Genomic DNA, 144,179 nt, shown 5'->3' on the forward strand with positions numbered 1-144,179 from the left:
AAATGTGTATGAGTGAAGCCAAGGTTACGCTGCATCAATTACAGCAGTTAGTGGGGCAGTTGAATTTTGCCCTAAGAGTTATACCGATGGCCCGCCCTTTTTCACGTTCGATCGCTCAAGCCATGGTCGGACTGAAGGAGGGCCATCATCGCACAAGGCTCTCGGCAGAGGTCCGCCAGGACATGCGCATTTGGTTGACATTTCTGGCGGATTTCAATGGTCGAGTCGTCTGGAACAAACCGGCCGTGTCCTCTGAGGAGCTGGGGCTGTGGACAGATTCGGCAGGGAGCATAGGTTTTGGTGCCATTTTCGGCACTCGATGGTCTGCGCAAAAATGGCCGGCATGGTGGCATGACAGTGGATTGACAAGTAACATTGCCTTCCTGGAACTTTTCCCCATTTTGGTGGCCCTGAGAACGTGGCCCGAGGGGTTCAGAGATCACTCTGTGGTATTTTGGTCTGACAATATGACCGTGGTGGAGTGTATCAATAGCCAGGCAGCACGATGTAAATGGATTTTGAGACTGCTCAAGGAAATTGTATTACTGTGTATGCAATTGAATGTGCTATTTAGAGCGAGACATGTCCCGGGGATATTGAACCAGGCGGCTGATGCCCTTTCTCGTTTTCGTATGCAGGCTTTCTGGGGTTGTCTTCCCACAGCGGACCCGGAGCCAGCACCCTTTCCCGAAGCTCTTTGGTCTCTCGGTGCCCCGAACTTCGTAACCTCGTGGGAGAGAGTTTAGCACCCAGGACGAGAAAGGCATATGAAGGGGCGTTCCGGTCCTATTTAGCCTTTTTGGGGACTACTAGAGAGGAGCTTTGGGGCCAGGAGGAATGGGTAGTGAACTTTCTGATGTCATTACATCTGGCAGGAAAATCGGTGGCCTCGGCCCAGAGGCATCGGGCTGCCATTTCCTTTGTTGCTAGGGCTCATGGGATCCAGGACCCGACAGCGTCTTTCGTTGTACAGAAAGCGCTACGGGGGTGGCAACGCCTTGAGGGTCGCAGAGTAGATGAGAGGCGCCCGATAGGTTTGGATAGGTTGGCCCAGTTACTATTCAGACTCCCTACAACATGTTCATCTCAGTTTGAGACAGTGTTATTCCGAGCCGCTTTTACGCTGGCATTTCATGGGGCTATGCGAGTAAGCGAATTAGTGGCGAGGAACAAGCAGGATGTAATGGGTGGACTGTGCGCAGAGCACGTTCAGATCAGGGGAGAGGCAATGACTGTCTCGTTTGTGAGGTCCAAAACCGATCAGAGTAGGATGGGTGACTGCATAATTATACGCAGGATTCCCGGGTCGTCCATATGCCCAGTGAAGTGTTTAGAGGATTATTTAACACAAAGGGTGGCATCATGGGGGGGGACCTTGTTGAGACACGCGGACGCCACCCCACTGACAAGGTTTCAGTTTCAGCGGGTGCTTGCGATGTCGATTACGGCTGCGGGCTTGAACCCGGGCGAGTTTGGGACCCATTCCTTTCGGATAGGGGCTGCTACAGAGGCTACAGCCAGGGGTCTGAGTGTGGAACAAGTTAAACGGGTGGGGCGTTGGTCCTCCAATTGTTATAAAAGGTATGTGCGGTTGCACATGTTGTGAAGCGGTAATGATGAACTCACGCTTCTTGTTTTGTTGGCTACAAGCCAGGGTTCTGAATGTGGAACAAGTGAAACGGTGGGGCATTGGTCCTCCAATTGGTATAAAAGGTATGTGCGTTTGCACATGTGGTGAAGCTGTAATAATGTACTCACGCTTCTTGTTTTTGTTTGGTTTTCAGTTACGCAAGCCTACGAGGCGGGGCGGACTATGCAGTCGACCCAACACTGGGCCAGCGGTCAGACATCACCGACTGTGAAAAAGGAGGTGTGGGTCGTGGGCCACTCATACGTGAGGCGTGCCGCGGACGTATTCAAAGCAGGTGACATGGTGCACGTAGCTGGGGAATACGGGTACAGTGTGTCCTTCTACGGAAAGGGCGGTCTCTGTATTGACCAGTTTCAATCATTTTTCGAGGGTTTGCTAGGGCGGATGAGGTCACCGCCGTCTGTAGTCATAGTACATCTTGGGGGCAATGATTTGGTCACCACTGGTAGACGACTTCTCCTGGAGGCGATGCTTTCCACTGTAAGTTGGTTAGCGAGGAGAGTTCCAGGGTGCACAATTGCATGGTCCCATATCATCCCACGAAAAGTGTGGCGGGGGGCTTTTTCAGTTTCCGCTTTAAATCATTCTGTGAGAAAAATTAATAATAAAGTGAGTAGGTTGTTCCGGTCCAATACACTGCATTCTATCTCGCATGGGTGTATTAATGATGACAGTATGTACTTGAGGGATGGTGTGCATTTGTCTCGAATGGGGAATGAGTTACTCATAGGAGACTTCGTAGCTTGGTTGAAGACGTTAAAACATGACCTTTAGGTAGGAGTGTGGTGGGGGGTCCGGATAGCCGGTCAACTATCCGGACCTGTGGCGGTAAGGTCATGATCGGTGAGCACTAATTGGAAGATCCCTATGAGTGGGCGTCACCCATTACGGATGGGGGCGCTCGGGGGAGGTGGCCATTGGCCCCTCAACGGGGAGGCGGTCCCTTCTAAGGATGGGTCGCCGAAAGGAAAGGGAAGGCGGTCAAGGCCCCTTCATGTGTAGGAGGGGTTACAGCCCCCTCCTGGGGAATTTCCCGGGGCCAGGTCGTCTGCGACGGCAGATGTGGTAAGTTGTGTGGGGTTTGGGGGGGGGTCTACGCTACCTTCTAGATACCTCACACGAGTCCTCGTACGACCTTTAAGTGGCGTCGAGTTTTATTGGGGCCCCCGTCAAGTCAAGGGAAATTGGTAGTTGCACTTGAGGTACGCCTCCGTGCCGCCCCTCACAAGTGAGTGGGATATGTCTGGGTTAGGGATCTTGACACCGGTTACGACCTTGCCGTTGGCCCTTAAACGTTAAGATGTACAATTTCAAAAATTAAGTAAATGTTGGTATGATGCTAGTTCGGCTAGGAGAACCTTTGTATTAGAGGATATGTTAAGGTTAGCCAAACATCGCAATGTGGTAATGAAATTGTACATAATATGAAACTGTTGATTTAACGTTTTAATTTTGTTTCATATTTTAATAAAATACGGCCCGGGAGGGTCACTCCCTCCCGACTTCCAAAAACTTCAGAACTGTTTCCGGTTTCCCATCCTTGGGGATTGTGTTGAGAAGGGGGTGGCGGGTATCTCAGCCATATGGAAAGGGGCGACCAATCGGTCCCCCCGCACGTATGGCGAGTACCACGATCCCCCCGGGAAGCCATCTTGGGCGGGAGGCGAGTCTCGGCTGGTATGCCCGAAGCGGCGTAGCCGGGGCGCGCCTTTTCCCGCCCTAGAGTGGGTCGTCCTAGAAACTGACGCGGCTGGCCACGCCCTCGGGGCAGGCAGGGGCGGGTTTACTCCCGCCCTGAAGACGGTTAAAAGGAGGATCAAGACCAGAAAGCATCCTCTTGTTCCTGTGCTCTGAAGCTGCACCTCCTCGCTGCACGTGAGCTCGAGACGGAACGAAGAGCCATTTTTGACCCACCCACCAGCCCCTGAAGACAGCGAGTGGTTTTTAAATAAAGTTTGATGGTTAATTCTGAAATTCGTTTACAGGTTGTCGTATTATCGGGAAGAATTTTGAGTATGCAATAAAGAATGACCGTTTGGGGGTTATGTTTTGCAAATAAAGTAATTCTGCTTTAGTGTTCATCAGTAAGCATGCTTTGAATAAAGTGTTATTGCTACTGTCTGTTATATTTAGTCTTAGTTATTTAGCATTGTCGTATTTATTTTGGTCGGGCGGTAAGGTCATGATCGGTGAGCACTAATTGGAAGATCCCTATGAGTGGGCGTCACCCATTACGGATGGGGGCGCTCGGGGGAGGTGGCCATTGGCCCCTCAACGGGGAGGCGGTCCCTTCTAAGGATGGGTCGCCGAAAGGAAAGGGAAGGCGGTCAAGGCCCCTTCATGTGTAGGAGGGGTTACAGCCCCCTCCTGGGGAATTTCCCGGGGCCAGGTCGTCTGCGACGGCAGATGTGGTAAGTTGTGTGGGGTTTGGGGGGGGGTCTACGCTACCTTCTAGATACCTCACACGAGTCCTCGTACGACCTTTAAGTGGCGTCGAGTTTTATTGGGGCCCCCGTCAAGTCAAGGGAAATTGGTAGTTGCACTTGAGGTACGCCTCCGTGCCGCCCCTCACAAGTGAGTGGGATATGTCTGGGTTAGGGATCTTGACACCGGTTACGACCTTGCCGTTGGCCCTTAAACGTTAGGATGTACAATTTCAAAAATTAAGTAAATGTTGGTATGATGCTAGTTCGGCTAGGAGAACCTTTGTATTAGAGGATATGTTAAGGTTAGCCAAACATCGCAATGTGGTAATGAAATTGTACATAATATGAAACTGTTGATTTAACGTTTTAATTTTGTTTCATATTTTAATAAAATACGGCCCGGGAGGGTCACTCCCTCCCGACTTCCAAAAACTTCAGAACTGTTTCCGGTTTCCCATCCTTGGGGATTGTGTTGAGAAGGGGGTGGCGGGTATCTCAGCCATATAACAAATTATTATTATTTATTTTTTAATTTATTTTTGCCATAAACCTTTGCTGGAGTGTACTCAACAACTTCACAAAGTTTCATGCCGATCGGATGAATGGTGTAGTAATGCATAAAGGACAAACAGACATACTTTCGTTTTTATATATATAGATGATTCTTAATCAAATTCCTATGTCATTTTATAAAACTTTTGATCGTCATCTTTCTAAGTTTCTTTGGAATAATACATCACCATGTATTAGCTATAAAAAACGAAAAATGGCAAAATGTAATGGAGGATTTGGTATGCCAGATTTCTTTAACTATCATAAAGCGTTTATCCTAAAACACAGCTCTCTTTGGTTTAGTCCCTCACACCTTAATAGTCCTCCTACATGGCTTCTTATAGAAAAACAATTTAGTGGCTCCGTATCCATTATCTACTTTAATAACCATGTCTAATAATGCAACATTATTTGATAAATCTACTATTTTGAAGTCTACAAAGCTAATATTAAACAATTTAGATTCACTTTTTCAATCAACTATTTTTAATTCTGTAGAAATGTCATTATGGTAAAATCCCTGATTAAAGCTCTCTCATGATGTCAAATTTTGGCAGTCATGGAATAATGCGGGTATATTTTACCTAAAAGATATTTACCATAATTATACTTTTATATCGTTTAATGTAATACAGGCAACATTTCAATTTTCTCCTTCTGATTTCCTTAAAATGAACTTTTATTTAATTCTATATTAGACTCCTTTCCAAGTAAAATTCCTACAATCATAAAATCGGATTCAACAATTTATGTTCAATCTGTCTCCTCTTCCTGTCATGCTGTTTCATTCATGTATAAGAAGTTGACCACATTTCAAGGTAACAATATTGATGCAATTTCAACGATGAGCGTTCAATTTCTTTTACATATGATACATGGAAAAAAGATGGTTGAACAATATTTCAGGATGGTTACCGGTATCACTTTATCAAAAAAATACTTATATTTTGTTTAATTGCTTATGGACCCCATTAAAATTATTTAAAGCTAAACGTCTTCCAAATTTAAATTGTTGGCATTGTAACTTGCATATTTGCTTGTTACAACATATGCTTTTTGAATGTACATTTATCTTAAAGTTTTGGAATGAAGTTTGGAGTGCTGTACAAAAAATATTTAATATCTCTGATGAGCTTTCATTTACTTTGCTGATATGTAAATCTGTTGCTCTTTCTGAACAATTATCTGATTTGTATTGCAAACTTTTTTATTTTTTATTTTTTTATCTAAAGTCTATTACTGCCTGTTGGAAAGATGTATCCTTATTATCCTTTCATGCTTGTTGGTCTTGGAATATTTTTACTAGAAGAGGTGCCAACTTATCCTTGTCTGGTATTACGCATAATTGTGACTCTTATCATTCTTTTTGGAAACCAATTGATCACTATTTAGCTTCTTAGTTATACTTACTTCCTATATATTGCCATATATTGTATTTCGCTCATGTTTAACTTATAGTATCGCTATTTAAAATTATTTGTATGATAGTTACTGATTGTCCCTTGCCATTTATGTTTTGATTACTACTTTCATATTGCATTGTACCGCTTTGTATTTAATTATCTGTTATTTAGTAGTGATACCTCTTTTTGGGGGTACTCTATACATAAGCTCTTTTTTGTATTGCCATTGTTATTATTATAATAAAATGTAATAAACTATTTTAAAACAAAAAGTGGATTCTTTGGATCATAGTATTTCAGGTAAAAGGACTGTCTCATAAAATAGATCTGATGGAAGGTATGTTGAAGACCCCACCACCTAACAATAAGGAAATGCTATCTTTTTCCAGGCTGGGTGAGAGCACTAGAAGTTATGTAAGTAATTTTGCTGCAAAGGAGGAGCGATTGAGAATACTAGTGTGTAATAAGAAAGTTGACTTCTAGTGAAGTAATGTACAATAAGTTGTATTTGCTAAAATCAAAAGAGACATTGGGGTCGATTAGGATCGCGGATTTTCCACATCCTCCGGGCCGGAGGAAAATCCGCTGCGGACCCACCAAAGACCCACCGCCACATTAGGATGGCTGGTGGGTCTTATCTTATCTTATCTTATCTTAAGAGGGACTTGTATAGCGCTCTGTCACCATAGGTTTCCTGGCGCTGGGTGGTACTGAGAGATGTAGAGAGGGGGAGCTAGCCAGACTGTGTAAAAAGATTGGTTTTAAGAAGTTTTCTGAATTCCAGCAGATACATGGAGGATTTGAAAGATAACGGCAACTGGTTCCAGAGTTTGGGAGCCAGATGAGCAAATCTGCAACCACCATATTTTTTGAGTTTGATTGGGACTGCGGTCAGAAGTTGACGGTGGGAGGACCGAAGGTTGCGTGCCGGACGGTAAGGAGTCACTAGGGACTTCAGAAAGACGGGGGACGTACCAGTCAAAGCTTTGTAGGTCAGGCAGCCGATCTTAAATGCAGCTCTCTGTTCGACCGGCAACCAGTGGAGTTTACAGAGTAGTGGTTTTGCAGACTGCCACTTCGGGGTCTTAAAGGCTAGTCGGGCTGCCTGATTCTGCACGTCTTGCAGCCTATGTAGCAGGTATTTCGGTAGGCCATGATACAAGGAGTTGGAAAAATCCAGGCGGGAGAGCACAAGGGCGATTAAAACTTGTATCAGGGCTTCAGGCGAGAGTAGGTGGGAAACTTTCCTGATTCTCCGAAGCTGAAACATACACGAGGATACGACTGCACCAACCTGAGGCTTGAGGGAGAGCTCTGAGTCTATGATAACCCCCAGGCTCTTTGCGGATTTAGCCGGAATGGGCGGGGAGCCCAGCTCTGTAGGCCAAAACTGTGGGCCCCAGTGAGTGGAGCTACTGCCAGGGAGAATTAGCTCAGTCTTCCCTGGGTTCAGCTTGAGCTGATTAAGGTTCATCCATTGCTGGATATGTAACATGACCGCCTGACAGTCGAGAGCTGCGTTAGGGGTGTTAAGAGGGAAGATGATTTGCAGGTCGTCTGCATAATTGAAGACGGTAATGTCCCAGCTCTTCAGGGAATGGATGAGCGGGCGAAGATAAGGATTAAAAAGCAGGGGAGACAGAGAGGAACCCTGAGGCACTCCACAGATGAATGGTTCCCTAGTAGCCGTGAAAGGACCCAGGTGAACAGCCTGGGTTCTGCCTGTCAAGAAGGATTTAATCCAGACCAGAGCCGAGCCCCGGATACCGGCTTGCTCGACACGGTGGAGAAGGATGTTATTGTCCACGTGTCGAACGCTGCCGACAAGTCCAGAAGGATCAGGGCCTGAGGAGACCCTTTGTCGGCGTTGCTCCTGAGAGAGTCCATAACCGCTAAGATCACAGCCTCAGTAGAGTGGGCAGGTCTGAAGCCAGCTTGGTTTCAGTCCGCCGCTTTTCCGCTGCGGTCAGCTCACAACCGCGGTGGAAAAGCTCTTATATGGTGGCGGTGTCTCTCAGACAGCGCCAGACATATTAGGATGGCTTCCCAGACAAGCTTTTTCCGCAGCGGGTTCTCTGTCGTGGAAAAGCACACAATTCTTCACTTCGGGGGCCCGTTGTGGGCCCCCTGGGTGAAGGGTGCACATGGGGGGTACCTATGGTACCCCCTGCATTTACATGCAGAAAGCGGCAGGCACGTCGCAGTGCCTGCCGCTTTGTGCATGTAAATGCAATGCATGCGTTTGTAACATTGCGGCGGGTGCAGCTTGAAGCTGCACCCGCCGCAATGTTAAAAATAGAGGATGTGACCGCCAGGGTGGCGGTCACATCCTAATTGCACAGGAGGGAACGCCGCAGCACATGCGGACGTTCCCTCCTACTCAGGGCTCGCGGACGGACACAAGTCCGTCTGCAATCGTAATGTGCCCCATTGTAGGAACAGCTAAATTGAAACTATTTTGTGTGGGTTAAATGCCAGGTTAAGGTACACCAGAGCATGTATCAAGCGGATGCTATTCTCTCCCAAGAGTCTGGAATAAAGATCGGAATGCTGCCTTCGCCTTTCGAATGTTGTATGATAGCGAATGTAAATATGCAATCATTGAAAAAGAGTTATTAGCTTGTGTTTGCCTGGCGGGAAATTTCAGGAATTACATTTGGGGAAGTAGATTTGAGTTAAGGATGGGCCAAAGGCTGTTGGTTGGAATCCTGCCTCCTGGTGGTGGCTTCAATTCTACAGAATGCATCTCTAGGCTAATCTCTCACTTAACAGGAATAGCATTTTGAAGTTGAATATTGTACTCGGAAAGAAAAATGTTACAGCAAACTGTTAGTCAGGACCGCCTTTTCGTTCTCTTGACTTTTTTGACGGGTTTTCTTAACGTGTCTTTATGGTGGTCTGTGTGCTGAGTTTTCTTTTGGGATGGATATCTGAAAAGTATTAGCTGATTGCTGACTAGAATGAAAAAGCTTTTCATTCTGAACTGACCTGAGTTGAGGAAGGTTGGCCTAGACATAAGGAGGTCCCCGCTAAGTGTGTTCCTTTTAGGGACAGTTACAGATGGAGGGGTTGCTAGTATTCATTGATTTCAAGTGTGTTCCTCCCTATGGATTAAGAGAAAGTGTTCTTACGGTAGGTCATAAGAGGGATACTGAGATGCAGAAAATGACAAGATTGCTATCACTGCACTTTTGGTGGACAGGAATTGATAGCCTCGCTGATCAATAGGTTTGAGAATATCCACAATGTAGCTGCAGAGAGAATGGTGAAGGCCAGTCTAGGTGCCTTCATTTCCTCATTCCTGTCACCTAGCAAAAAAAAAAAACAGGGAAAGGGTAGGATTAGATATGTTAGGACCTTTCCACTGTCACTCCAGTGACTCTCAGTATGCTCACTCAAAGTGGACCAGTGATATGTCTGTACACTGTCCTGCTACAGCCAAGCACCATTGTCATTGATAATGGTGTACAGCGCACGTCTTTGGAAAAAGCATATCACCAAGGCTCTCTATGACCCCCAGTGCAATGGGCTAGTGTACTGGTTTAACGTGGTATTTAAGGACCAAGTCAAATGGTTTAGATTGGAAGGCATTTTAGGTCAAAATTGTGGATGTACCGCGTTGTGGTATCCCAGCCTAGGGGATATCGTGGGGCTAACTAGGCCGCAGGTTTTGGCCACCATAAATGACTGGACACAGACACGTGTATATGCACAGGGCCAAAGACCCCGAGCGGTCTTGCGTCCCCTTATTTATGCCCTTGGGCGCGCCCACCCTCGGGATGCGTGGGTGCTTGAGCAGCGTTTGTGAACGGGCTGGTTGGCTCAGTCACTACATTCCTCCAACCTTTTAGATACAGCGACTTTTCACAGGAAACTACTCAGTCCTTCTGAGCACACCACGCACAGTCTCTCAGTCTCTGACTGGGGGTCAGATTTGGCTGGATACCATACTTCTGGCTCCGGGAGTTCGTTCTTGATTCTGACGCTTCGGACTCCTTCTCCGGTGCAGGGAGAGTGTCTTCTGCACTTCTCGCGTCATCCACCGTCCTAGATGCTCTTCCAGGTTGTGATTGTAACTCCTCCGGTTGACTTCTTGGGACTTCGGCAGGGGCTATTCTTTCTCCACCTTCCAGCTTTTCTATGGGTTGGTCACCTGCTGCACGTCCTTGGAGACTCTCTTGAACCATGAGGTGTTCCATGTGATGACACAAGTTCCTCGCATGGCCGATACCATGGTACCTTGTATGTTAACTACTAGCCGCACTTCGGGCTCAAATGGAGTGTGATACTTCCAGCTTGGGTGGCGGTCTTTTACAACAACTTGACCTCCAACCTGAACACTCATGGACTGGGCTCTTCGAGCTTGGCTCGCCATGTCATTAGATGCCTTCCTTCTGTCCTGCGTGGCACCTTGGTCTAGCTTTGGTGGACTCCTTGATTGATCTGCGGGCACACTGTCTCTCGGGGTCCGTCAAAACAGTAGATGAACTGGCGTACACCGGGTGGTGCAGTGCGGAGTTTGGCGATACGCACTTAGAAATTGCGACATACACTGCCCGGCATCGTCTCCTTTGTCCACCCCGATCCGGAGAGCTCGGTTCATCGTACGCATGAACCGCTCCACCTTGCCATCTGCCTAGGGCCACTGTGGAGTGATCTGCCGGTGTTGGATGTATCGGGAGGTCAGGTAGTCCTGGAAGTCTCTGCCTTGGAACGGTGGTTCGTTGTCGGACTTGATCTCTTCTGGTAGACCCATCATGGCAAACGTGCGATCCAGCTCTGTCTTTACATGGGAGAATGTTGTTGATGACGCTATCTCCACCACCGGAAACTTGGAGTGAGAGTCGACCAGCACCAGCGTGTTCCTTCCATCCGGGAATGACCCAAAGTGGATGCTTACTTTGTACCACGGCTCAAGACACGGGTCCTCAGTGATCACTGGATGGGGCGCAGGCTCACCGCCTGTGATGCTGCAGGAGTGGCAGTTGCGTACGGCTTCCACTACCATGGCGTCCATCCGTGGGAACCAGACCTTAGTCCTTAGTCTGGCCTTGGTTTTGGAGACACTCTGATGACCTTGGTGCGCTAAGCGGACCACCTCCACCTGCAGACTCTTCGGGATAACTAGGGAAGCACCCCTCAGGATCACTCCATGAGGGCCCTCGCTGAGTTCACTTTGCACCCTCCACACTTGTTGCCGGAAGAGCTGTTCCTCCGCTGTGAGGGAGCTGACACCGTCCAGAAAGTGGCGCCAGTTCCAGTTGGCCAATGTGTTCTTGACCTTGACGAGGCACTGGTCGGACTCTGTTGCCTTTCCAACATCATCGAGTGTGAGTGCAATAGGACATGCTTCCAGGGAGATCATGTGCACAAACTCCTCCGTGCACTCCTCATTGGCCAGTGCATGAAGTGGCTGGGGTGGGCTAGGGTGGCGTGATAGAAAATCAGCCGGGTTGTTGGCCCCTGGTCTGAACATCACTTCAAAACTGTACGTTTGTAGCTGCAAAGCCCACCTCTTGATCCATGGTGGGGCCAGCCGAGCGGTGCAGGCGAAGAGCGGGACAAGGGGCTTGTGAATGGGGACTACTCGAAATTCATGCCCATACAGGTAAAGGTGGAAGTATTGGCACGCCCATTTTATGGCCAGAGCCTCCCGCTCTATCTGTGCATACCTCATCTCAGTGGCATTCAGCGCCTGACTGCCATATGCGGTGGGAACCCAATCCCTTGAATCGGTTTGCTGCATCAGGACGACCCATAGCCCTACAGGGCTGGCATCCACCGTGCGTCGATGCGGGCGAAAGTATGCCATGACTCGGTCATCGATGAGGGCGTTCTTGATTGCCTGAAATGCCAGATCTTATTTGGAGGACCAGGCCCATGGTTGGCCCGATTTCGTGAGGACATGGAGTGGCTCGGATAGAGATTGGGGATGAAACCGGCCACAGTATGTGGCCATTCCCAAGAAGCTCCGGACTTCAGTTGCTGCCAAGGGCCTCAGGGCAGATCGAATGGCCTACGCTTTCTTCGGATCTACTTGCAGCCCTTCTCTGGAGAAGATGTACCCGAAGAAGTCCACCGACTCCTGATAAAACGAGCATTTAGATCTGTGCAGGGTGAGTCCGTTGTCTGAACTGAAAGTCGCTGCAGGGTGGATCTCCCTTATGGCGTTTTGAAACATCTCTGCGGGTGGAAAATGTTGTGATGTTCCGGCTGTCGGGTGATGTTTCAGCTGGTGATACCCCGCATTGAGGTCCAGTTTGGTGAACCATTTGGCGCCATTTAGGTCAGCTACGATTACGTCCATTGTGGGCATGAGATGACGTTCCCTCTTTACAGCCTTGTTCGGTAGGCGCATGTCGTTGTCAACGCATAATCGAATGGCCCCCGGCTGCTTTGGTTTCGGGGCCACAACGAGGTGGGACACCCATGGGGTGAGGCCTGACACTTCTCTATCACCCCCAGGTCCTCCAGCTTCTTCAGTTCTTCCTCCATCTGCGGCCGCAGGTGGAATGGCACCCTCCGATGTCTCAGCGCCATGGGCCGGATCGTAGGATCCACATGCAACTTGAACGTCTTCCCTTTCTAACACCCTAAGCCTTCGAACAGCATGGGGAAGTCTTTGAGCATCTCTCGGGCGTGCAGGTCGTGTAATTGGTTGGGGCAAAACACAAGTCCCAAATCTTCCGCCGCGTGGCAACTGAATAAGGTGCCCCGTATCCCTTCGGCGACATGTAATTTCGTGTTCAGACTCCGGCCCTCGACCTCCATGACTCCTCGTAGAGAGAGAGGTTCGTCGCTGTTGTATGTGTATATCCGCGTCTTGGATGGTAGAAGTGGCGGATGCGGCGCTAATTTCTTGTACTGGTCACTGTCAATCACGTCGACTGTTGCTCCGGTGTCTATAAGGGCGCTCACGGGGAGCCCTGCTATGGTGATGTTACACATGGGTGGTGGTCGGTGCTTTGTCCCTTCTCTGCCGACAAACAACACAAAAAATACATCATCTTCTTCCGTCCCGATCTTTTAAATCTTCCAGCTTTAGCTATCGTACCGTGTCCACAACGCCACGTGGGTCTGGGGCGTTGCCCCGTCCTCTTCCGCTCCTGCAGACTTTTGCGAAGTGGTTGAGTCTTCCACATTGCAAGCACGGTTTTCCTCTCGCAAAGCATTTCCCCTCAGGGGGGTGATCAAGGCCGCAGTTGCCGCATGCGTTCTTCTGCGGATGCCTCGTGGCTCCTTTTGACTGGAACGGCTGTCTATGAATCACATCCACTCTCTACTCCTTGATTGTGAGTGACTGCTGAGACACAGATGGCTGCTTCAGGGCCGCTTCCATTTCGTCTGCACATGCATTGGATAGTTCGTGGGACCAGGCGAGCACCAGAATTTCGTTGAGGGTGATACCAGGCTGTCGCAGTATGAGGAGGCGTAGTGGACTGACCAACATTCTTGAATGAGCTGTGAGCAAATTTCCGCCCTCTGGTCTGGTAGCGTACACGAGGTGGCAAGCTTCCGTAAGCAGGCGTAGAAAACGTCAATGGTCTCGGCCTCTCCCTGTCACGCCTGCTGGAGCTTGAACCACTCGAAGTCTGGGTTGATCTGAAGGTCGAAGTGGCGGTTCAGGGCTGCGACAGCCCCAGTGTAGTTGTCATCTTCCCCTCTATCTGGTAGGGTCTCGAATAGATCATACAACTCTGCTCCTCCATAACACATGAGAAGTGATCTCTTCACTCTTCCGTCCGCCTCCCGCACACCAATAAAATAATGGTTCAGCCGACCAATCCAGGAGCGCCAACGAGCTGCGGCGGTGGACGGGTCCGATCGCTCACTGAAGGGTAGCAATGGGACTGCTGTGCCATGACCGGGTGGAGCTGGAGCGTGTTGGGCGGCCTGCTGAGGTGGCGGTGCTGCCTGAGAGGGCGGACCCGCTTGGGGGGTGGTGCTGCTTGGGGGGCACCCCCACCACTGGCACCCGGGTTGCTCATCCTCTATAGCCGGTTTGCCACCTTGTGCATCAAAGCACAGTCGAATGCAGGTGCCGAGTGAAGTAGAGTAGGTACGGGAGCAGTCTATTTGTGTCCTTTTCCCCTTTCAAGATGGTGGTGTTGCCCTGGCGCGGATGCCGTGATGCTGGACACCCTGGGTGTCTGCAGGCCGAGCTTGTTGACTGGTGTAGGCACTGGGCAGGCTCATGCGCTGGTACAGAAAAAATACCCCTCTAGGTGCACCCTGCCTCCGACACCTGTGACTGGCTGCTGGTTGGTGTCTCTTAGCTAGTGTTTGTGCCCTTATTCTTCTTCCTGCTTCTCCCACCGAGCAGGGGCGTGGCCTTCCCTTTGAGTGGCCACCCGCGCTGCTTCCCAGTGCAGATACTGACTCCCAGGCCCCTTTGCTGCTTGGGTAGGCTGGCAGAGGCTGGGAAAGGGGGCGCTGGCCCATAGATCCTTCCTCATGAGGGTCGAGACCTCCCTCCATGCGAGGGCTCACAGGCGGCGGTGCGCTCTGTGATGAGCGCAGAGCTTTCCCCGCCGGCTCAACTGTGGGAGCGTGGCCGGGCAGCGGCAGGGAGGAAGCCTGTGAGCGGAGGCCATGCAGGGCTTGGGTGGCGCTCGCTCGCACTCACGCGCAGGGTAGGCCTCACCTCAGGCGCTGCTCCATGCACCGACGAAGACTCCTCGCGGTGATGCTGGCAGCAGGGGCGCGTCTGCGGAGGCGGCGCACACGGAGCCCGACTCAGCTTCCTAGCGGACGACTCCACGCGGGTTGGGCATATGCTTCAGGCCTGGAACGATGCTACCGGCGCGGACTACGAATGCACGAGACGGCAGTGGCAGGACCTTAGGTACCGGGCGGCAGATGCAGGAGGACGGCGAGGCGTCGGACCGACCCGCCTCGTCGCCAGTGTGGTATCCCGGTCTAGGGGATGTCATGGGGCTAACTAGGTCGCAGGTTTGGGCCACCATAAATGACTCGACACAGACACGTGTATATGCACTGGGCCAAAGACCCCGAGCGGTCTTGCACCCCTTCATTTATGCCCTCGGGCGCGCCCCCCCTCGGGCTACGTGGGTGAGTGAGCAGCGTGTGTGAACTGGCCAGGTGGCTCCGTCACTACATACGTCACAAGTGACAGCACCACTGAGGTCTGTCCTTTAAGGCCTTTCAAAGGGCAGAGACCAGCTTCAAAGGTCTATCCATGCTCCAAGTCGGAGAGGTTTACTGAATAACAAGAGAAAATGAAGTTGAGGTACAATATTAGATTTTCTAGAGACGAACCCAAATCAAATTTTGAAGATTTGGTCAAAAAAGGGGTCTTCAAAATCTGGTAAACACCTAAAAGTTCCCCTAAATGTTGTGAGGGTTAACCCTATAAATATTGTGGCGCCAGGATGGGGAGGTGTGAAGTGTCCACAGTGTAGTGAAATGTGGTCCAACATATCACCTAACATATTTTGATGGCTTCCTGATGAAAGCAGCAAACTCATAAGTGGGAGAGGGTTGTGTGAACCCCGTTTGAAGTTGGCCCGGTAAGAATGGAAGATGAAATAGTGGGAGATATGTGCAAGGAAGTGGCAGAGCGTGTTGTTAGCCTCCTTGGCTTAATGACACGCTCCACCACTTCTGAAACGCAAGGCTGCAATATATTTACAAGAATGTGGTGCAGCCTTGCATTTCCCTCATGCGAGGGCGCTAGGTTTAGCAACTTAGCGCCAACGCAGGCACCCTTCCACCAGAGTGCAAGGGTATCTGCTTTCGTGGGAGGATTTATGTACAGGACGGACACCTTCCTGTACATAAGCAAACGATGGCATTTTGCTTTTTCTATGTGTGCTCATAGAGTCTCAGGAGACATTGGCAGAAACAGGTCCTCCTTGCCCCTTTCACAGCTTCTCAGCAATAAGTAAGAGGCGATTGAGGGTCCAAGGCTGGGACAAGGTGTCAACCCAGTGATGCTGTTGAGTGTCCGATGTTGTGTGATTTCTTTTTCAGCTGCTCCTGCCGTTTTGGTAACTGACACCAAAAAAATACAAATATATGCAGGACATTTTACAATAGGGGTGAGTCTGGCTACCTGCTGCCTCACCTCTTGGCTGAATGAAATAAAAATAAACACGTTGTGAGTGAACAGTCCAAAGGGAAGGCATTACAATTGAGTGGGTGACTGAATCCTGAAAGCGGGTAACAGCACTCGGCATGAAGACTATTCGTTCTGCTTATTCTTACAGCGACCGCTTGATGGCGACATTGCCTTTTTATTCGCATACGAAAGTTCTTTCTCACAAAATAAGTACAGCATAGTCTCGCTCGCTGTTGCTGTGTATGTAAAGACTGGGTTTAAACATTCCAAATGCATAGCGAGTTTGATGCGCAACGTAAATTAGAATGGAAAAGTCCTTATCTTCGCTTCTCAGAGTCGGTAATAATTTAACTGGCAGCGACACAAACGCCATTTGAAACTTTGCAGATAATTGAAACAAGTGCACTCTCTTCAGACTCCGTGACACCGGTGACTAGCAACACCTGCGCGGCCCAGCTGGCCAGTCACAACTGGGTATGTCGATTTAAAAACACGTTTCTTCGCCTGAAGGGCCGTAGCAAACGCGGAATCCTGCAATTTCTGCAATCATAGTATAATATTGTCTACGCCAGATCGAGCGGTGCTACCGTACGTACTGCCAGTGGCGGCTGGTGACATTTGAAAGTGGTGGGGCGTAAAAGTTGGGGGATGAGTGTTGCATTGTGAGGGAGCCAGACTGACTTAAGGCGGGTTTGGGGTGGGGTTGAAGAACTTCCCTGTGAGAAAATGTTGAAAAAAGGAGTGGTAAATGGAGTATTTTAAAGCAAATTTGAGCAAGCAAGAAAATCTATTGTGAACATGAAGTCTTGAAATATTAAAATAAGAAAAGAATTGCAAAGAACAAAATGTCATAAAAGTCTACAGAGTCGACTTTATCACCTTTAAACCTGCAGGCACGTAACCTCGCCTTCTATGCGAAAACCAGTGTCTGCATATGTTTTTTTTTAAACTGCATTATACACTTTCAGCACTGTAGCCAGCTCCTCCGATAATCTTATTTTAAGAAAAAATGATCTAACTGTCAGGCGAATTCAAATGATAATATTTTGGGGAAAATCCAGTAAATCAACCAAAGAAAGAGAAATGAATGTATTGCACAAAGGTTCCGTAGTTATTAATATGGTATGCAGTCAAGCCACTCCATTAAGATAAAAAAAGATGACCATTACTTATACATTGTTCAAACTAGGTTCATAAAAGACAATAAAAAGAAGCACATCTCATTTACTAACGCGCACACTTATTTACCTAAATAAATCATCATGATGGTTTCTCATTGTGGGCAATGAAATGCCGGTTCTAAAATTCTGTAATTACCGGCGAGCAGCAGTCATGAATCATTTGGGGAGATAAGTGTGCGTCTGATACAAGTGGAAGCTGCAAACGTACACAGAGAGCAACAGAGGTGTGCCCACTCTAGTGCTACCGAGATCCGACCTCGAGATAAACAAAACCGACTCCATCCAAAAGAGAAAACAACATTTAACTGGCACATTGTAATATCACACGTCTTCCTGGTTTTCAGACTAAGCACGCAGGCTGGATTTATTTTTTAATCTATGTACAAGTGACAAATTAACAGTCACGGCCAGCATGACGGGTAGGGTGGAAATGGGGTCATCGTGGGACCATGGGGGGGGAGGCGGGAGGGGTTTAATTAAAGAAAATAAAACTTACCGTCTCGCCGTCTCGGCCTGCATTACGGGGCAAAGAAATACGCTCAGATATTCGAGGACGGATTATTTATTTTTCAAGTTTGAATATCTGAGGAGAGAGAGTATGTTCGTATACATTTCTGGTAGTACCAGCAGTGGGGATACCAAAGTTACAGACTGCAGGTCAGGTGCTTGGTGGAATTTGTGTAGGCTTGCTTAATGCTACCTTTCCTTTCAGTCACTGTAAAAACGTGAACTTCACTTACTAGTATGAAACCTCTCTCGGAGTGTACTCGATAGATGACGTCTTCCCACCGACGCAGATTACAGCAAACACCAGGCGGTCCATCCGTAGTAGGCACAAGACAGTCACGACGACGCACGAGTCACATGGTCCACTCTCCTTACCTTCGTGCTAATGATACTATCACTACTTCACTAGTTGTTGTGTGGCAGCACTTGTGCGCCACGCGCGGTGACATCACTGCAGTTTACTGAGTTTAGGGAAATGGCCAATCACAAACGACATGGCTGATTATAGCCATATGTGATTGGCCATACTGTGCGGCCCTCAACCAACACCCACGCGCGGTCCCATCCTGCTGCAGCAGCCAATCCTGGCGCAGCGCTAGCAGCACCACTGCGCCAGGATTGGCCTACGAGCAAGAGACTATCTGCCCTAAATGAGCCCGGGGCCCCGGGTCCTGCTATGTGTGTGTGTGCTAGAGAGAGGGGAGGGGGAGGGACGGGCTACACTGTGCGCATGCGCGGGAAAGTCAAAATATTGAAGACTCCGGGTTTTAGCTTGCGCAGTCACTGCCTGCTGCTTGTCTGTGCGCTGCCTGCCTGCCACTCTTTCTGCTGCAGCCCCGCCCCCCACGGCCCACTACCTTATGGATGCCCGATTCAGTCATCAGTCGGGCTGGTACCGGGACGGTCGCGCGCAGTGCTCGGGTGCCTGACAATTGCGCATTTATTTTAAAATAAGTTAAGATTGATTGGCAGTGCAGGTGCGGTCGTCCATGGCATGGGATAGTGGGGCAACGCCCCAACGCCCCCAATGGACGCACCGCCACTGCGTACTGCTGCTATAATTCGCTTTAGTTTTTGAGTTAAATATTTATAACGTTTTTACAGAACCCACAACACGGAGAGGGCGCTAAAAGCAGAGAGGAGAGCAGGGGGCGCACGGCCCCCAATCACTTCAGCTTGAAAAGGGAGCCGCAAACCCGCCAACATAAATTTATCCTGTCCAAATCAGTGGCGGCTGGTGACATTTGAAAGTGGTGGGGCGTAAAAGTTGGGGGATGAGTGTTGCATTGTGAGGGAGCCAGACTGACTTAAGGCGGGTTTGGGGTGGGGTTGAAGAACTTCCCTGTGAGAAAATGTTGAAAAAAGGAGTGGTAAATGGAGTATTTTAAAGCAAATTTGAGCAAGCAAGAAAATCTATTGTGAACATGAAGTCTTGAAATATTAAAATAAGAAAAGAATTGCAAAGAACAAAATGTCATAAAAGTCTACAGAGTCGACTTTATCACCTTTAAACCTGCAGGCACGTAACCTCGCCTTCTATGCGAAAACCAGTGTCTGCATATGTTTTTTTTTAAACTGCATTATACACTTTCAGCACTGTAGCCAGCTCCTCCGATAATCTTATTTTAAGAAAAAATGATCTAACTGTCAGGCGAATTCAAATGATAATATTTTGGGGAAAATCCAGTAAATCAACCAAAGAAAGAGAAATGAATGTATTGCACAAAGGTTCCGTAGTTATTAATATGGTATGCAGTCAAGCCACTCCATTAAGATAAAAAAAGATGACCATTACTTATACATTGTTCAAACTAGGTTCATAAAAGACAATAAAAAGAAGCACATCTCATTTACTAACGCGCACACTTATTTACCTAAATAAATCATCATGATGGTTTCTCATTGTGGGCAATGAAATGCCGGTTCTAAAATTCTGTAATTACCGGCGAGCAGCAGTCATGAATCATTTGGGGAGATAAGTGTGCGTCTGATACAAGTGGAAGCTGCAAACGTACACAGAGAGCAACAGAGGTGTGCCCACTCTAGTGCTACCGAGATCCGACCTCGAGATAAACAAAACCGACTCCATCCAAAAGAGAAAACAACATTTAACTGGCACATTGTAATATCACACGTCTTCCTGGTTTTCAGACTAAGCACGCAGGCTGGATTTATTTTTTAATCTATGTACAAGTGACAAATTAACAGTCACGGCCAGCATGACGGGTAGGGTGGAAATGGGGTCATCGTGGGACCATGGGGGGGGAGGCGGGAGGGGTTTAATTAAAGAAAATAAAACTTACCGTCTCGCCGTCTCGGCCTGCATTACGGGGCAAAGAAATACGCTCAGATATTCGAGGACGGATTATTTATTTTTCAAGTTTGAATATCTGAGGAGAGAGAGTATGTTCGTATACATTTCTGGTAGTACCAGCAGTGGGGATACCAAAGTTACAGACTGCAGGTCAGGTGCTTGGTGGAATTTGTGTAGGCTTGCTTAATGCTACCTTTCCTTTCAGTCACTGTAAAAACGTGAACTTCACTTACTAGTATGAAACCTCTCTCGGAGTGTACTCGATAGATGACGTCTTCCCACCGACGCAGATTACAGCAAACACCAGGCGGTCCATCCGTAGTAGGCACAAGACAGTCACGACGACGCACGAGTCACATGGTCCACTCTCCTTACCTTCGTGCTAATGATACTATCACTACTTCACTAGTTGTTGTGTGGCAGCACTTGTGCGCCACGCGCGGTGACATCACTGCAGTTTACTGAGTTTAGGGAAATGGCCAATCACAAACGACATGGCTGATTATAGCCATATGTGATTGGCCATACTGTGCGGCCCTCAACCAACACCCACGCGCGGTCCCATCCTGCTGCAGCAGCCAATCCTGGCGCAGCGCTAGCAGCACCACTGCGCCAGGATTGGCCTACGAGCAAGAGACTATCTGCCCTAAATGAGCCCGGGGCCCCGGGTCCTGCTATGTGTGTGTGTGCTAGAGAGAGGGGAGGGGGAGGGACGGGCTACACTGTGCGCATGCGCGGGAAAGTCAAAATATTGAAGACTCCGGGTTTTAGCTTGCGCAGTCACTGCCTGCTGCTTGTCTGTGCGCTGCCTGCCTGCCACTCTTTCTGCTGCAGCCCCGCCCCCCACGGCCCACTACCTTATGGATGCCCGATTCAGTCATCAGTCGGGCTGGTACCGGGACGGTCGCGCGCAGTGCTCGGGTGCCTGACAATTGCGCATTTATTTTAAAATAAGTTAAGATTGATTGGCAGTGCAGGTGCGGTCGTCCATGGCATGGGATAGTGGGGCAACGCCCCAACGCCCCCAATGGACGCACCGCCACTGGTCCAAATTGTACTTTGTCCTTGCTCTTTTTAAATCTGTCAATTAAACACCTATATTTGAGATATTTTTTCGCATGCTTTTCCATAAAATGCTAACGCTCAGATCCTCCCAGCTGGATCGTTAAAAGTGCCGAAACGAGAAGGTTGTATTCCACAGGTCACGAGTGTTCGTCACGCCGGTGTTTAAAGAGACGCCAGTCACAAAGAGTACGTTTTTGGGATGTCATACGGTACCGCTATTGCCAACATAATTCTTTATATTTGTGAAGGCAAAGAAAGGATACCTAAATACTTCTTAAGAATTGCCTCTTATAAGAAGAGTGTTCACTATTTCAAAATGTAATAATTTTCCTTTCATCATTATCTTTCTTTTGCTTCTGTAGAATGAGGCGGGTTTCTGTTGTGTGCTTGTAGTGCTCCTGATCAGAGTGTCTATCTTTAGAGTTCTTGGGGTTGCATCGGTTCTTACATTGTTTGCCTCGCCTCTGTGTATCTTGAGCTCCAATAAAGCCCATGTTTACTCACCAGTACTACCCAGGTGGAGCCTCGCAGGAATGCCTTTGTGGGGTCTTGTACATGAAGTGTTCGTGTTCTTTATATTGTCTTATGTAGAAAAAAAAATAAGTGGGGGCTGATCCATTTTGGCTCAGGAGTGGGGAGACTTCCTTTGATTGTAGGAAGTAGGAGCTGCTGTTCTTTTGATCTATTCGGCATCACTACAGTGAAAGACCAAGGCGTCCTTCCTTTTGTTCAAGTGTGCTATGGAAGCCGCCATGCACTGTGCCTTCCTCCTCTGGCATCAGCAGCTTTACTGTAGGGGCTCTGATCTGGCCTCAGGTCAGGCCCTGGTGATCTCCTGACCTGGCGCACTCTGCTCCCCAGTATACCCACACAGGCTCTTAATGGCAGACCAGACCATGTACCACCCACCAAGGCCTTCAGGCTCTTAAAGCGGCGCTAACCATGTATTTTTTTGGGCTCCCGTCGCTCTGTTTTGGAAGTCCTGCATTGCACAGCCAGCCTGATCCTGTGAAGCTATGTAGATCTAAAGTACTCACGCAGGTTTTCAACTTGACTGAAGGTCAGTTATGGTGAGACTCCGCAGATTACCAGGTAATCGATTGCATATTGCATCTGCCTTGTTTTATCTGTTCACCTTTTCTTCTGATGAAACTTACTGTCTGTCACTGTCTTTAACAGATCACCGAGTTTCATATGTGCGTCACCGAGCCTCCCAGAAGCCCTCGGGGTCCAGACCAGCTCTTCTCCCGTCCAACCTGCTGTCGAGATGGTTCCCTCTCCTCCTCTCTGATCACCAGCCCCGTCTGCTCTGGTCCTAGGTTCACGTTTCTCTCCATGATGTGTTAGGAGGAGGGTTAAACTACAATTCATGGGATTGATCTCGCTAACCAGTGTCCGAGTCTACAAAGGTCATAACATGCGTGGCCCATGCCCACACTGGTTTCCATTTCAAAGGTGCCCACATCCAGTTGTACCTAAGATGGGGGGAGCGCAGCCTGAATATCTTGAGTGCCCTTCTTTTTTTAAGTATCCTAAGACTGCCAGCTCCACCCCATTTCCTTGCTCACACAAAAACGTCAACACACACTTGGCATCAAGAAGGCCTCATGGTTCAACGATGACCTCAAGAAGTCCAAGAAACTGTGCCGCTCCCTTGAAAAGGCCTGGAAAGAAGACCCATCCACCAGCAACAAGGACGCCTTCAAAAGCGCCATCCGTACTCACCACCAACTGATCCGAAAAGCCAAGAAAACAGCATTCAAAGATCGACTTGACAACAACGCCCACAACAGCAAGGAACTTTTCAACATCGTCAAGGAATTTTCCAACCCCTCGGCCAACGCCAACGACATCTCCCCCTCTCAAACCCTCTGCGATTCCCTAGCCTCTTTCTTCCACAACAAGATTGCTGACATCCACAACAGCTTTGACAACCAACCCGGAAGCCAACCCACCCTACCTTCAGCTGACCATCTTCCCCCCGTTAACACCCTTAACGCCTGGAACCCTATCTCCACTGAGGACACCATCCGCCTGATGAATTCCATCCACTCTGGATCCCCCACAGACCCATGCCCTCACCACATCTTCAACAAAGCAGACTCCGTCATAGCTCCTCACCTCCGAGACGTCATCAATTGCTCCTTCAACTCCGCTACCTTCCCAGAAAACTGGAAACACGCTGAACTCACCGCCCTTCTGAAAAAACCAACAGCAGACCCCACCGAACTCAAAAACTACCGCCCCATCTCGCTTCTTCCGTTCCCGGCCAAAGTCATCGAGAAAGCTGTCAACAACCAGCTCGCCGCATTCCTCGAAGCCAACAATTCACTCGACCCCTCACAATCTGGCTTCCGAGCCAAACACAGTACTGAGACCGCCCTCATCGCAGCAACAGACGACATCCGAACTCTACTGGACAATGGAGACACAGTCGCCCTCATCCTCCTCGACCTTTCTGCAGCCTTCGACACAGTCTGCCACAGCACCCTTTTACACCGCCTCAGAAACATCGGAATCCAAGGAAAGGCACTGGAATGGATCACCTCGTTCCTCACCGGAAGAACCCAGAGAGTCCGCCTCCCACCATTCAAGTCCGAGGCCTCTGAAATCATCTGCGGCGTACCACAAGGATCCTCACTCAGTCCCACCCTCTTCAACGTATATATGAGCCCCCTCGCGGCCATCGCCCGCCAACACAACCTCAATATCATCTCCTACGCGGATGACACTCAACTGATCCTATCTCTCACCAAGGACCCCAGCACCGCCAAAACTAACCTTCACGAAGGAATGAAAGAAGTCGCCGAATGGATGAAACAAAGCCGACTGAAACTGAACTCAGACAAAACAGAAGTCCTCATCTTAGGTAAATCCCCCTCTGCATGGGACAACTCCTGGTGGCCGGAAGCCCTCGGAAATGCACCCATCCCGACAGACCATGCACGGAACCTTGGCGTCATCCTGGATGCCTCACTATCAATGAACAGACAAGTCAGCGCCGTATCCTCTTCCTGCTTTAACATTCTTCGCATGCTCAGAAAAACATTTCGCTGGATCCCCACCGAAACAAGGAAAACAGTCACCCATGCTCTGGTCACGAGCCGACTGGACTACGGAAACACCCTCTACGCAGGTACCACCGCTAAACTCCAGAAGAAACTACAACGAATCCAAAACGCCTCAGCCAGGCTCATATTAGACATCCCACGCAACGAACACATCTCTGGTCACCTTAAAGACCTCCACTGGCTACCCGTCAATAAGAGGATCACTTTCCGACTGCTCACCCACGCACACAAATCACTCTACGACATCGGACCAGATTGCCTCAACTCTCGACTGTCCTTCTACTCCCCCTCCCGCCAACTCCGCTCTTCCAGCCAAGCCCTCGCCACTGTACCTCGCATCAACAAGACCACCATGGGAGGCAGATCCTTCTCTTACCTGGCTGCCAAAACATGGAACTCACTCCCCGCCTACCTTCGCCTAACCCAGAATCACCTAGCGTTCAGAAAGCAGCTTAAAACGTGGATATTTGACAAATAATCCTCCTCCCCTTCCTAAGCGCCTTGAAACCCTCTGGGTATGTAGTGCGCTATATAAATTTCATGACTTGACTTGACTTGACACTTTCGACAAAAATCACGACTGCCCCAGTCTGCCTTATAATCACAAAAGTGCAGAAATGCCTAGCACTTTTCACAGCTCTAAATGACTGGAGTAAACAGAGTGCCTGCAACTTGGGTATAAAGATGGGGAAGAAACTTCCAGTCAGAACACTAAGATAACCTGCCCAGCAGCTTGAGCTTCCACACCAGTGAAGGCTGGGAGAAGCCTTTGAGGGCCAGGATTGCGACAGTGACTCCCAACTTCCTTTTTCAGAATCAGTGCCATTAAGCTAGGCAAGCTGTACCATTTGCCAGGCTTCTTGGACCCTGGGTAAGGACAGAGCTGACCAAATACTTAAGAGGTGTGCTAGAAATGTCCTTGCATTCTTTTCCCTTTTCTTCCCTTCCGTTCCCTTCCCTTCCCTTCCCTTCCCTTCCCTTCCCTTCTTTTCCCTTCCTTTCCCTTCCCTTCCCTTCCCTTCTTTTCCCTTCCTTTCCCTTCCCTTCCCTTCCCTTCCCTTCTTTTCCCTTCCTTTCCCTTCCCTTCCCTTCCCTTCCCTTCTCTTCTCTTCTCTTCTCTTCTCTTCTCTTCTCTTCTCTTCTCTTCTCTTCTCTTCTCTTCTCTTCTCTTCTCTTCTCTTCTCTTCTCTTCCCTAGTGCCATACGGCTTGAAGTGGCACTGAATGTGCTTTCCTGGAATGTCGTTGGGTTAAGAGATAGGATAAAGAGGGGGGTGGTGCTGCTGCAGTACATCAAAAGACAGGCCTCGGGCATCATTCTATTACTGAAAACTCACATTGTAGGGAATATTTGTAAGGCGCTGGACAGATGGGGATATACACTTATTGTCCATGCGGGATTCAACACCGGCTCCCAAGGGGTAGGGATACTTGTGAAGAAAAGCCTTCCATTTATAGTGACCCAGACACACACAGATAATTATGGGAGCTTCGCTGGTGTCTCAGGCACCTGGGAAGGTAGGAATATAAATATCCTCCCGGTATGTATCCCACCTGCTCATCACAATGTGGCCTTGCGGGAATGGAGCAGGTTACTTCTCACCTTACCTGAAGGTGAAATAGTAGTGGGTGGGGACCTTAATATGACGCTTTGTGCTCAAGTGGATAGACACCCCCCAAGAGAAGTGACGCACTCCCTCTATGTTATGGCTGATTTTGTTGCAGCACTGGGAATGAGGGACATATGGTGGGCGGCTCATCCACAAGCACGACAATACACCTACTACTCTGCCGCTCATAAAAGCCACTCCCGCATCGATTACATACTGTCTTTGGCTGATTCCGCTCACCAATTCACTGAAGTTCAACACTTAACAAGGGGCATCTCTGACCATGCGCCCATACAGGCGCGATGCACAGTTAGCACAGCCCATTACGATTAGTCCATGGTGTCTCCAAGTCCCAAATATCAAGGATAGTCTAATTAAAGACATAAGGTAACAAAAATATAATAATCATACAACAATGACACATAGAAAAAGAAAGAACCAAATCAGATACTGTTTTTATCCAAAAATACAAAACATGTTTTTATTAATAATGTGGAATACAATGACATAGCCCATTCACACTATCTCAATCATATCCTCATACATACCTTACCACAAATGGCTCAATTTAAAACAATGTCACAATAGTGATGACAGCAATACATTGGTATAACACTACTTCATATGTGTGATTGTTGTATATTTTTTCTCATGTTTATAAAGTTTTACATCAATAATAAGGCAAAACAATGTGGCACAACTTCAATTAACAATCGTATTCTATGCGCGTTTCGGCAGGAAAAGGTCACAGGAAAGATAGGCAACTAGTCAAACTAGAACGAGATATTCTCACAAGAGAGCAAACACCAAGTGATACACGAGATGAGAATGAAAACCATGTTCTGGAAATAAAGGGGAAAGAATACAGGGACCTTGCACATGAACTAGCAAGAGGCGGCTCCTCTATAGGGGGGTTTGGGCGCCACCCGCCTGCTTACTCGCAGTGCGAGAAGGCAAAAACATAAATGGTAATAACTACCATTTGTTTCTGCCTTCTCTCACTGCGAGAAAGCAGAAGTTCCTGGTTGGGGGTGGGCGGTCCTGAGGCCGCCCAAACAGTCAGTATGAACAACAGTGGGCACGCCACTCCCCCCTGCCTTATAGCAACACCGCCCACTCTCCCTGTTCTCTATGTATGCTGCAGCATACAGAGAGAAAATGACCTGGGTGGGGCGCGGCCTCACCAATCACAACGCTGCCATTGCAGCGTTCTGATTGGTGGAGGGGAGGAAGGCTGCCTGCCGCCTTCCTGATGAGGAGCACTGTCTGCAGGAATTTAAAACGCAGGACGGCGGGAGTCGGGAGTCTCGGGACTTAACCGAAAGCGGGACGGTAAGTTTTACTTTTATTTTATATATATTTTTTCCCTTATACCCCTCCCGCCCCCCATCCCCTCTGCGGCACTACAACCCCATTTCGAAACCAGCCCACCCGCCCGTAATGCCGGCCGCGACTGGGTGTTTACATTCTTGCAGCCCACCAGTGATTTTTCGAAGCTATACAAAGTGTGCAAACTGATCCAACTTCTAAAGGCTCTGCTGCATGGACATTGTGGCTAACAGTCGTTGGTCTACGCAATGTTCGACCTTTCCAGTCGGTGTATTGCTTAGGGATGGTGGTATGTACTACCAATGTTGTCTTGTTGTATTTGGTTAACCTCGCTAATACAGCTGCCATGTGACTGCTGGAGGAGAGTCTGTACTACAGGAGCTGGTGGCTTCCTGCCCACTAGAATCGCTTGTCCAGGAAAGTAGGCAATGACTTGGGGGGAATACCCTGCACGCTGCACCGTGTGGCAAGAGAAAGCCTGCAAGTGAAGTCCAGCTGACATGTTCTAGTGTTCAAAAATCGGCTGTGGGCTGTATCCGTTTTGTCTCCAAATTTGTCTACTTCTATATTCGTATGCTTCCTGTGGATTATTCTGCAGAAAATCTGAATTATTTTTAAAACCCCGATATCAAATCTTGATCACCTTCATCCCAACAAAAAGTTCACACAAGCATCAGACTGACCCACGACGCAGTGTGGGATTTAGCCCATGACAGTCTGCACTGTGCGGTTATTACCCAAACTTAATGCCTATAATCTGTTTTTGTCCTGCTTTTCTGTAGCATGCCAGCCACACTGCACATCTGCTTAGTTCTGGACCTAAGACTGTTTCGCCTGGCAGTCCATTACTACCAGCATAAAGAATATTTAATATTGTTATTCTCCAGAACTCCAGGAAAAGATTGAAATATTCCCAAAAGTCACTGCAAGTAATGCTAATACCAGGTCTCTCTTTTCTGCCATGCTTTCCAACAAGGCTGCCAGTGATTGGGGGTGATTGCTACCTGTCTCCTGCACGGCCGGGCTTCGCTCCGCCGCAACGCCGCAGCACCAGCAGGTAAGGGCCGTGCCTTGCTCCGCCTGCTTCCCTGCCGGGCTTGGCTCCGCTGGGCTCCTCCCACCACCACCAGTGACGTACCAACAGCGCCAGGAGGCGCATAAAGGCAGCGCCAGGGCCGAGTCCCGTGGGGGTGATTGCTACCTGTCTCCTGCACGGCCGGGCTTCGCTCCGCCGCAACGCCGCAGCACCAGCAGCTAAGGGCCGGGCCTTGCTCCGCCTGCTTCCCGGCCGGGCTTGGCTCCGTCGGGCTCCTCCCACCACCACCAGTGACGTACCAACAGCGCCAGGAGGCGCATAACGGCAGCGCCAGGGCCGAGTCCCGTGGGGGTGATTGCTACCTGTCTCCTGCACGGCCGGGCTTCGCTCCACCGCAATGCCGCAGCACCAGCAGCTAAGGGCCGGGCCTTGCTCCGCCTTCTTCCCAGCCGGGCTTGGCTCCGCCGGGCTCCTCCCACCACCACCAGTGACGTACCAACAGCGCCAGGAGGCGCATAAAGGCAACGCCAGTCCCTCGTCCCGCGGGACGCGCGCGGGCGCGCCCGGGAGAAGCCCGGGACAAGGGCAGGGCCGTCTGCGGCCGTCAGAGGAGGCTGGGCTGGGCCACGGACTTTGGTTCTCTCCCCCTGGATTCTGGACTAACTGTAAGCCATATTACTATATGTTTGATTTTTATTCGTTGTTTGTCTCTTGGCCTTTTTTAACAACATATAATTCTATATCCATTGGGTGAGTCATCGCTGATCATTCTTATTTGTGTATAGTTTTGGTGTCCCAATATGTCAAAGCTCAAAGCAACTAAAACAAAGTCCGCTAATGATATAAGGACAATGGATAACTATTTCGTTAAGGTAGTTAACAAAATCAACAAAGAAAGGCGCTTATCACTAAATAGGGTAAGCCCACATACTTCACCCACAAGGCTGAGCTCGCCTACTACTCCGTTGCCTCATTCAGATAGTTGCTTGGTTGACTTCAACGTCACTGTCACCAATGATGTATCCATCACGGAGACACCAGAAGAGCGGGAAATTATAACTGATTCCATCCCCAGTCAGAGTCCGACACCCTCCCCACGGCCTTCACCAATCCATTCACCTGCCCGGAGAACGGTGCGGGCATGTAGGAAGGCCCCTGTTATAAGGGTGGTGGGCCAGAAGTCTAAAAAGTCAGGTACCACATTAATCAGCACATCAACCTGCAGTGAAAATACACCAGAACCCATAAACAACACTGAGGCACATACTTTGCACCCTGCCCATATAGAGCTTCTGGCATCTATCCTTGAGTCAAAATTAGAAGCAATGATCAGACCACTAGTGGCAAAGTTAGAGCAGGTCACCAAAGAGGTCTCCATATTAGGGGGTCTTCTAGATTCCCACATGACCCGGGCTCATACACATACGAGCCCCCCTCCTGGGCCTTCTAGTTCTTCTGGTAACACCTTAGTTAGGGCCGTTGCATCTGTATCTGCCAGTACTAAGGACATAGGCTCAGTGGTCACTGTACAGAATTCATCAGCTTCAGGATCACAGAAAACCTTACCCTCTATTTTACCAACTGGGGGAACCTCAATAGCACATTCATCAGTAAAGCCAACTACATTACATTCTGATAGCCAGAACACTACAGCAGGGGGTGAAAATGGTGGGAGAATTAGGCCAAGGAGGAAAAATTCGGTCAACCTTCCACCGGAGTGTGTCCCATAGCCTGTGGTATTAACAAATGTCCCAGAGGTTGACTCCTGTTTGACTGATTCTAGATTAGAAACCCATGCTGCCTTAAAAAATAAGATACTTGCATGGTTAAACAGGAACTGTGGCTTTCCGTTTGCTTTTTCAAATGATATAATATCAACTCGTAGAGTCAGCTGGATTGGCAACGCTAGAAAGAGTTCGAGAGGGGATTGTATTATTGTAAACTTCAAGCATCCACAACATGTGGCAACAGTCCTCCTCAGAGCAGCCTCTTTACCAACTGAGGAAAATTCGGTATGTGCTAGACACCTTGGCTTTTTCTACAATCACTTGGATAACACCCAACATCGACCACCACTTCAGCATAGGTATCCAGTCAATGGGCACAGAAGGGGGGTGGCCGGTAGTGTTCCTAATGCCCCTCAACATCCAAACAACGGGGAAACATATTGCTATCAGGTAACAAATAGGCAGTTTGATTATACCCTACCATTATACAATCGTTATACCGCTCTATCCTCGCTTGAGGAAACCGATTGACTGCCTACTGCCTTGGGAAGTTCTTCCCAGCCACAAGCACCATCACTCAAAATTGCTACATGGAATGTTGCGGGTTTAAAGAACAAAATCGGAAATGCTGACTGGTTAAAGACACTAAAATCCTTTCACATTATTGCACTACAAGAGACATGGGATCAATCAAATAGTTTCTCCTTGGATGGCTATAGCCACTTTTGTAATCCTGCAATCAGTAGTGCTGCAGGAAGAGTCAAGGGAGGTTTATTAACCCTATTTAAACTGGATGTAAAAGGTAAATTAGTTCAGTGTACCTCTGGTTGTGAGAACTGTCTGATTGTTGAACGTTCCACCCAGGACAAGGCCAAGTTTCTTTTTGTTAACATTTATAATTCAAATGCAAATGAATGTACCAGTCACAATTTGGAAGTACTGGATAAATTTCTGTCAGTCTACAGTGTAAATGTAAATACTTTTGAATTAATATTCTTAGGGGACTTTAATATTCACCCATGCACCCTACCATGTATTAGCAAGGATGATGAAGGTCCTCCCCTCTCCTCTTCTATTCACCTGGAACACACTAGGCGAGGAGAGCTTCTTGAAACTTTTCTTGCAAGATGGAACCTATATGAGTCAAGCTGTGGGGAGGGTAAAAGTAGGTCCCCTACTTTTAAAGGAAATGATGATGGCACTATTATTGATTATATTTTCATGTCTTCTTTTTTGTTGAATAATGTGATAAACTATTATACTGAGGTATCAATTTTTAGCGACCATAATCCTGTTCTACTTGAAGTGAAGCACACAGATTTACTCTCATTAAAAACGGTGAAGTATAGAGGGGGATTAAAAGTCGCTGTTAAAGACCAGAAGTGCAGGCTTAAATGGACAAAAATAGTCCCTGAAACATTCCTTCAGGAGGTTCTGTCTAAAGTAGAGGATGAAGTTGCAATATGCTTAGCGAACCGAACACAAAAACAAAGAGGTTATATTGGCGTTCAATAATATCTGCACAGAAATTAACCATAGTCTACAGATTGAAACAAGGAAGAAGCCGCCTTTAGGCAAAAGATGGTTTGACATAAAATGTACGAAGGCGCATGGGGAGTTAATTAAAGCACTGAAAGCCACGCCTAAAAATCGTGCAGATATAGCCAGGGCAAGGACTGTATACAAACAAGCACTGGCGTTGCCAATAGGTTTCGCATTTAGAAAGTTGGAGCTATTCGTTTTGTAAATTACATTTTATATTTATATATCGTTATTAGCATTGGCATAGCCCTATATTTATATATTGTTATTGACAATGCCAATAATGATATATAAATATAAAATGTCATTTACAAAACCAATAGCTCCAACTTTCTAAATGCGAAACCTATTGGCAACGCCAGTGCTTGTTTGTGTAAGGAGGGGCAGGAAAATTGGCTTTGCCGATGCTCGTTCTCCATGGCAATCAACCTATCTGCCTCTTGGCCCACCTGTTCATTTTTCATCTCTTCGGGATCAACCCACTGCCAGTGCGCTTCCTTTCAGCGGTTCTGCTCCTGGCTATGGGGGTCACTTATGAAGAGTGGACGCTCTAGCCATATTCATCTCTAGTGTCCTCCACTTCCTTCATAGCTGCTTCCCTGACAAGTTTGGCCTCTGCCTACCACCAACGAACATATAAAGGATTAATATCTGGTGCACGCAGCATAGCAGCCAGAACTCTTTCATGATAGCATCAGTGATTGGATATTTAAAAAAAATGCAACAATGCTACTCTGTGTCCTGCTCTCTTCGCATGATACTCAACTAAATAAAATTAAAATATGCTTCATGTCTTTCGAGGTCTTCCCCCACAGATTTCCCCCCGAAATTGTACCATTTCCAAATTCTGCAGGTTATTTAGTACTCTCCCTTCCACCGTGATTTTTTTCCAAGAGTTCTGAATTTGTACAGAAAATACTGGGAATATTAATCAGGCCTTTTAAAGCTGTGGGTAGCCTTGAGGTAACTTCAGAGTTGAAACAGGAAAAGTTAAAAAGGGAAAGTTACAAAAAATCCAGTCAGCGAAGGGGAGGCACAGTCAATTCATTATGCACAGGGCGCTAAAATAAAAGTTGCCCAGACCTACCACTCAAGCTGTCGCTTTGATGTTTTAAGGCATCAGCTGCTCTGTGAAAATAATGTTCGAACAAACCACCTGTGTTCAACGCGCACTGCGGCGTTTTTTTTTTTACCTGTGAACGTAAGTTTGGTGTTACTGCCTGTGAGAGTGTCCCACACCTCGGATAGGTGTTCGCGCGCTTCTGTCACGAGAGAGGTGGACGTTGCCCTCTGTGCGCACCTGAGGTCGGTGGTTTTCCTTCGGGTGCCCGTGCTTCTACACAGCACCTGCCAGCACCCGGTAGCGCGAGGGAGCGGTGCCGCCGTATAAAGGGCGCCGGGGGGGGGCGGGGGGGGGGGGGGCAGAGTTCAGTCTCCAGGCGTCAGCGGTGCAGCTGCGGGACAAGCTCGCCATGGCCCTCCCGGCGCCTCTGTTGGTCCTTCTCGCCTCTCTTCACGTCGGTAAGTGGCCAGACCTCCAATTTAATCCTCGCCGTGATTGGCACTGGTTGTGGGGACCGGCGACCATTTTGGGGACCGAAACTTATTTTACATCAACCGACTTTGACCCACAGCAAGAGAGATAACGGCAGAACAAGGAGGAGGAAGAAAAAAAGGGAACGGGTTGCGAATACTCGACCCGGCTGGGAAGGATAAGCTCCGAAAGGGAGCAGCCGCACCTCCATGGCCGCCACAAACAGCAACACAAGGGAGGGCGGGGACGAACGGAGACGCGGACAACAGGAAAGGGGGCGGGGGGGCGGGAACAAATGCCGTGATGAAAAAAGGGGCGGGTGACGAAAGAAGGGGGCGGGACTTAAAAAAAGGCACGGGAACGCCCCCGATTCGCGTCCGGACGGGCAAAGAGTGACGGACAGCAATGTCTGCCAATGGCTAGCCTCCATTTATGGAGCTAGCCAATTAGAAACAGAGGCTGTCCTAACCTCACTATTAATAACAACAGATTTCGATCTGGGAGGGGCTTCGCCCCTCGCCAGGTTACGAAACCTAAAAAGCTATTCTAGAAAGGAAAAGGGATCTAAAGGATACAGCATGGGCCCAACTTCTCGACCCCGAAACTTTAAAAAACAGTGGCTTATTTTGGAAAATCATAAATCAGCCACTTTTTTCTGGTGATGAGAATACCCCCCTTGAGGCAAATATTCCAGACGAGGACTGGATCCAACACTTTAGACAGATATATTCAGAAATTAGCTGTGCAGATGCCCCTGTTGTCACCGTTGAGGCAGTGGAAGTGGTATTTAGTAATGTAGGGGTCCCTGCTGTCACTTTTGAGGCAGCAGAAGTGGAAAGGGCAATAGACCTGACCTTGAAAAACAAAGCACCAGGCCCCGATGGGGTACCAGGTGACGTTTTTAAATGTGCCCCGAAATTTTGGTCTAAAGTTCTATGTAATGTTTTAATGCTCTCAAACAGGACAACATCCCGGGCTCTTGGAAAAAATTTATCATCATACCGGTCTTTAAAAAGGGTAACAGGCTAGACCCCTCCTGTTACAGACCCATTTCTTTGATTGATTCATTGGTAAAAATATTGGGCCGGGTTATTTTATCCAAACTGAATGACTGGCTGACCGAGAAAGGGGTCCTATCAAATGTCCAGTACGGTTTTAGATCAAAAAGGAGTACGTTAGATCAAGGTCTTAACCTGCAGCTATTGGTGGATAAATACACTAGGGCCAAGGAGGGGTCCATGTACCAGGGGTTCATGGACCTCTCGTCTGCTTTTGACCTCGTAAATCGCTCAAAACTGTGGCATATCTTAATTGACATGGGTCTGGACAGGGCCCTTGTTAATCTTTTAGCGGATTTGCATACCGATCTTATAGCATCGGTTAGAGTTACCTCGGAGGGTCGTTGCACAAGCCACTTTAACTCTGAAAGGGGATCAGGCAGGGGTGCATACTGGCACCCCTCCTATTTACCATCTATATAAATGCCCTGGAACCAGCTTTAAAAGAGGCATCCCTTGATGTCCCACATATAGGAGAACTTGGAATTCCAGTTCTTCTATACGCGGATGACGCCGTCCTGCTTTCACGGACTGGTGTTGGTCTCCAACGCCTCCTGGACGCTTTTGAAGAATTCATGGGTTCTCTGGACCTAAAGATAAATGTAAAGAAGTCTCAAATCATGATAATGGGCAAGGGAAATAAGAATAAGTTTGTAAAAACATTCACATGTGGCAAACAAGAGTTATGCAGAGTTGCCACTTTTCCATACCTGGGGATCACTTTTGATGAGAGAGGCACTTGGGGTCCCCAGCTAAAAAACAGAAATATTTCCCTTGCCAGATCATCCCCTACTCTTCAGGGTTTTACGAAAAAATTAGGAGCTAGGCCAATAGCAACATTAATAAAAATATACAAAGCAAAATGTCTTGCTGTGGCCACATATGGTAGTGCAATCTGGGGATACTGTTCCCCGGACAGTATTCAGATTACCGCAAACACATTTTTAAGAGCTGTCCTCTCAGTCCCACAGTCCACTCCAACCTACATAATCCACACTGAACTAGGAGTAGGGTACATTACAAATTTGATTAAAGTGGCTCCTGTTCTAGCTTGGCTGAAGACCTGGTTGAACCAAGAAATTCCCCTAAATCATAGCATTCTAAAAGACTGTTTGCAGCTAGATAGAGTAAATAAGATCCCATGGCTAGCTTATATCAAAGACAGTCTTATAAAGCTAGGGAGACCAGAGCTCTTCTTCTCACCGGCCTCTATAACAACAAAGGACATTGCTCTGGTTAAAGGTATGATGGGAGAACTGTTAAGCATGGAGAGGGAACAATTGGAACTAGAGAAACCAACGGTGAGGGCTAGCATTATTATGAGTACTCAAGTAGGCCCTGAACCGTATTTAATCACCGTGAATCAACCTTACTACCGTTTTCTTTTGACACGATTTCGGTTTAATTTGATTCACCTGAATCTCGGACATTTTCCAACCTGGTGTACCCCTGATAATGCTTTGCCGTGTACCTGCGATAATTTCTCCACCCAGAACACATTGCATTTCTTGATGTTCTGCGATCACTACACGGCAGTAAGGTCGAAATACCTGATTCCTATTTTAAAGGAGGCAGGGTTCATCCAGGTAAAGCCAGCACTCCTGTTTTTACAGTTATTGCAGACCCCTAGGATTATGTTCCATGTGGCCAGTTTCCTAGTGGGGGCTGTTAGGATTAAGAAAAGAAAGATGACTAATAATTTTGGTAACATAATTCTTTAGTGGATGAAATTAAATACTGTTTATATTATATGGTATGCTTACTTTATGAAATTGATGAAATTGATATGTGTAAAAATAATATGTATGTGATTATGGTGTCTTACTTAACTGACCTCTTAACGGACCTCTTTTTATAGTCTTTTAATGTATTTTAACATGTATTTATAGAGGAAAATATTGTTATACCTTTTTGTAAATATATAGATTGTGTAAATTAATCATGATTTTATTCTGAATTAATTATGTAACTTTGATTGTGTGCATATTTGTATAGTGCTAGTGTCTTTTTATGATATTGATTTATCGAAAATAAAGTATTTTGACTGACAAAAAAAAAACTGCAAGTGGGCAGCTTTGCTCTGATCATGAAATAGGTTGTGGAGTTAATGCAGCTGAAAGGGCTGGGCCGGAAATGCAATGACTCTGGGCCATTTCCACCCTATTTAGAAGCTGAGCTGTAATGTGGGAGCTAACTGGCAGAAAATGGCCCTCACTTTCATTACCACAAGTAACCTTTTGTTGCAGGAGGCCTGTGGAATTATTTGTGGGAGGTGGTGAATGTACTAAGACACCCCCCGGTATTACTGCTGAAGCTCCTAGTAGCTTCCGGAGAGCGCTGCTACTGTGAGGACCGGAAACATTTCTTGTAACCTGATTAGGAACAAGTATTCCCACTCAGCAGTGATCACATAGCTCGTGGTCTGTGAATCTGCTGGAAACCAACGCACAATTCTCGTTCTGCCTGTTTGGTGCTTAACCCATCCGGAACGTTCATTTGCTGACATCTCTGCGTGCTTTGCATGGGGCTAATAAACTATGAAGGACTTGGCCTATTGCTGGCAGTTCATAGATGTGCAAATAACAAAACGTGAGTGGAGGGCCTAAGGGATATTTATAGACCAGCCTAGGTAGTACCCCTTTATAGAATTAAATGAACAACAAAAAAACGTCATTCTGTAGTCCCGTGGGTATCGCGAGAGGACGCGTCTCTCTGTCGGCTCGGTTTAGTTATTTTCTTTTCTTTCCCTTTGCGCTAAGTAATTACACACTCGGAATGCATGGGCAACATGCAAGGCGTCTCAAGGTAGGACTGCTCCGCCGAATATACTGTTTGTTTTACAACCACAAAACGAGGCGTTTTTTGTCAATGAATAACCTACACTGATTGGCCACATAGAGATCTTCTGGACCAGTCTTAAAGGCTGTACCTGTCCTGGTCGTTGCCTCCCCCTGACTCAGTGCCGGCCAAAGGCAACAACGGACAGGTAAGCCACTTGCATGGTTAATCCCTTTATTTTCTAAATAAGTGGTTTTTAAACTACTTGTATGCAGGTTAACCTCTTAAAAGTGGTTTTAAAGGGGTTTCACTGCTGGACATTGACTAAAAGGGCTATTTTACTTAAGATACAACTATGGCCTGTTGAATTCAGCATCACATCATAGCTGTTATATTGGAAGTGAAGTGGTCTGTGCCTTGGAGTATTGATCCTTGGTCACTGGACTATGTTAGGTGGTGTACTCTGGGAGTAAGCTGCATGATCAACCTGTGCCAGGTATATACAAGACAGAGCAGGACAGACTTATATATTCTCTCTGCTGTATTTAAGGTCAGGTTGTTTTACTTCTGCAGAGCGGGGTCTCACATGTCCTGAGCCAGGTCCAGGAGAGGTGAGGTCTGTTCCCCGGACTATCTGGGTGAGTAGATCATGTCCTTATAGTGTAATATTTTGGACATGTGATCTTTCACAATTAATCTTTACAGTGGGGTCACTGTGTGCCTTTTCTATTGTAGATGTAACTAATACACCAGGTGTCACTGAGGAGAATTTGCCCATTAGGCTGAAACATGTTGGCCCCCTTGCAGATATTTGGTTAAACTGCTATGATATTGCGCTGTTCTTGTTTTTAACAGGAAGAGACCTTCCTTATTAAAATTTTCCTCTCTAGGTTCTCTATCCTATTTTAATTCACCACTCTTTATTTTCTGCACTGCACCAGATCCCGTCAGATCAATACCACATGGTCCAACAGTGATTGTGGGTCGGAACCCTTATCCACAACAGGGTACGATCTTTGTCTCAATGATCCAGAGACACACGACCCTAAGGACGACCAAATGATAACATTGATCATCACAAGTCTTTGATGGGGATCCCATACAAGGTTTGGTTGATCTACAATCACTGGTGGCCCCCTGTTTTAGGTTTTTCGTGTCCTGTTAGAACTATTTAGTCTTGACTCCAACCAGATGTACTATGCTAGACGTCGGGTCAAGTAAATAGGAATTTCCATGATACTTTCCTGCAGAGACCCCTAGTTTTTTTTGTTGTTCAGTTCATAGATGTGACCTGGAGATGTCGCAGTGAGCAGTCCTGTAACACCACTGTCCCAGCAAGTTCTTTTTTGTAGTGTGGCCTGTGACCCATTTCCCCTCCCACTTGTAGTGTAACACTGCTGTAGTCCATTGAGTAATATTTAACCAGCTGTGTTGGAGATATTAAATATATTTTGTTTATCTTTTGCCGATAGAGTGGTTGTCAGTGAAACGGAAAGCACACGTGGCAAATTTTTAGGCAACTAGAGGTGCAGTCGTAGTTGTTTGGGGTCCCTGGCATGTGTATGAGGCAGCGCAGGGTGTTGGTCGGATCGTCAGAGACTTTGGCAGCTCGCTGTTTCTTAAATCTAATTTCTGTCAGCACAGACACCTCCCGAACGATCGCTCCGCGCCTCCTGAACTGAGAGGAGTTTCAGCATTGTCTATATTTTAATACAAATTAATAGGTGTTCCTTTAGCTGTAATCCTTCAAGTGGTTCTAAGGTGTGTGGACAGGGCTGGTGCACATTGAACCTTCTGGGTACTTCTAATATGAGGTGTGCTTCTGCTGCCATGCCTGTGTTCTTAGCTGTGGTTGTCGAACCGAGGGCCATAATATTAAGAAAAGGCAATACATTATCGCCGCTTTTATCGGCAGGAAACTGCCTCTAAAGCGGCGATAATGGGCTTGATAATATGCCCTAGAGAATTCCCATAGAAGCCAAGGTTAACACCAGAACCTAGGCTGCTATGGGAATTCACAAGGGCATATTATCAAGCCCATTATCAAGCCCATTATCGCCGCTTTAGCAGCAGTTTCCTGCCGATAAAAGCGGTGTGAATGTATCGCCCTTTCTTCATAATATGGCCCAAAATGTATTATTGGTGTTGTTGCATGTATTATTGCATGTATTTCCTTAGTTACTTTCCCTGCATGAAGACAAGCGTTAACAGGAAGTTAACCTTTTAGCAACGGCAGGATCCTTCTAGAGACAGCATGTTACAAGACGGAGAGTAGGGGGACCCTTGAAGTGTTAGGGGCATAAGGGGTTCCACCACTGTAAGGCTTGCAATATTCTGTGTCAGCCGCGGTCTGCAGTAGGAGTTCCTGCAGGGCGGTGACGTGAGGAGGGGGAGGGGCAGGGTGGGGGGTAGTAATATATGGATTACAGAGTATAACAGGTAAGTAAACATATAAATAAATAAAATGAATTTCGTTGCGCGCACTGCATCGCATTTGGGGATGCAGTTCACGCAACGAAATTCGTTTTATTTATTTATATGTTTACTTATATGTTAAACTCCGTAATCCATACATTACTGCCCCCACCTTGCCCCTCCCCCTCCCCACGTTACCACCCTGCAGGAACTCCTACTGCAGACCACGACTGTTCTGTGTTACACTCCTGTCCCTGCAGCTTCACTACTTAATAGTACAGTGCTTTCAAAGCGGCTGCGCAAGCAGTGCGCTCCAAGGAGTCAGAGGGCCTCTTGGTGATGTGCTGGTTTTGTGCCCCTGTAGCAGCGAAGCACCTTCCTTACTCCCATGGGACATGGCTTACTTGGTGGGCTACATTAGCAACTGACAACAAGCTCCAGAACCTGGCTGTGGGCCCCCCACTTGGCTAGCAACCAGCCCTGCATACTTCCGTCTCACAAGTCAGAATCTGAGGTTTATAAAATAACGTACACTAACCTCATAGTGATTTTTCATGAAGATTTTCAGCTTTAACGACCAAATTCAGTGCAGAGACAGACTTATGTGCTGGTAAGAAGATTGAAAACCTTACTTGTTCAACTGTACAATTTGCACACTACAGTAACTGTTGAACAATTTTAATTCCGTAAAATATGGAGCATTTTTTGTGTTTAAATATTTCAAATCTGCACTTTCACAATTGCTTTATGAATCTTCTTGCTTTCATAATTAGGCTTTAAAATGCATGATTTGCCCACTCTTTTTTCAAATTTTTCTTGGGGTGAGAACCCCTCCAAACTTACCTTATGACAGTCAGGCTCACTCGTGGCACAACACTCACCCCAACTTTTACGCCCCACTACTTTCTTAGTCACCAGCCGCCACTGCAAGAGGCAAACACCGGGCCAATGTATATAGGATATATGAACAGGGCGATAGGGCTAGCAGGTTATTAGCATGGTTGGAGAGGAAAGAAAAGGCAGACAGCTGGATCAGAGTCATACATGGGCAGGACAGGACTTATCTGCGTGACCCGCAACACATAGCAGACGGGTTAACCGAATACTATAGGTGACTTTACTCACCTGTCGCAACGCCTACCGCTGCAGAGGTGAGGAATATGATAGCTGACATACAAATTCTGACATTGACCCACAACGACCAGCAACTGCTGGAAGAAGATATTGCTGTTGAGGAAATCACTACAGCCATATGTAGTATACAATCGGGAAAAGCCATGGGACCAAATGGCCTCCCAATTGAACGCCTCAAAATAACGGCATCCAAGGTGGCACCCACCTCCTTGAAATGTATCATGAGAGCAAATGCATCGGGATGTTACCCATAGACCAAAGACTGGCCTCTTTTGCCATGATTCGTAAGGTGGGGATGCCGGAGGAGGAATTTACATCATACCGACCAATATCCTTATTAAATGGCGAAGCAAAATCCTAGCCAAAGTGCTCACCAATAGGCTGTTACCTATAATTGCAAAACTAGTCCATCCAGACCAGTCGGGGTTCATGCTTAGCCCCAACACGGCTATGAATCTACGACAGTCGAATGGTGTGCTCGCTAGAAAGCACACCATTCCTGAAAATGCAGCCATTTTTTCACTAGACGCACACATGGCTTTTGATACGGCAGAATGGCCATATATTAAAGCGTTCTCAAGCGTATGGGATTGGGGACAAACTATCTCAACTGGATAAAACTCCTAAATGTGAAGCCACTTGCTCAGGTGGTTGTGAATGGCCATGAATCCACCGCATTCACTCTGCGTCGAATTGGTGTATGGAGAGCAGTAGGACCCGCCATTTTGGATGGACAGATGGCTGATGGGTCGGGAGGGTACAGAGAGGCACTGTACACAAAACCACATATATAACAACTTATAGGCTCCACTGCTCTCATGGTCGCCATATTGCACACTACCACCACGGAACTTGGGTGGGGTAATAAATTGACACAAATGACTCCCCTTTCGCATGCAGCAGTATTAGGCAATCTAAGTAATTATAGCGTATTCAACAAATGGGATATCATTGGTATATCACAAGTTAGTGATCTGGTCAAAAAAGGTAAAATAGTGATATTTGCGGACTTACAAAAAGAATATAAACTGTCCGTAGGGGAAACATTCCGCTACTTGCAAATACAACATGCTTTACTGCAGGCAACCAGAGAGATGGCTCGGATCCCGGAGGCCACCCCACTCGAGGACAGACTGCTAGCATATTCCATGGAAAGTAAAGTTATTTCACTTACTTACTGGAAAATAATTATCAATTTACCAGACCCGTTGCAACAGCTATATACGCGCTGGCAGAATGATGGTCCTCCCCGCAGGAGATGGCCATACCATCATGACTGTGGCTGGTCCAATAAAAAATTTTGCACCACACATACATATTATGCACTACATTAGTTAAGATGGGCCGAAGTAGCTCTGAAGACTGGAGAACGAGATGCGGGGAGACAGGCACGTTTTATCATAGCCCTTAGAATGGGGGTTCCCTGAGCCACCAACTATAGCTGAATGGGAATAGGATGTTGATTGGTGCATGTCGGCTGAATGTGAAATAGAAATAGAGGATGCCCTAAAAAGTGGGACAAGGTATGGGGGAAACAGAATATATATTGAGGCAATATTTGCACCTCCCCATCAATGCTGGTGCATGGGCTGACAAGGATAACTCAAAATACAAATCCAGAGTGAGGGAGGGTGCTATAGGAAAAGTATTGTGCTGATGTTGTGATGCATTAATTGCATTGTCATGTGTAATTCTTAATAAATGCCAATAAAAAGTTAAAAAAAATAAGTGACACGCAAACATTTGGTGCTGTAAAATGAAATATGAGGCTTTGCTAGTCACAAGTTTCAGTCAGACTCCTTCTACTTAATAAATCATGTAAAATATTGCACAATTAATTCATAGTTTGAATTAATGTGGCTAATTAAGATTGTGTCCTCAATATAGAATGTGGTTTTAATTAGAAAAAATGTTAAATGTGTGCAGTAGTAGAATATACTTTGCACTAAATTAATACAGCAATTTAAAGTAGAGAACACAGAAAGCAGCTCATGATTTAGCTTGCTCCTAGAACTTCAGTTTGACCTTTGAGATAACAAAGGGGAAAGTTTCTTCTCCTGTGAAAGAACAATGTTTCCCATAATTTACAGCATGTAACCCATTTTATTTATTTAGTTGCTGGAAATGTTGAAACAAAGCCTCAGTTAATTCTTTGCCTTAGATAGAATAGAAAATACAAATACTTTAAAAATGCATTACCATGTTATGCTTTGATGATTCTTGCTTAACTTACATAGTTCTTTTGCAGCTAATGTTATGTGTTTAGTTAAGATAAAATGTTTCTTTAAAGAGTTGAAGTTATATTAAATAAGATACAGCATATGTCGTGGGAAGGATTTCCCCTACCTAATGGATGACGTGTGCAGACGGCAAAGAGGTGGAGATGAGAGTGCCGGATTCCAATTGGATAAAGAACGAAGATCATGGCACATGCTTTGAAATTTTTTTCAGAATTATAAACAGGTTTCCTAGTTTTAGAGCTTCAGACCTTTGCCGAGAGACAGACTGAGACAGATTTGGAGACCGAGACCTGCAGAGGAGTTTTAGACTTCAACGCAGAACTGAAGGGAGCAGAGCAGATGTGATTTGTAGATGCGATGCAGAGGAGAGGACAGACTCTAAGGGAGAACAGAACAGATGCAGGTGAAGGCATACTAAATGAAGGCTTTGTTCTATTCTGACTTTTATTAAAATCCCCAAGCTTTATTTTTTGACTAAGTGGCTTTGCCAAGGCTTATTTGTTCTATGATTTACTTCACTTCACAGGAGATTCTGCAATTATTTATTATTTATTTAGCTTCATGCTAATCTCACTCTTGCTTTATTTTTCAAACTCTTCATGAGTTCTGACTAACATCATTTGTACCTCACTTTCTTGACTTTGTAATAATCCTACGGGCACAGGTTTGTTTTGCTAAGGTTTCGGCTCAATTATATTCCTTGCATATTTGGCCACCCTGCTGGTATCTTTTCTTCAAACGATCTCCTGTGTTGCCCGTATGATGACACTTCACGACAGTCTGATTTGCACATTTTTTTTTCTGTAAATTTCATTGTAATCAACGGAATAGGTTTTTAACTCCGCTTTTACGTAAGCACAATTTTAGACAATTTCGTTTGGCCCTGTATTTTTTAAGTATGCTGCCTGATCCACTAACCTGGTACAGTGTTGCCTCTATTTTATGTATGTGTCTCAAATCCAGGATATATTTATTTACTGATACTGATGAATTGCTTCTTTTAATATTTTTAACAGTGATGTATACATACTTTTATGATTAATTTGTATTAATCGAATAAAGTAATTTTTATGATGATGACCTCACTTTCTTAGAATAGGAATTGTTTCCTTTATGGAACACACTGAATGCAAATTATGATATGCTCTGTACTAACTTCATTTTTCGAGTATCAGTTCTGTAACCTTATTGATACCTGATAATGCCCATATTATGAGTGAACGCTTCCAGCTAATTATGTCTGGAGGATCAGTATTTTTCCATTTCTTGGTTATTAGGCGTTTTGCAGTAATTAAACCTAAATCTCTGAACTCAAGGTAACCCTATTTTTTGGGGATATGGCATAGAGCCCTCAAAGGCAAACTTCCCATGACAACGGCAGTGGCGTGTCTGTGCATAAAGCTAGGACCGTGACTACCTCTTGCCAATAATGTTGAAGGGATGCGCAAGCCCACAGCATATGAAGCAGGTCTGCATCTATCTAGATGTTGGCATTGTGGACATGCAGAGGTGGCGGTACGCAAATATCTATTTATCATGTCAGGCAAGAGGTATGCCCTCTGTATGATGTATGTTTGTATAAGCTTTATGCTAGAGTTCCTTGGTGTGTTCCTAGCGCCCGCTAATATGGCGTCCCATTCCTTATCAGTCCAAGGCCGGCCTCTGTCTGCCTCCCATCTAACTCGGAGGCATTGCATAGGCTTTAACGTATGTGTAAGCAGCGCTTCTACCAGCCAGTACACCACATGCGATCCCGCTCCCATTACATGTAAGTATTGTAATAATAGAAGTGTCGGTAGCTCAATTGTTAGATCCCCCCCAGGAGGCTGACAAAGCCTTCAGAAGGGAGGTGTGCAGAAGAAATTGGCCTGCCGGCAACTCAGTGTCTTTTCCCAGTGTCTCAACTGTTAGTAATACGCCGTCTCTATATAGATCGCCCAAAGTGTCCAGCTCCACCGCATGCCAAGGCTGTGTCCGATGTACCCAGTCTACCCCTTGGTGTCCCAATCTTTGGTAAAATCGGGGCGTATGGAACTGTTGTGTGGGTAAGATATAAACACCTTTTGTACCATTTGTGAGCCAATCCCAAGTGTAATTGTAGTGGTCACAGAAGTTTGGCAACAGGATGGGCGATGAAAGATACCTTAATATGGAATGGTTTGAGAGATACCCTTTGCGTAGGTCCTTAGTGAGACCTGGTCCTACTGTGTGGAGTCCCTGGTTCCGCTTTGAGTTAAGCTTATGCAGTAGAGGGTGTTAAGTCCCTGGTCCTTTATGTTTTGTTTAAGTGCAGTAGAGGGTTTGGGGTCCCCGGTCCTGCCATGAGAGTGGTTGCAGTAGAGGGTGTGAAGTCCCTAGTCCTGCTTGAAGTGTTTAGAGACACTGATTGATATTGTTTATGTTGTCCTTCCAGAGTGGGTAAAGATGTTGGGTAGGAGTATTTGTATTGCACCCATATGTTAGTGTTGTCCCTCCTGAGTGATTAAGGGTGTGTTACAGGAGCATGTGTGCTGCACCTTGATGTTGTGAGGTGAATGACCTAGGGGTGTTGTTTCCTAGTTTTGTTGAAGATTGCATGAAATGATTGACTATGTATTCTAATGTGTATAGGACTGTTTTATCATATTGTGTCATCTCTTGTACTTTTGATTTGATGTCAATCTAGAAGTAATATTTACAGGACTCAATTGTTTTATTTGAATTGACTTGTCTTGGTTACTAAGCATCCTCCCCTGATTTCCAAATCCCTGCTGCTCAAACAGTGACTAAGGTCATTGGATGGTTTGCATGTTAGGATTGTTTGTGCTTGGATGAGTGGGCAGTTGGATTGAGAATGGCTGAGCAGCAGGATGCTGCTCCTTGTGGGGCTCTACCTGATTTACTTGTAAGCTGGTCTGAACCTAATAAAACTATGGGCTAGATGTAGGTAATATGAAATCACCGATTCTAAAATGCCGAATTGTACCGATTCGTTATTTTAGAATGAGTAACTTCTATGTAGATAAAAATTCGGTAAAAAATACTGAATCGGTAATATTCGGTATTTACCGAATCAGTAATTACAGAATTGGTATTTGCCATTGATTCCTATGGGCCTGGAGGCCCATAGGAATCAATGGCAATTACCGAATCGGTAATTACCGATTTGGTAACATTCGGAAAAAGTCAAGGGTGGCAGGGTGGCACCCCTGATTAGTGCTGGTGTGTCATGTGGCATACATACATGCCCTAAGAGCATGTATGTCTGTCACATGGCACAGGTGTAAATGCACATTAATGCATTTACATAGGAATTCCTTATTTACCACCAACTAACAGTTGGTGGTAAATATCGAATTCTTAAAGGACAGAAGCACTCTGTTAAGTGCTTCCTACATCTTATTTACCGATTCGGTAAATTCCGAATCGGTAAATGTTGATTCGGTATTTACAGAATCCGTAAATACCGATTCGGTAAATACCGAATCAACATTTACCGATTCGGAATTTACCGAATCGGTAAATAAGCCTCCTACATAGGAAAAGGTTTTTACCGGTCGGTAACGGCCGATTTCGGCCGTTACCGACCGGTACAAGCCTACCTACATCCGGCCCTACATCTTTTATAACCTACAACATTACATCCTTGATTGTAACAGTGTATAATCTTTGACACTGGAGCACAGAGTGTGCTATTCCTTTCAACCTTAACACCAAGTTAGTAAACTGTGTCCTCTCATGATGTTCAATGTGGCATGATATGCAAACAAAAAAATAAATCACAAAAACAACTCTTCAAAGTAAAATTGATAATCTTCCTGTCTTCCCATCTATAATATTGTAAGGATTCATTTGTGTGTACAATAGAAAAAGAAAATCACCTGTGTTTTGTTCTTTGAAGAAAAACACAACAGAGTCCTCACAAGCGTTTCAAATTCAATTGCTGAAAATTGTCTTATCAGAATCTGCAGGCTAAGCAAGCACATCTGAGCCTCTCGGTTAAAGTGATTATATTGTCCTGGGCAGCATTAAGCCCTTGGTTTGATAAATGTGATGCTGCCACTGTGTCAACTCTCCAACACTGTAAATTAGTGATAAATATTTTCAGAGATCATGGCCATCCCACACTATCACAACTCCAGCTTTTCCTTACACCGTGGCAAAACAATAAGCCACTTAGCTCCATATGGTTATTAAACAGAGCCAGAGTATGCCACCTGCTCCCTCCCCTCTTGAGGGAATTCCATCTTTAGAAGGAGTGACAAATCCATCCATGCCCTTTGTGCTTACTTTTTCAGAAGTCCCAGGGCAGGCAGGGGTTACTGGTCTCAGTGTATGTGACAGCCAGCCCTTCACCCTCTCATTGAACCCAAGACTGATCACCAAGGCCACCGTCTTAGCAACTGACTCCTAGGGATTCAAACTCAAGCAGTCGAAAGCTTCCCCATGCGTGTTTGACACTGTTCAGCATTCCGTCCATTATTTGCTGTTTTTGTATTTGTCACCCTAAGTAGGATGGGTATGACCAGATGTAGGTCCTGTGCTCATCATGCCACTGGAGTCAAACTATCCTGGCTGATGAGGGATGATACCCCTAAATCAGTCCTAGGATGCTTTTTTCTGGTCCTTGTAAGACCTGGCCAGACAATTTGGGCTGGGCTGTTCCCAGGGGGGGGGGGGAGGGGTGGGGGGTTGGGAGGGTGGGCAGGGTGAAGACTGATTTGCATTTGTCTGGGTCAAAATTGGAATAGCGTGGTGAGCAAATAAACAATGGGTTTAGACTCAGATCTCTGTACAGGGGGTGGGTTCTTCACAGTGTTCAGCATTCAATCCATCATTTGTTCTTTTTGCATTTGAATCCACATCACAGCCTTGCAGCTCCTCAAAACAAACGCATCACCCTGACTGCGCTACTCATCCTCAACTCCGGACTTTGCCTTGTTAACCAACATATACAGGATCCTTAACCCAATAGGACCTCGCACTGCAGTCTCCCTGGATCTCATACCCAGCACATTGCTTCAGCTGTACGATGCTTCTTCAACTGGGATCCTCCACATCCCAGGTTTTTAGTTACTCCATTCAGCATGCCTAACTGTACCCGGCCCGTACTACATCATGATCAGCTTGAACTTGTGACTTGGTTCCAGTCCGGCTGGACCAGATATCCATAGTTGGCACTTTATGAATTTTGTTGCTATTTTCTCTAAAAAGTTTCAAATTCAATATCTCCGGTTCCCCTAATTTTATCTTTGCCATTTTGGGCTTTGTTTATTTATTAAAAACACTCAATTTTTCTAATACTATTGTGAGCTCCTTTTGTGATGTGTTGTCACTGTGTTACTGTTTGAAATGTTTCACAAATACTTTGCACATTGCCAAGCTACCCAAGGGTTGAGCACAGGTTAATTTAGGGTTGCTTGTGACTACACCCTGAGAGGAATTGTGGTTAGTGCTTGAGAAGGGTATCACCCTCCTCAACCAGTAACCCAATTTCTTACAGTGTCCTACTGTTTTCTTGAGGAAATTAGAGGCTGTGTTACAGCTGGAGCTCCAGAGTCTGGAAGATAAGGGGCAACCCAAAGTTTCATCTTAAATTTGAAAGGCTTCCAAAAACAATCTCTTTCTTGTGAAGAAGAAAGGAAAGGGATTCAGACCGCTCATCAACTTGGGAGAGTTCAGTGGCAGGCTGGTGTATAGGCATTTGAAAATGGAACGCATCCATCTTCTGCGAGATCTACTGTAGCTGAACAACTGGTTATTTCAACTGCACCTGAATGATTACCATCTTTCTGTTTCCATTTATAACCCTCATAATCGTTTCTTGTAGTGTGGGATTTCAAGGTGCTTCCTTTCAAGTTGTTGTCATTCCCTATGGAGTATTTCAAATCTTTTCAGACTAGAGGTGGCATGGCTTTGAACCAGAGAAATTACAATAATAATGCATTTAGACAACATAATTTCTATTGAGCAGGACAGGAGCACTCACTTATATCAGGTGCAGTTGGATATTCACCCTTTGGAGTATCTCAGCTTCCTAACAAAGCTGGAGAACCGACCAGTAGATGGATCAATTGGAAGTCTTTGCTCAGTATTAGGATATTTCCAATGCCAGGACTAACCAATTCCAACACCCATATGGTATCCACATGGTATCCTGTCTAGCCTTCCAAGGCAACCCTGAACTTTGTGTTTGCCTTGCAAGACTTTGAGAGGTGCTTAGCACCCAAGGCTTTTGGCATGGGAGCCAGGTTAGAAGACATTTTAAGATTAGCAGACAGGGTCTCAAATTCTACCTGAAAAAGTCGTATTTTATACCAATGTCACATTTTGCGACATTCAATGCATGTTAGACCTGCCAGCCATAGGGTAGTCTTCCCCAAACTCTTTACCTTCACTTCACAGGGTACTAGCATAAACAGGGTTGCGTTTGACCCTACCCTGTTTATGCTTGTACCCTTTGGAGGCCGCTCCTCTTCTTGATACATTGTACTCTTCATTTTCAGATTGCCAATTGTCCCCTGATGAAGGGCCACAGTCCCGAAATGCATAGGGACATTATCAATGCAATTGGATTTTCTTGAACATTGAATTGTGTATAGAATTTCTCTCAATGCAGTCACTATGAATTAATATGTGACTCTCAAAATCAATCACACTCAAAATGGCATATTGATGAACAGTGTATTCTCATTTTCGATTTTGCTCACATTCATTGAATTCTCCTTGAAGAAGTTTTCTTCTCTATCAAAATAAACATTTTACCAGGCTTAAACCTTCCTTTTTAATGCATCTAAGTCACCACTGGGATAGTCCGTAAACAGCCCATAGGGTAGGGCACATTGCATTTAAAAAGTTGGACAGGTACTTTTATGTTTTACATGTCCTGTTAGTGAAAAACTTCTACATTCATTGTTCATTACTGCATGGCCTCCATTTTCCAAAGGCTAATACTTTGCTAGCTTATAACATGTAATAAGTTTGAAGTTTTGATTGGGAGCAGGTAGGAAAGTAATGTTTGGGTTTAAGAGTAATTGTATTAAAAAATAAAACTTTTAATGGTAAAGTCGGATTTTAAGTCACAATTCTGAAAATGCCACTCTTTAGAAAGAGTGTCAGGGTATGCTCAGACGTGAGTCCCTTGCTCACTTTGCCACTGGATTCAAGCAAGCCGGGCTAAAGACGGCTGTGTCGTAATTTGACTATGGCCGCGTTAGCGCTTAGCTGTACTACACGTTTTCCCGCTTAACCTGGCTATACACGGAAACGCCATTTTGAATGTTACGGCGGCCATCTTAGATCATAAGCGGCCTCGTGGCTAGCGTGCCCTTTAGTCCGTTGTCCGTACCACTGACCACTTGAGTTTGCCCGGCAACAGGCTATTTTTAGTACTGGTCAAGCCTGTACATGCGCAGTCCCCACTGACCAGACACCCCTCAGGAATGTGCCGCCAAAACTGACCAGCGGAGTTGTAACCCCTCCAATGAGCTGGCTGTGTTCCAAAAATGACCATATATGTACATAACGCTTTGTAACTTTGTACCGCCTATCTTTTTATTACCTGCAAATGTATAAAAGACCGAGTCACACCGATGTTCGGTGTGATACTTCTTGCATTACCGAAGGGTGCTGTAGGAATGTACCACCACCCCATGGGGTCCAAATAAACTTGTTCTTCGAATTTTACAGTTTCCGTGCCAACAGTTCTTGAATGTAAGTGGGTTATCTTCGGAGCATGTAGGCCTTGGGAACCCCGATACTACAAATTGGCGACCACGAAGGGACTCATCGGCGACTCGGATGCCCGAAGGAGAGGTCGTGACGAAGGTTTGGAAACTCGCCATGGACGCGTACGCTGCCACCGAGTGACCCGAGTCTTGGCACCCGCGGTGTTTCTTCCTTTCCTTCTGATCTGACCTTCCAGGTGGCGCCGGTCTCCGACTGAGTTCTCGATCGTCTGCGTTGCTGGGAAAGTGCCGTTTGGCTGATTTGATTACAAGACCTTGGCAGTTGGAATCTGGACCTTTTGAGATTTTGGGTAAGATTTGTGATCGGTAAGGTAGTCTGCGGACGCTTACTGAAGTCCTATGATTTGTGATCGGTAAGGTAGTCCTCGGACGCTTGCCGGAGTTCTATGACCTATGATTTTGATTTGAGTTAGCTAACGTTTGTGAATTTGTGACCTTTGAATCTATATGTGTAGTGCACTTCACATAGGCAGGCATGTAGAGATGTTTCTCTAATTTTGTTTCCTTCCTTTGAGCGGCACATTTGTGTGAAGTACTGTAAGTGCCATTTTATACGGTGTCACGCTTTCGTGATACTTTTTGAACATGCCTGTTTTAAGCACACTCAGAGGGATGTGCTGTCTTGGAAATGGTACCACAATTAGGTTAGCGGAAGCACAGCCGGCTCCCCCAGAAGGAACACCAAATCGGGAAATGTACATTAAATTTGGCCTTCCCCCTATAATGTACAGCAAATTATGGAATAAGTATGCAAAATCGGATCCTGAATTGCAATGGCCTCTACATGGGTCGTTCGATTTACGTAAAGTACAGTTTGTGGAGCAATGTTTGTTTCAACGCAGGTCTAGACAAAACATGTTTGATTGTGTGCGAATGTGGGAGAAAGCGGTGCGTGAGCGAATGAAACGTGAAGTTGCCATGGCGGACAAAGAGCAGCGCAAGGCTGCTCGTGATAAGGCTTTACAGCTTGAGGAAAAGGAGGCGCAGGAAAAGAAAGAGAGGGAGGAACGGGAACGTAAATTGCAAACGACTGGTCAATTCCCTATTCGCCGACCGCTTTATCCTGTCCTTAATAATGAAATTGATGATTTTTCATTGCTAGATCGATCACCGCCTCCGTACGTTTCGCCTACGGCTCCAACTGTAGAATCGGACGATGAAGGACAGGATAAGCCTGACAAGAAGGGTGTATCTGGTACCAGGTTTTCTGCGGAGAGATCCGCACATTTACGTAGTTGGGCTCGTAAAGTGAATACGAATTTTGTTTCTCAGTCTGACGTTGTTACGGAAAGGGGTACATGGACAGACCAAGAATTACTGTATTTTTTGGCTACTTTGGCAGATGAAGTTGTTACTGCATATCGGCAATTTTCAGATACATTAGAATCTAAGGCTGTGTCAGTTCACCGTGAGAATTTGGATAAAGGTGTATTTGATCTTGCAGATGTCGATGCCCTTTACAAGCAACTGATCCAGCTGCGAGATGAGACTACCAGATTGCGGGACGAGCGGAAAAAGAATAAGGAGTCCAGGCCGGAGTCTAATGGGCAGTCTAAGGAGTGTTCTCTCCGGGGTTCAGATAAGCGTTCTGCACTGCATGTTATGCCTATGCGCGAAGCCGCACCTTTGTATGTTCCACCAAAAGGGGAAGGTACAGATGATGATAAATTGTCAAAGGATGCGAAGGGATATTTTGTATATAACTGGGTGTATACGCCTTGGAATAGAGCAGATGTTATGGCATTGAAAAATTCTTTACCTGACCTTCGAAAAAATCCGGCGGCATTCTATGAGGGGGTGGAAGGGGCTATTTCGTCTTGTGTGATGACTCTTGTCGACATAGATCTGTTTTTTGGGTTAATTCTTCCGCCTGATATGTGGAGACAAATTCGTAAAAATAATGATGAAACAATACTGGGGGGGACATGGAAAGAAATAAATGCTGCCGATTTAGATAGGGAACCGGCATGTAAGCCTTGCCAGTTGATTTTAGACCTCCTGGCGGCTATTTTGAATAAATTAAAAACGCTCGTACCTTCTAAAAAGATCGATTGGACCATGTTAGCTTCGTGCAAACAAAAGCCAGATGAAACGGTTTCGGATTTCTTTACACGCTTCGAAGAGGCGTTTCATGATTACAGTGGTCAATCTTTAACAGACGATACGGGTCGGCATTTGTTTGTAGATAAGTATATGACTAATCTCCTACCGGAGATTGCAAAACGATTGAAATCGAGTGAAAGTTCCTGGGCCACGGCGACCCCTGCGTCTTTGTTAACTATGGCTCAGTATTATGAGCGGCAGGAGTTGGAGGCTAAAGAAAGTGTTGATAAAAAAGCGAAGGAATTGAAAACGAAGGTGATGTTGGCGCAGGTTCGGGGAACACAGGGTAGAGGGAATGATAGAGGTAGACGAGGTGGAGGAAATACGTCGTATGGTCGTACGGATATAGCGGAGGATCAATGTGCCTATTGTAAAGAGTTTGGGCATTGGGCTGAAGATTGTCCGGTACTTCGTGAGCTGCGTAGCCAGCGTGGTCGAGGAGGCGGTAGGCCGAGAGGCAGTTACACGGGGGCGAGAGGTGGTGGAGGCGATCGTGGAAGGGCTGAGGAAAGGGGCCGTGGCCAGGACGAACGAAATACTTTTGATAGACGAAACCAATATCAGATATCGGAGGGCGAGAATGTGGAGCATCAGGATTATGTACATGCATAGGACTGCGTAGGATGGGGTACGGAATCAATTGAAGTGCCGGTAGATCAGAAGGGTCCATATGTAACAGCGGGTATTTTGGGTTCTACTGATCAATTCCTAGTCGACACAGGGGCTACTCGTAGCGCTTTGTCAAAAAACTTGGTTCCGAGGGCTCCCCTGTCTGGCGAAATGATAACATGTGTAGGGTTCGATGGCACACCCTCCCCTAGCCCATTGTCAAAACCCCTTGCACATTGTCTTGACAAATTTTTTAGTTTTGGTCAATTTTTGCTATCGCCCCATACACCAGATAATATCCTGGGCATTGACTTGCTTAAATATTTTCGAGCAACGATACGGTGCGCTCCTGAGGGAGTGCGGGTTATCCTAAACGACAATTACCCTGACTCGGATAGGTTTTGCACTATACTAGACATTCCAGCTTTGGCCTCTCTACCGCACACGTTATGGGCGACCTCAGACACGGATGTGGGAGAGATGCGTATTCCGCCTATTCACATTACTGTTAAGGAGGGGGCCTCCCTGCCACGGGTGCCACAGTATAAGATTTCGAGGGAAGGTGAAATTGCCCTGACACATATTGTTCAAGATTTGATAACTGCAGGAGTGGTGGAGGAGGTTCCTTATAATGTTTGTAATAGCCCTATTCTCCCGATTCTTAAGAGATATACTGACGACAAAGTCTATCGGTTTATTATTGACTTGAGAGAGATTAACAAAATTGTCATCCCCCAATATCCGGTGGTGTCCGACATCACGACCTTGCTTACTTTGGTGCCACCAACGGCCACGACCTTTAGTGTAATTGACTTGAAAAACGCATTCTTTTCCATCCCTGTCCATCCTGATAGCAGATATTTGTTTGGCTTCACGTTAAATAATAAATTGTATAGATTTTGTCGTGTTCCCCAAGGTTACACTGAGAGCCCGAGTATCTACAGCCAGGCTCTGAAAAGACAGCTTGATTCCTTTGAGTTACAGTCTGGGGTTGTCCTTATCCAATACGTGGATGACCTTCTGCTTGCCGCAGATTCTTATGCACAATGTGAGGAGAGTACGATTGCTTTGCTTTCTTTTCTGGCACAGAACAACCACAAGGTTTCTAAGAAAAAGCTTCAATACTGTAGACCCAAGGTGACCTACCTCGGTCATCTTTTGTCTAAGGAGGGGCGTGCATTAACATCAGATCGAATTCAGGCGATTTTAGACACACCAGTCCCCCGCACACAGAGAGATGTACGCGCCTTCATAGGGTTAACGTCCTTTTGTAGGCAGTGGATCATGGGGTTTTCGCACATTATAAAACCTTTGCTAGCGTTACTGTCCAAAGCTACACCAATGCCCCTTGAATGGACAGATGAATGTCAGAATGCTTTTGAACAATTGAGACAGGCCCTTTGCTCTGCACCCGTGTTAGGTACACCAGATTACACAAAGATTTTCACATTGTACGTGCACGAGAAAGATGGGTGCGCGTTGTCAGTGTTAGTGCAAGCACACGGGGATAAGCAGAGGCCATGTGCGTATTTCTCTGCCATTCTTGATCCTGTAGCACGAGGGTTACCTGGGTGTTTCCGAGCAGTGGCAGCAACAGCAGTAGCTATACGGCAGAGTGAGGGAATAGTGTTATCGCACAAATTGTTGGTGCTAGTCCCCCATGCAGTAGATGCCCTGTTAAATCAAACAAAGACCCAATATCTCACGAGTGCACGTTTAACAGGATATGAGCTTACACTGTTGGCGCCACATGTCACACTGAAAAGATGTGCTACCCTGAACCCTGCCACTTTATTGCCCTATCCGGTCGAGGAGGGTCAGGAAGACAAACAACACGACTGTGTTTTTCTGACCGAGGAACAGACAAAGGGTCGTGTCGACCTACAGGATATGCCACTTCCAGATGTGGATGGGGAACTGTGGGTTGATGGATCATGTTTGAGGCTGCCAGATGGCACGACTTCCGCAGCCTATGCGATCACGACACTTAAGACAGTGGTAGAAACAGCTACAATACCACAGAAATCGGCTCAAGCAGCGGAGCTGATAGCTTTGACAAGAGCCTGCGGCATTGAGTGCTGGCCTATGTGTGAACATATACACAGACAGCCGGTACGCCTTCGGAGTAGCACATGACTTCGGGCTACTCTGGAGAGAACGTGGGTTTTTGACTTCTCACGGAGTACACATTATGCACGGAGAACTAGTGCGTGATCTCCTAAACGCGTTGCTTTGTCCAAAGAAAGTAGCGATAATAAAATGTAGCGCCCATAAAAAGATCACTGATAAAGTGGGGCAGGGAAATGCCTTTGCGGACAGCATAGCGAGACAAACGGCTATGTCTCGAACTGACTCCCCCATGTATGTGACACAATCACAGGCTGAGCGATGGAACGATGCTAGAGCAGAAATCTTAGATATTCAGAAATCAGCTACTGAATCAGAACTTGCGGCATGGGCAGCAGATGGGGTGCTAGATGATGAAGGTTGTTGGAGAAGCAAGGACATGGAGAAATGGAAATTGCCTGCAGCTTACTTGCAAGCGATGGTCCAGATGACACATGGGTTGGCGCATGTGGGAGCTCTCGCAATCACTCGACTGCTAACACGAGTTTGGGAACATCCCGAGATTGCTAATACTGCCAAGAGAGTAGTGCAGACCTGCCTGGTATGTTTGCAACACAATCCTGGAAAGGGGACCCATACTCCGAAAGGAGGGTTCGTTCCACCTTCCGCACCATTCGAGGTACTCCAAATGGATTATATCCAGCTTGAGCGTTGCAACAATCTGAAGTATGTCTTAGTGGTGGTATGTGCTTTTAGCAAATGGGTTGAGGCCTTCCCCACGAAAGACAATACAGCTCTGACAACAGCTAAGGTGTTGCTTAAGGAGTTTTTTCCTCGCTTTGGAGTTTGCAAATTTTTGTGGAGCGATAATGGGCCTCATTTTGTTGGGAAAATTGTGGAGTATGTGCTGAAGGGGTTAGCGATCCAGCAGAAGTTTCATGCTGTGTTCCACCCTCAGTTGGCAGGTCTGGTTGAGCGGTACAATGCTACGTTGAAACTCAAACTGGCTAAGATTGTGGCATCCACGTCGTTGAAGTGGCCGGATGCTTTGCCGCTAGCATTACTCTCTCTTAGATCAGTGCCCCACTCGCGAACTGGCCTCACACCGTATGAGGTGGTGTTTGGACGGCCTATGAATATTTGGGGGGTGCCCAAGCCGCGATTAATACATGATGTGCCTTGTATAATGATGAACGATTATTTGGCACGATTAACAAATGATTTGCTTTCTATTCATCAACAGGTTCGAGAAGCGCTCCCTGACAACTCTACTGGAGAGGGCCATGATCTTCGCCCTGGTGACCATGTTATGATCCGGTCGTTTGAGAGGGCGAGCAGCTTGGAGCCGAGGTGGCGGGGCCCTGAGCAGGTCCTTCTGGCGACCCGGACAGCTGTACGAGTGACCAATAGGAAGCGGTGGGTGCACTCGACACACTGCCGTCGTGTCTCTCCTGATCTGGTGAATCCTGCTGTGCTGACCGACTACAAAGAGATTCTGGAGAAAGAAAAGAGCCCAGCTGTGACGTCGGCCGAAGTTGAGGGAGCCTTCCCGGACCACACTGTTGCTGGACGAGAGCGTTATAATCTGCGGCCACGATAAGAAGATTTTTTTTGGTTTTCGAGACTGGTTGGTTACCGCTCTGGGGTTTGTGAAACGGAAACCGGGAATCTCAAGGGGGGGGGGGGATCAGTTCTGCCAAGAGTAGCGACACCCGTCTTGACCCCGGAGAAGAAAACAACGGCTACCTCGGAGCTCAGCACCGTATTTTTCTTTTTTAGGTATATACATATGTATATTTGAGACATTAAGAACTTTTTGAACTATGGCGTCTTCCGCATCACGAGACAAAAGAATACTTGGTGCCATCCTTTTTGTCTTGACCATTGTGGTAATAGCTGTGATAGCCTGGGTAGTTGAACTTGTGGTACCTGCACGCGAACATTTGCTGCCGACTGCCCCGGCTCCATCTGAACATTTTCACTTCACCTTACCCTACCATGAAGAATGGCACCGACAGACTTACTTGAATAATAGCTTTATCCAGATTCTGCATCACACGCATAATATGACAAATACGTCCAATTGCTGGGTGTGTGGGATGTTGCTTGGGCATCAGAAGAAAGGGGGCACTCCACTCATTCCACTCCCGTTTTCACATAATGGATCCTGTAATGCCTGGTACACTCTCCTCTTCACTCTGAGATGGCCGACCAAAGGGGGGGGGGGGGTGCTTTTTCGTTTGAATAAAATTTGTTATCACGACAGGGATGGGTTTCCACGGGCTGAGGGTACTCGATTTGAATGGGAGGAGTACCGGCCCGATAATGTGTCTGCCCCGCGTGTGTACAGCAATCAACGAAATATCAATGTATCCAGCTCACATGTCATTAATGTTATTGCTACTAAAGCTGATCTGTGTATACGAAATAAAGGTTCAATTCCGGTGGGGAAAAGTGAATGCAATACCACCCTTACCTTTGATAGCCCGAATGGCATATCGTTTGTAGCATCTCGCAATACTTATTTCATTTGTGGAACGAAAGGTTATCATCAACTTCCGTTGGGATGGTTAGGCACGTGCTATGTATCTTTTGTACTACCCCCTGTATTCATTGCCCCACCAATGTATCATAATGATTATATTTTGTACCATGACTTTGTTTTGAATCGGGTTAAACGGACTGTTGTTCTGGACGACATCGACCAGACCGATACTGCCTTACAGCAATATGTGGACTTTAATTTGGGACTGTTTTCCTTTGTGGGGGCCGCGTTGAACAGTCGGAAAATACGACGATTGACACGTGTTGTTGAGGCCATAGCCAATGATACTGCCATTGCACTTGGGAATGTTACTGAAGAACTCCAGATTTCTAGGATTGTTACGCTCCAAAATAGAATGGTGTTAGACGTAGTTTTAGCTGACCATGGGGGGGCATGCAGAATTATCGGAAGTAGCTGCTGTGTTTATATACCTGACAATTCACCATCTGTTTATGATGCCATTTCAAAACTGCATAAGATAGCTGCTGAAATACACCCGGACAATGGAACTTGGACACTTTCAGGATGGTTCTGGTCAATGCTTACTGCTTGGGGTTGGAAACTGTTAACGATTCTATGTATCATTGTGGGGATACTGTTCTTTGTATGCTTATGTATTCAATGTGGCCCAGCTTTATGTTCTATGTGCTTATCAGCTTGTGTACCATCAAGACGAGCTCTTGCCCATGACAAAATGATGCTTCATAAAGAAGTAACTCAAATAATGTTAATAGATATTGAGGATGAACACCCTGATTATGTTCACTATGAGGTAGCTTCAGCTAAACGCTAAAAGGGTCGTCTGTCGTAATTTGACAATGGCCGCGTTAGCGCTTAGCTGTACTACACGTTTTCCCGCTTAACTTGGCTATACACGGAAACGCCATTTTGAATGTTACGGCGGCCATCTTAGATCATAAGCGGCCTTGTGGCTAGCGTGCCCTTTAGTCCGTTGTCCGTACCACTGACCACTTGAGTTTGCCCGGCAACAGGCTATTTTTAGTACTGGTCAAGCCTGTACATGTGCAGTCCCCACTGACCAGTCACCCCTCAGGAATGTGCCGCCAAAACTGACCAGCGGAGTTGTAACCCCTCCAATGAGCTGGCTGTGTTCCAAAAATGACCATATATGTACATAACGCTTTTCTAACTTTGTGCCGCCTATCTTTTTATTACCTGCAAATGTATAAAAGACCGAGTCACACCGATGTTCGGTGTGATACTTCTTGCATTACCGAAGGGTGCTGTAGGAATGTACCACCACCCCATGGGGTCCTAATAAACTTGTTCTTCGAATTTTACAGTTTCCGTGCCAACAGTTCTTGAATGTAAGTGGGTTATCTTCGGAGCATGTAGGCCTTGGGAACCCCGATACTACAGCTGGAACGCCAGAAACTGGTCCTCGGAAGCTTGTTTCCGGTCCAGGGAAGACATGGCTTGGCAGTTCGGGCTGGACTGTTCCCATGAGGCACAGGGTCAGACTGATTTGCATGTAGCCATGTCTGAACTGGGGTGGCAGAGTGGGCTAAAGAACGGTGATGGATTAAACCCAGATCTTTTGACTGGGTGTGAGTGTTTGATTGATTCAGATGCTCTGTCCATCACCACCCCCTTTTGTACCACTCTTTAGAAAGATGGCACTTTCTTGTCCCAACCATTTGGTGCCTGCGACCTGTTCCTGGGTTACATGACTAGGTGTAGTTGTTAGTTATTCAAAATAATGGCCAGAGGCCTGAAGGGTGAAGAGGATCTTCCGCACTAATGGAAGAGGAAAGGAGAGGATACGTCCTCCCAATTAAGTATCAACAAATCAAAAAAGTATCCCACCCAATGGAAACAATTTATTGCAAATAGGCACTGTTCTCTAGTCAGAAAGTCAAATCATATGTTACTAACATGACTGGGAGCAATTCCTTTTTGTATGGTAACCCTCACACACACTAGTAGTGTCATGCTTCATCATCGGGTTCACCCAGGCTCCTAGAGGCCAGGGTGGACTCAACCATATTACAGGGAGCACGTTAGAGAAAAGGCCAGGGGGGTTTAAAAATCCTCCTGGTTTCTGAGATGGAAGACTGGAATTGAACCCTTCCTCCTAGGCTGAAGTGACTCCAAGGACCAGCGGACTGATCTCCTGTTCTGAGCTACAGGGACATAACAAGCTCCAGAAGCCTCCCTGTATCTGCCCAGCTGACCTGCTGCCTGCAGCTGGAATTGCTTGAGCAATACCGGCTTCTTCTGAAGTGCGTTCCTGATCCCCAAGAGGTGCCCCTCACTACATAGTCCTGGACCCTTGATGTGGCATCAGTTGAGCTACTCCTTGAAGAAAGGTAGACCTCCTGAACATTTGGTTTCTTCACGACGCCAAATGGGCCCATTCATGCCAGGATCTTCCCACCTACGCTGACGGCAAGTGCTAAGCTCCAGCAAAATTGACTCTTGGAGCTACAGCAACTGTCAGCGACGGGTGATGACGCAAGTTATGCCCTTCACTTTACAGCATCTCCAGCACAAGGTGATCACCAATGCAAATCTCCAGCAACAACGATCTGTGGTGCCCAACATGATTTTCACGTTACAACGGTGACCATTTGCGATGCCTTGTCTGCTCTTTGTGCTACAGCGATGACGATTCACACATCTTTCCGGCTCCTTGCGGCCTCCTCCACCATCAACAGAACTCTTCGCCCTGGACTTTAGAAGGTAACTTTTACAGTGGGACTAACCTGGTCCCTGTATCCGGCCCATGCTCCTTCATCAACGGCCAGAATATGTGACTTTCATCCACTCTCGCACGACCAGATAACCGAGAGTGGCACTACGTGCTTTTAGGTGCTATACTTACCTCAAATCTTAGAAGCTGCATACTGATTCTATTTTTGCCATTTTTCCATCCCCGAGCCAGGACAGGAAGAGGTCGTTCCCAGAGGGGTAACAGTAGATGCAGGTGCCAGAGTGTTTGAGTGGATGAGTGAGTGCAAGGAAAAGGTGAAAGAGGTTGAGTGTGGGAAATTGAAGGGACTCCAAGTTGCCCATGGGTCGCTTGCTTAGAGCAATTACAAGTGAGGTTGAAAGCAGCCGCGCCCGTGGAGGGAGTTCGGTGGGGCAGGGAGGCGGTGCGGGGGAGGGGCAAGGTGGGGGGTGGTAAACAACGGAATATGGATAATTGGAGGTGAGTAAACAATTTAATGAGAAAAACGAATTTCGTAGTGCGCCCTGCTTCGCTAAATGCGATGCAGGGCGCGCTACGAAATTCGTTTTATTTATTAAATTGTTTACTCACCTCCAATTATCCATTTTCCGGTGTTTACCACCCCCCACCCTGCCCCTCCCCTGCACCGCCTCCCTGCCCCACCAAACCTCTCTCCACGGGCCGTGGCTGGTTGAAAGATGCTTCGGCATTTTATTTATTTTCTGATGACTTGAACGCTTGTTTTCATCTCCGCTTGAAAAGGCTAATTATGGGGCATATTATCAAGGCGGGCAAAATGAAATTATAGCCGCTTTAGGGGCCGTTATCAGCCGCTAAGTGGCGATAATGTCAGCACCCTATTAGCAAGCTGTCGCTAACATCAGTTAGCGACAGCTTTTAGGTGGTAGCGAGCGGTTTGGGGCCCGCTTTGCATGTCAGCAATATTTATCGCTAATGACATGCAAAGTGGGAGTACCCAACCTGTTAGCGACTAAAAACAGTCGCTAACATCGCTATCGCCTATTATCAACGCAGGCGTTGCGATGGAAATATTCATGCTAAGCGCAAATATCTCCAAAAGCTAACGCCTGGCCCGCTTTGCATGTCAGCAATATTTATCGCTATTGACATGCAAAGTGGGCGTACCCAACCTGTTAGCGACTAAAAATAGTCGCTAACATCGCTATCGCCTATTATCAACGCAGGCGTAGCGATGGAAATATTCACGCTAAGAGCGAATATCTCCAAAAGCTAACGCGTGGCCCGCTTTGCATGTCAGCAATATTTATCGCTAATGACATGCAAAGTGAGCGTACCCAACCTGTTAGCGACTAAAAACAGTCGCTAACATCGCTATCGCCTATTATCAACGCAGGCGTAGCGATGGAAATATTCGCTCTAAGCGCAAATATCTCCAAAAGCTAACACCTGCCCAGACCAGTTCTTAGCCAATATATCCAAAGGGAGGTGGATATTATGGCTAAGACCCTATTGGCGTTAATGAGTGAATATCGCTGTATTCTCAGCGATATTCACGCATTTCGCCGCTATCGCCGGATATTTTATCGCTTTAGAGAGAAACGTTGCTGATAGCACGTTATCTCTGCGATAATATCCGGCGATGCTTGGCGATAAAAAAAAACTCGCTAAGCCCAATTAGCGATAAATATCGCTAGTTGTTGGTAATATGCCCTTATATTCTATGAGAGAAACTGAGTAAATGCAAATTACTCAAATTGTTTTTCAAAGTTTCTGGATAAGGGTCACTATTTGGGCAAAATGAACCTATGTTAAGTTTTCAATGTCATGAATAGGAAATGTATTTTTTTTAAATTTTGTCTTCATCTATCCATATGCCGAGCTGCCATGTGTGACACCTTCATCCAGATTTGACCTCTAAGCAAACAAACCTTTGCAATCTGTGCTCTATAATTTTGCTATTGCGAATATAAGCAAAGAGTTTTCTGTCTCAGCAGGTGAAATGCTGGTACACAACAAAATCTATCAATTAAACTGCATGCATCACGTGACCCAATAGACATCAACTTGTAGCACTTGCTGCATATCCTCCTGCGGCCCATTAGTGTAAGCTGCCTCGTGCCACTGAAATGTACATCAGCCAGTGGACCCCTCATCCATGACACTTAGTGCTTACCTAATGAACAGCATGCCGCCTGCCCGGTGCATGGCACTCAGTGCTTCCATTGAGCAGGCCCAGCAGTGCTCCACTGAAGCACATCACTTAGTGCTGTTTTGGAGTGTATGACAGACTGCACCCCAGGTCCATCACTAGTGCATCCATAATGCAAACCACTCTCAAGTCGTGTTGTTTCATACTGTGCATCACTCTACAGAGAGGTACAAGGCCACTGACGCTGACAAACTCTTTTCTATGTCTAATTGTGGAGAAGTGTGGCTCAATGGTTAGAGCGGCAGACCCTGATGCAGAGGTCTAGTCCGGGACCAGGGTTCAATTCCCGCCTCGGCGGGTCTTGGGCTCAACTTCCGCGGATCTGATCATTCTCGCCTCGGTGCCTATTCTAATCATGGGTTCCACTCTGCAACTCTGGGCAATAGCTTGCTTAATCTCCACAATGGCCCCAACAACGCTAGGATGCCTGGCTTCACCTTGAGGTGGGCACTTCACAGGCTTCACCAGGAGTGGGCACTTCACAGGGAAAAGCCAGGAAGGGTTTCACAGCGGTATGCGTACAAGTGCCTGAGATACCCCTTCGGGGGTCGATTTGGGCGCTATACAAATACTACTACATTTACATTTACATTTACATTTATGTCTCTATGTTGGTTTGCATATGTACGCTGGTGTCTGTTTGATTTGTTGAAAACGGATGTCTGTGCATACATGCTCTGTGTGCCCGTATGTTGTGCACCTCTTTAGACGTGCTCCATAGAAATATAAAACTTCTTGGCTTTGTCAATACCTGTTTAAGTAATTACTGGCCGGATCAGAAAAAGCATAGCAAGGGCATACTGGGCCTTCTTGTAGCATGAGCCGGATGAGGTATACAATGTGAGCAAAAACAATAGTCTTCATTAGGTGTGCAACCTATGGAGTCACTGCATCATTTCCTACACATGCTATTTCTAATACATCTCATAAACAGTCACAATATTTCTCAATGTAATGTATGATAAAAAGTGTCAGTGATGTAATGCAGGGATAATGTCTAATTTGCGTGGGTCTAACCCCCTATGAGTGACACTTGCCAGGGCTTCACACTTTTGAAATGTAGTGAAACTCTGGATGCATTGCTTTTAGGTTTTGGACTGCAAAGGCACATACACTGAATCTTGAAAGAGCTATTTTTTCCAATCACAGATATTTAAAAACATAACAAAATGAAAGTAAGTTAGAGACGCAGTTGCTATGTTAGTGTGGATACATTTGCAAAACAAAGAATTAACTTTGGTTCGGTCTTTGTCCTAGTTCTGCAACCTTCACTGCGGACATGCTGGGAAGTTCTCCTGTTCATTTCCTAAACATTGGCCTCTGAGGTTAAGTAGGTAATGAATGAGGCACTGTCATTTCTCTGCAGTGCTGAGTAATAGCTCTGCACATTTTGAGCTGTCAACATAACTCTGCGACAAGATGTGCCTCATTAATGTAGTGGATTAAGATAGATGCAGACAATAATCACTTGTCTTCTCTTATGAGTTGCTTGAAGAGGCCATCAAATAAAATGAATCACTGTAGTTTGGCACTGGGAAATAACTTTCATTAACCATAAATGTAATGTAGAGAGTGGAAGCAAAACGGTACTGACCACTCCAGAAACAAATGCAACATGATAGCATCAATGCTTCAAATTGCCCAGCACTGTCAGGTATAAAGTACTTGCACTTCTTCGATTTGAAAGTCAGAGTACCTGCACTTTTCAGCAGATTCCACACTTGTAAACCACAATTACAAGTTTACTGGTGGGGTGCACGCTTTGCACCTCTAGTTATATTGCAAGACCGGAGGCTCCTATTATGCTTTCAATTCTTGCTTTATGTATAAGAGCAGCCGTCAAGGTATATAAAAAAACTACAAATTCATAAGGCTTAGGAAACACAGCCAACAGGATAAAGAACGTAGTACACATAACAGCCAATGGCCACCTAGAAACAACTATAATACCTAGCTTGATTGTGAACAGCTCCCTTTTCTTGCTACTCGCAGTCAAAATACGTATTTCCTTATTACTTTATCTTGCTATTAAGGGCCATATATATCAAAAAGTCATTTTGCAATTCTCAAATAGCGTTTTTTTGCGAATCGCTATTTGAGAATCGCAAAATGCTATGTATGTAGGATTTGCAATAAATGTTGCAAATCCTACATATTTCTTAATTGCGTATCGTAAATCGCGATTCACAATTAAGAAATACTTCCCCATTCATTCCTATGGGCCGAGAGGCCTATAGGAATGACTGGGAAGACATTCTCAATTTGTGATTCGCTAATTGCGAATCGCAAATTGAGAATGCAATTTCAAGGGTGCAGGGGTGTCAAAAGGACACTGTGTTGCACCCCTGAAATAAGCATGGGTGCACATGTGGCGCACATACATGCCCTAAGGGCATGTATGTGCTTCACATTGCACTTTGAAAAACGCAAAAAAGTGTATTTTTCAAAGAAATCTCAAATTACCACCAACTTAAAGTTGGTGGTAATTTGCGATTCCTTAAGGCCAAATTGCACTTTTTTGGTGCTTTTTACATTGCATTTAAGGAATCGCTAAATTTGCGATTCCTTAAATGCAATCGCAAAATAAGGAATCGCAAATTTTGTGATTCCTTATTTTGCCTTAATACATACCATTTGGCAAAATTGCATTTGCAAACGCCGAAATTCGCAGAATTTCGGCGTTTGCGAATGCAATTTTGCTTATTACATATGGCCCTAAGTGCATTGTTCCTAAGAATTTACACTTACTGTGTTGGCCTTTGCGGTTTGCTGTTTGTTTATCTTGCCGATTCGTTGTTTGTCCCAGTCGGCACGTTGCTGCATTGCCACAAGCATTATCTTTCCTCACGCACTGTCGCATCACTGACTGGGGTAGCTGTTTTATTGCAGTTCGAGATGTCGGCATTTCATGTTGCAAGGCGCAAGGCAATGGGGTTTCCCCCGGGGGCTAGTATTGAAGCCAGAAAGTTTAATAATGCTGAGCTCTTAACTGGTGAGGTTTCTTCACTCCTGACGAGGACGTGGTTCCTCCCAGGCCTCCTACTAAGGGTGGGAATAAACAGGATAAAAAATAATATTAGTTTACAATTGACTTCTTCCAAATGTAAAGCAAAATTAAAGCACATTTCGTCCCCTATTGTTATTTCTCATATCCCTGGTACTGATGATGATATGAGTGACTGGGACTCAGATCATGAAAAGGACAGAGGGGCATATTATCAAGGATGGGCGATACATTATCGCCGCTTTTATCGGCAGGAAACTGCTGATAAAGCGGCGATATTGGGCTTGATAATATGCTCTACGGAATTCCAATTGAAGCCCATGTTTGAAGTTTTCACATCTAACATGGGCTTAGATTGGAATTCCATAGAACATATTATCAAGCCCATTATCACTGCTTTATCGGCAGTTTCCTGCCGATAAAAGCGGCGATAATGTATAGCCCGTCCTTGATAATATGGCCTAGAGTTTGGGACGTGGACCCTCCTCCTAAGAAGCACAAGATGGCCTCTCTCCACACAAGCAGGTTATGGACTCAGAGGGGTCCCATGTTCGATCTCCACCTTATGCATCACCCTAATTCCAGAGTGGTTTCCCGCTGATCATGTGGGGGAGTACGTGGCTTCTAAGCTACGCTTACCACTGGACAAGAAAACAAGAGCCAAACTTAAGTCTGAAAGCCGCCGCCCTTCTCGTCCATCCAAGATTACTGCTACCCCTGCCATTGATCCCTCTATTCTAACTTCCTTTTCAAGGTTTGGGAAAGACCCTTGCAAAGGGGCAGAAAAAGACTGGTCCACCTGCTAGGATAAATTATTAGATATTGTTGGTCCCCTGGCCCAAATTTTTGATTTGGCAGAATCTGCAAGGTTGGATAATTCTCCCATTGAAGCTGACGTCCTCTCCCAGTGGGTACAACATGCCTTTTGTTTGCTTGGCAAAGCATACTCTGCTTTGACCCACGAATGCAGGAAAGGACAGTTGTTAAAATTAGACCCAAAACTGGTCAACCTTGCGTGAATGGATTCTGACATAAAGGCGGAAGGTCTCTTGTTCAGAGATTCTTTCACACAAGAACTTAGCAAGTATGTGTCGACCTTTGCATCACTTGATGAGGCTCAGCAGTCTCTGAGAAAAGTGTTCTCGCGGCGTGTTTCCACCAGGGCCAGTAGAGGCAGGAACCGTTTTACATGCCACAACGGGTACAAACAAGGTTCCAGAGACTCCTACAATTTGTCACACCAGTACTAAAAGTATCAGTTCTACTCCCAGAGAAGGTGAGCCTTCTGTGGTTGCAGAAATAAAGGTTCCAGATGCAATACCCAATCAGGTGAGTCTCTCTTCTGGCCCTCCTTGCAGTTGTCCATCTTCATTTCTTCCTTCCATACATCAGATCCATGGGTGTTATGCAACGTCCAAGGTTATGTTATAGAGCTCTACTCTTGCCTTTCCCCACATTTTTCCTCCAAAATGTTCAGCCTCATATCCCTACTAATTCAGGTCTCATTACAAAAACACCATTACATATAATGGGGTTGCCCTGTGTCCCTCAGAATCTGGGTTTATAGTTATACACTACAAATAGTTCTGTCAGGTATCACAATTCTTTAAAATAGAATTGTGAAGGATGTTGGACTTTCAACATCAATAAACAAAGGTTCGAATGACAACTTTTTCGTACATACAAATTAATTGTCAAAGCACATTTGAGAACACAAATGAATTGAAAAACATAAACACAAACAAGAACTTTTTCTGATTTTGTATTTTTATCGTCATATATCAAATACTTCTTCTAGCAAACCAATTTTTTCTTTCAGTTTTTTTACGTGTATAAGCTGCCCATATTACATTCATAACACACAAAAAATATACATCAAAGTAATTGTGATACACAGAGAAATTCACGATATACACACACATATAGAACATACAAAGATGAAAACATAAAATGTCTGATACCCAAGAAACTATTTTCAAACTATCCTTTATCTTCATTTGTTTGGTCTTAGGCTAGCTGACGCAGGACATTACACAATGCCGTCAACGTTTCGACCCTATGGTCATGTGTTAATAACTAAGCATTCTAGTGGATCTTCATCAGGACTAAAAAGATGGGGGACAGCCTTCAAAATACAACTCAGCTTCTCCAAAACATGATCACATCCTATAAAAGGACCACCATGTATCCAACAGCATAAAGCTTAGTTTTCTTTTGAAGACTGTTCCCCAAAAATCTGAGAGCCTGTGCTGACCCAGAGACTTCCTGAAGAGAGAAGCACTGACGCGGCCAGCATCGGGAGCAGCAGCGGGAGTAGCAGGTAAGTTCATTTTTATTAATTATTTTCCCCCGTGTTTCTCCACCACTTTATTTTGGCAGCAGCCGCTGCTGAAAATATTCCATCAATAATAGATTGCCTTCATTACCAAGACATGCTGATAGAACTGGTGTGAAAGGTAAGGCCGATTTCAACCGATAACCTTTAAGTATTGCCCGGCGTTAGCCGCCTTTCATACCACTCGAAATTATCAAACAAAGAGGCAGGCGCTGGAGACTGGAAGGCAGGAAACAGAAGTTTATTCCGACGGAGCAGAACACGTCAAATCAGACAACAGGGTATCTTCTTGAGGTGCTCTAAACGCATCTCTGAGGCCTGGCCTCTTATACACATGTTTATGGTCTTTATTACAGTTTATTACATGTAGCACATTCTTGTAAATACTTTGAAGTACGGAAAGACATCCTCGGAATCCCCGCTTCAAGCCCGTTCCCACACACATTTACAGTAGAAGTTCCCACCCCGATCTCAGTAGGTAATGACTGTGGCGCAGCTGGACATTCCGCCGGTTCCCGGAATGTGTGTGGCTGATCGGATCTCATGGGTTGGGGGCTTTGATCAGTTGTAGATCCTCTGAAGAGAGAAGCTTCTTACTGTATGGGGGCAATAAACTGCATCCGCAGGGCCAGGTGGTGGCCTGGGAACGAGCAGGACAATCGGGCACAGAGGAAAGGGGTTAATCAAAGGATGCATGATCATGAAAGGGATGGAGGGAGGTGTTGGCTGGGTACGGGATGTGGCTCCGAGGCAGGGTCGCGCTGAAAGGGAGGTTTATGGCCCAAGCATGTGAGAGCGGGGGCTGTCAGCGTGCGGGGGGGAAGCTTGCGAGGTCAGAGGTAGAGAGAAACGCACTGGCTATCGGCAGTGGGCAGAGAGGCCATGGCATTCAAAATGGCTGCTACTTACGCGCACATATAAGCCTGAAAAGGGACAAGATGGCGCCGATAATTTTGATGTCGCAAACTAGATTTTAACAGTTCTCCCTTTTCAACATATCTAGCCAGCTTGTCAATCTATATCTATCCCCATTATATTTCGGACTTCGACATCATACATAGCTCTCATGCGTTCGGCTTCAAAGTCCAAAGTCTTGGGGCAGATACAGTTAGCGCAAAGTGAGCACAGGGGTGTCAAGCATTGAACACCCAGGCAGAATCCACATATTACGACAATCGGTATTAATACGATCATAAACAACCTCCACCCCCAGTCCTTTACAGTACTCCAGAACCAACTCCCATGCGACCATTCTTCTTGTTCCTGATGAACTTCTGAGGAAAGTCTGTGGAGGTGTTCAATGGCTTTGTAAACTGAGGGTGAATTATCCGGTATGTAGGTGCAGCAGCCAGACCCAATGATACGGCATGCTCCTCTGCGATCCGCTAGAACCACATCTAGAACAAGGCGGCTCTGAAGAGCCACCAGGCGGACCGCCTGGAGCTCAGCTGTATTGTTTGTGAGGATGCCAGCTGTAATGTTCATTGTCGTTTCAACTGCCTGGGTCAAATGTCGGATGGCACGGCTGTTCATCATCAGACCCCAGAGTGGAACAAGTCCCTTCATTGCGTCCAGGAACTGTGCTCCGGTGGAGTCGGCTTGCTCAATGTCTTTTGCTCGTTTTTGTCGGTGATGGTTTGCTGGAGCCACATAGGTCGGAGGAAGGATGAAGGCAATGTAACAGGTACCCCCCCAGCCTTTGGGGAGCCAGGTGTAGGCTTTCGTACCACAAACAAAGTACATGTTCGGAGAGGTGACAAAAGAGGGTGGATCAGTTGAGTCCAAAGTTCTGGTGATGCGGCAGGCGCTGTGGCCTACCAGCTGTGTCCCAAGGCCTTCGATGCACACAAGGCCCGAGAAATTGATGACAGATAGGGCCACAGTCAGGGTGGCAGCTGTTCGTTTCCGGAGGTAGGAGAAGGTGAGTCTGGCTGGGTTGTTGAACACCTGCATCTCAATCCGTTCTTTGGCAGGGATGTCCATATGAATAGAGTCGTTGGATGTCAGAGGGCAAAAGGGGGCAGTTCTTCCTGTTTTGTTCTGCCAGACCCCATGATAAAAGTGTGCCATAGTTCTGCTGGAAGTGGCATTATCCCTGTAGCTTTCTTGCAAGAGGATCAGCCAAGCAAGGCAGGAACCGTGAACGGAGAAAGGTGAAGGGACGAAGGGGATTGAATGTCCAGTGGCGTGGGGTAACAACCCAAAGATCCAGCAGTTTGTGGTATTGGCGGCAAGGTTGTGTTGGTGCAGCAACTGCACGAAGGAGTTGTTCCAAAACTCCTTGCGTCTTTCTCGGAGTTGAGGTGAAAGAGAGACCAGGTAGTGTTCTTTCATTGTGGTAGGCTGTGCAGTAGTTAGAAATGTCTTATGAGCTGGTGCGCTCTCTTCCACGATCCAGAGGGTGGTCATGAGCAGGAGGCAAAAGAGAAGGGCGATAAAGAGAGCAATAGTCTTTGAGCTTTGTATTTTGTCAGTCTTTGGGTTTCTGTAGTGGGTCTTCGGGTGTCCGGTTGCTTCCATCATCTTCATATCAGGCGCTTCCATCATCTTCAAGGGGCTCAGTAGCGGGCAGAACCACAAACTTCGTTTGGCTTCTCTCCTGGCAGCCTTAGTAGTGTTAGGCCACCGCTCTGAGAATTTTTACTTAGTCAGTGGTCTGCTTAGCCGAAGCTCCCTCCTTTCGTCGCAAGTTATACCCTTCTCTGGATGGCACAGTGGGATCGGGGAATTCGGTCAGTTCAAGTGTCTCTTTATCAGGGTAACAGCTCAGGGATGGTCGAACTTTGTTCAGGAGCTCTTCTTGGGTGGCCACGTCTTCGGTCGTCGTCAGGGTTGAGGAGATCTTCTTGCAGTGGTGCGCATGCAGCCAGTTCCGCTTTCCTTCCACCCGAAGAGCTGTACGGGTGGTGATCAAGACTTGCCAGGGGCCCGTCCACCGAGGTTCCAGACTCTTTGCACGCTGGAAGTTACGTATTAAAACGTAGTCACCGGGTTGAATGTCGTGTCCGGGGCCCCTGGAAGCATCAGGAATGGCATGCAGCACCTGTTGATGGATAACAGACAGTGTCTTAGTCAGATTGTACAAATAGTCAGACATTAGGACGTCCGGGACGTCGTGAATGGAAGTTGGTTTTGGTGCAGACCAAATGTTCATAGGGCGGCCGAAGATGACCTCGTAAGGGGTCAAATGGTGTTTGGTGGGGGTGCAACGCATTGATAGCAATGCCAGTGGGAGAGCGTCTGGCCACTTCAGTCCTGTGGTAGCCACTATCTTGGCTAGTTTGAGCTTCAGTGTGGCGTTATGTCGCTCAACTAGTCCAGCAGATTGGGGGTGGAAGACTGCGTGGAATTTTTGTTTTACACCCAACCGCTTTAGGATGAGTTGGATAACCTCGGCTACGAAGTGGGGGCCATTGTCGCTCCACAAAATTCGACAAAGGCCGTAGCGAGGGAAGAATTCCTTCAGTAGTACCTTTGCAGTGGCAATAGCAGTGTGGCTTCCACCCTCTTGCTAAAGGCGCACACGACAACAAGTACATATTTCAAACCTTGGCATCTTTCTAGTTGGATGTAGTCTATCTGTAGGACTTCAAATGGATGAATGGGGACCCCAAACCCTCCCCGGGGTACTACAGTTCCTTTCCCAGGGTTGTGTTGCAGGCATTGTTGGACCAGACGTTTAGCTGAGTCTGTAATCTTGTCATTATGCCAAACTTTGGAGACAAGTTCGGCCATAGGGGCAGATCCTATGTGTGCGGGGGAGTGTGACATGGTCAATATGGGGATCAGGTACGAGTTGGGTAGCAGCCATATGTTTGTGTCTTTTGTTCGCCAGCAGCCTTCATCGTATTTCAATCCCACCCGTGCCCATTCAGTCAATTCGTGTGGTGAGCTGGCCATCTGGATGTCCCTAATAGTTTCCCTAGCGTCCATCCATTTTTCTGATTGTGACCTGGTCACATACATGCGTGTCGTTGTCCTATTCTCGGCTGTGGTTCTGGCAGTGATGTCGACCAGTGCATTCCCTTGTCCAATGATGTCTGTCACCTTTTTGTGTGCCTGGCACTTGATTACTGCAAGTTGCTTGGGAAGGAGGACCGCTTCAGTCAGGGCGGAGACTAGATCTCCATGTAAGATGGGGGTGCCGTGTGAGGTCAGGAATCCCCTTTCCTTCCACAGGAGTCCAAAATGATGAACCACCCCGAAGGCATACTGGCTGTTGGTGTAAATGTTTGCTGTGGTTCCTGCTGCTAGGATACATGCTGGTGTGAGGGCAATCAGTTCTGCTGCCTGTGCAGATCGTTGTGTGATGCGGGCGGTCTCTATTACAGTTCAGGCTGTGGTAATAGCATAAGCAGCTGAGGTGGTGCCGTCGGGCAGTTTGATGCAAGAGCCATCCACCCACAGCTCTCCGCCAGGGTCTGGGAAGGCAATGTCTAGGAGGTCAACCCTACTCCTAGTCTGTTCGTCCGTGAGGGTCACACAGTCATGTATAGGGGACACATTGGGGCGTTCTCAGGTAGGGGCAACAAAGTGGCTGGATTCAGCGTGGTGCATCTTTTCAGTGTGATGTGGGGTGCAAGCAGAGTCAGTTCGTACCCAGTCAGTCGTGCACTAGTCAGATGTTGCGTCTTAGTTTGGTTCAGGAGGGTGTCGACCGCATGGGGTACTAACACCGTGAGGGAGTTCGAGAGTACGATCCCCTCACTTTGTCGGATAGAGATAACAGCGGCAGCTACAGCTTGAAGGCAGGCATGCAAAGCTCTGGCTACGGGGTCAAGAGTGGCAGAGAAGTAGGCACATGGGCGTTGCTTGGGGCCAATGGACTGAGTCAGGACAGACAAAGCGCATCCCTCCCTTTCGTGAGTGTAGAGGGAGAAGGGCTTTGTGTAATCGGGGGTTCCTAGGACTGGGGCTGAGCAGAGGGCATCTCGTAGTTCTTTGAAGGAGGATTGGCATTCAGGGGTCCAAGGGAGCGGGAAGGGGACATCTTTAGCCAGTAAGGAAAGCAGTGGTTTCACAATGAGGCTGAAATTTGGCAATCACTGTCGGCAGAAGGAGGTGAGGCCTAGTAGGGAGCGGATTTGTTTCTGGGTCTTAGGGACAGGGGTTTCGAGAATGGTCTGAATTCGATCGGGTGTAAGCTTTCTCCCATCTTTGGACAAGAGGTGGCCTAGATAGGTGACCTGGGGTAAGCAGAATTGCAACTTCTTCTTGGAGACCTTGTGGCCATTTTCCGCGAGGAAGTGCAGGAGTTGGATGGAGGCTGTGACTGCAAGTGGAGTGGTGTCGGCCGCCAAAAGGATATCATCGACGTACTGTATCAACACCACTCCATCGGGTTACTGGACTGCGTCCAGTTGTCTCTTGAGGGCCTGGCTATAGATGCTGGTACTTTCAGTGTAGCCTTGGGGTGCTCGACAGAATCTATATGAGCGGGCTTTTAGGGTAAATCCGAAGAGGGATCAGCTGTCTGGGTGGATGGGGATAGAGAAGAAAGCGTTCTTGAGGTCAATGACAGTGAAGGTGGTGGCAGTGGAAGGAATCAGAGTCAGAATGGTGGTGATGTCTGAGACTACGGGGTACTGAGGTACAACTACTTTGTTAACCTCTCGTAGGTCGATGATGAAGCGGTACGCTTTCTCATCTCCCTCGCCTTGCTTCTTTATAATGGGTAGGATAGGGCTGTTGCAAACATTGCTAACTACTACCTCTACCACTCCTGCATCTATCAGGAACTGGATAATCTTTACTAATGCCTTCTCGCCCTCAGGCGATATCCGATATTGTGGAAGTTTCGGGAGTATTGCGTCTTGTCGAACAGTTTTGTGCACTGGGTCAATCATCATGCGTCCTACGTCCAAGTCAGTCTTGGCCCACAGATATGGAGGTAGAGTGTCAAGTAGGGACAAATCTGCGTCAGAGATGGAAAACATGCGTCGGGTGGGACAAAGTCTGAGCAGAGTCGGGTTGTCGTATAAAAAGACTCGAACTCCGTCATGCGAACATCTAATAGTAGCTCGGAAATGCTTCAGTAAGTCAAGTCCCATAATGGCATCGGGGGTGTTGGATGAGAGCAAAAACGTTGTGTCAGTGGTGTTATTTTCCAAATCAAAGGAGATCGGTGTGGACAAGGGATTATTGGAGAGCGTTCCATCAAAACCTATCGATGTTACATGTGAGCCAGACAAGGGTGTCCTTGGAACCAGTCGTTTAGATAACGCACTACGTGTTGCGCCAGTGTCTACCAAAAATGGAGACTTCGTACCCAGGACCTTAGCGGTGACATAAGGACCTTGCTGGTCAACATAGAGCTCGACTGGATCCCTCCCTTGCCCTTGGTAGTCCTATGCAAAGTCGTGGGTGTCGTCGCAGTCAGACTGCTGGTACTGGTTCTGTCGGGGACGGTCGAATGTGTTCGGTCTGCCTGGCCTGTCGTTATTGGTGTCGTTCGCGGACCCTCGTCCCTGTCCTCTGTTTCTAGGCCCACCCGTTACATCTCTTGTGACCCTATTCTTGTTCATTTCTGACAGGACCGGACACTGGGATTTCCAATGGCCGAATCCCTTGCAAAACGCACACTGGTTCTCATCGATGTCTTTACGTCCAGCATAGGGTGCGGGCGTACGGTCTTTAGGGGTGGATTCCTAGGGGCACTCGACTGGTAATTTCCCTTGTACTGCTCTCTTCCTATAGTCACCCCCTGAAATTGTGCAATCATCACTCTTTCCTTCAGGTCCTTTTTCTTTTTCTCAGTCGCCCTATCATTCTCGTTCTTTTGATGTTCGTAATACGGGGCCATCTGAAGGATAGCTGCAGGCTTGGAGGCCGCCCAACTACTCTCGCTAGCCTGTAGTTTCTGTGAGATGATTTCCGGTTGCAGTGGTCATGTCCTGGCCACTGTAATCGGAAAACACTGTTTCAAACCGGGAGAAGTATTCTGATACGTCTTCCTGGGGTTTCTGGCGGCAGGCCGTTACTATCGACCAGTCCACCTTCTTTTCTGGGATCAGGGTTTTCAATTTCTGGACAATCTTGTCTGGGAGTTCTAAAATGGATTTCAAAGGTTTCTGCCCAGGCTCTCGTTGTCTGTCTATGCCATCGAGTTGTGACCAGGTATGTCCGAACAGCTCAAGGTGGTCGACTTTCCAGATTTGCTTCCACACATAAGCTGGCAAACATAATCCGAAAAACAAATCAATGTCAGCTAGGGTCATAATCGTTGAACCTAAGGCTGTACCTAATTCAGTGTAGAAGGCAGTGGGGTTCTTTCCTAAGTCGGGCAGGGACTTTCGGAAAGTCAGGATGTCATGTCGATCCCATGGTTGGTAGACCCAGTTATAAACTACCCTCCCTCTTGCATCTTGATGGTTAACGTCATCATGCGTTCCCTGACCTCATGGGGGAACCCAGTAGGGAGCGGCTTCCCTTATAGGCATCATTGTATTAGTTTTTTCTATTCGAGGTTCGGTCGCTACAGGAGTCGTAGTTTTAGCTTCTAACCTTTGTTCGGTGAGGTGGCGGAAAACTTCAAGCGTGCTCGTGAAGAGGTCCGTCACGTCACACTCACCTTCATCCCCAATGTCGACTTTCCTGTACAAGATCGTTAGACTCTCAGTACCTTTGTCTTGGTATCGGTCCTCATAGGCATTGAGGGTGTGATAACAAAATCGCACGACAAAGTGTCGTCTGTGGCTATCGGCATATGAATTGTACATATCCGTTACATACTCCTCGCTTTCTTTCCGTTCTACCAGTGTCCTTACTATCTTATCGATTCCTGCTCGTTCATCCTTGCTCAACCTTTTCATTCTAGTGGAATCTTTCTTTTGGGTCTCGGGGTTATCTGATATTGCTACCTGCGTTGTGCTGAGTACAAAAGGCTCGGCCGGCGCGGAGGCCGTGAGGACCGAGGCCCTGGTACCATCCTCACCTGTGCCTGGAGGCTGCGGTTACTGTACTATGGGTTGGGAAGGGGCATACAGAGGGGGCATATAGATGATTGGGGGACCTAGCAATAAATCATTGTTCGCTCGTTGTTTCGAGGGTAATTCAGGGTAGAGCGTAGAGGGTGTTCTAACGGGGCACTGGTTCGATTTCCCAGACTCTTGCTTCTGTTTGGCTTCCTATCTCTCCTTAATCTCTTCCTCTAACTTTTTGGCAGCTAGGTGAGCTGCTTTTTGTATCTCTTTCTCTAATCTGACTTCGTTTCTCTTTTTCCGTTGTTCTGCTTCTTTGCGCCACATGCCGAGACTATCAAGCATAGTGGGCGTTGTTTTATTGTTTTGAAGGGCTGTTTCCAGCACGTTTATTTTATCTTCATCGAAGGATCCTATCAGTGGTCACTGACTTTCCTGATCCTTTCTTGTATATTTGTGCCATAGCTTGCTATAGGCTACAGCGACTAGTCCATACTTGGTGAACATGTCCTTATTAGGGGTGCCTTCCAGTGGAGCTGGATAGTTCACCTCTAATAAGCGGTCCGGGCTGAACCAACTACCAATCAGTGGGGGGAAGATAGGCATGACAGATTACAAAGGGGGACAAAGGTCCGCACTACCTATCCTTCACTACTTGCAAAGACTAGACAGAATATTTCTATTCTACGTTATTTGCAAAGAGAGAATATCTCAAAAAGAACCAACTTCGAACAATCAATGTTCGGACAATCAATCAATCAGTGGGGAGAAAAATAGGCACGACAGATTACAACGGGGGACAAAAGTCCACATTACCTACCCTTCACTATCTGCAAAGGAAGAGAGAATATTCCTATTCTTCCCCGTTTGCAGGCAGAGAATATCTCAAAAACAATCAATGAGCAATACTAGTATTTTCAAACAATCAAACAATCGTTTCGGAATTTGTCGTGTTACACAACCTTACCCGGACCGCATGGACAGTTTCTCGTCTTCCGCTTCCTGCGCCCGATCGTCCTCTATTTTCCGTAATTGCCGCGGCACTCCTGATGGTTCCCAGTCAGGACCGTAGATCACTCGAGAGAGGTCTGCTCGGAACCGGTGAAGTTCGGATGATCGGCTGCCAGACGAGGGTCTATCGGGCAGGTGCACTCCTGATCGTTGCAGTCGTTCACTCTGTCGTCAGGACCTCTCCCACTGGATCCACGTGTGGCTGATGGGCCCCACGTTTGGGACGCCAATTGTGAAAGGTAAGGCCGATTTCAACCGATAACCTTTAAGTATTGCCCGGCGTTAGCCGCCTCTCATACCACTCGAAATTATCAAACAAAGAGGCAGGCGCTGGAGACTGGAAGGCAGGAAACAGAAGTTTATTCCGACGGAGCAGAACACGTCAAATCAGACAACAGGGTATCTTCTCGAGGTGCTCTAAACGCATCTTTGAGGCCTGGCCTCTTATACACAGGTTTATGGTCTTTATTACAGTTTATTACATGTAGCACATTCTTGTAAATACTTTGAAGTACGGAAAGACATCCTCGGAATCCCCGCTTCAAGCCCGTTCCCACACACATTTACAGTAGAAGTCCCCACCCCGATCTCAGTAGGTAATGACTGTCGCGCAGCTGGATATTCCGCCGGGTCCCAGAATGTGTGTGGCTGTTCGGATCTCATGGGGTGGGGGCTTTGATCAGTTGTAGATCCTCTGAAGAGAGAAGCTTCTTACTGTATAGGGGCAATAAACTACATCCGCAGGGCCAGGTGGTGGCCTGGGAACGAGCAGGACAATCGGGCACAGAGGAAAGGGGTTCATCAAAGGATGCATGATCATGAAAGGGATGGAGGGAGGTGTTGGCTGGGTACGGGATGTGGCTCCGAGGCAGGGTCACGCTGAAAGGGAGGTTTATGGCCCAAGCTTGTGAGAGCGGGGGCTGTCAGCGTGCGGGGGGGATGCTTGCGAGGTCAGAGGGAGAGAGAAACGCACTGGCTATCGGCAGTGGGCAGAGAGGCCATGGCATTCAAAATGGCTGCTACTTACGCGCACATATGAGCCTGAAAAGGGACAAGATGGCGCCGATAATGTTGATGTCGCAAACTAGATATTAACACTGGCAGATTTGCTACACAAATTCCAGTCCTACCATTTCAGAGCGAGGGCCTTTTTATAGTAGTTGACATATTAACTACGTTGATGTTATGATTTTGTTAATGTGAAAGCAAGGTCAATGTAAAGGTGGCCTTCGTGGCTGTTTGTGTCCAGGAGCACAGCCACATTATTGGCAGAGAGGCCCCAAGCAGAGGGATCAAGACTCTGTAATAGATTGACAGATCATTTTAGACTTGGAAACTTCTGTCAATGTCCATCATGTACTCGGGCCACCCCACCTACTTTGCTTAGAGGAGATGGCTTCCAGGTGAGTTTCTGGACCCTGCCCTGTCTATCTACTCTCTGTAGGACGAGGGCTCAAAGGTAAAATCCAAAAAGGGAATACCTTTAACATGTTAAATTTACATGTGTCAAAGTAAAATACATTTCTTAAGTGTAACTCTTTATTAGAACTAACCGAATCTTCACAGAATTATATATTTGCAATTACATACATCCTGAGCTTTCCTGAGCTTTCCTGAGAGGACGCAGGAGCGTGGTTCTCTCCCTCCGCTTTCCCAGTGGTGCATTCCGGGTGCGGCAGGAGCCGAGAGTTTGTTTCCTGAACGCGGTGGGAGCCGCGAGTGGAGTCTTGTGTGTGGCCGAAGCCGCCACGGTCTCCTGAACACGGCAGGAGCCCGACTGGAGTCTTGTGTGCGGCAGAAACCACAAGGGTTTCCTAAACACGGCGGGAGCCACGAGTGGAGTCTTGTGTACGGCCGAAGCCGTGAGGGTCTCCTGAACGCAGCAGGAGACACTAGTGGAGTCTTGTGTGCGGCTGAAGCCACGAGGGTTTCCTGAACGCGGTGGGAGCCGGGAGTCAGGTCTTGTTCATTGTAAAAGCCACAGGTGTTTCCTGGATGCGGCAGGAGCCGCATGTGTGTTATTCCCTTCCGTGTAAGGTGATAACAAATGCTGCATTTGACCGTTAGTGACCTTTCACCTTCAGTGGAGCCGCAATTCATTTTATAGTAGCAGAGTAGCAGAGCAGAGCAAGGACCCTGTGAAGATGCTGTGAGGAGCTGCGTGGGATTCGAAGAGAGTCTGTGAGTACAGGAGACGGTGGTCTATATGAACAAAGGGGTGGCGGTGGATGTAGCCTACCACCGGCATCTGCATATAATCACATCTAAGTGGCCATCTGTATTTACTATAGTGTCTATCAAGGCCCGGGTTGTGCCTTAAGCCTAATCTGGAAACAGGCTTTAATTACCAGGATGTCACAGCAGCAGGAATAACCAGCGGTTTTAGCAGTTCAGTAATCAACTAACTAATGACTAATAATTAATGTCTGATGTCTGTGAAAATCGCATAATCCCATAAGAAGCTGTGAGTTAGGGAGTGGAAACTTGGCGCTAGGTTCGTTGTTGCATGAGCGGCACACCGGTGTATTGTCGCTTTGTAGCTTAACCTCCCTGGCTGTGTTTGCTGGAATTGGCCAAGGGTATTTTTCTAACGTTGGATCTTGTTGGCTCAGCAAGGAGTGCACCACTGTCTTGCGCTTCAACCCTGCTGGATCAAAAAAGTAGTGGGGCTGCAGGGAAACCCAGATTAAGCGCACGGCTGGCCACGATCCACCAGGTACTACCCCCTTGGCATAACCAGGATGACTGAAATTATGAATGAAATCACACTAAGTGATCTTCTGCACTCTAATGGCCTATACAAAATTAAGGTCGAGAACTATCTTTATGAAGCGGATGGGAACAGAAGAGGCAACTAGAAAGAGCGCTGGGAAGATGATAATAGCCAGAAAGTCTGTATCGATTCCTGGAATTACAAAATACTTCGCAAAACTAAACTCAGATGAACAGGGGCAATTACAAAAATAACATCAGATAGACCATAAAAAAAGGGAATAATGAGGCTGGAAAGGATGGAATACAAACCAACAATCAAACCCAAATTCAAAATCAAATAACACCAGAGGTCCCCCCAAAAATTACCCTAATACACCTGGAGGAGTCAATTCCTAACCTTACTGTATTGGAATCAATAATACCGGAATCATTCCAAATACAGCAATCTCAAGAGTATAACATCACTTGTCCAGATATTAATATCAAAGATCTGATATTTCACATGGGATCCCAAAAGGAGACACAGAATATTCAGAATAGTACTTCACAAAAACCATCTGATCAAGAGGGATTCCTTGAAAAATCACCAGATATTTCTCTTTTTAAAACTACACGACTCTCTAATAATTACACCCCAGTATCCAAATCCCTGTTCATTCTGAAAAGTATCCTGGAATCAGTTCTTACTCATTTAGGGAACATATTGGAAAATTCCGATCAAATGCTTGATACCCAATTAGGAATGCTAAAATATCGAGTATAGAAAAAAAGGAAGAAAGAGCAATTAAAATCAACATTAGTGGCAGGTGTTTGTGCTAAATGTAAAGTGGAAAATTCTCCTAACCCAAAAGGTGAAATAATAAAAGCTCTTTCCCCACTGAAGAAAGAAATTGCAACTCAAACTGGATGGACATTTGAAGACCTTGATGCTTTCATCATCCTCGTATGGCATGATGGATCTGTTGAGTAGGCATGCAGAGAGAAAGAGAGCTAAACTCCTAGATGAAATTGAACAAGTTGAGTTTGAAATTAAGAAACTGGACTTGCCTGAGACCACTGAAAAGAACTTCAAAATCTAAAAAGAAGTCCTAAGTGCCCATCAGTCATATTTGCGGAATGAGAAAATCCGCAAATTAAAAAGGGATGATAATGATTTAAAAAATGGTCGCATTTTCGCATTTGCCAAAAAATATGATGAGATTAAACCTAGGGCTGGGGTAAAAGATCTGACCAATAAGAAATCTACTGATCAGGAAATGGTCAGCGAATCAGACCTATCTAGCATAGCTAGCGACTCCAGTGACCCCAGGAGTGTAACTCCCTCCACTTCATTGCAAAATAGTACAACTCCTGGCACATCTTCTTTTTTATCCGAGCTGGAGAGGTACAGAAAGGGAACCAGGGTAGGTTTCAACAATCAGAAGTCATCATTAAGAAAAGAACAAGGAGGGGGACGCAAACACAGAATCAGAAGACAGCAGAAGGATAACCACATCCACCTCAAAGAATCAGAAGACATGAGTGCTGGTCCAGAGTCACATGATCCATCGCAATCACCTAGTATCAACAATATGAATCACAACAACAATGATGATGTTTTTATAGTCAGTTTGTCCAAACATGTTCTGAATGACAACAAGATTAATGTACTCAAAAGGGGCCTTAGCTTCTGCTCACTTACTAAACCTGACTTTACTCAAATACACGTTGACCTATTCAGATTTGTACGAAGACTTAAATAAAAGAAATTTTTTGACAACCAATGTAAGCTGTGTCCGTTACCTATTTACACTGCTCGTAAAAACGGAAAAACTATAGAGGATATAGAGAATGTAAGAGTATTGTTGCCACTTGATGATAGTGTTGAGACACTTTCTAGCATGGAAGAACTATTATATGATCTGAATATACCTGCTAATTTAGATACTGACAGTGGACTGAAAACCAAATCGTTATTTACCCCGGTTTTATCTCCTGACAATATGATAGATTGTTTTTATAAAGTGGTGACCACCGACCTATACAAATTGGAAAATAAACTACTCAATAAACCAGGTCGATATAAAGACAATCTCTCAGTACATGAAAGAACTGCCCTTTCACAACTTACTAAGTACTCTCATTTAACAATCAAAGAGGCGGACAAGGGAGGAAATATTGTCGTGATAGACAACGAGATTTACTTGGGAGAAATAGAAAGACAGTTATCTGATGACACTGCATATACGAAGTTCCCTTACAATCCAACACAAGCCACTAATAACCTAATTGAGAAGACTCTTAGATTCTGGCTTAGTGCAGGACTTCTTTCGGATGTGGAATTTAAATATTTATTCAATCCCACTCCTAGGGCAGCATATATATATATACTCCCTAAGATTCACAAAATTACCACTAGACCACCGGGAAGACCTATTATTTTCGGTATAGGCGGACCTACTGAACGGATAACGAAATATATTGATATCTTTTTTAAACCGATTGTAAGACAATTACCAGCTTTCATAGAGGACATGAAAGATCTTCTTAACAAACTTGAACAATTCTCTTGGTCTGATGATTACACATTTGTGGTGCTTGATGTGAATGCATTATATACGAGCATTCCACTGGACAAAGAAATGGAAGCACTTACATTTTTTTCGTCCAAATGAGACGCGACACTCTATGACCACACTAGAATGCTGATCAAACTAACTAGACTTACTCTTGAGAACAACTATTTCCAAAATCTTCAAACCTGGTACAGACAATACTCAGGAGTTGCAATAGGTGCAAAATTTTCGCCATTCTTTGCAAATATATATATGGGCTTCTGTGAGCAACAGCACATCTGGAAAGCCTGCCCTCCAGATTTAAGTAATCACATCATGTACTGGGGGCGTTTTATAGACGATGTGTTGCTCATATGGAATGGGGACAACACATCTCTAATGGATTTTATCTGCTATCTTAACAACAATGACTGCAATTTAAGTCTCACGCACAATGCTGATAAATATAGCATTGACTTCTTGGACGTTACCCTGTTTGTCCAGAATGGAGTTCTTGGAACAAAATTATTTCGTAAAAGTACAGCCTGCAATGCAGTCCTGCACGCTACCAGTGCACATCCTGAGACACAGAACCGGGCTATCCCCTTTGGGGAGATGACCCGGGTCAGAAGGAATAATAGCACTGAACAAGACTTCTCTTCTGAGATAGCCAACCTCACCGATCTGTTTAAGAGAAGTGGTTACAAACCTGAGACATTGATGAAAGCCACAATAAAAATTAAAAGGTCCAAACGGACTGATCTCCTCAAGACAAATGAGGGTAAGAAAAGGAGACCTAGTAACAAACATGTAGCTGTGATTACACAATATCACTCCCACAGCAATGAGGTCTACAGCACTCTACACAAACATTGGCACCCACTCAAGTTGGAATGCGATCTGGATCCATAGATTAGGGACAAACTACAGCTCACCTATAGGAGGGGGCGCACATTAAGAAACATACTGAGCTCTACAATCAATGTCCCAATGGTGGAATCAACACAGACTTGCTTACCTGCTAAACCAAAAGGATTTTTTAAATGCACAATGTGCAATGTCTGTCAGTTTGCACTTAACAAAACGACTAGCTTTTGCTACAACACCAAACAGGTACACCATGTACAACTGTTCATAAACTGCAATACCAAATATGTCATTTATTGTATAGTGTGCCAATGCAACTGCATTTATATAGGCAGCACAATAAGACCTCTTAAAGAGCGTATCCAAGAGCATGTAAGATCTATACGCAATAACAACCCCAACTACCCACTAGCTGTTCATTACAATGCTGAACATAAGCTGTCTGAAATACTTTGCATAAAATGTCATGGCATTGCTGTACTAAGAGACGATCCTCGGGGAGGGTGAAAAGACACTTGCACTCAGGAATCTTGAAGCACAGTGGCTCATCAAATTACGCTCGGTCAATCAAGGACTCAACACAGACAGAGAAATGCATGTCTTCCTACGGGAGTGATACTTTAGGGCCTAATGTTGATCGTCACTCTTACCCGATTTCTCTTCATTATGCAGATACCATTGTGATTGTGCTCCTGGCAGAATGATAATTAGATTTGACAATGCATCCTTTACTTGTCCAATTGCCCGGTGTACACACAGACTGTCATTTTCATTGGTAATTCAGGGACATCTGGACATTATTTTGATTATGGTGCCATCAATAAAATGTACGTCTCTAAAAAATCATTAGGATATCGCACATTTGCGATATAGGTCTTGACTTTTCTAATCTGTATATATACCATAGACTATGTCAACATATGCAGCTAGACATTTATGAGATTATGTCAACATATGCAGTTAGACAATCATGTGATAACGTACCATGCAAAGTCATATGTGATGCCAGTTATGTTTTAGTATAATACTATTTTGTTGAGGAAATCAGATCATTTTACATGCTACTATTGTTGCCATGCTAGAGGTGACCTACCCAATTGTAACATACTTCGAGCACCAATAGGCAATACTACTTTGCCATGTAATTTAAATTATGCAATGACTAGATTGTATTGTGCATTATATTCCCTTGTCTTAGTGATGATTGCATTTTTTGTATATAATATTATACCAACATTTGACATTTTATATAGTTTTATCTAGCCTCTTGATTTTTCTTCTCTTTATTTACCTACTTATTGGGTAATAGTAAATACAACACAATTGTCCCTGTTCTTTTTTCGTAGCTCACCTTTATTAACTCTTTAAATATATTTTATCATGTTTTAGTACTAACCAATCCCCATTATTATCTATTTTGTGCAACTGGAGGATAACTCATAGCGGGTCTTTGATATGTTATCGACATTTCCTAACTTTGATATGCACTCCTGCTACAACCCCGCTATAACGCAGATCACAGGTGTATGACAGTATTCCAGCGTTAGATTATTATATCTTTCTCCTTTTGTACACGAAGAAGTTATACCTTCCCATCATGGTGGGTCTACTTTAGTATGGGCCATCGTCTATGTCAGTTATTCATTACATGTTGTGTTACCCCACGTGATTTTGCACGTTACGGGAGCTTTTTTAAGATGGCCCCTTGCATCGGTTATTTCTCTAGCCGCGTTATCAAGCGTGGGGGACCCTATCGTTTCAGGTAAGCGACCTTTGGGGCATTTGTGGGGTATATTTTTTAATACTAATTTTAGCACTTTTACATAGCTTGGGTGGGCATTAACACCCTTTTTTCATACTTATTCCCCCTTAGATTACGACTGATGGGCTTCTCATATTGATCTTATACATATGTCTACATTGCTCGGGTGAGTGCTGCATAACAGTACAGATAGGATTGGTTATAGCTCATTATCTCATTACGGATGGCTTATCATAGTCATATTTTATTTACGTTTTTTGTTTGTTTTTTTGATATCCAATATTCAGGTTGCGCTCCTGCTCCTTACCTGTGATTGGGACTATAGCTTTTCTGATTTCATTCTTCTTGCCTAGTTAAGATGAGCGCAGTGCAATATATTTGTTTGCTTTACTTTACCATGTTAGTCTTAACGCAGGGTTAACTTGGTGTCTCTTGTACATTTTTAGATACACTTTGTCCACCTATTGTGGACGCAAGAGGGGATACCTTAGTAAATTACTATACATAGAACATAGGAACTCTATCTCCGCCCTGTACCTTATAGTGGATGAGTGTCAGCTATTGTAAAATGTTCTGTTTGTATGTTAGAAAGATAGGGCCTCATTTATGAGAAATGACTCATCGCTGCGTGAAAGCAACGATGGGTCACTTCTCAGTGCGCACTCCTTGCAACATTCCTGATGCGTCATATTTAATGTATGACGCATCATGTCACAAGGAGTTACAGATACGTCAGTATTCCTGACGTATCTGTAAGTGCAAAAGTGATGCATTGCTGGAGTGTGTCACAAAAGTGACGCAACTCCAGCAAGACGTCCTTTCACATGGGGCAAGCCCCATGTGAAAGGGCCTGCGTCAGTCTTATGCCTGCTGTGAGGCAGGCGCAAGATTTTGACGCAACAGTGTCCTAAAAGTGACGCAGTGAAATTTCATAGATTTCACTGCGTCACTTCTACGACCCTTCGTTGCGTCAATACGCCCCCCTTGCATACATTATACCTGGCGCAGGTATAATGTGGCGCAGGGGTTTACAAAGTGACGCATCTACATAGATGTGTCTCTTTGTAAATATGGCGCAACAAGGCACATTTTTTATGCCACTGGAGCGTCACAAAAAGTGACGCACCAGCGGCGTAAAAGTGACGCACGGCCTCATAAATGAGGCCCATCATTTTTTTGTTCTGGTTTCCATGCTCTTTACCAATTAGTCTAGAGATGTTGAAAACAAACCTTTTCTCATGTGTACACCTTTGTTAAAGGCTATCGTACAAAAACAGCTATGCAGTGTCGTGTGCAAAATCAGCAAAAGGTAAAATGGCGTTTGAACTTCTAATAAGCAATGCTAACATAACATGCGCACAAAAGCAGGCATTAGGCCATACTACAAGACTGAAAGTTATCTTTAATAGGGCTTCCAAAGTCTTTTTTTCCGAGATAAAGGCTGGTGAATACCTGGGAGAAATTAAGTTTAAAATATCTGCTCATTCACCTAGCTCCTCCTATCTGTTTCTTTTTTTTCTCTATATGTGTTCTCTAACTTCGATTATCTCTCTCAAGAACCTATTGCGCATTGAATGACCTCCAACTGCCTCTTTGCAAGGTACGAACAGCCATAGCCGAAACTCTACATACCGCTTTAAGGTGTGGCTTTGTGGCGGAGACTCACTCCTGACTACCATCACTCAAGTTTTTCCTGATTGCTCTATGATAGGGGGGAGGGTTGGGGAGGGGAGGGTGGGAAATTGCTTTAAAATGGTCGAATTGCGGACACTTTTTTTTTGTACACAGTCACTTGCTAAAACACTTGTTAAAGTAAATAAACACATAAAGTTGAGCGCCTTGAAAGGTCTAAAAAATGTTAAAAAAGGGGAAAAACGCAGAAAAAAGAATACTAGGATGAGGACAACTTTCTGTTTTGGTCCTAATTCTTAAAAGTGCACAACTGACTAAGATAAACACTCTTAGAATTGTCTCAGTCAACATATGTGGGCTGAATGAAGCTACGAAGAGACAAAAAGTAGCACAGAGCTTGCTCTCTCTGGGGGCCGATATAGTCAGCCTCCAAGAAACGCATATAGAGGACTCACAAACACACTTATTAAACTCACTGGGGTATAAAATCATAGAGGGGACTACACAGGGTGCTAAAATAAAATTTGTAGGGGTTATGTCTGAAAGCCGATTACCTTTAAGATCTACCCACGTGAAATATGACTCTCTGGGCAGATAGGTAATCGCAGAGTGCTGCTTGCCCCCTAATTTCTCTTTCACTTGATGTTCCATCTACGGGAGCAACGCAGACGACCCTGGCATTATTGACTGGATAAAAGGAGAACTCGCCCACTGGCCCTCCCCAATCATTATCTGCGGCGACCTTAATATCAACCAGCCCTGTAACTGGAAAGTGGACGATAAGTGGACTTATGGTGGTAGGAAGCCCCGAGTATACCAAGCAATAATTAACCTAGTTCAAACTCATGGGCTCAGTGATGCTTGGGCCAGCCTAAATTCTACTCTGCACTCTGCACTACACTGGTCACTAGCTAGGCTAGATTATTTCTTGATCTCATCTTCTCTGCTCCGCGACTGCTCCATAGACATTGCTCCGCGTTTTATGTCAGACCACAACCCGCTTATCTTAAGCATTGGGGGCTTGGGAACTGGGGGAAAGTCCTGAAATGGAGGTTCGAGACAGCTTTATTACAAGATGCAGGATATCGAAAATATATGCAAACATGGGTCCAAGAATTTCTTGAGTTAAAGGTAGGGACAGCCTCAATTACAATAGTCTGGGACACATTAAAGGCGGGCATTCAGGGGGAGACCCTTAGGTTTTCAATTAGGCATAACAAGAAAGAAAAAGCATTGATTTGTGAACACCAGGAAAAGCTGAAAAAGGCAGAGGAAAAACCAATCCGAACAGTTCAAACGGGGGGGAAACAGAACCTACCCAAATTGAAGAGACAATCATCAAAGCTGAAATTGGGTCTGTGTTTGCAGAGAAGGTTGCAGCTAAGTGGGCCTCGACACGAGAAAAAAACTACGAGTCTAGTGAACTTATCGACCATCACTTGGCTCTTAAAACCAGACAGCAGGCTACAGTTAGTGAAATACTGTCGTTCCAACTTGCAACTGGAGAGGAGACTAACGACCCAAGCAAAATCCGAGGAGGATTCAGAAAGTTTTATTCTAATCTATACTCAGAGGAGAATAGCAGTCCAGCAGATGTAAGAGAGGAGGAGATTGCTAAATACCTAGAAGAAGTTACCTTATTCCAAATTACCCCTTATAATCACGACCAGCTTGAGGATCCCCGACCTGGGAGGATATCGCCGAAGCCTTAGCCAGTTTACCAGATAGAAAGGCCACAGGAGTTGATTGTATCCATGTCGAGTTTTATAAAAAATTGACCCCCCAAATAAAGTCTATTTTTACCTCATTGTTAACATCTATTTTCAATGGGGCTTCCACGCCCGCTTCCTGGTCCAATGCTAAAATCTCTATATTTCCCAAAAAAGATAAATCACCATTAAATATGGGCACATACAGGCCGATTATGCTTATTAATTACGATTCGAAAATATTTTCTAAAATGCTCTCAATTAGACTATCCTCAGTAATCGAACCCCTGGTGTCAGAATGGTAACACAGGTTCATCCCCAAGAAAGGCACCATCGAACACATTTGGCGGACCATTACCTTATTTTAAGCAACCCAGGTAACAGGAGACCCGATGACGCTAATTTTTCTAGACACTGAAAAAGCATTCGACAGGATCTCCTGGCAGTTTCTCTGGGGCGTTTTGAGAAGAATGGGCTTCGGACCGAAGTTAACTCAAGCTATTCAAGCTCTTTACCTTAACCCGACAGCCAGAGTATCAATAAATGGGAGGCTAACTAAACAATTCGAAATTTTTCGGGGCACCAGGCAAGGGTGCCCTTCGTCCCCCTTGCTTTTTGCTCTATATATCGACCCTCTGATAAAAAAAATTGAAAACGATCCAACTATCTAGGCAGGAAGCAGATTTGGGCGGGACACTAAAATCATGGCTTATGCCAATGACCTGGCCGTAGTTACCCTGGAGCCTGGGAGTGCTAATCTAGCTCTGGAACTAGAGGCTCAAGAATGTGGGAAAATCTTGCGGTATGCACTTAACACAAATTATTCTTACCAAAGAAATTAACTGGGTAGCTAGACGGGTTGTCACGAAGACAAAATACTTGGGGGTGACGGCAAATATAGACAAAATTGTGAAAGAAAGCCTAATTCCATTGGCTGCTGAACCAAATACAGCGCTTAATCGGATTAACAATCTGCATCTGACTACAGTGGATAGATGCAACGTCATCAAGATGACTTACTTTCCCAAACTACTTTACTTTTTCCAGTCTATCCCACTAGAGTTCAATAATATCATGTTACAAAAATTCCAGCAACTCTTCACACAATTTGTATGGGCATACTCCCAGCCCAGACGGGTGCTCAAACAACTTTTTCTTCCTAGGTAAAAGGGCGGATGGGCTTTTCCTAATATAGCACTTTATTATTGGGCTTCCGTTTTACAATTTAGCACGGAATTAGTGGGGGAACATTCCTTTTCTCCAACCATTGGACTTCCTTCTCCCTCCCAACTATTACTAGGAGAGGAGGCTCGTGGCTGTCTCTTGAGACAAACGTCTTTGGGTATTACAAGCGAGTCAGATTCAAGAATCTGATGAGCATTTTAAAAGTGCTTTCTAATGTGCGTAGGATTTACAGTCTAGGGAGATTGAACTACTACTCCCCTACCAATAAGAACTCCAATTTGCCAGCTATTTTTGGGAGGTCTTATCTCCAAGACTGGTATAAAGCTGGCATACTAAAACTGGGCAATTTAATCACTACCGAAGGAACTAAGGGGCATATTAACAAGCGGCAGCGAAAATTATCGCTGACCGATGTTAGCGTTAAAAAATATATTGCCGGCTATCCCTGGCGATAATCACCATGGTAGTGCAGTATTATCTACACTGAGCGCCATGGCGATAAAAAAAAGACAGGTATAGCAGGAATATTGCTGTTTCAGATTGAATAATGCTGGATTTCCAGTGATATTCAATGAAAACTGCGATAACCTTGGTGAGAGTGACTGTGGTTGCAGTCACATAATCCACCTCCCATTACAGGTATGCCTAAGTCTGAAAATTAGCAGCGTTAACCGTGGTTAGCGCTGCTTTTTTTATCTCTAGGAGGGTTAGCGTGAAGCTTGATAATCGCTTAGCGACATTTCTCCTATTATTTTGCTCTGGAACGCCCCTTTGCATGTCATTAGAGATGCAAAGGGAAGCGTAGAGAAAAAGGGTGCTAACATGCAATTTTGCATGTTAGCACCCTGTTGTTAATAGGGAGATAATTTTATCTCTGCTTTTTTAGCTTTTAAAGCCAAAAAAGTGGAGATAAATCCCTTGTTAATATGCCCCAAGTCATTCTCCGATCTTAAAAGCAAATGTGGACTGCGAGACCAAGACACTTTGAAACATAGCGCCATCAGCGATTTTTTGTCTCAAAAGGCTGGGGGCCCGCAGGGTTTGCGAAAATATATCTCATTGGTAAATTAAGGGCCCCTGCTCCACCTCGGATTGGCTCTATCTATTCTGCACTGAATAGCCAAACCCCTGATGACCTGCCCAGAATAGCAAACAAATGGCAATCAAAGTTGGAGGTCCCACACAGTACATTCTATAATGCTTTGAAACTTGCCCAGAGTGATCTGCTGTTGGCCAAACAACAGGTGCAATTTTTTAAAACTGTTTTCTTTTTATATATTACTCCTAGCAAAGTTGCCAAATGGGGAACAGGCAAGGGGACGTTGTGTCCTAGGTGTTCGGAGTTTTGTGTAGACACAGTACAAGTTTGCCACCTGCCCGAAACTTGCTCCACTCCTTGTTAAAATGCAGGATTTCCTTGGGAGGGTTATCTCCCAGGACATTGAATTGACCTGCCTGACTATCCTGTTAGGGACCCAAGACGAGGTCAGCAGAAATGTGGCAATGACGGTTTAGAGGACTTGTATAGCCTTGTCATGGGTAGATGCAGATCCTCCTCTGTTTTCCCAATGGCTGGCTAGATTAGTCGCAACATGTCATCTTGAGAAGGCTATCTACGCCAAAAAAGGTCGTAAGAGGCAAAGTAAGGGACTAGCTATTTGGGAACCTTTAACTGTTTGACTTGATCAGACTGGGAACACAGGGTTAATTCATTTAGGTTTCATATCCTCTTTTCCAACTAAAGGGTCCCTTTCCCTAGTTTGCGCTCATTCCATCATGGTGGCTTAGGATTATGCCACATTTTTTTGGGGGGTGTTTTATGCGAATCTTATTGGTCCATCCCATGGTTAACCTGTTCTTTTGCTTTCTTTGTGTCCTTTATTCTCAGTAATATTATTTTGAAAAATTAAAATTAAAAATTATAAAAAATAAAATTTAAAAAATAATAATGTGAAGTCCAGTGAGGTGAACTTTGACCTCGAGCACTGACGAAATTGCTGCAACAGAAGACAGGCAATATAATATGTTGGCCCATCCTGATGTGGTCTGCAACATGCAGTTTGCTTTTAATCTTGAGTAGGCTCACACCTTTGACTAAATCCAAGCTCTTGCATACGTGAGTCATATCTCAATTTTAGTTGGAGTAAAGTGTTACACTTTTTCACATTACGGGGTCTTGTTTGACATAAGCACATTATTTTTTTTCACCTTCTTTTTACACTGGACACTTTGGCATAGATGTAGGTAACTGAGAAATACTGATTCCTAAATACCGAATTTTACCAATTCGGTATTTAGGAATCGGCTTTTCAGATGTAGTTAAGAATTCGGTAAAAAATACCGAATTCTTAATATTCGTTATCACCGAATCGGTAATTGAGATTCGGTAATAACAAATACCTACCCATTCATTCCTATGGGCTAAGAAGCCCATAGGAATGAATGTGAAGTAATTCTGTATTACTGATTCGGTATTACCGAATCTGTAATACCGGGAGGTATTTCAAGGGTGCCTGGGTGTCCGAAGGACACCCTGTTGCACTCCTGAAATGTGCAAATAAGGGCATGGATGTGTGCCACATGGATCATTTCAAAAAGAAAAAGTGCTTTAGAAAGGAAATTGCTGTTTACAACCAACTTGGAGTTGGTAGTAAATAGCGATTCCTTAAGGCTGAGATGCACTGTTTTAAGTGCTACCTACATTGCATTTAAGGAATCGGTATTACCTATTCCTTAAATGCAAGGCCATAAGGAATCGGTATTAAGGAATTGGTATTTACCGATTCCTTAATACCGAATCCTCCCTACATCTCAAATGCCTAAATACCGGTCGGTAACGCTGAAATTTACCGAATTTTGGCATTACCGACCGGTATTTAGCCACCTACATCTAGCCCTTTGTTTTTTCTTCTCATGGGTGAGAAAGTTACCAATGAAGTACTTTCTCACCCTCACTCAATTTTTTGTTTGTGTACACCTTTCATGAGGGCTGGACTGATAAACGTGTGTTTATACATGGGGTGGACTGATAAACGTGTGTTTATATAAAACATTATTTTTGGGCCATATAGTAGTGGATAAGACTGGTAATTGAAAAAACAGCAGTTGGATTGAGGAAGCAGTCCCCCACAACTGGCTCCATATAAGAAATCGGATTATGTCCTTCACAGTCAGGTCTATTGTGTTTATTGTTGCTTGTGAGTGGAGGGCAACCTGACTGGCTGTTTCCATCTTGAGCTCCTTATTGTGGATGAGTGTGAACGGCGGACCAGCCATGAGAGCATTTTAAGAGAAATCTTGTAGAACAAAGTTTACCTACCAGAACGGAATCCTCCTACCTATTTCTTCATAAATTAGTCTTATGAGAAGACTAATAGAATTTCCGTTCTTGTGTATACCGCTGTGTATATATGCTTTAAGTGACTGCGACAGTGATAGTGGGAGTATGGACAGGAACTGCCTAGCATTTTCGGATGAACAAATCGCCTCAATACTATCTGGGCCTTCACAATACCCAGATTCTCCTCTGATTAGTACAACATCAGCCAGAGAAGAGTGGGAGAAACTGAGTAATAGTATAAAACGAGAAGTGAGGGTTGCTCTACATGGGGCGTTAATGAAAGAATATCTTTATGCAGGTGTGGCCCCAGTGAGTCTTATAGTAAGAATCGAGCCGAAAATATTTTTGGAGGATAGACAATTCCAGATGGATTGGAGTTATATTGCAAACAAATGCACCCGGGATTGGCTTATCCTGATTATCAACACAGACTCAAAGAGGAGTTATTAAAAGAAATTCTAGTGCTTGAAGAGACAATTAAAAGAGATACCCCCTTCACTGATACCAAGGAGCAGTTGTTACATATCCAAGGGGATCTTGCTGACTACATGGTCAACCAGAAGATCAAAGGGCTGAAACTAAATTTGGACTGGTACTCCCACGAATGGGCATTTCCCTACGTGGAAGACAAGTATTATCAACCGGATAGCGAGCAAGTACAACAGTCAAATTACCAAAGAGGTGGGCGTCATCAGGCCAGAAGAACCCCTCAGAACTGGACCTTTGACAACAGCAGCAGTGAGGAAGAAGAAATAGGTGCTCAGCCCTCAAACCAGAATAGAGTGAGATTCAATCCCCAGACTAGATCCAACGAAGATCTAGGAGTGTTGTTGAGGTCTTTTTTATAGGGGTGGGTGGAATTTGCATAGTCGCGCTTCGCAAAGCTCCGCAAAACGGTAAACAATCTCTGTGAGCACGCAAAAGTTCTGCAAACACATTACTTGTTCCGCCAGTATGCAATGCTTTTTTCCTGTTCGCGAACACTGTTTGCAAATCTGCGGATCGTGGAATTTTGGGCAATTCCGCATTCTCCACGGAATGCAAAATTACCCGAATTACCCTAATTCCGCGAGCGGAATGGAATTTACCGCCCAGGTCTACTTTTTTAGGACGGAACCAGAGAGGCAACAGAGGGGAGGACAGAGAGGAAGAGGCGGGAACGCCAAAATCAAGATCAGCCATGGCAAACCTACTCACCACGAATAACCCGCAGTTGGGGCAGGACTTCTCTATAAGTAATATAGTGGTGAATCTGTCTGATCATCCACTTGCATCAAGCAAGCGGCGTGTTTTGAATAAAGGCCTGGGCTATGTACCCACCACACCTCGACATGACACTTTTAAGTTTAGGAAGGAATTTCATGATGTAATGAGAAAGATCCAGCTTAAGAAATTCTTTGCAAATAAGAGTCTTGAACCCCCCATTTGTTGTTTTCATCAAATTTACACCGCCCCTCCCAGTTCAGTCCACCAAGTTCCTCTGTGAGCAGCGGGTACTCCAAGATATTACCACATTGGAGCAATCCGAGAACCAGCATATATTTAATGACATGAGCCGTGACGACTGGCAGGCAATAAAATCCTTACAGGATAATGAGGAAATTATTATAAAATCCGCTGACAAAGGCGGAGCAGTGAATGAATGAATGAATGAATACGCATTTGTATTGCGCATGGCTACCAGTAGGCATCCCAGCGCATCTAGACATCTACCCATTATTCACTGTTCAGAGAAAAAGGAAGGTCTTTAACAACTTCCTGAAGCGGAGATGGTTGGATTCCAACCGAATGGAATCGGGAAGCTGGTTCCAGAATTTGGCAGGATGAAATGAGAAGCGACGGCCACCCATGCGTGCACGTTTAATCATAGGGACTATCAGAAATTTTTTATGGTTCGATCTCAAAGTCCGTGTGATCTGATAGCGTTGGAACATCGGCTGGATAAGGGCCGGTCCATTGCCAGTAACGGACTTATGGACAGTGCACATGGCCCTAAACCAGATCCTTTCATGTACTGGCAACCAGTGCAACTGACATAGGGCTGGTTTAGCAGAGCTCCGCTTGGGGATATCCCTTAGAAGTCGAGCGGCAAAGTTCTGAACAGTCTGAAGGATTTCAATGGTTCCCTGTGGAGCACCCAGATAAACTGGATTGGCATAATCAAGCCGTGATAGAATACGTGCCTGAACCAGTAGACGTCTAGCTTCGAAAGGAAGGAGGACCAAAATCTTCCTTAGAAGTCTAATCAGGCCATAGCAGGTGTCAGTAACCTTACGGGATTGTACTAGGGAGCTAAGATTAGGGTGGAGCCATACGCCCAGACTCTTAATTTGTTTTTTGGGCGGAGGGGGGGCCCAAGCAACCAGCCACCAGGGATCCAAATCAATAGGGGCCTTATTACCCAGCATCATAATTTCGGTTTTAGAACCGTTAAGCCTAAGGAAGGACGAATTCATCCATTCAAGTACATTGCTTAGACAGGAAGTAAGGTTGTAGTTATCTGTGTCCTGCTGGGAGAGGGAGACCGCCAACTGGGTATCATCGGTCTAGGTAACCAACTGGACCGCCCAGGGAAGGACCACATCTGCCAAAGGCCTCATGTAGATGTGGAACATGATGCGACTTAATGAAGATCCCTGGGGTAAGCCCTACTGCAGGGGGATCTGTTTTGAAATTACCTCATCTTCGAACACAGCAAAAGTTCTATCAGTAAGAAAAGATTGCAGCCAATTGAGGGCTGTTCCTGATACCCCCACATCACTCAGTCTCTGAATCATAATAGAGTGGTTTACCGTATCGAAGGCTGCGCTGAGGTCTAATAGAATAATAGCAGCGCAGTTTCCGGAATCTACAATTTTCCTGGCTTCTTGGACTACGGTGATAAGTGCGGTCTCTGTGCCCTGCTTACTTCTAAAGCCCATCTGTGTGGAGTGGAGGGCCTTGTTATTCTCCAAAAATGTTGCTAGTATAGAGTTGACATGCTTCTCAGCCAATTTGCCTATACCTGGTAACAGGGAGATGGGGCGTTAATTCGCCCAATCCTCAGGGTCCAGGTTAGGTTTCTTCAAAAGTGCCTTCACTTTTGCCTGTTTCCATAGTGGAGGGACCAGCCCAGCTGCCAGGGAGGAGTTGATAACGTCCCGGATAACTGGGGAAACAGTTTCCGAGACCAACTTAAGAATAGAGGGCGGTGCAGCATCCACCGGGGAGCCGAACTTAAGGTTCCTCAAAAGTCGCTGCAGAGTGGTTAGATCAAGAAGATCAAATTCCTTCAACTCCACTTAAGGGGCAGGTAAAGGAGGTTGAAGTGTGGTTGTGATGAATACCAGCGATTACGAGACTGAAGTCTTAAGACTCTTTGGAGCACATGAAAATTATCAACCGCTCCCCAGGGATCCTGTTGGTGAGCACCACGATCTTATCGAGACGTTGGTAGAACAGGCAAGAAAGAACAAGTAGATCACCTGTAAGCAGGCTGAATGTTTGATAAATCCCAAACCCAGGACACTGGCATTTTACATACTGCAAAAAATTCACAAGCCACCACGACCACCACCAGGACACCCAATAGTTTTGGGGATTCAGTCTGTCCTTGAACCATTATCTCAGTTTGCAGACTTTTTCTTTAGGGAATCAGTGTTAAATTAACTCTCTTATGTTCAGGATACAACCAATATCTTAAACATTCTTAATGAGGTAGAGTTTAACCCCATACACCATATCCTGGTGACCATAGATATTGAATCTCTTTATACCAGCATATCCCAAGATGCCATGCTGGTGGCAGCAGCACATGCTCTTGGGGCGCAAGACTGGTTTTATGAAACACCCCACTCTTTTGTATTACGATATATTGAGTTGGCCTTGACCAGAAATTATTTTGGCTACAAGAACCATCTGTTTCTACAAGTGTTCGGTACATCCATGGGGGCAACCTTTGCGCCAAGTCTGGCCTGTATTTACGTGGGTCAATTTGAAGAGAATTACATCTACCACACATCATACCCCTTCCGGAGGAATATTTGCCTCTGGAAAAGGTATATTGATGACGTGCTGTGCATTTGGACTGGACCCGACGTCAGACTCATGGAATTTCTCACATGGCTTAATAAACTGAATAATTGTCTGAAGTTCACCTGGACAATGAGATGGCAGCATATTTGGATTTGGACATTTCAGTGTTTGATATTAACTTGTGTTCCACTGTCCATCAAAAGCCTACAGACAGAAATGTGTTACTCCATTACCAATCTGTTCACCCAAGGACCTTACAGGATAATCTACCCGTGGGACAGTTTCTGCGTTACCGCATGAACTGTTCTTCCACATATCTGTATATGGAGCAGTGTGAGAATTTGGCTAAGAAATTGGAACATAGAGCTTACCCTACCAGGGTGGTAACAAGAGCTCGTAAGAGAGCATTAAACACACCCCGTGATGCATTACTTGAAAGAAACGACAGACAGAATAGGGATTGTCTGCCAGTAGTCACAACTTTTGACCCCTTGTCTACATAAATATGACAAGCTATCAAAAAACATTTGTCACTGTTATCTACAACTGAATTTAGGATGCCACCACCCAGGTTTGCGTTTAAGAGAGCATTTAAGCTAAAAGACAAGCTGGTGCATACCCGCCCATTTCAGCGCACTAAAGATTTGACTATCCTGCGGGACACTACCCTTGCGGCAGTTGTTCAGTGTGTGATTTGATAGAAAAGACTAGTAGTGTTCGGTAGCTGAACGGTAAGACATGGTATCTTAATAAGTTCAGCAACTGTAACACTACCGATGTGATACACAAACTTACCTGTGAGTGTGGTTTACACTACATTGGTTTAACCACATGAAAAATTCAAGTACGAATCCAAGAACATCTTAGTACAATAAATTCTGGAAAATTAACTACACGATCAGTACGCCATTTTCAGGAACAACATTATAATTTTAGAGCATTAAAATGGACAGTGCTAGAGAGAGTAGTATGTGAGGCATGTGCCATAGAAGGGACACTTGCAAGAAAGGAGGCCTGCTGGACATTCTCTGACTACTCCGGCCTGAATGACTGCATTGAGTGGAATAAAATCAGTTGATAAGCTGCTGGCATTACAGAACTGTTCCCATTCTTTACCATGGGCCCCATGAGGGAGATGTCGGCTGCTGCCATGATATCAGTGAGTTGGTTGTCTGACTAAGGATGGATATGTGATGTGAACAAGATCTATCCACCTCGAACAATATGGTAATCATTATGTTATTGATCACCTGTTATTACTACTGTCCTCAGAATCCACAGCAATAGATCGGTGCCCCTGGTATATACAGCTTTTCTGTGGCAATCAGGAACTAGGACTCCATTGGATAATTACGATCTTGGTTCTGCAGGATTAATAAGGGGCTGCTATACTTTGAGTGTATGAGGTGTAGCAGTGAGGTTAGACCATCCGTTCTTACATTGTGTCACAATGGTCATAATGCTCCACTTTCTCTATCATAAGGGGCTGAGGCTTTAATGTGGCTGCGCAGTATGACCGCAAGTGCCTTCATACATGGATGCAATTTAGAAGCGCCCATTTTTTGGAGGTGTTGGCGGAATAGAAGTAAGCCAGGATGTGGCCCGATCAATAAACATAAATAAGGAAATGTCTTTTAAATTTTTAATTCCTAATTTTTTGCTCATGACATTGGTACTTGAAGCTGTTACATCTAGGTGTCTTGAGAGAAAAACCCCATTACAAAATGGCGCATCCGTCTGGGTGATCACGTGATGTGACTAGAGGCAAAGTCACATGGTGATATCTTTCTGGGACGCGCACTTGAAGTAAAGCGAGAGGAGAGCAGTAACACGCTGGGAAAAGACAGAGCACAGTATACGTGCAAACGCAGTAAGGGTGTGCAGGTCACTGGTAGGGGAGTTGTGAGAGCCTCTAGGTATGACCCCTTAAGGTAACTTGCCAAAGAGGGGAGGCGTGCTCCCAGATCTATGACAAGGAGTACGATTTACCTTTGCTGTGTCAAATAAATATCATCACAATTACATTGGGAATAGAATGAAAAGTGATTGAATATATCCACCGGTATACTAACGGCAATGGACAGTGCAGCCAGGGGACTTACAGTTGAAGGACACCCCCTTACATGGCGGTAAGCTGGTATGATTGTCGTAGGCTACCACCTGGTACATATACTTTGAAATCTTTGTCATAAAAGTCATCTTTTGACATAGAGGCTATGGAGGATGTCCTGACTGGTTGGGAGTTAGCATTTTGTGCTTTGTTTGTGTTTTTCAGTCACCCTTTGCCTAAAAGTTGAAGTCCAATGAGGTGAACTTTGACCTCGAGCCGTGATGAAATTGCCGCAACAGAAGACCGACAATGAAACATGTTGGCCCATCCTAAAGTGGTCTGCAACATGCAGTTTGCTTTTAATCTTGAGTAGGCTCACAGCTTCGAATAAAACCAAGATCTTGCATATGAGTCATATCTCAATTTTAGTTGTGTAAAGTGTTACTCTTTTTCACATTACGGGGTCTTGTTTGACATAAACATATTAATGTTTTTCACCTTCTACTTTGTACCCTGGACACTTTCTTTTTTCTTCTCATGGGTGAGAAAGTTACCAATGATGAGAAACGTGAGCAAACTGGTGAGAACCAACCAGTAGCTCCTCTGGTGCAGCTTACGTGAGTTACTTTCTCACCCGCACACAATTTTTTATTTGTATTCACCTTTCAGGAGGGGGTATAGCTACATGGGGTGGACTGATAAACGTGTGTTTATATAAAACAATATTTTAGGACATTTAGGACTGGATAAGACTGGTAATTGAAAAAGACAGGGGTTGGGTTAGGGAAGGGGTCCCCCACCAGCGGCTCTATATAAGAAATCTGATTATGTCCTTCACAGTCAGGTCTATTGTGTTTATTGCACATCTCTGTGTGCCATATCCCCAACACCTCCTGTGGCATGGATAAGCTACCCTTCTAGCAGGACTTAAAGCCCAAAAGGCAGGGTGCACCACACCCCAGGTGAGGGCATACCTGCATGAGCACTATGCTCCTACAGTGTCCTTGCCATTCACAGACATTTGGTATCAAACTTCTCAGTGGTGTGGGATTTTATGTAAAATACACTCAGAAGGCATCTTAGAGATGCACCCTGACAAACTACCAACCCTGTCAAGGTTCCTGACTGGCTACCAGCCACCTGCCACCTGCCACCACAGGTTTCTGGACCCCTGAGTAGACAGTCCCCACTCTCTGGGTCAAAAACAAAGCATTCTCTGGAAACAAAGCACATCCTGCTCAGAGATGTCATGCCTCCTCCCCCAGTATGACAGAGTCCATGAAGGGCAAGTATCAAACACTTGCCACGTTTGTGAGCTACCCAAGCCTCTGCTGCTTTCAGCAGCTGGCTCCCACCGGTTCTGATCCTCACTTGGGTGAATTGGTGGGAAAACCTAGAGGGAAAGGAGGTGTGCCAACCCCACCCCACAGGTGGGGGATGTGAACTGATACATATCTCAGTCCCCTCCATCTGGAAGATGAGGGGACTACCCCCAATCAGGACGAGGCACTCTTCCACTGGTGGGTGGGATAAGAGGGGGTGTAAACACCCCAGGAAGTGACCCATTGGTCTCAACCTGCACACCCTGTAACACGCCTAAATCTACTATTTAGGGGCACCACTGAACCTTGCTCATTAGATTCGACAAGACAAGATGAAGGGCCAAAGGGCCGTGCTGCAGAGAAGAAGATTATGACAACTTCTTTGGTCTTAACCCTACTGGCATGTCTCCAGCTTCGAAACCACTGCAAGCTGAACCCGGCGTGTCCTGCTGCCATCAGCCTCCAAGGCACCCGGGAACCTGCCCTTCCATCAAAGAAAGACTCTGATCTCCCATGGTCACCAGATCGAACAAATCCATCTCAGACACTGGATCCGGACGGAACTGTATGTCTGCAAGGAGAAGAAAACACCTCCTCACACCCAGGCCATTGTCTCTGCTCTCGGAGTAGTTTTGACATCTCATTCAGGTCAAGAACAGCTGGGCAGTCCCTGGATGGCTGATACAAAGTAGCCTCTAGCTACTTCAGGTAAGCTAAAGGTAACTTTTTGAAAGTAATATTTTTAAATAAATTTAACATAAATCTGACTTTACCACTAGATTGAATGTTTATGAAATACAAAAATAAGTCTTTTAATGAAGTCTGTAGCCAATAAAGGCCTAAAGTTATAGATTAAAGTTTATAATCTATGGGTTTACTTGTCCTATCTACCACATAAAGCCTGACCAGAGTTAATGTCGTATTTGACCTAGTCACTGGAGGAATATGCTAATTGTCACACATACTTCCTTATTATATATTATGCACCCTATCTTGTGGGCAACAAGGTGTGCTTATGCATGACTTATGTAATATATCAGTCAGGTGTGCCTACTTGTCAAATGAGTGATTTTGATGGGTCTGTGCAACAGAATTCATGCTGCTGCTATCATGCTACACAGGGTTTTGATGTTATTTTTTCACTGCCTCTGTAGTGGATGGCACAATTGGGTCTACAGTCTACTTGTGGCATTGAACTTTCCATGCCACTCGCATTCTGCTGCACAATATGCTATTGGAAAAATTAAATGTGTCAATCAGGTTTTAAATCAACCTCAACATGCTTTAGTGGTCAGAGCAAATTCCCTGGGCATTGCTTAGCAGTTTCCCAGTGTTAGACGTCAAGATTACAAGGCGGTGAGCGCCCCCCCAAAATGAAAAACTCATGGTGTTACTTTGCATCAGTCATATTTTTTGGCTCTGATCTTAGACTTTAGCTCAATCTATCCCACTTTTTAGTAACTGCTACGTACCACAAAATATCTTTATAAAAAAAGTAAACAAATAAAATAATTCAGAAATAGCACTAACAATTTATGCTCATGTTTGGAGCAAAAAATAGCACTGTGCCAATTTAGCACCAGACAAATTACTTGTAGCTGCTGCAAAGCACATTAGCACCACCTGGAGCAATCAGAAAACAATTAGCAGCGATAAAAAATTAGCAACAAAATGAAAATGCCATGTATCTATGAATTAACTAAAATTGTGCAGCGATGCTGGTATTGTGCAGTGATCACTCACATGCACTTTTGTAATGGTCATGTTGTAAGCAGAGGGGGGCTTTGTTATGGCGGAGGAGTGTCGTCCCCCTAATGATAGCCAGCAGAGGCAAGGACAAATAAAATGAAAATAAAACGTTTTTATTATCATTTTATCTTGCATCCTGCCGAGTGAGGTGTGGGGACAGCCACAGTGATGCTGCAGCTACAGCACCAAGGAGGAGGAGAGCGTGGTCGGCGCTGCTGAATGCACATGATGGTTTGGCCGTCAACAGAGGGCCGACCAAACCGCCAGGCACACTTGGCGGTCGATTCGGATCGCGGACAGACTTGCGTCCGTCCGCGACCCCAGAGCAGGAGGGAACCTCCTCATGGCATCTGTTAAAAATGCACGCATTGCATTTGCATGCAGAAAGAGGCAGGCACCGCGCGGGCCTGCCACTTTCTGCATGCAAATGCAGGGGGGTACCATAGGTACCCCCCATGTGCACCCCCCACCCCCCCCTTCACCTAGGGGGCCCACAATGGGCCCCCGCAGTGAAGTTCCGTATGCTTTTCCGCGGCGGAAAACCCGCCGCGGAAAAGCATAATTTACTGGCCATCCTAATATGGTGGACGGTGTCTGGAAGACACCGTCACCATATTAGAGCTTTTCCGCCGCGGTTGTAATCCGACCGCGGCGGAAAAGCTGCGGACGGAAACCAGGACCCACCAGCCATCCTAATCTGGTGGTGGGTCTTTGGTCAGTCCGCTGCGTTTTTTCCGCATCCTCGGGGCCGGCGGTGGCTTCCGCCGGCCCCGAGGATGCGGAAAATCCGCAATCATAATGACCCCCTTAGTTTCTCCCCACCTAGCTGTGATGTACAGCTGGATTGAGAAACTACCACAGGCCCCTAGTCCAAGTCTGAATGCTGAACCAAGGTGCTCAGACTAATCCTAGAGCAATCCCAGCTATTCCCAGCATGTTAACAGCACTGGGATTGGGAGCCTGTGCAGTGTGCACTAGGTTCCTGACATGGACGCAAGGATCTGGAGGAAGGCGGCTGCCGTCGGAGCAGGTTTTATTTATTTTTTTGTCTTTTTTTGTGTTACACCCTCTTACCACCCCACCACTTCTCAATACCAGCAGCTATTACTGGTTGTAAATTGAGCAGGCTGACGTCCGAGGGTGAAAAGTTGTGACCCGGTAGGATGTGTACAGTCACCTTCTTGCACTATCCGGAACAACTTACGTGATTAACGTTTAGAGAATCAGTTTGATGCTCACGATAAGTGGGAGAGCACACTAGAATCTCGTCACATAATGCTTTGTGGGGCCTATGGTAGGGATTGTATTTTATTTTTGCCCATAACTGTGCTTGTGGTGGTCCTAGGAGGATGTGGCCACCACCTTATTGTTCAGCATGATGTGCTCTTTGTGTTCAAGTCATCTGCTCGGTCCTCTCCCTAGGTTAGGGGGGACCCCAAAATTATCACCTCACTCACACCATCAGGATTCAAGCAAGCCGGGCCGAAGACGGCTGTAATGCCAGAAACCGGTCCCCGGAAGCTTGTTTCCTTCCCAGTATAAGAATTGGCTTGGTAGTTTGGTCTGCCCTGTTCCCATGATGCACTGGGCCAGGGACAGACTAATTTGCATGTAGCCAGGTTCTGAGCTGGGATGGTGCATTGAGCTAAAAAACGGTGATGGATCAAGCCCTGATCTTTGGACTGGGTAGGAGTGGTCTGCTTAATTCAGACACTCTGTCCATCACCACCCCCTTTTCTGAATCGTTTTTGTCCACCATAAGCGTGGAAGGGTATTCTCAGATGTGAGTCCCTTGCTCACTGCACCATCAGGATTCAAGCAAGCCGGGCCGAAGACGGCTGTAATGCCAGAAACCGGTTCCCGGAAGCCTGTTTCCTTCCCAGTATAAGAATTGGCTTGGTAGTTTGGTCTGCCCTGTTCCCATGATGCACTGGGCCAGGGACAGACTAATTTGCATGTAGCCAGGTTCTGAGCTGGGATGGTGCAGTGAGCTAAAAAACGGTGATGGATCAAGCCCTGATCTTTGGACTGGGTAGGAGTGGTCTGCTTAATTCAGACACTCTGTCCATCACCACCCCCCCTTTTCTGAATCATTTTTGTCCACCATAAGCGTGGAAGGGTATACTCAGATGTGAGTCCCTTTCTCACTGCACCATCAGGATTCAAGCAAGCCGGGCCGAAGACAGCTGTAATGTCAGAAACCGGTCCCCGGAAGCTTGTTTCCTTCCCAGTATAAGAATTGGCTTGGTAGTTTGGTCTGCCCTGTTCCCATGATGCACTGGGCCAGGGACAGACTAATTTGCATGTAGCCAGGTTCTGAGCTGGGATGGTGCAGTGAGCTAAAAAACGGTGATGGATCAAGCCCTGATCTTTGGACTGGGTAGGAGTGGTCTGCTTAATTTAGACCCTCTGTCCATCACCACCCCCTTTTCTGAATTACTTTTAGAAAGTTGGCATTTTTTTGCCTTAGCCATTTGGTGCCTGCAGCCTGTTTCTGGGTCACGTAACTTGGTAGTAAAACTTTGGGTATTCCTCCTAGACAGTCACATACAATAGGGAGCTTAGGTTTCACTGGATGGGCCATCAATTGGCAGGATGGGAGGAAGGAGCTTCCAGAGTCCTCACCTGGGAGTTTGTTTTTGAAAAATAAAAAACAGATGAACCCAATTCATTGGAAGCTATCTAGCAAGTGTGAGGATTGCAAGAAAGTAAAAACTTTATGACCTGATCACCCCTATTTTTGGACTGAAACTGGTGGTATCTGATGGATTGTGCCTTGGGCTCTACTAACCAAACACAGAGCCAGTGCTCTGTTTAAAAGGTATAGGTATTTTGTGTATATAGGTGTAATTACAATTGGTGTGGTAACTTACCTGTAACCCCCAGTACTTGGTGGGGGGTGTAGAAGCCCAGTAGATTTAATGCATTTTAGTGTGCCCTACTGTGGTGTCTACTGTCATTTTAAAAGCCAGTCCTGACTTGCATGCTGCTTTTAAACTTAAATCATGTGCGAATTCATCTTTGTAATTAAAGGTACTTCCAAAGTTTCACACTACATAATTTTTACATGCAATTCACCTCCCTTAGGTGCCCCAGGGTTAGGGCTCCTTGGAACACTAAGCTGGGAAATTATAAAAAAAAATCTTATTTGCCTTTGTGAGGGAAAAATTGCCAAATTTGTTTTTCCCACTGTAGTCCAAAAGCTCCATGGGCTAATACAGGAATACCTTATTAAAGTGTAACTATTGAAAGAAAGGAGCTAAAATTACACTTCAAAGTATGAAAACCCAGCAATTTTCCACTGTCACATGTATTATACCTATCACCGAAAAAAGGTATAGAACTTGCTTTCCTGATTAGCCAAAATTCATCCTTCCAGCTGCCCTGCTCTAATTGGTCTGCCTCTGCCAGGCTGAACCGAGCTATCTTAATGAGGTGTGAACTGGGCTGAACTGAGACTTCTGGTGGGAGGAGATTTGCAAGCAGCAGAGCAAATCGCAGGAAAGGGGCTGTTTAGACGAACTGGTCTTCAAAGTGGGGATGACATTTGGGACAGGACAGAGGCTCTCCCAAACATTGTGCCACCCCAGTCAGCTAGCCAGGAGCCCCAGTAATTAGATCAGCAGAGTGGCTGGAACAGTAGTGTTAGGGAAGCTTGGTTACAACAGTGGGATGGCTTAGCCAGATGGTAACCTCCAGGAGAAAGTTTCTCTAATTTGGATTTTTAGTGCTTTCTGGAACAAGAATATGCCACACTTTGGAGGAATTGGTCATACTTCTGGGTATCGCCCTATTCTCTTCTGAGTGTCGCTCTGTTCTCCTCAGGCCCTGATCCAGACAAAGTGAAGGACAAATTAGACAGTGGCATGAGGGAAATCGCTGTTTGGATGAATAAGAAATGTTTCCAACTAAATAATGGAAAGACGAAAATCATGTTATTTGGCAGACTTGTGGCCAGTGAATCTTGGTCCTGCCTTTGCACCTAAGCAGGTGGTGAAAAATCTTGGAGTGAAAATAGATCAGTCGATCTCCATGAAAATAAAGTCAATGCCACATGTGGCCCTGTTTTGCCACAATGAGGTTTTTAAAAAAAAGCTTTTCCTTGGCTTCTGGATGCCTCTAGAAAAACCCTTGTCCAAGCTCTCATAACCAGTTGCCTGGATTGTAGGAACACTTTACTGGTAGGAGTAAACAACACCCTGTTAACTAAGTTGAAAGTGGTGCAGAATTTAACTGCACATCTGATTTACAACCTTCCTGCAATTCCTCCTGAATATGACACTTTACCCCGCACACTTTTACAACACATACCATTATTCCAAATTTTTTACTCCGTAAAATCTTTTACAATGCAGGCTTTACAATGCAATCCATTACAACGCATTTTCCATTACAACACATTTTACTTTTCTAACTTCACCGGAGCGTTGTAATGGGGAATGCATTGTAATGGTTCCTGTGTAAAGCCCTGTATTGTAAAAGATGTTGTGGATTAAATAATACAGGGTGACATCCTGCGTTGGAACGCAGTCATTGTAAAGGATATTTACCATTTTTTCTCCTCCACCCCTATCCTAAAGAAATTACACCTGCTGTCCACCAGAAAAGAGGTTCAATAAGGCTCTTCATAAGGCCCACCCAGCCTACCTGTTGTCACGTCTTAATTACTATCTCTTGTCCAGTCAATTATAATCCTCAAACAATGACTCAACACATTTGCACTTCAAGATTCGGGGGCAGATCTTTCTCCTATATGGCTCCATTTTACTGGAACAAACTTCCACTTCCTCTTCGTACCTGCCCAGATTTCACAAACTTTAAGACAATGCTAAAATCCTGACGGCTGGAGCCCAGGCCTGCACCCCAATGGATTGCACGCTGTATGACTGCAACTGCTGCATACTTGGACCTACACCGATTCGTAATATGTTGGTCGGAAACGCGGTCCATAGACCTGTACTATTTGGCTCCCACTGACTCAGAGTCTCGGTATGCTGGCAGAACTGAGTCGGAAAGACCAAACGGTTACCTTCTATCATAATCAGTCGATCGGAAATGTTTCAGAGTTGGTCGGAAACATGGGTTTTCAAACCGGTTACGATAATCCGAATGCCGTTCGGAGCCTTCCCAACTGTCATCGAAATGAGGCCCCAAATGCGAAGGTTACAATTTAGACCTGGCTGTGAACTTCGCTCCGTTCGTGGAGTTTGGGGTGTTTTCTGCACTTCGCACACGGCGGAGTTCGCGGAGTGCAGAAAACTCTGCTTCGCGATGTGCAGCAGAAGTTTTTCCCCGCTCGCGAACTGTAAGTTTGCGAGCGTGAACGGGAAGTTTGCGAAGGGAAAGGGGCGACCACTCGGTCCCCCCGAACGTATGGTGGAGTACCCCGATCCCCCCGGGAAGCCATTTTGGGCGGGAGGCGAGTCCCGGCTGGTATGCCCGAAGCGGCGTAGCCGGGGCGCGCCTTTTTCCCGCCCAAGAGGGGGCTGTCCTAGACACCGACGCCGATGGCCACGCCCTGGAGGCGGATTGGAGAAGGGTCCACGCCCGCCCGAAGAAGGATAAAAGGAGCAACAAGTCAAGGAAGCATCCTCTTGTTCCTGTGCTCTGAAGCTGCACATCCCCGTTGCACGTGAGCTCGAGACGGAACGAAGAGCCAATTTTGAAAATTTGTAATTTTCTGTTTTCTCTTTTAGCGCTTGAAACTTTGGTTTCAGGACCTTTCGGTCGCCTATCGTGAAAATGCCGGGCAAAAGGGTCGGAAAGAAGGTTAGCACTGAACAAATGCTTCGTATGCTGGTAAAGGACATGGCGGACATGAAGAAACAGATGGCGGCCAGGAACGGTACGGGCCGACCTAAAAAAGTCATCGGACCGGCATTGCCGGGGGTAGTCCCTGCCGGGAGAGGTAAAAGGGCCAGGAACAGGGCAGCTGGGGAGGAGGCACCGGTTCCCGAGGCTCCTCCGGCGAGCCCGGTCAGGCCGGTAGAGGCCCCAGTTCCGATTCCGGACGCAGGACAGCCGATCCCTGTCGTGGTTACCCCTGTAAACGAAGGAGATATGCCACCGGAGCTGGCCGCCCAGTTGGCGGCATGGTTGGGCAGGAATAATGAGGGTGCCATTGCTCCGGGGGACACGGCCGAAGAGGCCAAATTAATAATGAAGCAGTTGCGGCAATCGCGAGATGCTGCAAAGGCACCTTGTCCTTTTGTTCCCCCTCAGGTTCCCGCGGAACAACCGTCCTCGAACGTTGGAACAGCGGCTGCAGCGAGTTCAGCTGATTCGGGTAAGAAGCCGTTGCCAATGGCTGGGGAGGGGTCGGTACCCTCAAGGAGGGAAAAGGTGGTTCAACATATCCCGTTGGCCACAAAGGAGATGATATGGGCGGATAAATATGTGAACATATTTTCGCTATTGACTGATCATTATGAAATAGATCATGTTAGAAATCAGAAGGAATTGTTGCATCCAAATGTATGGAGAGCTAAGATGGCGGGTTTCAGAGTGGATGAGACAATCGCTAATTGGGCCAGGGCTTTTGGGATGTTTACTGCAATCATGGGGGAGCGTAGGCCCGAGGTGTTGACTGAACTGGCTTGTTACCAGACACGGATAATGGAATTTTATGAATCATACGAGGTTGATCAATGGTTGGGTTATGATAACAAATTTCGTAAGGCCAAAGAGCACGACTCATCCCTGACGTGGGATTGTTTCGACTCCATTTCCTGGCAGAAACAGGTTAGGTCTAACCCGGCAAAGCCGTCTTCGTTTGGCGGGAATGGGGCAGAGCCTTCCCGCCATTTCCCGGCAGTGCCCTTTCGAGCGGGCACCGGCAGTGATCACACGAAAAGTAATGGGAACTCTGGTAAGAAAGGGGTCTGTTGGAGCTTCAACAGGGGTAAGTGCACTAGACCACAGGGGACGTGCAAGGTCAGGCATGAGTGTGCAGGGTGCGGACAGTCCTCACATCCCGAGAGTTCATGCCGAGCCTAGAATGGCGATACAGGGGGCAGAGGCGGCGCCAAACAGGTCTAATGACGGCCGAGGGGCGCCGCTACCTACTCCTATCGACATCATGGCAATGATCCCCTGGCTGAACGAATACCCTGATCATGTCTCCGCTGGGGTGTTGAGAGACGGTTTCTCAAGTGGTTTCCGCATCCCGGCGGGGGATTTTCGTTGGGAAGCACTATGCAAGAACCAACTGTCGGTGCAGCAGAATGCGATGGTCGTACAGGCAAAGATTGCAAAAGAGGTGGCCCGAGGTCGGGTTGCGGGTCCTTATGCGGACCCGCCTGTTCATAATTTTGTTTGTTCACCGTTGGGTGTAGTCCCCAAGAAGGACCCAGGTGAGTTTCGGTTAATACATAATCTGTCCGCTCCTAAGGGTCTTTCCGTGAATGATGCGATTGACCCGGGAGTCTGTTCGGTGCGGTATGCTTCCTTCGATGAGGCTGTCGCCATGTTGAATCGCCTGGGGCACGGAGCGCTGATGGCAAAATCTGATATCGAATCAGCGTTCCGGTTGCTCCCGGTACACCCGCAGGATCAGCGCCTGTTAGGTTTTGTGTTTCAGGGACGCTATTACATGGATAAATGTATGCCGATGGGTTGCTCCATCTCTTGTGCGTATTTTGAAAAATTCAGTAGTTTTTTGCAATGGGCGTTCACCAGAGCCACAGGCTTTACGCAGGTTATGCATTACCTTGATGATTTTCTGTTTTTGGGGGCAGCCGGGGACACGGAATGTGCGCAGGCTTTGAGTAAATTTTGTGATCTCATGAGAAACTTTGGTGTGCCATTGGCACCAGGCAAGACTGTGGGGCCGTCTACTTCACTCGAGTTTCTGGGAATTGAGCTCGATTCTGAAGAGGGGTGCTTCCGTTTGCCTAAAGAGAAGGTGTTAAAATTTAAGGCCTCGCTTGAGACATGTATTAGCGAGACGAAGGTAACATTGCATCAGTTGCAGCAGGCTGTGGGTCAGCTTAATTTTGCCCTTAGAGTGATACCAATGGCTCGCCCCTTTTCTCGCTCTATTGCTCAAGCCATGGTGGGCCTTAAGGAAGGGCATCACCGCACAAGACTCTCGGCAGAGGTTCGCCAGGACATGCGCATATGGTTGGCATTTCTGGCGGATTTCAATGGTCGTGTCCTGTGGAACAAACCAGCGGTCTCCTCCGAGGAGCTGGGATTGTGGACCGACTCGGCAGGAAGTGTGGGTTTTGGCGCCATTTTTGGTAATCATTGGTCGGCACAAAAATGGCCGGCATGGTGGCATGAGAGTGGGCTCACGGGCAACATTGGGTTTCTCGAACTGTTCCCTATTCTAGTGGCCCTGAACACATGGCCAGGGGGGTTTCGTGATCGTGCCGTGGTGTTCTGGTCGGATAACATGACCGTAGTAGAATGTGTCAATAATCAGGCAGCACGCTGCAAATTGATCTTGAGATTGATGAAAGAAATTGTCTTGCTATGTCTGCAATTGAACGTTCACTTTAGAGCAAAACATGTGCCTGGGGTACTGAACCAGGCGGCTGACGCACTCTCTCGTTCCCACATGCAGGCCTTCCGGGGCTATCTGCCCTCTGCGGACTTGGTGGCGGCACCATTTCCCGAAATTCTCTGGTCTCTCGGTGCCCCGGATTACAAAACCTTGTGGGAGAGAGTCTAGCCCCCAGGACAAGGAAGGCTTATGAAGGGGCGTTCCGTTCATATTGGGCATTTTTGGGTCCAACTAGGGGGGAACTTTGGGGGCAGGAAGAGTACGTCCTGAAATTTCTAGTATCATTGCATCAGGCAGGCCGATCAGTGGCGACAGCCAATAGACACCGAGCCGCCATTGCATTCATGGCGCAGGCTCATGGCATTCAGGACCCCACAGCGTCCTTTCTGGTAAAAAAGGCACTGCACGGGTGGCAACGCCTGGAGGGTCATAAGGGGGACGAGAGGCACCCGATAGGGCTGGCAAGGTTGTCCCAGTTAATGTCCGTACTCCCTGCGACTTGTTAATCTCAGTCAGAGACAGTGCTGTTCAGGGCCGCTTTTGCATTAGCATTCCATGGGGCTATGCGGGTAAGCGAACTGATAGCAAGGAACAAGCAGGATACGGGAGGAGGTCTGTGTCGAGAACACATCCAGATTAGGGGTGACACGATGGTGGTCACCATAGTCAAGTCCAAAACCGATCAGGGAGCGGTCGGAGACAGTGTGGTTGTTCAGCGCATGCTAGGGTCCCACATGTGCCCAGTGAGATGCGTTGAGGAGTACCTGGCGCAAAGGGCGGCAGCATGGGGGGGGACCTTGCTGAGACATACCGACGCCACCCCACTGACCAGGTTTCAGTTTCAGCGGGTGTTGACAATGGCAATCGCGGCAGCGGGCTTGAACCCGAGCGATTTTGGGACTCACTCATTCCGGATAGGTGCTGCTACAGAGGCTACAGCCAGGGGTTTGAGTGTGGATAAAGTTAAACAGTTGGGGCGTTGGTCCTCGAATTGTTATAAGAGGTATGTGCGGTTGCACATGTTGTGAAGCTAATGTCATGCACTCACGCTTCTTGTTTTCTGTTTGGGTTTCAGTTTCGCGAGCAGGATTTGCGGGGCGGACTGTGCAGTTGACCCGACACCTGGGGACCAGCGGTCAAAGATCACCGGCTGAGGCAAAAGTGGTGTGGGTCGTTGGCCACTCATACGTGAGGCGCGCCGCGGACGTATTCAAAGCAGGTGACATGATTCACATGGCTGGGGAATACGGGTACAGGGTGACCTTCTACGGAAGGGGCGGGCTCTGTATTGACCAATTTCAGACTTTTATTGAGGGTTTGTTAGGGCGGACAAGGTCACCGCCATCAGTAATCATAGTGCATCTTGGGGGCAATGATTTGGTGACCACTGGTCGACGAGTACTTCTCGAATTAATACTATCCACAGTAAGTTGGTTGGCGAGAATGGTTCCGGGGTGCACGATTGCATGGTCCCACATGATTCCGCGGAAAGTGTGGCGGGGGCTATTTCTGTGTCAGCTTTGAATCATTCCGTGAAGAAAGTGAATAACAAGATTGGTAGGTTGTTCCGTACAAGTACATTGCATTCTATTCCTCATGGTTGTATCAGGGGGGACTATATGTATCTGGAGGATGGGGTCCATTTGTCCCGGGAGGGGAATGCTTTACTCATAGGAGACTTCGTAGCTTGGTTGGGGAAGTTGGGCAGCCATGACCTTTAAGCAGGAGTTTTTGTAGGGGGTCCGGATAGCCGGTCAACTATCCGGCCTGTGGCGGTAAGGTCATGATCGGTGAGCAGTAATTGGAAGATCCCTAGAGGTGGGGCGTCACCCATTATGGATGGGAGCGCCCGGGGGGAGGCGGCCATTGGCCCCTCAAACGGGGAGGCGGTCCCCTTCTAAGGATGGGGACGCCGAAAGGGAAGGCGGTCAAGGCCCCTCCCTGGGGAGGAGGGGCTATGGGCCCCTCCTGGGAATTTCCCGGGGCCAGGACATCTGCGACGGCAGATGTGGTAAGCAGTGTGGGGTGGGAGGGGGGTCTACGCTACCTTCTAGACACCTCACACGAGTCCTCGGACGACCACTAAAGATGGCGCCGAGTAAACACGGGCCCCGTTAAGACAAGAGAAATTGGAAGTTGGCACAGAGGTACAGTCCTCTGTGCGCCCGCCCCTCACAAGTGAGGGGGGAGTTCTGGTATTAGGGATCTGACACCGGTTATGACCTTGCCGTTGGCCCGTAATGTTAGGATGTACAATTTCAATTTTGAGAAATGCATTTACAGGATGTTTTAGTATCGGCTAGGAGAACCTTTGTATTAGAGATATGTTAAGGTTAGCCAAGAACATCGTAATGTGTAAAGGAAATTGTACATGATATGAAACTGTTTATTTTAATGTTTTAATTTTGTTTCATATTTTAATAAATACGGCCGGGAGGGTAACTCCCTCCCGCCTTCCAAAAGTTCAGAACCGTTTCCGTCTTCCCATTCTTGGGGATCGTGTTGAGAGGGGGTGGCGGGTATCCCAACCATACAGTAACTTTGCAAGCGCGAGCTGCGGCTCGGTTAGAATTTCTACCAGAGCAGCAGGAATACCAGCACAAAGTGCAGATCACACTGTACTCCGCCACTTTTTTTGTAACTTCGCATAGTTTTGCGTACCAAAACTCAGCGAACTACACCCAGGCCTATTAAAATTTGACGACTCCTCCGGCTTTGAGTATCTGGCCCACGCTCCTTCGTAGTCAGCCTCAAACTCTGGCCTTGTTCTAGTCAAGCGCGACCAGATGTCTCAAATTGATGCTGTTGCTAGAAAATGTATAACGCCAGTTCTTTACAATTAATTTTGTTGTATTGTGTCATTTAAATGATCATACTATTTTCTATTTTAATAAATTTGTGTTGGATTTTCACTGTGCAATATGTCTTACTTATTTAATGTATTGGTGTTTTAAATGCTTTACACACCTGTCTCCTAAGTTAAGCCTGCCTGCTCGTTGCCAGCTATTAAGGGTTAACAAAGAGAGTAATTTATTGAGGCCTTGACTGGACCGTATATTGTGATTGTGGCCTCATTACTAGTGGCAGGTCCCTACCTACACCTACTAATAAACAATCTTCCAACAGTGGTCAATTAGAAAAATAATAATATCTGAACTACAAGAATATGCCTGGCAGTAATTGGCAGTTAAATATAAGCCACCTGACGATCTACCAAAAATAGGGTGGTCAGTTGGATGGCTTACCTTCAACGGTCCATAGTCTGTCAGGTCATCAGAGAAAGTTTACAGCAATTGAGTAAATTTTACTCAGTCTAAAACCTAGCTCTAAAACAGGTGGGTGGACCTTGAATTTGATGCACAATGCACTCTGTCACCATTGCGACACAGTAGCCTATCTTCCAAACTCTAAAATAGACCCGTTGTCTCACCTAGAGCAAATAAGTGCTGACTCTGTCCTTTATGGGAACAGTCCATCCTAAACCTTGGTCACCTCGCCCATTCATCCTGCGCCCTACTCTATTTTTATTTAGTAAATTTGAGATTTCCACCCCCTGATTATAATCTGAAGCTATTCCCCTGCCCAATATATCTGTGGAGTGATATCCCCTTTAGGTCACAAGATTTCAAGTACTTCTCTCAGGACTGGGGAATATGTGGCTCCGGTGATACAGGGTCTATTTCCAAATGTTTCTCCTGTCCAGGTGCAAATAATGGGCCAACATCTTCAACCATTCACTACCTACTTTAAGCACCACCTGCTTTAGGGAGGGTTTGAGAGAGGAAATGTAGCTGGTGGCAGGATACCAGGAATTTGCTTCTTAATAATGGATTTGGCAGTGGAGGAATGTTAAAGCTTGAGTTTAACTGTTATATATTGAGTGAATGTTAGAGACACTTATTTTATACAGACTGAAGGGGATGACACTTGCAAATGATGTAGGCCTTGATAATGAAAGAGTTAGTCAAGGACACATTCAACAAATAACTTGTATTCTGAAGCCTTGATAGGAGCAATGTAAGCCTCATCAACCTGCTGATTACCAGAACTACTTTCTGCAATACTCTTACAGGCAGGGGTACTGATATATAGGGGGAAGGGGGTTGGGATGAGAGAGAACAGACAAGGGACGACTGAAGCCTGGCCAAACCGTTCTGCCTTTCAGGAGGACGCTCATGGTGAAAAGGATTCCATTTAGTACTGCAGCTTTTGTAACCTGAGCTCATGAGGAGGCCAACCATTTTACCCATGTTCAAGTGTCACTCACAGTACTCACTGTTCACAACAACTAAAGACCTGTTCCAAATATTATCTGCATGAATACGGGACTCGCATGTTCAATAGATTTTCACCCCAGTGTGGTGTCTTTTCACTCTATGGTCTGCTCTAAACCCTTCAACGCTCGAATATAATACATGATTATATCTTTGCTCTTTACTGAATAGTACTACCATTGCTTTCTTACATGAACCATATTGATCACTTTTTCCATTTTTTCTACATTAGTCGTTCAAATAGGCCAGTGCGAAATTAACATTATGCTGACAAATATGGGGAATTTTGAGTCATGCTTGTTACATGGAATTTCCCAAATTACATCCTTAAGCTGTGTCCAATAATTATGCACTATTCCCAGTAAAAATGTACTAAGAGCACATGAGATCAATAGAACAGAAGCTGCTGTTTTTGAGGTGTTTGCATTTTTTGTGCACTACTTTTTAGTTTGAAATGCACATGTCAAGAATTAACACAAAAACGCATTTAGAAAATATAGCACTAAATTATAGATTTATATTTCAGCTTAGTAAACGTAATTTTGCAGAAATGTCACATAATTATGTAAAAGAAAATCATGCAAATTTCACATACACCTGAAAATATATAAATATCAAGCTTTTAAAATGAACAAATGCTATTTCACAGGTTTTTTTAGACAGTTATCTTTGTTCTTGTGGCTCACCAAAATACATTTTTGTAGATAGTACCACCAAGGGCCATTGAGGATTGGTGTCCCTATGTTTCAGCTGGCAAATATTTATTCAGGAGCTTGATAACACTAAGCTGCCTCTCTCGAGCCCAACTGAATATATTGCTCTGGTAGCTTAGAAGTTGTGGCCTTTATAGAAGAGGCACAGACAAGATGGCTGCCAATACCAGAAATCTGGTGTTGGGTTGCGTAACAACTCCAATGGGTGTGTCAGTTCTCCACACTTGTATCTGAGAGAAAGGCGTGGTGAAGCCACTGATCAGTGCTTATTTAGGCAACTGGTTGCAAGTGAAACTCACCGGCACTCCATTCTGGGTACCAGCAAATATTTTTCCTCATCAGGCTTTAACCCAGAGCAAGAGAGAGAGAAAAACACATTAGAGTGAAAGGAGGAAGAGGAAAAGACAGAAACACAATGATAAAGAAAGATAGCAGGGATGAACTAGAACCTAAAACAGTGAGATGAAGGGCAAGAGGACATCTGATTATGGGTGAATGATGGAGCAAGACTATTTGGAACACCTGATAATTGATTACAGCAGCTGCTGACTTCTGAGCAAAGCTTTGGGCCCCAGTACTGATAGCAAGGCCTGACTGCTTTTCTGTATGATGTAACACCACACCTTAAACACTGTGTTCTAGCACAATAGTTAAATTCTCTCCATCTTGCTGACCGTGAGAGGGAAGCAATAGAGAAAACAATTATAGTTTCATTTGAGTGCATGCCACATCTAGGAACAGGAGCATAATAGGATTAAGTGAATTCCCATAGACGTTTTAGACATGGCTGCAGCCCGAACCGCTGGATGGAATTACACCAAATTTGGCAGTAGGCTAGAATTTGTTCAGCAGATTGTGCTTTTTGTTATTTGGTGTAAATACCTTCAGTAGTTTGTGAGATACTTAAGGAATTCAGATTATGTTTAATCCTCTGAAGTCTTTGCGAATAATGATGAGCTTGTACAGACATCTGCAGTGCTCTGATTGGCTGCCAACACTTCAACCAAGAGGTGTTGACAGCCATCTTGGGACTCTGCATCGGCTAAGTTCCACAAAAAAATGCAAACGACATAAAAGGAGGCAGGGTAGGAATACCCAACCCACAAGCTTTGGTCTTGGGGTCCTAGAGAGACCCTGCCAGGGCAAAAAAGGCCCTTCTTTTATATAATTTAGGATGCAAAATCACGACAAATTAGAGGCAAAAATGAAGAAAAAAATGTGTGGTCTCCCATGCAACTTTAAGTCCCTAGCATATAAGAGGTGGAGCGCCACTGAGAGAGAGGCTTTTGCTGTGGTTTGGTCTCTGAAAAAGCCAAGACCACATTTGTTTGGGACTCACTTTTGTGTTGAAACTGACCATAGGCATCTCAGATGGCTCATGCAGATGAGAGGCGAGAATCCAAAACTGTTAAGGTGGTCCATTTACCTACTCGGAATGGACTTTAAGGTGGAACACAGACCTTTGGTTGCCCATGCCAATGCTGATAGACCTGCCAGGCGTTTCCACTTAATGGATGAGGACTACCTGAATGCAGGTTAGTAACCCATCGCCTTTCGTTTGGGGGGGAGCTGTGTTGCAAAGTCATTCTTGTAACCTGGGCACCCTCATTTTGTTGCTGGTACTGGTGGTAACTGACTATTACTGTCCATGGGCCAGTGCTATCCAGGCCCTGGGCCAGTGCTATCCTGAAAACATCTATAGAATACACTTATAACACCTATATACACTACGGTACACTATGAGTTAGGATACCCCTATGATTGGCATGACCTTGACCTACAAGGCCCTAGGACATAATAGGGCAGGGATATCAAAACTACCTGTACGTCCCTTGTATATAATAGGGCATGGTAGTTTGAAGGCACTTGCATGTGCTCACTGCTGAAGTCTGAGATCAATTTAAAAACAGCCCTGTGTAGCAGGACTGCTCCTAACACGTAAATTGTGCCCAATCTCGACTTTGGTGTTTGGGTTTCTTACACATTAGTAAACTGCAATATATTGGCATATTAGGTATTCCCCCAGGTGATCCAGGGGTGGGGGCCAAATATTTATTAAAAAAAACCCTTATAAAATAGATTTTATATGCCATGGGGTTAGTGAAAGTGCACATTTCACCTCCCTTCACTATAGTAAAGTGCTTCCAAAGTTTGTGCTAGGGGCACTGTGGAGTGAGAATCTGCAATATTTTTTCATATTCAGAATTCCTAAAGTCTCCACTGGGTCTTCCAGTGTTCCAGGGGTAGGGGTCCTGTATACAGGCAAGGTCCTTATAAAAGATGTTTTATAAGCCCTGGCGTTGGGGAAATTGCCCAGTTAATTTTCCCCATAAAAGATCCCCAGCAACATAGGTTAACATGGCAAGACGTTATTAATTAATGCTTTATAGGTTGGTATTGCTAAATCCAACAATATACTATTGTTGAATTAATCCTAAACTATACAGACAAGACTTTCTGTTCTGTGAGCCAACATTCAACCTTCTAGTGATCTGTCCTGATTGTCAGAGTTAAGTAGATTAGCCAGGCTGCTTTGATGAAGTGATAAGTGGCACCTGGGGCGATGAGCCATTCTGAGAGGGGAGGGTTATGCTGCATAGGAATGCAAGAGCAAGAGGGAGGGGTTGTAAACTATGAACTTCAAAGTAAGGAGGGGACACACAGAAGAAGCCAGGTCCACCTACACCGTTACCCTTTGAACCTAGCCAGATGACAGGCTTAAAGAAGGAATGTGCAGATGCCAAGGGGAGGTAGACTGTGGAGATGAGCCATCCTGGAGATTGGTTTAGCCAGCTCTTGCCGCTGAGACTTCAGCCATATCAAATTTTGGAGAAATAGTGCTTTCTGGGAGACCATTGGGCCACACTTTTGAGGAAATCATCATGATCTGAGGTTTTGCCCTGCACCTCAATGGACAGGAGTGCCCTCCTGTGTGATTCCAGAGAACACTGAATAAGTATCTGAGAGGGGCAGTGCCTCTCAGATCTGCTTCTTGAAACCACAGAAGAAGTGTCCATGCTGGAGATAGGATTTGCACCAGCCAGGCCCTGCACTCTGACCGACTACACATGCTTCAAAAAGACTAAAGAGTGGAATCCCTGCAACCTACAGTTTAGCTGACCTCACTTAGGCTATCACCACCAAGCATCCCCATCCTGGAGTGAATCCAGTGGATTTGTACGGGTTTTGTTCAACTAGATTGTGGGAATTGAAGTCCCAAACTTTCAAGGACCATCTTGGAGCTTCCAGACCCTTGGAGTAAGTTTTAGATGCAATAGATTCCTCAATGGAACTTCAGGTAGAAGTTCCCGAAGTTTGCAGAAATTTGGAGCACCTTTGCAAAAAAAGCTCCAGAAGTGGAGCTACTATAACTCACGCCCGGTAATGCACTGCTTATGACCTCATATATTACATCACTCATGACATGGTCAGTGACATCACTCAAGACATCACTGATATCTCCTCCAATGACATCAAATTTGTACATATACCTTGTGCCACTAACATGCCCATTTCTCAACCATGGGATTAAGGAATCTCCACTCGAGTCGTCACCCCTTATGTGGGCTTTCACACAAATTTCCAGGATTATCTATCAGGGAATCGTTCCTGAAGGATTACATGTCAGCTGCAACTTTCTGTTCAGTTTGCGTACAGCCAATCATTACATACTCGTTGCTTGAGTTGGCGATTCATGCGTGGTGATTTTCCAGTGTAAGACAAACACCTGAATATATATAAAATATATATAAAGCAACCTCAGTTTCCTCGCACGTTTGTCCTCTCTTGACCACGCACAGGAAGCAGACACGGACCAGAGGTATAAGGATGCCTTTTTCTTTATTCAGCTGCCGCCATAACGTTTCGGCCGTAGCCTTGATCACATGACGATATATATTATATATATATTACCTACTGGCGGTAATTACACCAAATTTGGCAAAAAGGTAGAGTTCGGTTCGGTTCGCAGATTACCCTTTTTGTTAAATGGTGTATTTCCGGTCAGTAGTTCCTGAGAAAATCAAAAGTAAAATCATAGATATATCTAGGGACAAAGTACTGTAGGCGTACGGTAAACTTAGGGTCAAGCATACCATTACGAGCACGAGCTGCATGCTCATTGGCTGTCAACTGTCTGTCAACACTCCAAACCAGGAAGTGTTGGCAGGCGTCTTGTGCCTCTGTAGAACCGAGGCACAAGAAAGCAGCAAAAGAAACGTGAAAAACAAGCAAAGGGGGCAGGGTCACCTGATTTTTCGGAAAACCTTAAAAACATACCTGTATCCCAGTAATTAATGCCTCTCTTCCTTGCGTACCACCATCGTAACATACCTATCCAGAACACTCCCTTTGCAGCAACAGCGCAGAGATACCCCTTCGGGGGTCTATTCAGGCGCTTTACAAGAACATAAAATAAAATAAAAAATAAAGGGTAGAAACACCCTGACCCCTAGGCCTGCTCAGGGGGTCCCACAAGAACCCCCAAGGCTCAAAATTGTTATTTTATTTTTTTAAATCGTGGGGTACGCGTATGGTACGCATACGTGGTGAAAAAGAAAAAAAAACAAAGTCCGCTTTATTCTTAATTAGCCCCCGGGGGGGCCAAATCCTGGGGGCAATTTGATTTACATAATGAGCGAGCCCAAAGGGGCCCCCCAACCCGGGGACTGCCACCCCCGGGGCTTTAACTATATATATGCAGGGGCTTATGGTCCCCCCAGCCCTGGGGAACGCTACCCCCGGGGCTTCTTTTTATCAATAAAACTTGTGTGGGGGCTCAATCCCCCCATATGCCCCGGGGACCGCCACCTCCCCGGGGCTCTAATATTGAAAATAGGGAAGTCCGTGACGGACCCCCTGCCCCGCGGATCACCACCCCCGGGGCTTTTCAATGTTGGGATGGGGGCCGCACAGCCCCCCTCCTGGAGCCTTGTGGTGGTCCTCAGGACCAACACCCCCCAGGGCCGGCTCCTGCAGTGTCCCCTGGTGCCTACCCCGGGACACTGCTGTTTGCTATGGTAGGGCTGGAGCCTCACAGCTCCCACCCTACCATAGCAAACCTTTCCTGTTTGAAAGAGAGACCAGGAACCCTGCTCTCTCTTTCAAGTAGGAAAGCAGATCGCTTTTCGTCAGAGAGAGCAGCATGTAATCTGCTCTCTCTGACAAAAAGCAATGCCGGCTCCCGAAGGACGCGGGGAGCCGTCTGGGACCGTGGGGGCATTGGGTCTCCACCCACGGTCCCCAAAGTTATATTTGAGCCCCGGGGGATAGGGTCCCTGGGGATTATAAAAAATTTGTGATAAAGGTTAGTTTTTTTACAGTAGATTTACCGTATGCGTACCATGCACGTACGTACGACGTACGGTGCAAAGTTTGTAAGTCGTCCCGTAAGCGTAGGTAAGCAAGTAAAAGAAAAATATTTTTCAGATATTTATGAAGTGTATGTGTTTAGATATTGGGTAGCTCTAAAAAGAGCCCTTGTGTTTATTGGGAGATTTTAGTACCTACAAGTAAGTACCAATAGAGTCTAAAATTCAAGAGGAAGACTGTTCCCCTCATCTGGAAAATGTACACCATCTCTCCTATAGATGTCATGCATATTGAAACGCAGATTGTTGTGGTAGATGGACCCCATTCTATAGTCTCTGAGAAAGGCAAAACAGATTTATTCACATGTTTCCTAGCTTTCTCAATCCGTGGACAATAGTGGTTGGACTAGTTCCATTTCTGCCTTTGGCATATATTAGAATAGACAAAGGCAGTTTTGGGGAAAAGTGACAACAGTTCTGTAAAGGTATCCTTGATAAACATTTCCAGACCTACCCCAGTCAAAGTGCCTAGGTCATTGCCACCACAGTGCACAATTATGACGTCAGGGTTTTGGAGTTGCAAAAAGGATTTTACCAATGGCATCAATTGGTGCCACTTTAGCCCTCTCTTTCCAATCCATTTAATGTCTACATTTGGTAAACCTAGGTCTTTGTGAATTCCTTTCTGTTCTGCGTACCTTTGACTCCATAAAATATAGCTGTGCCCCACAATCTACGCTATAAGCTTCTTGAAGAGGGGTCTGGATGCACTCAGATGGTCTCTGTAAATTAAATGGCAGTTTGAAAAGTAAGATTTTTCTAAAATGGTGGATAAGATGCAGTTTTGAAAAAAAGAAAAGAAATGATTGGTTGTTTGACAACCTTCTACACAGAAAACTAGGGTGCATGTTTCTGCTTTTTAAAAGCCTGATTTTTATTGGTTAAGAAAAACTGATAGAAAAGAATGTTACATAAGATAAGCTGGTATATTATCAAGTCAAGCACACTTGCTGTTTTGATTTGCAACAATGTATGATGAACTTTTCACCTGTGTGTTCAGTTAGGTGTTACCTGAAGTGTTTCTATGGTAACTGGCAGAATGTGGAATGGGGAAGGGTTGAAAGTTTTGTCATTTGGAAAGGGTTCAAAAGTTCAAGCAATAGAAAAGTGTGTTTTATTTTGATTTAATGTGGGAATAAATGTGATTTGTTATTTATTTGTATATGTGTGTAGATTGACAGGAACAGTTTGCTATTTGCTATAGGACTTCCTGACCCCTTGGGGCTGCTTAGGGGGTTTTACAATGATCCCCAAGGTAAAAATCTTTTATTTGTTCTTGCTTAGGTACGCTTACTGGACGACTTACAGACTTTGCACTGTACCTCGTCTGTGCGTGCATGGTACACGTACAGTAAATCTACCGTAAAAAAATGCCTTTATCAGTAATTTTTATAATCCCCTGGGATCCCATTCCCAAGAGCTTCTTTAAAAAAAAAAACCCTGTGTGGGGGGGCTTAAACCCCCCAACACGCCCCGGGGACTTCCACCTCCACGGGGCTCTGAAATAGAAAATAGGGGGGTCCGTGACAGACCCGCAGCCGTGGGGACCACCTCCCCCGGGGCTTTTGAATGTTGGGAGGGGGCCGAGCGGCCTCCTACCTGGAGCCTTTGATGGCCCCGGGGACCACCACCTCCCAGGGCCGGCTCCTGCAGTGTCCTGGGGTGTCTACCCCCAGGACACTGCTGTTTGCTATGGTAGGGCGGGAGCCTTGTGGCTCCCTCCCTACCACAGCAAACCGCTTTCCTATTTGAAAAAGAAAGCAGGTTAACTTGCTCTCTCTTTCAAGTAGAAAAGCAGATTGCTTTTTGTCAGAGAGAGCAGCATGTAAGCTGCTCTCTCTGACGAAAAGCAATGCCGGCTCCCGAAGGACCCGGGGAGCCGGCTGGGACCGTGGAGGCCTTGGGGATTCCCTCACGTTCCCCAACATTATACTAGAGCCCCAGGGGATGGGGTCCCCGGGGATTATAACAAATTAGTGATAGAGGCTATGTTTTTTAACAGTAGATTTACCATACGCGTACCATGCACGTTCGTACGACGTATGGTGCAAAGTTTGTAGGTCGTACCGTAAGCGTACCAAAGCAAGAAAAAATCAACTAAATAAATATATTTTACAGATATTAATCAAGTTTATGTGTTTATATGTTGGTTTGGTTCTAATGAGACCTTTTCTTTTTATTGGTACTTATAAGTAAGTACTTATGCATAGTCTAAACTTGTTCAGGAGCAGTGTTTTATAAAGTGCTGAACTTTCGACTTTTGTTGACAGTTGACTTTTTCATGATCTGTTGGGGGTAGGGTGGAAAGTTATGTCAGTTGGAAAGATTTGAAATGTTGAACCAATAGAAATTTGTGTTTGGTTTTGAATTAATGTGTGAAGGGTTTTGATTTGTATATATGTGTCAAGTGAGAGGGAAAATGTGCCATTACTTGGTTCTTCTGCAAACACTGAAGTAGAGTGATTCTGTATAAAACTATCTGCTTTGTGAGTGGCATTCTTCTTAATCAAGAAATCAATTTCAAAGTTGAGTTGATAAGTTGTAAGGGAATTTATGTGGTACATTTCGTTTTTAGTAAGAGTAATGTGTCCATCCTTCTGAAGAGTGTAGAATTATATTCTGACTTTCTCTGCATTTGGATAACTATTGTGATAAAATCACTTGGTAAGTTAATTTGTTTAGTGAGTCACCTTTGTGCAATAAAGTGCAGTACTAAAAAATGTAGAATGTGTGCAGTCACTTTTTCAGTTGTAGAGTAGTTAATAGTATTGCTTGTTTAGAATTAGGCTTGTGTTCTAAATCTACAATTTTACAGTCAGTATATATACACTGCTGCATAAACTTTTGGCAGATTTATGAGCCGCTTTTGTCTTTTTGTGTTGTATTGTGTCACTTTTTTATGTAATATTGGCAGAAATAATGTAGTAAATTGCAATGTATTTGCAAAATGAGTCAGGGCAGTTCACTGAAATGTAGTAGTTATATACATGGAATGTGTATAGTCACTTAAATGTTTTACAGTAGTAAATGTGATTTGGTATAATGCATGGTGTCATTTTTTTTGTCTAATATCACACGGTGCGTCTGTGTACATTAAGGAATTATATTTGCCCCTTTTTCGATATTTTCCACCCTCTCTTGCCATACTCCCTCCTCTCTCTTCTTACTCCTTCCTCTCTCCTGATTCTACCCCCTTTTTCTTATATTCTCCTCTGTCCTCATACTGCCCTTCTTTGTGTTTATATTTCCCTGTCTCTCCTCATATTCCTGCTGTCTCCTCATTTTCTTCCCTCTCTCTTCATACTTCATCTTTCTTTTCATCCTCCCTGTTCTCTCCTCTTTCTCCTTTCTCTTTCTCTGTGTAGACTCTGGGCAGATTTACATGCCCCTTGTGCGTCTTTGTTGTTATATTGTGTCACTTTTTTTGATGTAATGTTGGAAAAATAATGTTGTACATTGCATATATATTTTCAAAATGAGTCAGGGTTGTTCACTGAAATGTAGTAGTTATATACATGTAATGTGTACAGTCACATAACTGTTTTACAGCAGTAAATGTGTTTTGGTAAAATGCATGATCTCATTTTTTTTGTCTAATGTCACACTGTGCGTCTGTGTACATTAAGGAATTATATTCGCCCCTTTTTCCATATTTTCTACCCTCTCTTGTCATACTCCCTCCTCTCTCCTCTTACTCGTTCCTCTCTCCTGATACTACTCCTATTTTTCTTATATTTTCCTCTGTCATCATACTGCCCTTCTTTGTGTTTATATTTCTCTGCCTCTCCTCATATTCCTCCTGTCTCATCATTTTCTTCCCTCTCTCTTCATACTTCATCTTTATCTTCATACTCCCTGTTCTCTCCTCTTCCTCCTTTCTCTCTCTGCATACACTCTGGGGCAGATTTACTAGCTCCTTGTGCGTCTCTGTTATTTTATTGTGTAACTTTTTTTGTTGTAATGTTGGCAGAAATAATGTAGTAAATTGCATATGTATTTGCAAAATGAGTCAGGGTTGTTCAGTGAAATGTAGTAGGTATTAAGGCCGGGATGCCCGTCACCCCCTCCCAACACAATCCCCAAGGATGGGAAGTCGGACGCAGGCTTGAACTTTTGGAAGGCGGGAGGGAGTCACCCTCCCGGCCGTATTTATTAAAATATGAAACAAAATTTAAAACATTAAATAAAAGTTTCATAATTGTGTACAATTTTACATTTATTACATTTCGATGAAGACATGTTCTTTGGCTAACCTTAACAGATCTCTAATACAAAGGTTTCCTAGCTGAGTCTAACATCCTGCAAATGCATACATTCTAAATTAAAATTGTATATCCTAGCATTAAGGGCCAACGGCAAGGTCTTAACCGGTGTCAGATCCCTACTACCAAAACTCTCGCCCTCACGGTGTGAGTGGCGCATGCGCAGAGGACTGTACCCTCATTGCCAACTGTAATTTCCCTTGTCGTGGTGGGGGCCCCCTTTGCACTCGACGCCATCTTAAAGGTCGTCCGAGTTCCCGTGTGAGGTATCTGTAGGAAGGACAGCGTGGACTCCCCCCCATCCCCACACTCTCTATCCGCCGTCCCGGATATCCGGCCCCCGGGAAATTAGTAGGAGGGGCATATAGCCGCCTCCTCCCCTGGGAGGGGCCTATGGCCGTCTCCCCTTAGGCGACCCATCCTTAGTGGGTGCTGGCTCCCCGTGGGAGGGGCCAATGGCCGCCTCCCCCCGGGCGCTCCCATCCATTCTGGGTGGCGCCCCCCTCTGGGGACCTTGAAATTACTGCTCACCGATCATGACCTTACCACCACAGGCCGGATAGTTGACCGACTATCCGGCCCCCCCAACTCCTCCTAAAGGTCATGCTTCCTCAAACCCCTTAGCCATGCTATGAAGTGTCCTATGAGTAAATCATTCCCCTCCCGGGACAGGTGAACCCCATCAATCAGATACATGTGATCACCCCGAATACACCCATGAGGAATGCTATGCAACTGCACAGAGTGTCCCCAAGTCATTGCCCCCCAGGTGTACTATGACTACAGATGGCGGTGACCTTTGCCGCCCTAAGAGACCCTCAACAAATGACTCGAACTGGTCAAAACAGAGCCCGCCCTTCCCATGGAAGGCCACTCTGTACCCGTATTCCCCAGCTGCGCGAGTCGCGTCACCTGCTTTGAATACGTCCCCGGCGCGCCTCACGTATGAGTGGCCCACGACCCATACCACTCTCTCTCTAGACGGTGATCCATGACCGCTGGTCTCCTGGTACTGGGTCGACTGCAAATTCCGCCCCGCGTGACAGGCTCGCGAAACTGTAATTGAAACAAAAGACAAGAAGCGTGAGTGCATGTCAATTGATCTTTACGACATGTGCAATCGCACATACCTTTTGAAGCAATTCGAGGACCATCGCCCCAACTCTTTCACTTCGTCCGCACTCTGACCCCTTGCTGTAGCCTCCGTAGCAGCCCCTATCCTAAAGGAGTGGGTCCCAAAATTGCACGGGTCCATGCCCGCCGCAGCGATTGTCAGTGCTAGCACCCTCTGGAACTGAAACCTCGTCAGTGGGGTGCCATCCTTGTGCCTCAGCAAACTCCCCCCCCATGTAGCCGCCCTTAGTGCCAAGTATTCCTCTATACACATTATCGGGTACGTGGGGGACCCTCGCGCGCGCTGCACAACAACACTATTTCCCATAGCCCCCTGGTCGGTCTTGGACCTGGCTATCGAGATCACCATTGAATCACCCCTAATCTGGACGTGATCCCTGCACAAGCCTCCCTCCACCTCTTTCTTGTTCCTTGCGACAAGTTTGCTCACTCGCATAGCCCCATGGAATGCCAATGCTAAAGCTGCCCGGAACAGAACTGCTTCGAAATGGGAGGAGCACGTCTCATCTAGTTTTGCTATGAGTAAAGATAACCTGTCTAAGCCAATCGGGCGCCTCGCATCTTGCTTGCGACCCTCGAGGCGCTGCCAGCCGCGAAGGGCTTTCTTCACCCAAAAGGAACCCGTTGGGTCTTTTATGCCATGCACCTGCGCCATGAATGAAATGGCCGCCCTATGCCTATTGGCCGTTGCCGCTGATCGGCCTTCCCTGTGCAGTGCTACCAGGAACCCCAGGAAGGATTCCTCCTGACCCCAGCTCTGATTCCCTGTCGGACCCAAAAATGTGCAATAGGAACGAAACGCTCCTTCGTATGCCTTCCTTGTCCTGGGGGCTAAGCTTGCTGCCACGAGGTCTTGTAATCCGGGGCACCGATTAGCCAAAGTGCTTCGGGGAATGGTGCCGCCACTAGGTCCGCTGTAGGTAGATAACCCCTGAATGCCTGCATATGTGAACGAGAGAGTGCATCAGCCGCATGATTCAGTACACCCGGCACATGTCTCGCCCTGAACTGTACATTCAGTCTCATGCAAAGCAGCACAACTTCTTTCAACAATCTCAAGATCCATTTGCAGCGTGCTGCCTGCTGGTTAATGCATTCGACAACAGTCATATTATCAGACCAAAACACCACTGAGCGGTCTCTGAAATCGTCTGGCCATGCCATCAGAGCAACAAAAATGGGGAATAGCTCCAGGAACCCAATGTTACTTGTGAGACCGCTGGAGTGCCACCACGCCGGCCATGTTTGCGCCGACCATCGATTACCAAAAATGGCGCCAAATCCCACGCTCCCCGCCGAGTAAGTCCACAGACCTAGCTCATCTGAAGACGCTGGCGGCTTGTTCCACACTACTCGACCGTTGAAGTCAGCCAGAAATGCCAACCAAATGCGCATATCCTGGCGAACCTCTGCAGACAGTCTCGTACGGTGGTGTCCTTCTTTGAGACCAACCATAGCTTGTGCGATAGAGCGTGAGAAGGGGCGGGCCATTGGTATCACTCTCAAGGCAAAGTTAAGCTGACCTACTGTTTGCTGCAACTGGTGCAGGGTCACTTTCTCCTTACCCAGGCATAGCTTCAGGGAAGCCCTAAATTTGGCCACCTTTCCCATCGGCAAACGGAAACATCCCTCCACAGAATCGAGCTCAATTCCCATAAACTCCAGTGAAGTAGATGGTCCAACCGTCTTACCTGGTGCCAGTGGGACTCCAAACTCCCTCATGAGGATGCAGAAGTTGTGCAGCGCCTGCGCACATTTCGTATCGCCGGCTGCTCCCAAGAACAGGAAATCATCAAGATAGTGCATAACATGCCTATGCCCTGTGGCCTCGGTGAATGCCCACTCTAAAAAACAACTGAACATTTCAAAATAGGCACAAGAAATGGAGCAACCCATAGGCATGCATTTATCCATGTAATAACTCCCTTGGAATGCAAAACATAGCAAACGCTGATCCTGCGGGTGTACCGGGAGCAACCGGAATGCCGACTCGATATCTGATTTCGCCATCAGCGCCCCGGGGCTCAGGCGATTCAGCATGGCCACGGCCTCATCGAATGATGCGTACCGCACCGAACAGACTTCTGGGTCAATGGCCTCGTTCACCGAGGAACCCCTTGGAGCAGACAGGTTATGAATAAGCCTAAACTCCCCTGGGTCTTTCTTCGGGACAACCCCTAACGGGGAACAGATGAAATCCGCCACCGGTGGGCGATGGAAAGGCCCTGCCACTCGCCCTAAGCTGACTTCTTTTGCAATTTTTCTCTCTACCACACTTGGATTATGTTGCAACGATAACTGATTTTTATAAAAGGAGACCCCTTGAAAATCCCCCGCCGGGATGTGGAAGCCGTGCAAGAATCCCTTCCTCAACACCCCAGCGGAGACATGATCAGGGTATTTGTTTAACCAAGGAGTCATAGCCATGAGATCAACGGGTGTAGGCAATTGGTCACAACATTCTACCTTACTCCTGCTTGGACCCTCCCTTTCCTCCCGCCCCGTTATTTTTTTAATCTACATGAACTCTCCGGGTGTGAGGAATTCCCACAGCCCGCACACACATGCTTGAACCTACATGTTCCTTGCAGTCTGTTACAGTTGCCTCGATTGAAGCCCCAACAGACCCCCCGCTTGCCGCCATTCCTGCCCGTTTTCGGTTGGTGATCGACACCGGCGCCTGCTCGAAAGGGCACCGCGGGCTTTTGGCGGAAGACCCCCGACCCACTCCCGCCCGGCGAGGATGTACCTGCCGCCCCCTGCAGGAGCTGCTTATGCCATGAGACCGAGTCGAGGCAGTCCCATGCCAGAGACGCATCATATTCTTTCGCTTTTCGGAATTTCATGTCATAACCTTTCCATTCCTCCCCCTCATACAGTGCATAAAAATCCATAATACGAGTTTGATAGCAAGACAGTTCAGTTAACACCTCGGGTTTACGTTCCCCAATAACTGCAGTAAAAATTGCAAAGGCCTTCGCCCAATTCGTTATCGTTTCATCCACCCTGAATTCCGCCATCTTGGCGCGCCATACGCTCGGGTGCCACAAATCTTTCTGGGTTTTAGCATATTCCATCTCGCGATGGTCAGTTAATAATGAAAACATATTGACATATTTGTCTCCCCATATTAACTCTTTTGTGGCCATAGGGATGTGCTTTGCCACCCTCTCCCGCCTTGAGGGTAATGAGCCCTCCCCCGCCATTGGCAAAGCGAGCTTACCCGGTTCGATCGTTGTTCCCGCCGTTTTCTCGAGACCAACTGCCGGTCCTACCGGTGTCACCTGTGGGGAAACAAGAGGAAGATTCGCCTTTGCGGCATCTCTCGACTGCCGCAATTGCTGGATTAGTAGCTTGGCCTCTTCGGCCGTGTCTCCGGGCGCCTTGGCACCCCCTGCCTTTTTATTGAGCCATGCGGCCAACTGGGTGGCCAATTCAAGAGGCATATCTTCATCGTTAGCAGGGGTAATCACTAGCGGGATCGGTTGACCCGCGTCTGGGATTTGTACCGGGTAGTATGCTGGTGTGACAGGGGTGGCCGGGGGTACCTCTGGGACCGGAACTTCCCCTGAAACCGCCCTCTTCTTGACCCGCTTCCCTCTACCCTCGGGGACGATTCCCGGCAGGGCCGGGCCTATTACCTTCTTAGGGTTACCAGGATTGCTCAGTGCAGCCAGTTGTTTTTTGACCTCCACCAAACCTCGACCGATCGATGGGACTTGTCCGAGTTTCCGCTCCATGCAAGCCATCCGGTTCGCTAACAGGCGTAGCACCTTATCCGCCTCGGAACCCTTCCCTGCTTTCTTGCCAGCCATCGTTTCGAGTATTCTGCGCCTAGTCGATCCACGAGGTCCTGGACTCTCCGACTCCAAATAACTGAAAGAGAAACAACAAGATTACTAGTTCTCAAAATTGCTGCTTGTTCCGTCGAGGGCTCACGAGCAACGAGTGGGTGCAGCCTTCAGAGCACAGGAACAAGAGGACGCTTCTTCGGATTCCCGCTCTATTTATTCTTCTTCGGGAGGGCGTGTACCCTCCTCCGGTACGCCTACTAGGCGTGGTCATCGGTGTAGGTGTCTAGGACAACCCCTCTTGGGCGGGAAAAAGGCGCGCCCTGGCTACGCCGCTTCGGGCATGCCAGCCGAGACACGCCCCCTGCCCAAAATGGTTTCCCGGGAGGATCGGGGCACCCAACCATACATTCGGGGGGACCGAGTGGTCGCCCCTTTCCAATACATGGAATGTGTTTAGTCACTTAAATGTTTTACCGTAGTAAATGTGTTTTGGTATAATGAATGGTGTCTTTTTTTGTCTACTATCACACTGTGAGTCTGTGTACATTAAGGGATTATATTCACCCCTTTTTCCATATTTTCTACCCTTGTTTGTCATACTCCTTTCTCTCTCTCTGCGTACACTCTGGGACAGATTTACAAGCCCCTTGTGCATCTTTGTTGTTTTATTGTGTCACGTTTTTGATGTAATGTTGGCAGAAATAATGTTGTAAATTGCATATGTATTTGCAAAATGAGTTAGGGTTGTTCATTGAAATGTAGTAGTTATATGCATGGAATGTGTGGAGTCACTTAACTATTTTACAGTAGTAAATGTGTTTTGGTAAAGTGCATGGTGTCATATTTTTTTGTCTAATATCACACTGTGCGTCTGTGTACATTAAGGAATAATATTGCCCCTTTTTCATGTTTTCCACGCTCTCTTATCATACTCCCTGCTTTCTCCTCTTACACCTTCATCTCTCCTGATAGTTCCCCCTTTTTCTTATATGCTTCTCTGTCCTCATACTGCCCTTTTTTCTGTTTATATTTCCGTCTCTCCTCATATTCCTCCTGTCTATTCATTTTCTTCCCTCTCTCTTCATACTTCAATTTTCTCTTCATACTTCCTGTTCTCTGCTCGTTCTCCTTTCTTTCTCTCTGCATACACTCTGGGAAAGATTTACAAGCCCCTTGTGCATCTTTGTTGTTTTATTGTGTCACTTTTTTTGATGTAATGTTGGCAGAAATAATGTAGTAAATTTCATATGTATTTGCGAAATGAGTCAGGGTTGTTCACTGAAATGTAGTAGTCATATACATGGAATGTGTATAGTCACTTAAACGTTTTACAGTAGTAAATGTGTTTTGGTATAATGTATGGTCATATTTTTTTGTCTAATATCCCACTGTGCGTCTGTGTACATTAAGGAATTATATTCGCCCTTTTTCCATATTTTCCATCCTCTCTTGTCATACTTCCTCCTCTCTCCTATTACTCCTTCCTCTCTCCTGATACTACCCCTTTTTTGTTATATTCTCCTCTGTCCTCATGCTTCCCATCTTTGTGTTTATAGTTCCCTGTCTCTCCTCAAATTCCTCTTGTCTCCTCATTTTGTTCCCTCTCTCTTCATACTTCATCTTTCTCTTCATACTCCCTGTTCTCTTCTCTTTCTCCTTTCTCTCTCTCTGTATACACTCTGGGCAGATTTACAAGCCCCTTGTGCGTCTTTGTTGTTTTATTGTGTTACTTTTTGATGTAATGTTGGCAGAAATAATGTAGTAAATTGCATATGTATTTGCAAAATGAGTCAGGGTTGTTCACTGAAATGTCGTAGTTATATACATGGAATTTGTATAGTCACTTAAACTTTTTACAGTAGTAAATGTGTTTTGGTATAATGCATGGTCTCATATTTTTTTGTCTATATAACACTGTGCATTTGTGTACGTTAAGGAATTATATTCGCCCCTTTTTCAATATTTTCTACACTCTCTTGTCATGCTCCCTCCTCCCTCCTCTCTCCTCTAACTCCTTCCTCTCTCATCATACTACCTCCTTTTTCTTATATACTCCTCTCTCCTTATACTTCTCTTTTCTCTTCATACTTGCCCCTCTTTTTGCAAACTTCCCCTACTCTTCAAATTCTCTCCTGTCTTCATATTCACCCCTGTCCTCATAGTTCTTACGGTCTTCTCATACTACTCCCTCTCTCCTTATACACTCAGTCTTCCCTTATATTTGTCTTTTCTCCACATTTTTGTCCCTCTCTCTCTTTATATTCCTTCTCCTTTCATCATACATCCTCTTCTCTCCTTATATTCTAATTTCTTTCTTATTCTCGCTCTTCTTTGCACATACTCCCTATTCTTTCTCATACTTTTCTTTCTCTTCTCATACTCCCCTCTCTCTGCTCACACTTCTCCTCACTTTTCTTATACTCCCCACTCTGTCTTGATATCCCCCTCTTTTCTTATTGTCACATTCCTCTCATCATTCTCCCCCCTGTGCTTATATTCTCCCCTGTTTTCACATTGTCCTCTCTTTCCTCTTACTTCTCCCTGTCTCCTCATACTACTCCCTTTTTCTTATATTCCCTTTTGTCCTATACTCCTTCTCTCTGTGTTCATCTTCTCCTGTCTCTTCATAATTATTTTCTCTTTTCATTGTCTCTTCTCTCTCTTTAAATTTCCCCTTTCTGTTCATGCTGCCTTTTCTTTTCTCATACTCCTCCTTGACTCCTTGCGTACACTCTGCAGCACTTTCCTCATACTCCCCGTCTTTTCATACTGACCTCTCTCTTTATTTTTGTTTATCTTGTCATACTCCTCCCTCTTTCATCATACTCCTTTCACTCTTCATATTCCCCCATTTGTTTATACTCCTTCCTCTTTCTCCTCATACTGTATCCTCTGTTCTTGTACACCCATTTTCTCCTGGTGCTCCACTTTTCCTCACATTCTCCTTTCTCTCTTCTGGTACTCTCCTCTCTCTCCTTATACACACCCCTCTTTCCTTATATTCTCTTTTGTTCTTATAATAGTGCCTCTTTCTACGTATCCCTTGTTTTCTCTTCATAGTCCTTCTCTCTCTTCTTATACTGCTTCCTCTCTTCTCACACTCTCTCTCTTTCTTCTTGTACTCTCCCTTCTCTCCTCATACTCCCACCTTTCTCCTCATACTTCCCCTTATCTCTTCATACTTTCTAGTCTCTTCCTTCTCCCTTTATCCCCTTATACTGCAGTGCCTGCTTATACTCCCCTTTCTCCTCATATTTTCCCTTGTCTCATACTCCTTCTTCTCTTGTTTTAACTCCTTCTATTTTCATACTCCCACGTTTGTCCTCATAATCCCCCCTCTCTTCTTATAAGTAATATAATAGTATATTTCATATATTTATTTTTGTAATGTTATATATTTTTTATAATAGATTCTATTTATCAACACTGAAAAAAATTCATCATGCCACAAAAACTGAAAAGAGGAAACAACGAAAAAAAGCTGTTCATTTAAAGAGAAGTCATCCACAAGATTTACCTGAAGAACAATGTGTTAACAAAAAGAAAAAATGTCCTGGTAAGAGAACAAAAACTTTTCTGAGGAAATTATTCAACACTAGGGGCCATATGCATGATGCTCAAATGGGTTCGCAAACGCTGACATTCTGCAAATTCCGGCGTTTGCGAATTCATTTTCGCTAAATGGTATGCATGTAGCAAAATTGAGTGCAAAATAAGGAATCGCTAAATTTGCGATTCCTTATTTTGCAATTGCATTTAAGGAATCGCAAATTACCACAAACTTCAAGTTGGTGGTAGTTTGCAAATTCCTTGAAAAATGCACTTTTCTGCATTTTTCAAAGTGCAATGTGAAGCATATACATGCCCTTAAGGCATATATGTGTGCCACATGTGCACCCATGCTAATTTCAGGGGTGCAACAGGGTGTCCTTTGGACACCCCTGCACCCTTGAAATTAATCTCAATTTGCGATTCTCAAATTGCGAATGGCAAATTGAGAATACCTTCTGATTCATTCCTGTGGGCCTCCTGGCCCATAGTAATGAATGGAACATTATTCCTTAATTGTGATTCGCAATTTTAGGAAATCGCTAAAAAATTTGCGATTTTCTATGTACATACCAATTTTCAAATCTCAAATAGCGATTGCTAAAAAATCGCTATTTGAGATTCACAAATCTGGATGTTGATACATATGGGCCCAAGAGTAGTGTGCACAAAGTCAAAAATACTATTAGTGAATTTGCAACTAAGAGAAAAGAGAACAAGCATGGAAAATCATCTTGTGAAAAAACAGTGTATAGTAAAAGGAGGAAAAACCAATTTAAGGAAATTGGAAAAAAATGTTTTATAATAGAGTTGTGTCGAATTTAATTAAGGTAGTGAAGAAATGTAAAAAAAACAGCATTTTATAAGAAGAAGAAAAGTATAGAAAATCTAGTTGAGAAGGCTTTGGAATTGAAAAAACAATTGTTTGTTTTAGTAATCAATAGAATTCGATCACTAGATAAGTTAATCCATTTAATGATGGCCAAAAGTAAGTGGAGAAGAGTAATTAACAGAAGTAATTTTTTTGAGTTTTTTTGGGTGAATGGAAACATTGTTCAAGTTCTGAGCCTTTTTTTAATGAAGAGAATTATCTTCAGAGTGATGACTTGTTGCACGCTTGACACTAGTGGTGGTGCTTATGAGGTTAGAAATGGTTGTCCTAGTGAGAAAGAGAAAATTGTTCCAAGAAATGCAGAAGAGGTGTTAGCTGATGAAGTTTTAGGGAGACCACCTAAAGTTCCAGTGTATACTTGGAATTGCAGTAGTATTTGTAGTGTACAGCAAGAATCTATTGATTTGTTACGCAATTTCTTACGTAACTATACTAAGAAAAGTGTTAAACAAAAGATTAAGATTTTGCAAGGACTAGACCCTTACAGAGTGAGAGAAAATACGGTTTTGCAAGGTCATTGTTTGGCTTGTCTTTCAAAAAAAAGAATGTTGAATTGTTTTTCACCATTTCAGGATGTTAGCAGTTCATCATACTCAAATGAGGAAATTAGTCAGAAGATTGTATTATGCAAAAAGTCCAGCACTAATGTTAAAAAAGTTGAACAGTGCTCTTTTGCGTGGATCTGTATCAGATGTAATGAATATTTGTGATGAAATTCAGGTTAGTTACTTTGGTCCTCAGGAAGACAGTGTAGAAACTGAGACATTAATAGAAGGAAATGTGGAAGAGAATGTACAGCATTTTAGTGTAGAAAATTTTGAGCAAGAGTGTAAGGTAATTTCAGGTGAAAGGCCAGATTATTCTTGTATCTGTTGTCGATAAACTCATTATAAAAATCAGACCAGGACTGTTGATTTGTATTTAAAAAGTGAAAAGGAAAGTAATAATGAGTGGAAGGATTTTGCAACTTATTTGTTGGTAGAGAATTGTTTTGGTTTGGGTTCTGATCAGCATATTTGTAAATATTGTTATAACAAATTAGACGAGAACAAAATGCCTACTAGAGCTGTACATAATAATTTTGAGATGGTAAATACTCCTTCTGAACTGATGGATTTAAATACCTATGAGTCTATTCTTTTTCAATGTGTGCATCCGTTTCAGGCTATTGTTCGTATGGAGCCTAAGACAGTGAAATTGCCTCCTTCAGATTTACAGAGAGGATTAAAGGGAAGAGTTGTATATTTGCCGCTAGATTGAAAGAAAAATATTGAAACAATTGTTGTAGAAAATGTAGAAGATGAACCTTTAGTTATTCTTGTTAATGGCATTCCTACTAAGAGTACGAAAATATGGCAAGAATTAGTGGATGTTAGGAAAGTGAAAAAGGCAACGTTGTATCTGGTAAAAAATAATATTATAAAAATGTGTATGTGAGCGAAGAAGAAATAATTGTAGAAGAAGATAGTGACTCGCCATCTGGACAAATTGAAAAAGTGGATGTGTCCAGAACTGAAGAAATCTACGAACATTACAATGTTCATCCACTTCATTATAAAGAAATGATGGGGAATACTACAGAGTTATTTCAAATGAAAGAAGCAAAGGGAAGTCCCATTAGTGTATTGGAAAAAAGCTTGGAAGCTCGTTGTTTCCCTCAGTTGTTTCCCACAGGAAAAGGAGGACGATATGATGACCGACCTGTGCAGATTCCTGCATCTGAATACCGGACATCAAGATTGTATGCAGAAGATCCAAGATTTCAACAATGTATTCCGTATTTGTTTCATATTTTGTTTGAGAGTGATTTGTCTGGACTGTCTTATGCAGTAAACCATATATTGAAAACAGGTGTACATCTGCGAAATGTTTCGGCAAAGGAGTTTATGGAGAAAGTACTGTAGGAAGATAATGTTTTGGAATCTCAGCTAATTAATCTCATGGCATGTCAGCGTGGTACTAATGAGTACTGGTGCCGTCATCATGGAGAACTTAAATGTATGCTAAGGAACTTAGGAACTCCTACTTGGTTCCTTACTCTAATCTGTGCTGAATATGCTTGGGATGATTTACTTCAATTTCTTCGAGAGGCAATTTCAAATATACCAAATATTGAATACAAGACACCTGGAGAATTTTGCTCTTTGGATCCGGTTAATGTATGCAGGTATTTCAATCATAGATTTGAAGCTATGATGTCTTTTATCACCAAGATAAATCAGAGGTTCTGGATTTCTTTTGGAGAAAGGAGTATCACGCGAGGATTGCTCCTCACATACATATGCTAATATGGATCAAAGATGCTCCCAAATTTGGAACAGACTCATTTGATACTGTGTTGTCTTTTATTGAAAAATATGCTTCATGTGATATACCCAAAATGGAAAGGGGCGACCATTCGGTCCCCCCGAACGTATGGTGGAGTACCTCGATCCCCCCGGGAGGCCATCTTGGGCGGGAGGCGAGTCTCGGCTGGTATGCCCGAAGCGGCGTAGCCGGGGCGCGCCTTTTTCCCGCCCTGGAGTGGGTTGTCCTAGACACTGACGCGGCCGGCCACGCCCAGGGAGGCAGGCGGAGGCGGGTTTACGCCCGCCCTGAAGACGGATAAAAGGAGCAACAAGCCAAGAAAGCATCCTCTTGTTCCTGTGCTCTGAAGCTGCACCTCCCCGCTGCACGTGAGCTCGAGACGGAACGAAGAGCCAATTTTGAGCGTTGTAATTTTTGTCTTTGTTTTACAGATATCTTCGTTCAAGAATGCCGGGCAAGAAGGTCGGAAAGCGGGTCGGGACCGATCAGATGCTCCGCATGCTCATAAAGGAAGTAGCCGATTTGAAGAAGCAGATGGCGGTAAAGAATGGGGATGGAGGACCGAAGCGGATCGTCGGACCAGCATTGCCGGGAGTAGTCCCTAGCGGGAGAGGCAAGAGGTCCAGGAGGGGGGCACCTGGGGGGGAAGGCCCCGGTTCCCGATACACCGATAGAGGAGCCTACCCCGGTTCCGAAGGAGGGGCGTCCAATCCCCGTGGTAGTCACCCCCGTGAACGGAGAGGATATGCCTCCCGAGTTGGCGGCACAACTGGCAGCGTGGTTGGGAAAAGATAGTGAGGGCACCACGGCTGACGACGCCAGGGCAGTAATGAGACAACTGCGGGAATCTAGAGAGGCTGCGAAGGCACCATCTTCTGTTCCCCCACAGGTTCCGGTGGCTGAGATTGCAGCAGGCGCGAGTTCGGCGGCAAGTACAGCACCTAGTGCAGGTAAGCGGCTACTGCCGATTGCGGGGGAGGGGTCTGTACCCTCACGAAGGGAGAAAGTGGCCCAGCATGTTCCACTTGAAATTAAGGAAAAGATTTGGGCCGATAAGTATGTGAATATATTTTCTTTGCTTACTGACCATTACGAGATGGAGCATGTGAAGGGCCAAAAAGAGCTTATGCATCCGAGTGTTTGGCGCGCAAAAATGGCCGCCTTTAAGGTCGACGAAAACATAGGTACTTGGGGCAGAGCGTTTGGCATTTTTACCTCCATTATGGGTGAGCGAAGGCCTGAATTGTTGACGGAGTTGCCTATTTACCAGACACGTATCATGGAGTATTCTCTAGCATATGAGGGCAATCAGTGGTTTTGTTATGACAATCTTTTTAGGAAGGCTAAGGAGCACGACCCAGCTCTAACATGGGATTGTTATGACTCCATTTCTTGGCAGAAAATGGAGAATTCAGGCATGTTAAAAGTACCATTGTCGGGGAGTAACGGGGCTTAGTCTTCCCGCCAATCCTCTGGGACACCCTTTCGGACGGGTGCAGGTAACGAGCACCACTCGAAGTCGAGTGGCAACGCAGGTAAAAGGGGGATTTGTTGGAATTTTAACAGGGGAAAATGTACAAGGCCCCAAGGGTCATGCAAGTTTAGACATGAATGTGGGGGGTGTGGACAATCCTCCCATCCTGAGACCATGTGCAGAGCCAAAACGGGTGATAACGGTGGTAGGGGAAGCGCCAAACAGGTCTGAAATAGTCCGAGGGGCGCCTTTACCTACCCCGATTGATACCATGGCGATGATTCCTTGGCTCAACGAATACCCGGACCATGTCTCCGCTGGGGTGTTGCGAGACGGTTTTTCATATGGTTTCCGCATTCCAGTGGGGGATTTTCGGGGTGAAGCAAGTTGTAAGAACCAACTGTCGGTCCTGCAGCATACGGCAGTGGTATGGGTAAAGATTGGGAAGGAGGTGACTCGAGGGCGGGTTGCCGGTCCATTCGATTTTCCACCAGTTCCTAACTTTGTTTGTTCCCCATTAGGGGTGGTCCCCAAGAAGGACCCGGGTGAGTTTAGGCTAATACATAACCTATCAGCCCCACGAGGTCTTTCCGTGAATGATGCGATAGACCCGGAAGTGTGTTCGGTGCGGTACGCATCTTTCGATGAGGCCATCGCCATGTTGAATCGCCTGGGGCCCGGGGCGCTGATGGCAAAATCAGACATCGAGTCAGCGTTCCGGTTGCTCCCGGTACACCCAGACGATCAGCGTCTTCTTGGTTTCATGTTTCAGGGCCGCTATTATATGGATAAATGTATGCCAATGGGATGCTCTATATCTTGTGCTTACTTTGAAAAGTTCAGTTGTTTTCTACAATGGGTGTTCACAAGAAGGACGGGTTTTCAGCATGTTATGCATTATCTCGATGACTTTCTGTTCCTGGGGGCAGCCGGGGACCCGGAATGTGGACAGGCTTTGAACGAATTTTGTGCCTTAATGAAGCATTTTGGTGTGCCATTGGCACCAGGTAAGACTGTTGGCCCCTCGACTTCACTCGAGTTTCTGGGGATCGAGCTCGACTCGGAGGAAGGTTGTTTTCGGTTACCCAAAGAAAAAGTGGTAAAATTCAGGGCATCCCTTGAAACATGTATTCGAGTGTCTAAGGTAAACCTGCATCAATTGCAACAAACAGTGGGCCAGTTGAATTTTGCCCTCAGAGTAATGCCAATGGACCGCCCCTTTTCCCGCTCGATTGCACAAGCCATGGTCGGCCTGAAGGAGGGACACCACCGCACGAGGCTCTCGGCAGAGATTCGCCAGGACATGCACATTTGGCTGGCATTCTTGGCGGATTTCAATGGTCGAATTGCTTGGAACAAACCGGCGGTGTCCTCCGAGGAGCTGGGGCTGTGGACAGACTCGGCGGGGAGTATAGGTTTTGGCGCCATATTCGGTACGCAATGGTCGGCTCAAAAATGGCCGTCATGGTGGCACGAGTGCGGGCTGACGAGTAACATTGCTTTTCTCGAACTCTTCCCCATTTTGGTGGCCCTGAAAACATGGCCTGAGGGGTTCCGGGATCACTCTGTGGTGTTCTGGTCTGATAACATGACCGTGGTTGAGTGTATCAATAGTCAGGCAGGACGTTGCAAATGGATTCTGAGACTGCTCAAGGAAATTGTGTTATTGTGTATGCAGTTGAATGTGCTCTTTAGGGCGCGACATGTCCCGGAGGTGTTGAATCAAGCGGCTGATGCACTTTCTCGTTTCCGTATGCAGGCCTTCTGGGGTTTTCTGCCCACAGCGGACCGGGTGGCGGCACCCTTTCCCGAAGCTCTCTGGTCTCTCGATGCCCCGAACTACAAAACCTCGTGGGAGAGAGTTTAGCACCCAGGACAAGGAAGGCATATGAAGGGGCGTTTCGTTCCTATTGGTCCTTTTTGGGTTCTGCTAGGGGGGAGCTTTGGGGCCAGGAAGAGCTTGTCGTAAAATTTTTGCTGTCTCTACATCGGGCAGGCAAATCAGTAGCTACGGCCCAGAGGCATCGGGCCGCCATTTCCTTTATGGCAAGGGCTCATGGGATCCGGGACCCGACAGCGTCTTTCGTGGTGCAGAAAGCGCTACGTGGGTGGCAACGTCTGGAGGGTCGCAGAGTAGATCGGAGACACCCGATAGGCCTGGATAGGTTGGCCCTGTTGTTTTCTGTACTCCCTGCGACATGTTCATCCCGGTATGAAACAGTGTTATTCCGAGCCGCTTTTGCGCTAGCATTCCATGGGGCTATGCGGGTAAGCGAACTGGTGGCGAGGAACAAGCAGGATACGGTGGGGGGACTGTGCCGAGAGCACATTCAGGTTAAGGGGGAGACGATGACTGTCTCGTTTGTCAGGTCCAAGACCGATCAGGGTGCGATTGGGGACTGCATAATCATACATAGGATTCCCGGGTCTCCCATGTGCCCTGTTGTTTGCGTAGAGGAATATTTGGCGCAGAGGGTGGCATCATGGGGGGGAACCTTGTTGAGACACGCTGACGCCACCCCACTGACGAGGTTTCAGTTCCAGCGGGTGCTTGCAATGTCAATTTCGGCCGTGGGCTTGAACCCCGGCGAGTTCGGGACTCATTCCTTTCGGATAGGGGCTGCTACTGAGGCTACAGCCAGGGGTCTGAGTGTGGAAAAAGTGAAACGTCTGGGGCGTTGGTCCTCGAATTGTTACAAAAAGTATGTGCGGTTGCATATGTTGTGAAGCTGTAATGATGTACTCACGCTTCTTGTTTTTGTTTGGTTTACAGTTTCGCAAGCTCACGAGGCGGGGCGGACTGTGCAGTCGACCCGACACCTGGGAACCAGCGGTCAGACATCACCGGCTGCGGGAAAAGTGGTGTGGGTCGTGGGCCACTCATACGTGAGGCGTGCCGCGGACGTATTCAAAGCAGGTGACATGATTCACATGGCTGGGGAATACGGGTAAAGGGTGACCTTCTACGGAAGGGGCGGACTCTGTATTGACCAGTTTCAATCCTTTTTCGAGGGTTTGTTAGGGCGGACAAGGTCACCGCCGTCTATAATCATAGTCCATCTTGGGGGCAACAATTTGGTGGCCACTGGTAGACGACTTCTTCTCGAGGCAATGCTCTCCACTGTAAGTTGGTTGGCGAGAAGAGTTCCAGGGTGCACAATTGCATGGTCCCATATGATTCCACGGAAAGTGTGGCGGGGGCGAATTCGGTTTCTGCTCTGAATCACTCAGTGAAGAAAGTAAATAATAAATTGGGTAGATTGTTTCGTTCAAGTACACTGCATTCTATTCCACATGGTTGTATTAAGGGGGACAGTATGTACCTGGGTGATGGGGTCCATTTGTCCCGGGTGGGGAATGAGTTACTCATAGGAGACCTCATAACTTGGCTAAAGAGTTTAAAACATGACCTTTAGGCAGGAGTTGTTGTGGGGGGTCCGGATAGCCGGTCAACTATCCGGCCTGTGGCGGTAAGGTCATGATCGGTGAGCAGTAATTGGAAGATCCCTATGGGGGGGCGTCACCCATTACGGATGGGAGCGCTCGGGGGAGGTGGCCATTGGCCCCTCAACGGGGAGGCGGTCCCTTCTAAGGATGGGCCGCCGGAAGGAAAGGAAAGGCGGTCAAGGCCCCTTCCTGGATAGGAGGGGCTACGGGCCCCTCCTGGGGAATTTCCCGGGGCCAGGACACCTGCGACGGCAGATGTGGTAAGTTGTGTGGGGTGGGGAGGGGGTTTACGCTACCTTCTAGACACCTCACACGAGTCCTCGGACGACCTTTAAATGGCGTCGAGTTCATTGGGGCCCCCGTCAAGTCAAGGGAAATTGGTAGATGCACTTGAGGTACGCCTCTGTGCGGTCGCCACTCACAAGTGGGGGAGGTTTTTCTGGTGTAGGGATCTGACACCGGTTGCGACCTTGCCGTTGGCCCTTAAAAGTTAGGATGTACAATTTCAAGTTAAATGTTTTGTAGGATGTTAGTTCGGCTAGGAGAACCTTTGTATTAGTAATACGTAATATGTTAAGGTTAGCCAAACATCGTGATGTGAAATGAAATTGTACATAATATGAAACTGTTATTTTAATGTTTTGATTTTGTTTCATATTTTAATAAATACGGCCGGGAGGGTCACTCCCTCCCGTCTTCCAAAAGTTCAGAACCGTTTCCGGTTTCCCATCCTTGGGGATTTGTGTCGAGAGGGGGTGGCGGGTATCTCAGCCATATGGAAAGGGGCGACCATTCGGTCCCCCCGAACGTATGGTGGAGTACCTCGATCCCCCCGGGAGGCCATCTTGGGCGGGAGGCGAGTCTCGGCTGGTATGCCCGAAGCGGCGTAGCCGGGGCGCGCCTTTTTCCCGCCCTGGAGTGGGTTGTCCTAGACACTGACGCGGCCGGCCACGCCCAGGGAGGCAGGCGGAGGCGGGTTTACGCCCGCCCTGAAGACGGATAAAAGGAGCAACAAGCCAAGAAAGCATCCTCTTGTTCCTGTGCTCTGAAGCTGCACCTCCCCGCTGCACGTGAGCTCGAGACGGAACGAAGAGCCAATTTTGACCCACCCACCAGCCCCTGAGGACAGCCAACTGTTTTAAATAAAGTTTTGATGTGGTAACTCTATTTCTTACAGGTTGTGATGATTGTCGTGTATTTTGAGTATGCAATAAAGAATGGTCATTTACAGTATGTTTTTTCCAATAAAGTGTTTTTGCACTAGTGTTGATCGGTAATCATACGAGAAATAGTTAGGGTTGTTTTGTAATTAGTAGTTTTAGTTAAATTGTCGTATTTATTTTGGTCGGGCGGTAAGGTCATGATCGGTGAGCAGTAATTGGAAGATCCCTATGGGGGGGGCGTCACCCATTACGGATGGGAGCGCTCGGGGGAGGTGGCCATTGGCCCCTCAACGGGGAGGCGGTCCCTTCTAAGGATGGGCCGCCGGAAGGAAAGGAAAGGCGGTCAAGGCCCCTTCATGGATAGGAGGGGCTACGGGCCCCTCCTGGGGAATTTCCCGGGGCCAGGACACCTGCGACGGCAGATGTGGTAAGTTGTGTGGGGTGGGGAGGGGGTTTACGCTACCTTCTAGACACCTCACACGAGTCCTCGGACGACCTTTAAATGGCGTCGAGTTCATTGGGGCCCCCGTCAAGTCAAGGGAAATTGGTAGATGCACTTGAAGTACGCCTCTGTGCGGTCGCCCCTCACAAGTGGGGGAGGTTTTTCTGGTTTAGGGATCTGACACCGGTTGCGACCTTGCCGTTGGCCCTTAAAAGTTAGGATGTACAATTTCAAGTTAAATGTTTTGTAGGATGTTAGTTCGGCTAGGAGAACCTTTGTATTAGTAATATGTTAAGGTTAGCCAAACATCGTGATGTGAAATGAAATTGTACATAATATGAAACTGTTATTTTAATGTTTTGATTTTGTTTCATATTTTAATAAATACGGCCGGAAGGGTCACTCCCTCCCGTCTTCCAAAAGTTCAGAACCGTTTCCGGTTTCCCATCCTTGGGGATTTGTGTCGAGAGGGGGTGGCGGGTATCTCAGCCATAGTACACTAGATAAGGACTTAAGACAACAAGTCTTACGATTCCAAAGCCATCGTTGTGGGAAATACTGTCGTCAAAAGTACAAATCTAAGGACAAGTTCTACATCAAATGCCGTTCTGTATTTCCACGTCCTGTATTATCGAAAGGAAGAATGAACAGTTTTATGTCATCTTTGCGACATACTATCACAAGAAAGTCTCCAAAAAATACCTACAACTTAAGAAGAAATGAAGAGTCAAAATATATAAATGACTACAATTCAGTCATTTTATCCATGTGGAATGCTAACATGGATATCCAATACGTTGCGGACAATTCCATTGCTGTAGCTCGATATGTAACATCCTATATAACCAAATCAGAAAAGACAGAATTGCAGGAAATGTGGGAAGAGATTTCCCACAAGAAGAGTCTAAGTAAGAAATTATATAGTTACAGTTTGAAGATGTTATCTCATCGAGAAATTTGAGCGTATGAATATTCGGATCGCTTATCATCTGCAAGTCTATACTCCAAATCTAGAAGAATCATTTGGGTGAGTCTAGGTCTTGCTGCAACAAGAACTCGAGTACTTAAATCTGTACAAGAAATTGAATATTTAGCTGAAAAAGAGCCAGAAAGTAGAG

Source organism: Lissotriton vulgaris, chromosome 2_1 (genome assembly GCF_964263255.1).
Source record: "Lissotriton vulgaris chromosome 2_1, aLisVul1.2, whole genome shotgun sequence".
Lineage (NCBI taxonomy): Eukaryota > Metazoa > Chordata > Amphibia > Caudata > Salamandridae > Lissotriton > Lissotriton vulgaris.